Source organism: Pongo abelii, chromosome 2 (genome assembly GCF_028885655.2).
Source record: "Pongo abelii isolate AG06213 chromosome 2, NHGRI_mPonAbe1-v2.0_pri, whole genome shotgun sequence".
Taxonomy (NCBI): domain Eukaryota; kingdom Metazoa; phylum Chordata; class Mammalia; order Primates; family Hominidae; genus Pongo; species Pongo abelii.
In genome coordinates this window covers 59,395,829-59,540,007 of record NC_085928.1, presented here as the reverse complement: position 1 = coordinate 59,540,007, position 144,179 = coordinate 59,395,829, and positions in this window count along the sequence as shown.

Genomic DNA, 144,179 nt, shown 5'->3' with positions numbered 1-144,179 from the left:
TAAATATATAAATACAATATCCTTCCATTCTATAGGGCTTCCTTAGTTTTTCTCTAATATCTTTAAATTTCAATGTAAAGATTTAACACCTTTGTAGATTTTTATAAAGTTTCACTTTCTAATTATTAGCTGTTAATAGAAAGAAAGTTAAATGTTTTGAATATTGCTCAGGGACTTTGCTAAATTCCTTATTCACTTATTACCTTTTATTTTTTATTTTTAAAAGTTTGTAGATTCTTTTGAATTATTCTATTACAAAATCATGTCATTTGTAATTACTGTAAAAACCTATCCTTCTAAAATCAGCTTTTATACATTTTTTTATTCTTGCCTTAATGAACGTTCAGGATAATTTGAATAGAAGTAATTATAATTAACATTTTGAATTGTTCATGAACTCAAAGGGACAGTGTTCAATATTTCATAATTAAGTATGATGTTAGCTATGAGTTACTATTACATGTATACTCTTTATTAAATTAATAATGTTTCATTTAATCTGTAAATTTTTATAATTTATTTTATAAATATTTTATGGATATTTACTCTGGTCAACTGTTTTTCTGCCTCTATTGAAATGAGTACTTTTTTATTCATTTATTCTATTAAAGAAGTAAAGTGTATCGATTAATTTTTATCATTTTTCTATATTCTTGCACAGAATTTTGCACAGAATTTTTATGGCTAGCTCATGAGAGATAGTGCCCTATAATTTTGCTTTTTTATAATATTCTTTCTAAAGTTTGATTTATAAAGCCTAAATTCTGCATGAGCTCATAAAATGATATCAATTTGTATTTCCCTTTTATTTGTTTTCCAGCAAAGGTTGTGTAAGGTTGTTATTATTTCAAACAAATGTTAGGAAGAATCGACCAGTAAAGATATCTGGGCCTGGAAATTCCTTGCAGAAGGTTTTTGGCTATAGTTCAAACTTACATAAGAGATATATAACAATATAGCTTTTCTATCTCTTTATGTGTTGTTTTGCCAAGTTGCATTTGTTAAGGACTTGGTTGTCTTCAGCTAAATTGTGAAATTTATGAGTTGTAATGAAGTTGCACATCATATCTTCTCACCAGCTTTTTAACACGTAAGATCCATGTTGCTGGTTTTGTCTCATTCCTGATATTGATAGCTTGTGTTTTCTTTTTTTATCTTGAGCAACTTTCTAGGGTTTTATTATTTTATTATTTTTTAATAAACCAACTTTTGTTTTTTAAGTTTCTCATGTTTTACTTTTATTTATCTTACAAACTTGGATTTAAATATGCTATTTTATTTTATCTTCTTTTTATTTATATCTATTCTCATTTTTAATGCAGGTATCAATGCTCTAAATTTACCTATGAATACTCTTTAGCTAGATGTACATTTTTATTATTATAGAATTCTAATTATTTTGTAATTTTCATTGAAAATCATTTTTTACCCTTTCATTGTGTAGGTTTCCAGGAACAAAAAATAGTAAATGATTACTGGACAATGTAGTTTGTATCTATGCAAACACTCGCACACACATAAACACACACATATACACATACATACTCACAAATTTAAATACAGTGCTTGATGCCGATGACTTTCCAATTTTAGGACAGTCAGGTCATATCCTGGTTTAGTTTTACAGAATAAACAAATACATGTATGTTTCCATATATCCTTGCCTTATAGAAAAATAGAATATGTATATATTGAGTAGATAGTACAATAGATATCAAAAACATTCTCATATTAACAATTGTTAATAACTCCTAGCACGTATTTTGCATGGAAAGAAATACATTAAAAAAGTATTTATTTACTTTTCTATTATTTTTACTTTTAGAGACATGGTCTTGCTCTGTCATCCAGACTAACGTGCAGTGGTAAAACTACAGCTCACTGTAACCTTGAACCCCTGGGCTCAAGCAATCTTCCAGCCTCAGCCTCTCTAGCAGCTAAGACTACTAGCCCGGGACACCTTGCTTGGCTAGTTCATTTTTATTCTTTGTAGAGACGGGGTCTGTCTATGTGGCCTAGGCTCGTCTTAAAACTCCTGGCCTCAAGCAATCTTGCTGCCCTAGGCTCCCAAAGTGCTGGGATTACAGGCGTGAGCCGCTACACCCAGCTTTTCTCACTTTTTATTTATTTATTTATTTATTTATTTTGGGACAGAGTCTCGCCCTGTTGCTCAGGCTGGAGTGCAATGGTGCAATCTTGACTCCCTGCAACCTCTGCCTCCCAGGTTCAAGCAATTCTCCTGCCTCAGTCTCCAGAGTAGCTGGGATTACAGGCGCGCACCACCACGACCAGCTACCTTTTGTATCTTTAGTAGAGACAGGGTTTCACCATGTTGGCCAGGCTTTTCTCGAACTCCTTACCTCATGATCAGCCCGCCTCGGCGTCCCAAAGTGCTGGGATTACAGGAGTGAGCCAACTTACCTGGCCTCACCTGTTTTAAAATAATATAGAAACAAACATTAGAAATGGTTTTAGTGTCTTAAATTAATAAAAACCAGTATAATAAAGAAATCTAAAATGCTCTGTTTCATCATTGATTGGAATTATGAATCACTTTTGATACATTAAGAAACCTAAGTTGATTTCTCCACTCCCCTACATTTATTTTCTGCATATTTAGAGACCAGAACTGATTGACAGGTGTGCAAGTACACTGACAAACACTGTGATCTTTGTGGAATAAGTTTTTGAAACCCAGGAGGTCTGACTATGCAAATACTAGCAGATGGCTATGTGACTAAATGTGATTGTTCTACTAAAGCTTGATGTAATAATACAATTAATTAATTTTAAATATATTAAATTTTCTCTAGAAAATTTATATTAAGAAATGTTTTATCCATTGCAGATTTCTTCTTACCTGTTAGTCAAGCTGATGAGCATTCTGAAACCTTGGCAGAACATTTTATAGTTGAAAGATTTCAATCTCTGAAAGGATTACAAGGCAGATGGCAGTGTAAAGGAACTACTCAACTATCTGAGTGCTATGTTTATGTAGCCATCTGCGGGGTATTCATTCCCCTGGGTTTCAAAATTTACTTGGAGGCTAGAAAGTGTGTCTACAGATTCAAATTGTTCAAGGGTCTAAGCACTATATATGTATATATATGTAAAAAATATATATATGAAAATTTTTTTCTGCTATGTAGCTGGTTCCCAATTTTAAATGGTTTCATAAGATATTTTACTAAATATCTTAAATAGATCTATCGCCAATGTCTTATTTTTCAAATGAAAAGCATAAACTAGAAGGCACTGATATCTAACCTTAGTCCAGTTAACTTTTCTGTGATGTATTTAAGACTATATTGGAATAGTAATGCTTTATAGATGAATAAATTATTAAATGCATATTTTATAGATGAATAAATTAAAATAGGAAAATAAAATAATTTACACTGAAAAATTAAGCCAAGAGGTATTAGAAACATAATTTAAAAATTATGTTTCTTGATTTGCTATATTTTTGTTTGTTTTTTGTTTCCTTTTCTTACTGAGTAATATCCAAATTATCAACTATGCTTTTGACTATGACATTATTTATATTGAAAACTATTTATTCAAATTCACGTATTCTGGGAAATAAAAAAATCCATAATTGTTCATTTTCCTTTGTACTAAAGTCATGCTCAAAACCATCTGTGACTCTTGTTAAAATTATACAAATTTTTGTTTAGAATAATTAAGTAACAGTTATCTGTTATCACTATATCGAGGTTTTTTTATCATACTTTAATTTCTAGGGTACATGTGCACAATGTGCAGGTTTGTTACACAGGTATACATGTGCCATGTTGGCTTGCTGCACCCATAAACTCGTCATTTACATTAGGTATTTCTCCTAATGCTATCCTTCCCCCAGCCCCTCACCCCCTGACAGGTGCTGGTGTGTGATGTTCCCCGCTTTGTGTCCATGTCTTCTCATTGTTCAGTTCCAACCTATGAGTGAGAACATGTGGTGTTTGGTTTTCTGTTCCTGTGCTGGTTTGCTGAGAATGATGGTTTCCAGCTTCATCCATGTCCCTGCGAAGGACATGAACTCATCCTTTTTTATGGCTGCGTATACTCCATGGTGTATATGTGCCACATTTTCTTAATCCAGTCTATCATTGATGGACATTTGGGTTGTTTCCAAGTCTTGGCTATTGTGAATAGTGCCGCAATAAACATACGTGTGCCTGTGTCTTTATAGCAGCATGATTTATAATCCTTTGAGTATATACCCAGTAATGGGATCACTGGGTCAAATGGTATTTCTAGTTCTAGATCCTTGAGTAATCACCATGCTGTCTTCCACAATGGTTGAACTAATTTACACTCCCACCTACAGTGCAAAAGCGTTCCTGTTTCTCCATATCCTCTCCAGCACCTGTTGTTTCCTGACTTTTTAATGATCACCATTCTAACTGGTGTGAGATGGTATCTCATTGTGGTTTTGATAAGGACACAAAATCAGTGTGCAAAAAGCACAAGTATTTTTATACACTAATAACAGACAAATAGAGAGCCAAATCTTGAGTGAACTCCCATTCACAATTGCTTCAAAGAGAATAAAATACCTAGGAATCAAACTTACAAGGGATATGAAGGATCTCTTCAAGGAGAACTACAAACCACTGCTCAATGAAATAAAAGAGGACACAAACAAATGGAAGAACATTCCATGCTCATTGATAGGAGGAATCAATATTGTGAAAATAGCCTTACTGCCCAAGGTAATTTACAGATTCAATGCCATCCCCATCAAGCTACCAATGACTTTCTTCACAGAATTGGAAAAAACTACTTTAAAGTTCATATGGAAATGAAAAAGAGCCTGGATAGTCAAGACAATCCTGTATTGAGATTTTTAATATATAATTTTTCTTCCTTTGCCATTGAGAATCTGTTGCTATTAACATAAGATTGGTAAGTTATTTTAAATCCTACAAATTACTTTAAAAGTGTTATAACACAAATTATCTTCTAACTAAATCAAAACGGGGTTTTGTAGGATATGCTGTATTTTAAGACAGACATTTTCAACAACAGTAAATACCTAGAACCACAAACTCTCACTGAAGAAAATACAACATGTGCTCTGTGCTATTCATGATGGTGACTCCTCCAACTCTCCAATATCGTGGTCAATTGAGATGCCCAGAGAATCACTCAGGCCTTACTTATTTCCATGGTACATTTGAGATGAGTTGTATGTAGCATTTTCCTGAATAAAATGAACACCTAAAATTAATAATTGATATAAAAGAACTAGTTTATGAATTGCAAACTTAGCCCGCTCCTCTGTAGGCTAAATTGAGTAATATCATAGTAGAAAAATTTTACTTAGATACTTTGTATTAACAATTATTGATGTATGCAATGTCTAGGCCTATTTTTATGATAGAAAATAATCTCACTGAAGCTCCTGGAATGCTTTCACAGATTTTTTTTCCAGGGTAAGGATATCTCTGAGGATCCAAATCCCCTAGCTTAGCCATTTGTGCCAAATAATTAATCTCTTGTGATCTTTGGTAAAGAATTAGTTCCATTTAGTAGCTTAGGGAATCCAAAAATAATTAATTCAAATAATATTATTTGTCTTAATATTAAGCTGTCTGATCTCATAACATAATACCGCTGGGGGAAATAGAATTGTTTCTTTGCCATGGTGATCGGGTGCGGAGGACAGTAAATATATTAACATGTAACAAACATAAATGGTTTTCTTTATTGCTGCTGTACTTGAAATGAAGGAAATGAATGTGCTTTAAAATAAATCGTCTTATTGTTCATTAAGCTGTGAAGTAAGAAAGACATGTAGTTATTATTCTAAATTAGATACCTGGTGTGTCAACGTAGAAGACTCCACTGGTTTTTAGCATTCTTTGATTAACACATTTAATCAGGGTTTCAGAAATGTTGAGAAATATTTTCTAGGAAACTTGTTTTTCTCATTATGTAGAAGCTTCAGTGTGTTTCAAATGCCTTTGTAAGACATTTTGCATAATTTATCCTAAGTCAACTCAAGCGACTTACTTGTTCAATTATTATGCTGGAACTGTGGAACCAGAAATTAGCAATATTTAACCTAAGCTAAATTTCATGCAATTGCATTTAAATGTTTGAGTGTGTTTTGAAAATGACTATTTTAGAGATCGATATTTCTATTCATTTATAATAAGTAATAAAATAATTTGTATGGGCGCACTAACCCAGAAGAGATAAGGTCCATATGTCGCCCTAATCCCTTTGTTTACTTTTTAATTTATTTGACACCTAGGGTTGATTTTTTTTAGCAACTCCAAATTTGTTATCATTTACTCAGGTACTAGCTATATTATTAATATTTTATATGATAATATTGTCAGTAGTGTGTTGATATTTTAATGTTGAATATAAGATCATTAATATTAACATGCCTTCTTTCTTGACTCCGATGAGACTTCTACAGATGCGCAGTCAACTAGTTTTCCGGCCTTCAGTGTAAGTCTAGAAATATAGCATGTCTTTAATAAAGTATTTATGGAATTGAATTGTTTGAGATAGGTAATAAAGGAGACCTTTCTCTCAAGAATTTCAAAATTCCACAAATGCTTAAGTAATTAAATCAAAGAGAATAAACAAACACAACAAAACAGGTTTGGTTTCACAGCACAACCATTACTGTGTCTAATCTTTGGCAAGGGGACATTCAAGACTCCAGGTACTCTAAGCAACACACGTTGTTCCAGCAGTACCCATGAGCTGGAAAGTCCCTCTGTCCTAATTCATTCTACTTATGCCCCTCAACTGTTGAAATGCTCAGGGACCCTATAGAGATCTCTTCAAGGTTTTTTTTTAACTGATTATTTTGTAATGTTTAAGCTTACCTGAATATATAGTGATTCCTGAGTATCAAAGTAACTGTTATAATTGAAAGATGACACTCTGGGTATGTAACTTATTTGTGAAGACAAATAAGGCAAAGGGAGTAAGTTATTTAGCGCCATAAGCACCAGATACTACCTCATTAATTTCCAATACTCCATTTGAGGAAGCAAACAGGACTCGGCATAGAAGTAAATTACCAATCCATTAAAATGTTTAACTCAATATTAAAATAGAAAGAAATGACTGTATATTGTGTACACATTCCTAGAACTTAGGAAACTTGGTTTGCTATTAATTTGGAATTATAATTCTTGTATAAGCATTTTAATACTTATTCTTTTAACCAAAAATATACATTTAGGAAGAAAAGACATGCCTATGACTTTTAAATGATCTGATTAAATTTGTTCTGTATTGATGAATTTCATGTGTTTGCCTTTTATGTTATTCATCTGAAATGTATACAGTAGTATATGCCTTTTCAAAGATGATTTAAAAACCAGAACTGTTTATAATTCTATTATGTGAATTTCACTATTATCAAATGCCCATTTATAGAAATTTCTTTTCAGAGATAATTGAACCTAACTCTGATATTTGACATTTTCATTTCTGAGATGATATAACCTTTATCCTTTACACTAAGGTAGGTTGAACGTGATATATGTGACAGCCTTATTTCTTATCTTAGATAAAATAGAAAAGTACAAGTTCAATTTCAAGGTGACTGTATTAAAGAATATTGCAGTCTGATGGTTAGCAGAGAAATTAGTTATTGAATACAATATAAAAAGGCCCATCTGGCTTTGTTTTTTAATTTTGGTGTACATGATAACAAGTGAAAGTTTTACTAAAAGCAGATTGTATAAAATAAATTTTAGCTACAAATAAACTGAAATTATTATTTTTAAAAGTATTTACTAACAGAGATAATTCCAGGTTTGGGGATATTCCCTTTAAAAATTAATAAAGAATTTAAGTTACCAAATTAAATATGAGTGTGACTATTTGAAATGAAATGATGTATCATGATAAATTATAAATTTTTAAAAGTTTTATAAATACTATGAACTTCCTGAAATCCATAAAAATAATATATTTGCTTTACTTAATAACTTTATATATTTTTGACACTTTTTTGCACTTTTAATTAAATGTTATTTTATGTATTATTTTCCGAGTACAGGAAAAAAAGCATAGTTTATATTATCATCCAGAATAATTGATCAAAATGTATTTTTTCTTAGTAAATCAGAAAATTGTTTTTAAATAACACTTTATTAGTAATTGAAAACAAATTGCTAAGATTTATGCAAATTTAAAAAATATTCTCTAAGTTTTCATATGTGTAATATTTGTAAAATTTTCCATAGCCTACTTTTTGACTTCCTCTATTTCAAGCCTCATTGCTTTTTCAAAACCTTCCATCTTTATTCCTGTGTAGTAACATCACCAATTTTATATTTTGCTGAGTGGTGAAGACTAACTTGTCCCAAATTCATCCTCTATGGGTTCCACTTCAAGGAAAGGAAATGGTTTCTTATAGTGCTCCAAGAAAACCATCTAGTCCTTGTCAAACATTACACATTGATGTTGGTACTTCCATCCCACACTTTATATCCAATTACACCAGAAGATGGGGAAATATAGTACATTTTACCACTACTGTGTCAGGTTGTCCACAAGGCTGTAACACCTGAGCACAACATGAGAAGGGTGGTGCTACCGCCAACCACAACAGTGAGCTACCAGGACAGAGGTCAGACCATATTGTTCTTATATCCTTAGCCTGCTCTCAACAGGGAGAATGGCCATGATTTCTGGGTCTAATGTCTGATTTGCTGGATTGTTATGGTAAAACCAAGAGTAGGTCACCCGCTACTGATTCTATGTCCATAGTTTTCTCTAGTGAACACCACTCCAGGTGGCCAGATGTTTGTGTGTGTTGCTTGGCCAATTGTCCTTGTTGGCACAATATTCACTGAGAAACTAATAAAAGGACATCCTTTGCTATAATACAGTTGATTATTCAACAAATAATGAAAGATGTGTTGTTCATTTTTCATGTCTTCTTTTTGGATCCTGCCTATTGTTTCAACATTGTCTTGGAAGGCTTGAAAATAGAGCAAGTCCTTCAAAGTTAGTAGTAAATCACAGTTTTGCATACAAAATAAACTTTGTTTTATGAGGAGTACATTATTTTTGTAAAAAGTATTATAATCTGAAGTAATTGTTAGGTAATATTTTTAAAGTAAATATTGACTCCCAAATGAACTGTTTCAACCAGGGCAGTGATTCAAATATTATTATTTCTTGGGCACCCATGATAGATACAGTACTTATACACAATTTCCTGCTTTCTTGAACTTAAATTTCCTGAAGGGATACAGAAATTAAATAAACATACAATATATTTTGATGTAAAAATAAACAAAGCAGGAAATGGAAGAATAGGTTAGACCAGGTAGTGAAGATTTTATGAACTGATGATAGTACTGAAGGTAACTTTCATGTTTTAGGGTGAATGATCAAACAGTAAATATAAAATTAACAGTTCCAGTTGAAATTGCTAGTTTTTCCACTGGCAAAGATAGTGTGGGAAAGAGAGTTTCTGGGATGCCAGTTGAGTTGGTCTGCCCTGTGTGAGACACCCATGGGAAGCCATGGGCGGCCTCTGAGGAGAAAAGTCTCCTTGTTGCCTTCATGTCTTTATGCCCCGAGAGCGTAACTACTCAGCAGCATTCCACAGGTTGCTGGGAGAGATAACACTCCCTTGAAGCAGGGGAGTATAATCAAACCTCTTGACTCCTCCTGAAACCCGCTCCCACCCATTTCAGTCCTGTTAAGTCAAAGATCTTAGGTAGTTTAGACACACACCTTTGCTCAAGGAAATTCACAGAAACTGCCACTGCTATACATCTTATCGAATGACTCACGAGTTCTCCTTCACTGATTAATCCTTTTCCTCATCCCTTCCTCCCTTTCCCATCTGCCCTAAGAACAAAGAGCTTGTAAACCAATAAACTGGGCAGACCCCGAGAGCTCTGGGCCCTGAGCAAGGCTCCGAAGCTCAGGTCCCCTGGACACGCCTTTTAAACGCTTCTTCTGTCTCTTTCTAACTCCTCTCCGCTGGACTCAGAGTACCCGCTGGGTGGTGTGGGGCTGGTTTCTCCAACAGATAGTGTTTCATAAAGTAAACCCTGTTTCCCTAAATTGATTTTAATTGCATATTCAAATCAGCAGCTTTCAAATATAGAAATGTATTTTGGAAAAGCACCTTTAACATTAAGAATAGAAAGTATGATTGAATATGTGATTTCTTACTATACACACAGCATTTCCATAAAAATTCCAATGTAATTTTAAAATATCTGTAAGAGAAAAAGTGAAAATATCAAAATGATCTTAGAAGGAATTTTCAAGTCTGTAATAGAAGAGTTCTATTATTTGGTCTTTTTCTGTTTTATTTTAAAGTGGCTTAATGCATTCAAATAGTTTCTGCATACTCTGTCTTTCTCATATCATTAGTCTACAGCTACTGCTGAGAAGTAGCATTACAGTATCAGCTTGACCTGAGAGGCTATTCACACCACTGGAAACTATGAAAATTTGGAAGTAGTGACAGGTGTTTCTAAAAACTCTTTTGAATTGCCATGTTTGCCTATTTGGTAATGTTTTCCAAAGACAGTGCCCTTAGTTTTAATAATATGTTAAAATTAGTATTCAATTATTTGTTAGACTCGGTATCAATTGAAATACAGTCTACCAAATGCCAATATTAGTTAATGTTGGGGAATGAGTATGGAAAATAAGTTTCTAATGTGCAAGAAAAATACAATCTTGGGGCCCCACAGTTGCTATGCTAAAGGGAAAGTTAAGCCTGAGAACTGAGTCACCAATACTTCTTCCTTTTGTTCCCAGATAGCTATAATTTCACCTGCTTACTTCATCTTATGTAAAATGTAGTTTTACTGGATGTGAGACAATGCATAATTGACTTTTTCTTCTGCTCCCTCTTTTAACATGTTTACTTTATCTTATGTAATAAGTAACTTTACTCAGCAGGAGACAATGCATAATTGACCTTTTCTTCTACTCCGCTTTTTCACGTGTAAAAAAATGTAGATTTAATGAGGCTAATCTCACAAGAATGTAACCATTTATTTCACTGCCTGCCCTCCCTCTCTATTTCTTCCCTCCTGCTTGCTCTTTCTCCTTTAAATACTGAAGTTCCCACAACCTGCTTTGGAAAAAGCACAGGTCACAGACACCCCTGTTATATGGTTTGGCTGTGTCCCCACCCAAATCTCATCTTGAATTCCCACATGTTATGGGAGGGAGTTGGTGGAGGTAATTGAATGATAGGGGCAGGTCTTTCTCATGCTGTTCTCATGATAGTGAATAATTCTCATGAGATCTGATGGCTTTATAAGGCAGAGTTTTCCTGCACAAATTCTCTTTTTGCCTGCTGCCATCCACTTAAGCTGTGACTTGCTCCTCCTTGCCTTCCACCATGATTGTGAGGCTTCCCCAGCCACGAGGAACTGTAAGTCAATTAAACCTATTTCCTTTTTAAATTGCCCAGTCTTGGGTATGTCTTTATGAGAAGCGTGAAAATGGACTAATACACCTTGTGATTTGTGTTTTTATCCCCAGGGGTGTTTTCAACATTGGTAAATAAGCTTCTAATTGCTTGAGACCTGCTTCAGATACTTTCTGTTTTACACTAACAAGTTAAAATTGCAATTTCAGAAATGACATAGTCTGAGAAAATAGTGGTGCTGTTAACTTAGTAATTTCCATAAAAAGATTTTTTTGGTAATATATGCATAGTGAAACTCAGCTTTTAATATTATGATTCACTTACCTCAAAAAACAGATAGTACCTAATGGTTCAGAAATACTTCACTTATATGTACTTGCTTTGGCTTATATTATTAATTTCATGTCTTTGTATATCTATTATAGAAGAAAAGAAATAGCAATAATTATAACTGAAGAAGAGTAATTCTTAGAAGAAACTATCCACTTACCAAAAAGTTGTTTTCTCTAAAAAAATGAATATCAATCTATTTAAATGCCCCTAGTAAGTAGTAAAAGATGACAACAACACAGTGAAGTCTATGGTCTTCAATAAACAGAATTTAAAAACATGGCCATGATATACAGCCAAACCCACTGATATGATTATTACAACCTCAGATCACAAACATATCTAAAGTCTTACTTCACCTAGAATTATAGTACTTTATTAGGCTGGTGCAAAAGTAGTTGTGATTTTTGCCATTAAAAGTAATGACAAAAACTTATATAATGTCCATTATCAATGAAAAAGTTCTAAAAAGAGAGAAGAGTTTGTAAGCCACTCAAATTTCATAAATACACTATTATTCAAGTAAGGGGTGTTGCTACATATATAATAATTATCTGGAATTTGTGAATTTTGTAGACAACGTTGTAGAATGATCAGTATGTAAAAAGATTAGCAGAATCTCACAACAAGCAATGCCTACTTGTTTAAATGTGGCATTTCTGTGTCTCATAAATCAAAAGATTTCCTGAGATCACGAGGTTTGTCAAGTGAGTAAATTGAATTAGCATTTGCATGGTTCAGAAATTACGCATTTCAGCTTAGATATTAAACTCAAAAGGGTCAGATCAGCATAAATTTATAGTTTTACAGATTCATAGATTCTCAGATTCAACTACAGGAAGGAAAACCTTGACAGGCTATGCAGTTCAAAATTGATTAGGATAATGTTTAGGAATTCTCACAGAAGTTCTTAGGATCTGACATTAAGTGTGCATGAGTACTTACCTCCAGGACAAAGAGATTTTTTAATTGATTTTGAAAATTAAAAAATTAGTCATATGTATCTGACTTTGTGGTCTATCCATTCTTCTGTGATGTTTGGTTTTGTTGAAGGAAGTATTGGCTTTTTGACCTAGACAAACTTTCTTATATTTCATTATAGGCTTGTCAGAAAAAATTTGTCAGGCTCTGCAACTGTTTATCTTTCTCTCAGGCTGTATTGCAAATGCTCTAATTCCCTGGGAGAACATGTATTCATTTCTTTTTTGCTATCAATCTATATCTAACAAATGCTGCATTTCTAGAAGATGCTATGCTGGGCATTTTGTGACTTTCACTTAGCATGAAACATTGTAATGCACTGTTCAGGACAGTATTCCTTTGCATACCGTGGCAGAAATATTATTTTCAGCTCTAAGTATGCTAGATTCCTTAATAAAAAACTTTTTAAAGCAGCATGTTTAAATTAGAGTAAGATAAGCTGTTTAAATGCCTAATATGTAAGAAAAAAAATTTGGGACTTAGAAGAAAATCTTGAATTAAATTGAAATTTTATTTTTAGTGTTTATATTTTTAGCAAGCCAAAATTGATTTGATTGACTAGTCCTACATTTCACAATGAATACCTAGGGACATGCATTCTTTTATTACTTGCGAGATTTTATTTTTACTTTCTGACAGCTCTCACTCCCTTGTTTTTCACAGCTATCATTAACTCTCATTTTTATTAACACACTTGCCCTCTTGTCAGCTTTCTATTTTACTTTTCCCATATATATGATTTATCTAACAATAAACTGCTCCAAGGACTGGCATGAACATCTGTATAATTTGTGCCTGAATATATTGGTCAGTTGATTTATTATTACCCTATTGTACTAATGATCAAATAGATTATGTGAGGACCCGAGTTAAAACAGTTTATGGCCAGCCATCCTTTCACATGATATTTTTATGAAGAGCTTCGCTCTTTATGGTGGCAGTCAATGTACATGAAGTGGTCTGTGACCTGGCCCTTGACTGATTATACTAGCATTCTTTCTCTTTAAAAATATTCGAAGACGTATAATTAATATCGACTGCATTTAAACCCCATCATTGGAAAGGTCTCTGGTCTGGTACAAAACATAAATGACTTTAAAAAAAATGGTTCCAGTGCTTGGACAGAAGTTAAAGAATAATTCAAGGACTAACTTCTAAATACAGTTACAAACTCCTCAAACTCAGAAGTTCATATTAGCATCAAAATTTAAATACACTTTTCCCCCCAAAAGAACTCAAGCAGTTTTTACAAAGATTAGGGAGAAGATTCTTATTCAAACTCTCAGCATCTCTGTAGATATGGCTTTTCTTATTATTCCTATTTTGCAGGTAGTTGAGTTTGTTGTAGCTTGGATGATTAAATAGTCTTTCTCAGAGGTTCTTAAGAATATTTAATAAATAATTATATAACGGACAACTCAGAGTTTAGTTTTTCAAGCCTTGGAGTTTTGTCTTTCCTCTGCACTCCTTATTTCTTTTTGAGGAATTGAGTAGATATAGTTACAAAGACATTAAAAAATAGAATGTTTCTGTTACAATACAAATTTCGTGAGTGTGATGTATTGTTTAACCTTATTCAGTAAAATGCAACATCTTATGGGACTTCTGTGAAACAAGTATCTGTGCCAAGAATAGTTTTTAGAAAAAAAAAAAAAAGTAAGAACAAAACAAAACGAAAACACATTTGAAAGCTAGTAGCACAGCCTGGATGTAGAAAATTAAAAGTCAGCTCTTTCATTGGTAAAGAAAAATAGCAATTTATCTTACTATGCATTGAATAGTCAAGAAGGTTGGCTTCCAAATAGTGGGATTATAAATCTTAGCAAAATCATCATAGAAAGTGAAAGGGACCACAAATGACTTCAATGTCATTTATATAGAGTTTGTGACTCCTGTGAACTCTACTTAAAGATGCACGGAGCCTCTCAGACACAAGTGGCTTTTTAGTAACGTTACATCTTTGTATTCACCTCTTTGACAAAGATGGGCAATCAGTTAGTATGGTGAAGAGCGATGTTTATCCAGTTCTACATCCTACATCCGTGTTATTCTATACAAATCATTCCATGAAGAAATAGAATAGTTAGAGGTGGATTGAAGCAATCCTGGGCTGCAATGACACTATAAGACTAGTCTATTCCAGCTTCTAATTTCAAGGAGGTAAAAAAAAAAAAAAAAAATAAGTATTACCTGAGGAAGATACGTAGCAATTTGAATTCATTAATTTTAAACTGACGCTTTAGTAAAAACAGTTGTACTTTTTCCTACCTAACTGATATGGTTTGGATCTGTGTCCCCACCCAAATCTCATGTTCAATTGTAATTACTTATGTTGGAGGTGAGGCCTGATGGGATGTGGCTGGGACTTGAGGGTGGATCCTTCTTGACTGGTTTAGCACCACCCCCGTGGTGCTATTCTCATAATAGAGTTCTTATGAGATCTGATTGTTTAAAAGTGTGTGGCACCTCTCTGTCTCTCTCTTAGTCCTGACCCTGTCATGTAGACGCCTATTCCTGCTTTACCTTCTGCCATGAGTAAAATACCCCTGAAACCTCCCCAGAAACAGATGCTGCCACACTTCCTGTACAGCTTGTGGAACCATGAGCCAACTAAATCTCTTTGTTTCTAAATTATCCAGTCTTAGGTATTTATAGCAGTGCAAGAATGGATTAATACACTAACGGAGGGATTCCTACTTATATAACTTTTGAGTGAGAGACAAAACACACTTGTATACTCTCATAAAGTTAAAATATTTATTTTTCAGTTTTTAAAATACTGTGTAAAGCTATATAAAAATGATTAAAATTTAAGACAAAAATACAATAATTTTAGTTAATCAAACCAAATTCAAAAACATATTTTTGGAAATAATACCAGTTTTTACTTTATTTTGTTCTTTGCTATATTCCCAGAATGTAGAAGAGGCACATATTCAATATATTTTTGTGAATGAAAGAACAAGGATGGAATGCTGAAATCGTCACATATTTCTACACAATGAAATACTGCCTGTAATGAGCTAAGTGTTGTGCATGACCCACATTATGCTTGTTTTGAGAAATACTAAAAAATACTGTATTTTTTTCAGAAAGAAATAGCAGATGTGTAGGAAATGCAATACCTGAGAAAGCTAAACTGAAATTTCCATTATATGAATTCTAAAAGCCTTGAAAATTGGTTTATTTAAATGAACCAACTACAACAAATTTAAGCACTTGCAAAATCGGTATAATCAACAATATTCATTCAATTTTTATTAAGTAAGTAATATTATATTAAATTTACTTTGTTTTGAAACAGACAGGGGAGAAGTCTTATTTCATTTTCAGGTTTGTTAATATCCTCAATATCCACATGATGTATTATGATATTAATGAACATTTTAAGGCATTTTTAAATGTAAAAATTTGTCATTAGATTCAATATGGGGGTCATATTTTGTTAAATTGAAATGGAAACAAAATTATTTTACCACATATATGTAAAAGCAATCTGCATAGAATTCTATAATTTATCATCATTTTATGAAAAGATGCTTTTTGCTTGCGACCTTAAAACATTTTCTTATTTTTTTAATTATATTTTTATGAATTCATTAAAGCAAATGTTCAAATTTATACAAGCACATTTTCTGGCTTTCGGATGTCCTATACTGAGTGAATTAATGGCTCATAATTTTGTTGTTCATTCTCACTGTGCCTCCAGACTTAGACTTGAAACTTGCTTTGGATATTGACCGTTGTTCGTCTCAACACCCGAGAAAGTTTGGGAGGTCACTTGTATGTTCCTGCTTGCTTTCTTGTGCCTCTGCCATCCTGAAGTCACGCCCAGGCTAACCTGCTGAAAGGTAAGAAATGCATGGATCAGAGTCAAATTGTCCCATTTGTCCCAGCTGATGTCAACTGACAGATCCACTGACAGCCAGACGTGTGAGCAATCTCAGGGGCAAGATTAGTTCCTAGCTAACCACCCCAGATAAGTAAATGATTTATTATTATATGCCACTTTGGTCTTCCAAGAATTGTTTTTGTTGTTGTTGTTCTTATTATTTGGTTTTATAGTGTCAATAGATAATGAATATCAAAATATTCACACACAGAAAATGATGGTGTTAATTTTATTTGCAAGTGTCTTCCTTCTTTCAGGGACCCTCTAACCTTATACCATTAAATCATGAGAACAGCATTTTTTTTCTAAAGAACTTGGCAATAATTAATTCAAGCATGATTCAACTACATTAAATTAACTCGAAAAGATCACAATAGCAGTTAGAGAATTGGTAGTGTCCTTTCCGTGTCCTGATAGTGAACCAAAATTTGACCTCATCAACTATTCTATTGATAGCTCAGATGAATTATCTGAAGTATTTTCCCTAAGGATTTCTCTTCAGTTTGTTTTCTAAGAGGTTTTAGGAATTCATTAACAATGATTAGAGAAAAATCTGCCTATTTTCACTTACAATGCCTGACTTTATCCTAGCAATTTATGACCCCATAAACTTGGAATTCACTGAAAAAGGCATAAGTAAAAGCTTGATTTCTCCTTTTTTCCCAAGGTTATACCATATAAAAACATATTTTGTAACAGTATACTAGAACACGGCAATGCCCTCCTAAAATGCATACATATCTATCTGAGTTTCATGGTTAATACCATATTCTAATCTTTAAATTTAAAAATATATGTTAATTATCCTCAAAGGGTTAGGTTTAATGCGGTGGCCCAGAAATGGGATATAAATTTTGAATAATATTTATTGTTATTAAAATATGAACTTATGAATTTGCATACACACACACACACACACACACACACACCCCCACCCCTGTTCTATGGATTGTGGTATATAGGTTGTATAGATCTATAAGTAAGGTTGGCTAAATAATGGTTCCCAAATATATCTACATCACAACCCCTTGAACCAGAGAATGTTATCTTTATAGTAAGAAAGGGACTTGGCAAATGTGATTAAGTTAAGGATCTTAAAAGGCAGATAATATGCATTATTCAGGTAGACCTGATATAATCACGAGGCTCTTTATAAGAGGGGTGCTGGAGGAATCAGAGGCAAAGGGCAAGGTGATACGATGACTGAAGTAGAGGCTGGAGTTCCAACCTCTTCAAAGTGGTTGCAACCACTTCGAAGGTGGAAGAAGCAGCCACAGAAAAATCCACATGGCCACCAGAAGCAGAAAAGTGGCAAGAAAGTAGGTTCTCTCATCAGAACCTCTAGAAGAAACCAGACTTTCTAACACCTGAACTTTAGTTGAATAATACCAGTTTTGTACTCCTGATCTTCAGAATGGTAAGATAATACATTTATGTTGGTTCAGACCCTTAAGTTTGTGGTAATTTAATTTGTTGCAGCAGCAATAGGAACAAACACATGGTGCTGAGAGTTTATAAATGTATCTCCTGCTGTCCTAAGGTAGTGTTTAATCTTTTTTTAATTTTTTTTCAGGACTTAGTTGTCTCTGAGTCTAACATTCTAGTACTGAGCTTTCAAATGTTTAGGCATGAAACTCATTTCCTTTTAGTCTTTATATTATAAACTGATAAATACAACTCAGCATATTCTGACCTGACCTGATCATAGATTCATAAATTTGAGTCAAATCCCAACATAGTTTTTGAAGCTGCAAATATTGTTGTTGAGAATTTTCCCTGAAGTAGGGTCAGAGAGAGAAGTTAGCCTCCCTAGTTCTCTGGCAGTAACCTTAGAATGTAGGTTGTCACAGGTTATCTTAGTTGAGAGATCACTGACCTATTTATTCATGATTTTCATCAAATTGTTTTTTCTATATGCAAATGTTCGATCTATTCCATGTTTGTCATGAATTTGTCATTAATTTTTCTAGCTTTCCTACACACTGTATGCAGCATCATTTTTTAATGACTTTAATCTTTCTCCAAATTGCTCCCTTTGATTTTACTATGCTGTTATCTAGCAAAGAAGCCTGTATTCTTCAACATAAAATCTTTTATGCAACTTGACAATTTTTCTACTTAGTCTTTTCTTTACTAAACCATAGCTAAAAGTTTTTTAAACTGAATTCATAAGCTCGCAGAGTCCTTTGTACTTCAAACACACACACACACACACACACACACACACACACACACAAGTTCCAACTTTATGTTTTCATTGTTGAGTACAGTGATGTTTGGACAAAACTATGTATTTGGCAAAATATGCCTGTATTGATTTTACATTTTTTATTAAGACAGTATGTTTTTCTCTTCTAAATCTTAGGTCTCCTTTAACACCTATCATTGGCTTCATTTCACAATGATCCTATTGTTTGAATCAACTTTGTGTAAAGATATGAGTTTATCTCTAATAAACTGTTCTGTTGGCCAAAAACCATAAGGGATCTCCAAGGAAGTCATTAGATTTTAAAGAAAAGCATTGTTATAAACTGCTTTCAAATTGAAATAAAAATAACTTCACAGCTAATCACATGTGTTAAGCAGGGTGTTTTAGATAAATTTCCTCTGTCTCAAAGCCTGAAACTTCTTCAAAAGTTCATATAACTGAACCTATTCTCTTTGTGGTAGCTTAAAATACTTTGTATGTCCATGGGAATTCTCCAGAAATTCGCTGTATGTATGTAGTGAAAAGAATTTTCAGTGTACATAACGATTAATTCCAAGTCACTGCATGAAAATGCCTTTAGGTGAGAACAAAACATTGTCCTTTATCTTGTGTGTAATACTGAGCATGTACTCAGAGTTGGCCTACTTATGAACTTACTTTACATATTGCTGCTTGCATTATCTTTTAGTGCTTTGTTAATTTTCTCATTCAACGAATGCAGAGAAATGTATCGGGGTTTTTCAAAAAATTTCATTAGGAATTTTTTTCAATAATTTTTTCAATAATTCAAAAGTTTCAATAAATATTTCAAATACAGGTCAAAATTGAAAACTAGTATTTTACACTTTGCAATTTTCAAGTTCTTTATAACTTCTAACAAGATACTGCAGAACTTTTTGTTAACAAGAGTGCCAATATCAATACATAGTAAGTTTGATGATACAGTAGGAAAATTCTTCTTGACAAATTCCAGTTCTTAAAACAAAGACACTGTAACTAATTATTTATCTTTCTGGGGTTTCCCAGCCCCTGATATGACATGCCTTGTCTCACCAAAAAATATTAACCTAAAATCCAAGTATTTATGTTTAACATAAATTATATGCGGGGTTGGCATTTTATGAAGCTCAATATCTTCTCTTTCATGAATTAACACCCAGTAGCTTTGGGTTTTCAATTCCTCTTGGCCATTATTTTATGGAAATAGGTGCAGTCTGTTAAGAGCTTTGTTTACAGTCTCATGGTTGGTAAGCAAAGGTCCTTACAACAGAGAACAGCTTTTTATAAAGACAAAGAAGAAAGAGAAAATTGTAATTGAAGCGGTATCAAGCTGATTCAAAAAAGGGGAGAAGAAGATTTATGGCTAGAAATAAATTCTAGAGATTACTCTTCTTATCCCTCTTCTGTTCTCTTTTGACCAAAATTCCGAGAGGATATGATCTTGCTGGTTACCAAGCTGTTCTAGCTAAATATGTGTTTAGGTGAAATTAGAGATGAACAATTGCAAGACCAATGATAAGAGTGAGTTATAAAAGTGTACTATTATGGATAGAGATTATTGAGAAGGACACTATATTTTTCTTGTTATAGGACAATGTTTTTGAATTTAGCAATATGCTAGTCTTCTGCCATATTAAATGATTCTAAAACAGATACACATTCAAAAACACATCAAAATGTATACTTAGACTTTTGACACAATAATGATTTAATAATATCAATAAATATTGTAAACTTCACGGCTCCATGTCCTTAAATCTTTAGAAATAAGCAACTATCTCCCTTTTCAGGTACTTATGTAATCAAGCAGCTTTACAAAATAAATTACATTTTTACCTATGAAACGTTTGTGCTGACAATTATCCTTCACTACTCATGCCAGTTTGAACATCTAGTGCACTCAGAATTTGAGTTGTACACATAGAATACACTAAATAGATTACTGCTTCAAAGAATACATTAAAATTATAGATCACACACAATATACACATTAGTGATAAAGGCACCTATGGGGGGAATTGTGTTTACTTGTATTGGAATAAATTACAATTTTTGACAAATATTATCTAAAGAAATATCCCTAAGGATATCCTTTAAGAATATACAATTAAAAACAAGTTAACATGAAAAATATATGGCTAGAAAAGCTATTATTTTAAATTACTTCGGTTTTCAAAGCTACATAAGAAATGCTGGCCTAACAATTAATATGCATATGTTTCTTTTTTCACACAGTTTTAAAAGAACAGAAATTTGCATTTACTGTACATAACTAAAGTTGAGCATTTTAACTATTTTGATATTTTGAATAGAATCCTAGAAACATGACAGAAAAGAAGCAATTTAATGTTTTAATTCAGAGCACAATCTTTGGCATCAACCTATTTAAGTTCAAGTCCTGACACTGCCACTTTCTACTAGGTGTCTTTGTAAAATTGGGTAATAACATAACTTAAGCCAAAATATATTATGAGAAAGAAATTTGATGTAAAGTACCTAGAACAGTGATGTACACTAAGCGCTCTGAAAGTGTTTGTTATTACTTTTGTTGGTACTTTCTTTGTAGCATTTTTGTGCTTAGTTTTCAGTTTTATATTCGATTTTAAAAAATTTGCAACTTAAACCACCCCAAAATATTACCTGTGTTGCTGAGATGTGCTGTTAACATTAGCTTGGTAACTATTCTCCAAACTCAAAGAGTATCCGTTCAGATTGTAATGTGTCACCATCGCATCACTAGGGAGCTGTTTGAAAAGAACAAGAGAAATACCATTGTTCATGAATCTTTGTTCATAAATGTAAATAGCAGCACCCTAGTACAGCTCCGTCGGTTAAAGAACCAGGGCTGAATTATCTCTTACATGAACAGACCGTGAATGCAAGCTTACTAATCCATTCTAATGAGGGCTCTATCTTCATTAGTTAAAACAAAAAGGAATAAGACATAACAACACCCACAGATCTAAATAGCATTTTTAATTCTTTATAAATCTAATTTTTATCAATATGTATGTTAGATCTGGATTGACTTGTTGAACATAACAAAAAGATAAATGAGTATGACGTGGATTATAAATCTTGAAAGCCCATTTGCTTTGCTTCTCCTCCCTTTTTAACAGCCTTTATAGGATTTCTACTGTCGCGTCTTTCTTTCTTATTGCTACGGTACAAATATTAAACTTTCATGGATCACTTACATGCCGAGGAGGCACTGCTTTCTAATTTAAGTAAGGCTTTAGAATGAAGAGTAGCATGTTAGTATAATTGTTCCATGTAATGCAATGCAGGGTAATTGGTAAAACTCATTCGTAGATTTTCATATAATCCAATCAAGAATTATTAGGTTGGTGCAACACTCATCGCAGCTTTTGCCGTTACTTTCAAGGGCAAAAAAAATGCAATCACTGTTGCACCAATCTAATACTAAAATACTTTTGGTCCATTTACACTAGCCTTTATATTATTACTCATGCCTACAGAGTTTTAAGCTTATACTTCTCCCTCTCTTTCTACTAAAACATTCTAAAATCAGGTGGCCTATTTGTGTGGTCAAAGATTTAACAACCAACTAATGTTTTCCAGAGAAACTTCTACTAGTCCTCTCTGCAAGTGAGGAAAAAAACATAAAAGTAATAAGTAATACATTTTTATAGCACTATTTTTAAAGCTATATATTTAGTTTACAGAACTGTCTTATTATCAGATTATACCTATACTTTTATTGGTATAGTAAATGTGATACGTGATAGTAGACAATTTTTTCGATAATGTTCTTCACAGACGAGAAAGAAAAATAAAAACCAAAAAGCTCTGACAATTATCTAGGTCCGTTTACTCATTTTTTTACTTGTAAGTCTGTGATATCTTACTTCTGTAGGTGAAGTAGAAAATTAATAAGTTTTTGCATATTGTAAATGTTCTCAATTGGTATGCTGAAATTCACTGCTGTTTCAAAACCTTTTCCAGCTGACCTACAGGTTTTGACAAACTAGAGTTTAAACTGAGGAAGACAAAAAATGTATTTGTAGAGATACTTTAATATTATTTCAGGTATGAATCTAGTCATGCACAATCACCTCAATTTGGGTCCAAACAAATAGTGCATTTTCAGTAATAGAAGCAAGAACATTGCATCATGTGCACATATATAGTGTGTAATCAGGTTAGTAAAAATTCAAGCAGTAACTCAATGCTAAAGTGACTGAATAAGGAGTGTAATATCTCTGTACAGCAAAGGAAACAGTCAACAGAGTGAAGAGGCAGCCTATAAGATGGGAGAAAATATTTTCAAATGATACTACTTATAAGGAGTTAATATCCAAAATGTATAAGGAACCCAGACAATCTAATAGCAAGAAAACAACCTGACTTTTTAAAAAATGGGTAAGGGACTCAAATAGACATTTTTCAAAATAAAACATACCAATTGTCAACAAGTATATTTAAAAATGCTCAATATCACTAATTATCAAGGAAATATGCATTAAAACCACAATAAGATATCACCTCACACTTGTTAGAATGGCTACTATCAAAAAGACAAAAGATAGTAAGTGTTTACAAGCACGTGGAGAAGAGAGGAGAAGAGAAAACCTATGCACACTGTTTGTGAGAATGCAAATTGTTTCAGCCCTTATGAAAAGCAGTATGGAAGTTCCTCACAAAATTAAAATTAAAACTACCATATTAACCCAGCAATCACACTTCAGTGTATATATCCAAAGGAAATAAATCAGTATGTTAGCTGAGTATGGTGGCTGACACTCGTAAGTCCAGAACTTTGGGTGGCTGAGGTGGAAGAATTGCTTGACACCAAGAGTTTGAGACCAGCCTGGTAAGCATAGCAAGATTCTGTCTCTAGAAAAATAAAAATTCAAAAATAGCCAGGTAGGGTGGCATGAGCCTGTAATGTTAGCTACTGGGAAGGCTGAGGCTCAAGCATCCCCTAAGCCCAGGAATTTGAGGCTGCAGAGAGCTATGTACGTACTACTGCACCCCAACCTGGGCAACAGAGTGAAACCCTGTGTCTAAAAAAAAATCATTAGGTAAAAAAGAGATCTGCATTCTTACGTTCAAATATTCATTGCAGCATTATTCACAATAACCAGGATATGGAATCAATCTAAATGTTCATCAACCGATGAATGGATTTTTGAAATGTATCATTTATATACAACAGAATACTATTTGGCTTTTAAAAGGAAGGAAATTTTGTCATTTGTGATAATATGGATGAACCTGAAGGACATTGTGTTAAATGAAATAACCCTGGCACAAAAAGACAAGTATTCCTTGATTTCGCTCCTATGTGGAATCTAAAACAGTTTAATTCACAGAAGTGGTTACCAGGAGTTGGAGAAGAGGGGGGTTTAGAGATGACAGTCAAAGGATAAAGTTTCAGTTACCCAGGAGGAATAAGCTCTGGAGATCTATTTTACTGAGTAGTGACTATAGTTAATGTACACTTGGAAATTTTAAATGTCCTCACCACGAAAAATAACTACATGAGGTGATCAATGTGTTAGCTTGATTTAAACCATTTCTCAATGTAGATGTATATCAAAACATTATATTATACACGTAAACATATATAACTTCTATTTGCCCATTAAAAAAATAAAACAGTGAAAAACCTGTAGATATATTTATAGAAGCTGAAAGATATTGCTGAGTTAATTATAATAATTTTGTCTTTTTGTAAATAAATTTGTTCAATAATACTACATTCATACAATGATGTTAATATTTCATAGGATGTCATTTATACAAATGATTTGAGTATCATGGCTCTAATCCATGCATGTGCATATGTATGAACATGTCTTAAGGCAACCACAAAATAGTTCCACACACAATACTCAAATACATACATATAGACTAACTGCTATACATATATTAGGATGCTAAAACACACAGATACAAAAGAGGATAGGTAAAAAGTTACGCACAGGTCATGCTTTGCATCTCAGAAAGCACAGCACGATTAAGGCATTCACACTGCTCTGTAGATATAGGTGTAAACAATAACAATATTTATTCTAGGTGTATATTAAGGGGATTATAGTTTCTTCAAAACATTGGTTAAGTTTATTCTCTAGACTGGGTGAAGAGATATATGGATATGTGTCATTCATTGAAGTATGTCAGGGTCTAACTGCCAGATGAAAACAGAAAATTAAATGTTAATTCTTGTTTTTCTTTTAAAGTAAATAAATTAACAAACCTGGCTGTCACCCAGGAATAATATAAGCTATAAATATAAATGGAAGCAGAATCTGGAAAAACCAGTTTAACTTCCCATTCTCTATTACCACCCCCACTATACACACACATAAGCATATGCACACAGAAGGATGAACAAACAAAACCCACAAACATATACACACAGCTGTATAAAGAACCTCCAAGCTTTGCAACCTGAAAAAGTTGGAAGAAAAAGGGGAAAAGATGCTGTTACGAATCACTGTCAACAGGCATGCAATTTCTGTGCCAACCCCAAGATTAAATCCACTTCCTAGATAACCAGACCTCAAGGAAACTTGGGGAATTAAGGAAAGAAAAGACCTATATCCTGTTTCCTTTCTGGAATTCTGGGCAGTGGTAGCCTCTCAGGCTTTCCCCATATTACAGTGGGTTGAAATCAATAAAGTAGACATGGCTGTGTGGCAGACCAGTGTGTCAGAGTGGCAATGTATGACTTTAAATAAGCACTATCAAGTTTCTTGTATTCCTCTGAGAAGAAGAGTGAGTGACCATATTTTCAGATGTTACCAAAGGTAACATACAGAAATAAATGGGCAAAGTAACTGGCATATTTGAGTTGCACTGTGATTGTGCAAGAGTAGGCTCCAAGAGATGCAGAATGAAAGTGAAAATGGTTGATAAGATGAGGATGAAGACGTTTCAGTATTAATTGTATAGTAAGGTAAGGAGAGATGAGAATTACATACAATTTAATCGTTTTTTATCTCAGGTGATGTAGGTTTGGAAAGATGTCGCTCAAAGACCAGACACATGTATCTGAATGTCTAATGCCAATTCAGGGAAAAGGACAGAGGGGAAAAGAAATTTAGAATTTCTTACTTTAGATTAAATGTTTCAAATTGAGAGGAAGTCCTGTTTTTTTTTAAGGGGTACTACCTAGATTAATTACATTTAATTTTAAAACACAGATGAGAAACCAAAACAAGGTAATTTTTTGTATTTTAAGTTTATTTATGGAAAACTGGAATTGGGAGAAAAAGTCAGAGAACCAATATTATTCATATTAAAAGGGGCTACTCAGAAATAAACCTTTAAAAGTATAATCAAAAAATTTAAACACAGATGGGTCATTAATTATGTTATACATTCCACTGTTTAGTGGATAAATTATAAGCAAAACAATATTAATGGGACATTAAAAATTACAAATAAATAACATGAAAGTATGTTTAAAAATAAAATTATCTGATTAGAATTAATTTGTAGGGACCGTATAATATGAAAAAACATTTTAAATGTCTAGAAGCTATTTTATTGAGTTCAGTTCTAAATTTTCAGATTCCCCTTTTGGTTATTTTTTAATAGAGGGAGCAAATAATCTACCATTATTTTATTTGATTAATTGTTTTACTTGTCATTGATCACATTGATAATTATTTGCATTCCAACAGGTTTAGGGCATTTAGTCAAAGACCAGTTGCACAGCAAGATTTAAAACTCTAGAAAGCATACCTTAGAGCACACTTAAAAGAGGTTTGCCTCCAGAGTTTTGTCATTCACTGCTAAACAAGGAGCCAAGCATTCCTGGATTACATCAAGAGAAAAGAACCCAAACCCAATATGACACATTAAGAACCACATATAAGGAGACCACTGAAACATCTATGTTTCCCATGATAATTTTCATCATGTTAATAATTCCGAGATATATTTAGGTATATAAGTATTATATTCTTCTTTGAGGAGCTAATATGTAAATTCAATGATATGCCACATAGTTTGAACATATTCAATAGGCACAATAGGGCTTTTCCATCATGATTCAAGAAACCATTTCCTTTGTTCTTCCAGAAAGCCAGAAGATCAGTTGTCCAGAATTTAGTTCATTAAGCAGTGACTTGGGAAGATGTTATAGAAAATCCAGATGCACACATTAATAATGAGACTAAGTATATGCTTCAGTCTCTTGCAGTAATAAGCCATATTTGCTTATAACAGATTCTAAGACTGGTTTATTATTTCCGAATGAACGGAACAGCCACCATCACTTCAAAGAAAGGAAAGTCTGCAAACTCCACGTGTGGAAAAATGAAAAGTCATGAGAGCTAAGAGAAAATATTTGATGAAGGTAGTACAAGGTATTCTAAAATTTAGCTTATTATAATAGAACCTTAATTTTTGTCCACTTTTCCAGAAGATTTAGAATAGCATTAGCAGCATTTTTGTATGGCAACACGTCTTCATGAATTCAAGGATGATGCTTGTAGTAAAGTGACTACTTCTAATGCTAGCAAATAAGTGGATACATTTCAAGGAAGGACACAAAATCTAACACTTTCTTCAACAAAATTTTTTTCTGAGATTAAGAGGATTATGACCAGAATATTTTTATAACCCATTATATAGCTGTTGGTATTACTCTATTTTGACACTGCTATAAAGAACTGCCTGAGACTAAATAAATTTATAAAGAAAAGAGGTTTAATTGATTCACAGTTTTACATGGCTGGGAAGGCCTCGGGAAACTTACAATTATGGCACAAGGGAAAATAGGCATGTCTTACATGAAGGCAGGTAAGGTAGGGGTGTGTGGAACCTGCCACTTACAAAACCATCAGAGCTCGTGAGAACCCATTCACTATCATGAGAATAGCATGGGGGAAACTGACCCCATGATCCAATCACCTCCCAGCTGGTCCCTCCCTCCACAGGTGGGGATTACAATTCAGATTTCAATTCCAGATAAGATTTGAGTGAGGACATGTCCAAACAATATCACTGTTTATATAGTCAATCTGAAGGTTTCTGGAGGGTCACTTACTTTAGACCCAAATTTTGTGCCTTTCTCATAGAACCTTTCAACCACTCCCTGGAGTCATCTTTCTGTATATCTATTCTATCTTCCAAAATACTTATTTTGCTAGATACTGTGAGTTACTAGGGAAATACAAGCTGGACATATTTTCTTTCATTCTGTACAAATTGTGGCCAATTTATCTGATTTTACTAGTTGAACATCTTATTTTTACCATATTATATCTCCTGGATTTTAGAGTTTGGTACATTGCAGCGGTTTTCATCATCTTAATTTGACCTAAAATCTCGTGACTTTCTAATAGAATCCTTGAACAACCCAATGAACCCATCTTTATATTTTATAAGCAACCCCTTTATAAAAATATCAGTCAGTGTGGTTTGCATAGTATAATATGATGCCAAAATACTTCTCTTTCATAAACATATAAATAAAAAAGTTTTTTTGGTAATCAGAATTACCCATCAAAGGAGGTTCATGGAGAAACCTTATTAAAGGCCTACTCAGTTTCAAGATAATAAGGAAACATATTCAATACATGAGGCCTAGTTAAATTATATAAAAGTAATTCAGTTTCAGAATATATTGGAATCCATTGTCTGTGCTAGCCAGTGGATCCTAAGAATGATTTTAATTTTATTTTGAAGGATAGATTTGAATAGCCCTCTCTTTATACTCAGCTTGGACAAGTTTCTTCATATCAGAGAAGTAAAAAACTAATGACCCCTTATCAAATCAATGTGTATCTACAAGGAAACTAATTACTTGCTACTTTTCTAATTTAAAATTTAGGAAAAAACATATGATGGGGCTATTAAAATGTTGACTCATTGATGTTCAAGGGTATTTGGTTCTACCATGTGAATTTGTGTAACACTTGATATCCATATCAATTGTAACATTAAGTAAATGAAAACATACGGTCAGAGTAAAATTTTTGCTTCAGGTGGCACTAAATAGTATATATTGAGGTTTCAAACCATTGGCAAACAATATTGATTATTTTGTTCATAGCTCATAAGAATTATACAAATTATACTCTTCCACAGTAAGCCTTCCTACCAGAGAATAGTCTATTACAAGGACAGGACAAGAGGTAATATTTTCTAAAAAAGTGTTTATAATGTGTCTGAGACCTTCTTTGACTTCTACCTTAGTAGAATGATCAGATAACTTAGTCAATAATTTGAGATGATAATTCAGATTTCTAAGAGTTTTGCTCTTATTATCTTACCAAGTTATTGAAACATGAATGAGGCTAAGGCCTAGTCTTCAATTTTATACAGAAGCAATTGGTTTTATAAGTCTTAGAGAGCAGGTTTAGGAGTAATGGTTATTGCCTAACTGATAATGACATTAGTTAATTTTGAGTGCTAATTTTCTAGCATTCATTCTACAATTTCATCTATTTATTTTAGCTATTCCAAATCTGTGATTTTTCACACTAATTTAAATTTTTAACTACGTCAGTTACAGTAGTTTTTTTTTTTTTTTTTGATGGAATCTCTCTCTGTCGCCCAGGCTGGAGTGCAGCGGCATGATCTCTGCTCACTGCAAGCTCTACCTCCTGGGTTCACGCCATTCTCCTGCTTCAGCCTCCCGAGTAGCTGGGACTACAGGAACCTGACACCACACCCGGCTAATTTTTTGTATTTTTAGTAGAGACGGGGTTTCACCGTGTTAGCCAGGATGGTCTCGATCTCCTGACCTCCTGATCTGCCAGCCTCAGACTCTCAAAGTGCTGGGATTACAGGCGTGAGCCACCGCGCCCAGCCTACAGTACATTTTTTTGAACTTTTATTTTAAGTTCACAGGTACATGTGCAGGTTTGTTAGTAGGTTGTTGCAAAAGTAACTGCAGTTTTTGCCATTATTTTTAACTGCAATTACTTCTGTGCCAACCTAACACATTGACAAATTTGTGTCATGGGGCTTTGTTGTGAAGACTATTTTATCACCCAGGTACTAAGCCTAGTACCCATTTGTTATTTTTCCTGATCCACTCCCTTCTCCCACTCACCACCCTTCAAAGTTCCGGTGTTTGTTGTTTCCCTCTATGTGTCCAGGTGTTCTCATCATTTAGCTAAAACTTATAAGTGAGATTATGCAGTATTTGGTTTTCTGTTCCTACATTAGTTTGCTAAGGCTAATGGACTTCACCTCCGTCCATGTTCCTGCAAAAGACATGATCTAGTTTTTTATGGCTGCATAGTATTCCACGATGTGTATGTACGACATTTTCTTTATCTAGTCTAACATCAATGGCCATTTAGGTTGATTCCATGTCTTCGTTATTGTGAATAGTGCTGCAATGAACATGCTCATGCATGTGTCTTTTTAATAGAATGGTTTATATCCCTGTATTATTCTGTTTTCACTCTGCTGACAAAGACATACGTGAGACTAGGCAATTTACAAAAGAAAGAGATTTAATGCACTCACAGTTCCACATGGCTGGGGAGGCCACACAATCATGGCAGAAGGTGAAAGGCATGTCTCGCATGGCAGCAGACATGAGAAGAGAACTTGTGCAAAGAAACTCCTCCTTATGAAACCATCGGATCTTGTGAGACTTATTCATTACCATGAGAACAGTACGGGAAATATCCACCCCCATAATTAAATTACCTCCAACCAAGTCCCTCCCACAACACGTGGGAATTGTGGGAGTTACAATTCAAGATCAGGTTTGGGCGGGAACAGAGTCAAACCATATAATTTTGCCCTGGCCCCTGGTAAATCTCATGTCCTCACATTTCAAAACAAACTATGCCTTCCCAACAGTCATCCAAAGACTTAACTCATTTCAGCATTAACTTAGAAGTCCACAATCCAACATCTTACCTGAGACAAGGCGAGTTCCTTCCACCTATGAGCCTGTAAAATCAAAAGCAAGTTAGTTACTTCCTAGATACATTGATGGTACAGGCATTAGGAAAATACAGCTGTTCCAAATGGGAGAAATTGGCCAAAATAAAGGGGCTACAGACACCATGCATGTCTGAAATCCAGCGGGGCAGTCAAATCTTAAAGCTCCAAAATGATCTCCAGTGACTCCATGTCTCACATCCTGGTCACACTGATGTAAGAAGCGAGCTCCCACAGCCTTGGGCAGCTCTGACTCTGTGGCTTTGCAGGGTATGGCCCCACAACCAGCTGCTTTTGTGGGCTAGCATTGAGTGTCTATGGCTTTTCCAAGCACACAATGCAAGCTGTCAGTGGATCTACCATTTTGGGGTCTGGAGGAGAGTGGCCCTTTTCTCACAGATCCACCAGGCAGTGCCCCAGTAGGGACTCTCTGTGGGGCCTTCAACCCCACATTTCACTTCCACACTGTTTAAGCAGAAGTTCTCCATAAGGGCCCCATCCACAGCAAACTTCTGCCTGGCCATCCAAGAATTTCCATACCTCCTCTGAAATCTAGGAGAAAGTTCCAAATCTCAATTCTTGACTTCCATGCACCTGCAGGCCCAACAACACACGCAAGTTGCCAAGGCTTGGGGCTTGCACCCTCTGAAGCCACAACTCGAGCTGTACCTTGGCTGCTTTCAGTCATGGCTGGAGTGACCGGATCACAGGGCACCAAATCTCTAGGCTGCTCACAGCACAGGACCCTGGGCCCAGCCTATAAAACCATTTTTTCCTCCTAGGCCTCTAGGCGTGTGATGGTAGGGGCTGCTGTAAAGGTCTCTAATATGCCCTAGAGACATTTTGCCCATTCAGCTTCTCATTACTTATGCATATTTATGCAGCCAGCTTGAATTTCTACTCGGAAAATGGGATTTTCTTTTTTATGACATGGGTAGGCTGCAAATTGTCTGAACTTTTATGTTCTGTTTCTCTTTTAAAACTGAATGCCTTTAACAGCACCCAAATCACCTCCTGAATACACACTGCTTAGAAGTTTCTTCCACCAGATATCCTAAATCATCTCTCTCAAGTTCAACGTTCCACAAATCTCTAGGGCAGGGCAAAATGCCACCAGCCTCTTTGATAAAACATAACAAGAGTCACCTTTTCTCCAGTTCCCAACAAGTTCCTCATCTCCATCTGAGACCCTCAGCCTGGATTTAATCATCATATAATTATAAACATTTTGTTCAAAGCCATTCAACAAGTCTCTAAGAAGTTCCAAACTTTCCCACATTTTACTATCTTATTCTGAGCCCTCCAAACTGTTCCAAACTCTGCCTGTTACCCAGTTCCAAAGTTGTTTCCATATTTTGGGGTATCTTTTTAGAAGCACCCCAGTCTATTGGTACCAATTTACAGTATTAGTCTGTTTTCATGCTGCTGATAAAGACACATCTGAGACCGGGCAATTTACAAAAGAAAAAGGTTTAATGGACTCACAGTTACACATGGCTGGAGAAGCCTCACAGTCATGGCAAAAGGTGAAAAGCATGTCACACATGGAGGCAGGCAAGAAAAGAGAACTTGTGCAGGGAAACTCCCTCTTATAAAACCATCAGATCTCATGAGACTTATTCACTATCATGAAAAACAGCACAGGAAAGACCCACTTGTATAATTCAAGTACCTCCTACTGGGTCCCTCTCACAAAACATGGAAATTGTGAGAGCTATAATTCAAGATGAGATTTGGGTAGGGACACAGACCAACCATATCAATTCCTTTGGATATATACACAGTAATAGGATTGTTGGGTTTTGTCTTTAGGTCTTTGAGGAATTGCCACACTGTCTTCCACAATAGTTGAACTAATGTACACTCACACCTACAGTGTATAAGCATTCCTTTCTCTCCACAACCTCATCAGCATCTGTTATGTTTTGACTTTTTAATAATAGCCATTCTGACTGTTGTGATATATTGCATCTTAATCAACTGATGACATTTCCTAAAGCTTGGAAGTCTATTTTTAATGTTAATACTAATACTTGATACACTTTTCCTTATTTGCTAGACTACATATTTTTTTCAATATGATATTGGAGAAAATTTTGTAAATAGCCTTTTAAGCTGTTTATCAAGAATTATTTCCATGTCTGATAATTCTTGAATATTGTGAAGGGCTGATTATGTCTTGCTAGCTTTACTATTTATTCATTTCTCCCCATAAAATGACTCAGTAGAAGATGAATTAAATGATAATGATGAAGCTATCCCAAGTAACACATATCCAATAGATTTCCGAACTCAGTTGTGAATTTAAATCTATCTTTCTAATTTTAGGAAAATCTTTGGTGTTGACATGAATTTCAGGTGAGAACAGGATTCAAATTTTAATTGTCCAAGGCTAGTTTTAATTTTCTTATTCTGCAAAACGTTCTTGAGTGGGATTTCCTGAATGAAGGGGAATTGCTCCAGAAGATTGAAGGTGTGGTAGGATACTGAGGAGGTAGAGAAAAAAACACAGGAATATGATGGGGCTGATTTTGTGACATATTTGTTGTAGAGTTTGGAGGAGAGAAAAAAAGGCCAATAATAATTTGAAATTTTTCAGTTTAACAAATAGATTGATGGAATTTCCGCCAACTAAGGTAAGAAGCAATGTGAATAGAGCCAGTCTGGCAGGTTATGTTTGAGTTGCTGCTTAGACCTTCAAGCGGATGTGCAGAAAAGGCCATTGAATAATTAAGTCGAGGGTAGATAATAAAGGTATGAAGATCATGGGTACATACATGTATTTACTGACATGAGACCAGATATATCGATATATCGCAAAGCGATTGAGTATACATAGAAAATAGGACTAAGTAATAAGCCCTGGGACAACCCAATGTTAAAAGTTTTTATCCATGCCATGCATATGCGGCTAACCGTTTTCTGCATATTACTTCTCTGCAAGGAATGTCTTTGCATTTTTCCTTCGTTGATTAAGGTCATTTTTGAAAGTTCATCTCTCTCCCTTTTTCCTAACCAAGCCAGTACTATTATCTCCATATTTTCACCTTATTACAAACATATTTCACAGTAAAGAGTGAGCACTTAGTTTTTCTGTTTATGTGTTATAGTTCTTTCTTATTCATAAATTTTGCAGCTTGGGATGGATCTTTGTGAGGCACCATAAAGAGGGAATTTTTGATATAATCCTATAACAAAAAATTATTTTTAAGAAGCAGTCACAATTACCAAAGAAAAATTTTATATCCTCGATTTCCTTTTGAAGATTTAGAATTATCCTATCACCAAAATAAAGATATATCTTTGCCTCTCCAGAACGAGATAACAATTTATTATACCTTTAATATTTGTAAGGAATTTATAAACACATGACTGCCATCCAGTTCAAAGATTGGAAATAGAGGTGCAAATTCATGTCACCTTAATGCCAGCACTGTTAGGAATTAGTGTGTGGTTATATGAGGATTACACCAAAAAACAAGATGGACAGCCCTGGTGGCCCAGAAAAGGGTCAGGTGGTTAGAGTCAAAAGGAAAATGCAATTTGGAAGCATTTACTGCTTAGAGTATCAAAGGGACTGTGGTGTTGCAACTATCATAGGAATGCACCTCTCAGCTACCAAGACGCAAGAGAAGAGTTAGAAGCAAGCATATTAACTATTTGGCTGCTTTATTCCAGTAAGCCAATTCTGTTGTAAGTTTCTTGGTGTCATGAGTTCTAAATATTATTTAGAGAAAGGAAAGTAAGTAGAATAGTTTTAAGAGTTTTATGCTCTTAGATTTAGAGCTACCATTCTTTAAAACTTTGAATTTAAAAATAACTTTGGCCATGAGCGGTGGCTCACGCCTGTAATCCCAGCACTTTGGGAGGCCGAGGCGGGCGGATCACGAGGTCAGGAGATCGAGACCATCCTGGCTTGGTGGTTTAACACCGTGAAACCCCGTCCCTACTAAAAATACAAAAAAAAAAAATTAGCCGGACATGGCGGTGGGCGCATGTAGTCCCAGCTACTCGGGAGGCTGAGGCAGGAGAATGGCGTGAACCCAGGAGGTGGAGCTTGCAGTGAGCCGAGATCGCGCCACTGCACTCCAGTCTGGGCGACAGAGTGAGACTTCGTCTCAATAATAATAACAATAATAATTTTAAGAGTATCTAGTTGCTTGTTTTAGGGATAGTTATGCATACTGCTGAAAATAACATATTGATTTAATCTGTAAATAAACATAATATGTGCATAAGATTTCTCTCTCAAATTTGTTAATAGTTTTAATATTCTTGATAGTGTTTATGTGCTAATTAAATTTATTACCTGAAACTTTAATTATGCCTTTTATACTCTTATTTATAAGTGTCTTATGTCTGCTAACTTTCATTTGTTTTAAACAATTCTTTCCAGTGGCTCATGCCTGTAATCCCAGCACTTTGGGAGGCTGAGGTGGGCGGATCACCTGAGGCCAGTAGTTTGAGACCAGCCTGGCCAACATGGTGAAACCCCATCTCTACTAAAATTACAAAAATTAGCTGGGCATGGTGGTGGGCACCTGTAGTCCCAGCTAATTGGGAGGCTGAGGCAGGAGAATGGAGTGAACCCGGGAGGCAGAGCTTGCAGTGAGCCGAGATCACACCACTGCACTCCGGCCTGGGTGAGAGAGTGAGACTCCGTCTCAAAAATAAATAAATAAATAAGTAAATAAATATTAATTTTTAAGAGTATCTAGATGCTTGTTTTAAGGATAGTTATGCATACTGCTGAAAATAAATCGTACACATAATAATGAGACTTGTGCTATATGAAATACAGGGAAAGTGACAGTTGCTTTCTAGAAGCATCTGCTATTCTTCTAATAGAAGATACAATAACAAAGCATTTCTACTCCAAATATTTAGAAATAAGTCAAATTGAAGATAATGTCATAAGTAAAATTTAAATGTCACATATAACAATTATTTATAGTTGTAATGTAACAATATGTTAAGAATATTTTGAGTGATTTTAAAAATAAAAGTTATTATAATCTTGCTATAAGTAGAAATACATTATTACTGATACACACACAGACACAAGCACACACAACACTAATATATATAAAAAACAATTTTTTTCTAATTTGAGAATTATTTTTTGGACAAGCACTAAATGTAGTTAAATTAAATTGAGGTTGCATTGCATTATACTAATTTTGATTTGAAACAAGGTTTGATTACTTATTTTTAAAATATCAATATATTTTAAAATATCTGATTGTCAATCTTCTAATTTCTATTCACCAAATAAATAAATTTGTATCTATTAATATGTAAGTATTAGACATTAGCTTTAGCATTTTATGTAATACTAACCTGTAATATAAAATTATATTAATTTAAAATAATTTTTGGTATTATGTAATGTGGTGATTAATTTGTCAAAGTGTAATTGTTCAAGCATTATTATAACACATATTTTCTATAGATTCAAGTAATTATTTTTATAAAAAGAATGTTTTTAATTGAAGAATCCCTTAAAATAGTATTACATTTTAAGACTAAAGATATAGTTTTCCTATTTTCTTTACAACAAACATTGCCCTTCCTCCTCTCATAATTTAGAGTTATCTTAACAGGGTTTATATTTGTATTGATTAGTGGGATGGAAAAAGGCTTGTTCTGCCTTGGAGAATATCTTGAATACGGGCATACAAAGGGATTATTATTATCATTTCATTATGCACAATCTTATCACATACAAACTTATACTTTAAAAGTTTTACTCAATTTAAATCACTATTTAAACCATGAATTAAGAATATAAGATTTAATGTTTTCTCATGAAGTAGAAATTCACATTTGATATCCATTGTATTGAGGAGTCTTTGTAAATTTTGTGTATGTGTGAGTGTATTACATACCTTAGAACTATTTACTGGTCTTAAAAAGACCAATTGACATCAGTGAGATGGTGGAATAGAGGATCCTTCACCATGACTCTTTCCACAAAAATATTCAAAGACAAGAAAACTATGCTGAGTTTACCAGAACTCAGGGAAGAGGTGGAAGAACCTCCAGGCTCACAGAATTGAGAGAGGCCATGACTGGTAAGAAAAATGATAGTTTCAGAGTGTCCCTTTGCCCTCAAGCTAGTATAATGTCACATGCAGAAAATTTCTCTAGGCCTAATGCTTCCAAGGTGAGAGGAGGGAATTAGAAGTTCATGTTTACTATTTCCATTGGTATGCGAAAATTCATAGAAAGCCCACTCTGGTTCTGCACCATGGGAACCACTGGGAGTTCCAGGAGGGCTGAACCACCTGGGGTTAAACACTGAACATTAACTGGTGCACAAATCTTGATGGCTGATGTGTACTCTGATCACTGGTGACATCACTCAAAAGAGACTACTCAGTGCCATAATTGTGCAAGGGGCACAAGTTGTGAGAAGGACTGAATTCCTAACCAGATTTTGCACAAAGTCCAGGAGCTTATGTTGATACCTCTCCTGATGCAAAAACAACTAAGATGTTGGTATTAAGTTGTGGATTCTGCTTAAGTCTTCCTCAGACTAGAAAACAACGACATGGCAGCAATATAGTTCAGAAACAAAGTTCAGATGCTCATTATAAGTCTCCTCCAAACCAAAAAACAATTACAGGGAAGCAATTAAGGTCCAAAGCAGAATTTAAGATTCAGTGTTAACTACAAGTCTTCCCCGGACCAGGAAACAATGGCAGTCCAATCAGCTGGCTCCAGTGCCATGACCACCAAAAGTTCTCCCCAGGATGACAAGAAACAGGTCAGCATTTATATTCCAATCCTAGTAGTAAAAATCTAATACCATCATAAAACACCTGCAAAAACTGGAAGAGGTATATGTCTCCTTGGATATGCAGGTATCAATATAAAGATAAGAAGGTTGTAAAAACTCAGGAAAATATGACAAAAAAAGAAATAAAGAGTGTCAAGCAATGGACCCAGAATAATAGAAGATCTACAAGATGTTGCAGAATCCAGAATAATCTTTAAAAAGTTGAAAACCATAAGAAAGTATAAATTGAAACTTTAAAACATCCAAGGAACAATTTGACAAATTGGACAATGAAATACAAACAGTTAAAACATAGGAATACTAGAAATAAAAAAAAAAAACTGAATTGAAAAACTCATTAGAAAGCATCAACTACACATTTGAACAGAGGTAAGAATTAACAATCTTGAAGACAGAACACATGAAATTAGCAAATCAGAGAAACAGAAAGGAAAAAATGAATTAATGAAAATTAAGAAGTCCTATGATAATTATGCAACACTATCAAGCTAACTAACTCCACATAATAGGACTTCCCAAAGGCGATAGGCAAGAAAAAGGCCTAGAAAGCATACTTAAGAAAAAATAGCTAAAAATTTATTAAATCTGGAGAAATACACCACCATGTAAGTACAGGAAGGTGGGGGTAACCAACCGAATGCAGCTCAAAGAGAAAATCCTCAAGGCAAATTATAATCAAATTAGCAAAAATGAAAGACAAGAAATAAATCAGCAAGAGAGAAAAAAATACATTACATTCAGTGGAACCCCAATACAGCTTTCAGCAGATTTCTCAGCACAAATCCTGCAGTCCAGGAATGAGCGGGATTCTTTTTCCAAAGTGCTGAAGCAAAAATACTGGCAACCAAGAACACTGTACCTAGCAAAGATATTCTTTAGACATGAAAGAGAGATAAAGAAATGATAAGCCTCATGATCAACATAAAGCAAGAATCCATAATAAAAACACTAAAAATAAACAGCACAGGATCAAAATATACTGCTAAAGAAAATTACTTTACCACAAAGGAACCGAGTGGGAGAAGAAAAAGGAAGGAACAATATATAAAACAACCAGAAAACCACAAAATTGTGTAGTAAATCCTTACATATCAATAATAACTTTAAATGGACTACATTCTTCAATTAAAAGACATATATGAGCTAAACAGATTGTAAAATTAGACCCAGCAACATGGCTGACTAGAAAGGTCTGGCATTTATCATCCCTCACAAGAAAGGAACAGGCAATAAATAAACAGCTATGACTTGACTAGAGTATCAGAGGAAGAGTGCTGGATTGCACTGGAAGAGTGAAAATGTACCTGTGGTTATTGGAAATCTAAGAGAGCAGCATGGAGGAGCTTAGCTTCTGCACCCTTATCTGTCTCACCCAGATTGGATCTGCTTGAAGTCAGGAGGAATATCCCATTGCAGGAAAAAGGTAAACAGAAGACCCCCACAAGCCTCCAATACCCCTACAAATAATTACAATACTTAAAACCGAAGAGTCTCACAGTCCCCACTGACCTGAACCCAATTTGGAGAATTGCGAGGGACTACACAATATTGTCCCGGATTAAAAGCACAGGTGTGCACTCCCTGCCTCACCTCCAGGGAGCCAATCTGCTTTAGCATGGCCCCATCTTAAACCCAGAGCCATCTCTGGAGTGCATGCTGCTCTGGGGGCCAGTAGCCAATGCACCTTTACAGCACTAGGGCTTCATTTTTATTATGCCAGACCAACATGGGTTTCTGAATGCCACAACTCCAGCCATGTGGAGCTTGAGCCCAGGATTGGCTGTAACTCTGGTCCTGCACAGCAAAGAAACCAATCCCTGCTATAGTTACCAATCACTGCTATAATTTTGGCAAATAATATTCCATGCAAATGAAGATGTATATATATAAACCAATCACTGCTATAATTTTGGCAAATAATATCCCATGCAAATGAAGATGTAGATAAACAAATTCTTGCAGCACTAGTCACAATAGCAAAGACTTGGAACCAACCTAAATGTCCAACAATGATAGACTGGATTAAGAAAATGTGGCACATATACACCATGGAATACTATGCAGCCATAAAAAATGGTGAGTTCATGTCCTTTGTAGGGACATGGATGAAATTGGAAATAATCATTCTCAGTAAACTATCGCAAGAACAAAAAACCAAACACTGCATGTTCTCACTCATAGATGGGAATTGAACATTGAGAACACATAGACACAGGAAGGGAAACATCACACTCTGGGGACTGTTGTGGGGTGGGGGGAAGGGGGAGGGATAGCATTAGGAGATATACCTAATGCTAAATGACGAGTTAATGGGTGCAGCACACCAGCATGGCACATGTATACATATGTAACTAACCTGCACATTGTGCACATGTACCCTAAAACTTAAAGTATAATAATAATAAAGTAAAAAAAAAAATAAAAATAAAAAAACAAATTCAGTAGGTTTGCAGGACACAAAATTAATATATAGAAATTAGCAATACTTCTATACATGAAAAACAAACAAGCTAAAAAGGAAATAATTAAGGCAACCCCATTTATTATAGCCACAAAAAATAAAATAAAATATGTAGGAATAAAGTTAACCAAGGAGTTGAAAGACCTCTACAAGGAAATTAAAAAAACACTGATGAAAGAAAAAAAAAAAGGGTACAAACAAATGAAAAGACATTTCTTGCACATGGATCAGAAAAATTAATATTGTTAAAATGAAAATACTACCCAAGTGATCTGTAGCTTCAACACAATCTCAATCAAAACACCAATGACATTCCTCACAGGAATAGAGAAAATAATTCTATAATTTGTATGGAACCAAAAAAGACCCTGAATACCCAAAGCTATCCTGAGTAAAAAGAACAAAGCTGGAGGTATCAAACTATAAGACTTTAAAATATATTAAATGCTGTAGTAATAAAAACAGTATGATATTGGCTTAAAAATTGACACATAGACTGATGGAACAAAAGACACATAAAAGTAATCTAATTAATTAATTGATTTTACAAATTTATATCTATAGTCAACTAATTTTAACAAAGGTGCCAGTCAGATTTGTGAGGAAGTGACAGTCTCTTCAATAAATAATGATAGAAAAAATGGGTATCCATATGCAGAAGAATGAAACTAGACCCCCACCTCACACTCCATATAAAAATTTAATCAAAATGAATAAAAGAACTAAACGTAAGACCTCAAATGATTAAACTACTATAAAACTACTAGAAACAAATATAGGGAAAGGACTTAAGAGGTGATTTCTGGGCAAAGATTTTATCAATATGACCTTAAAAGCACAGGCAGTAAAAGCAAAAATGAACAAATGGAACTGTAGCAAACTAAAAAACATTTGCACAGAAAAGAAAATGTCAACATTGTGAAAAGACAACCTATACACTGGGATAAAATATTTTCAAACTTCTCTTCTGATCAGGGTTAACATTCAGAATATACAAGGATTTAAAGATCTCAACAGCAAAGAAACAAATAATCCAATCTAAAAATGGCCAAATGATAGGAAGGGACATTTCTCAAAAGACGACATACAAATGGCCAGCAGGCATATGAAAAAATGCTCAACATAACTAATCAGAAAAATGAAAATCAAAGCCACAGTGAGATAGCATCTCATCTCAGTTAGGATGGCTATTATAAAAAAATATATATTCTGGAAGGAACGTGGAAAAAAATAGAACACTGTTGGTATAAATGTAAACTCCACCCACTATGGAGAACTGTATGGAATTTTCACAAATAACTAAAAATTGAACTTCTATATGATCCAGAAATACCACTATGGGAATCTATCCAAAGAAAATCATTAGATTGAAGAAACGTCTCCACTCCCATGTTTATTACAACACTATTCACAATAGCCAAAATAGTGAATCAAATTAAGTGTTTATCAATGGGTTAATGAATAAAGAAAACATTATATATATAATATATTATATATATTTTATATGATATGATATATATTTATAAGAAAACATATATAATACATTATATATATTTTATATGATATATATATCATATAATCATATAAAATTATATGATATATATTATGTATTATGTATGTTATACATTATATATATATGCCTTAAAAAGGAAAAAAATCTTGTCATTTGCAGGAGCATAAATGGAAGTGGAGGATATTATGTAAAGTGTAATAAGCCAGGAACGAAAAGGTAAACATGGTATGGTCTCCCTTTTATTTGACTTTTGTTTGACTTTTATTTGACTTTTATTTAACAGCTAAAATACATTAATCTCATATAATTAAAGATAATACAATCTGGGAAGGATGGGGAAAAGGAGGGATTGGAAGAGAATTGCTAAAGGATACAAAATTACAGCAAGACAGTAGGAATAAATTACAGTATTCTATATCAATGTAAGATGACCATAGTTAACAATAATATATTATATAACTGTAAATACCTAAAAGGAGAAAATTGAAATGTTCCCAACACAAAGAAATAACAAATATTTGAGGTATTTAATATGCAAATTTCTCTATATGATCACTATGCAATGTATATATTGAAATACTGCCATGTACCCCACAAATATAAACAATTATTAGTCAATTAAAATATAAATAAATAAAAATGACTCAACTATAGGCTGCCTATAAGAAGCACTTCACCTAAAAAGTCACTCACAGACTCAAATAGAAGGGATGAAGAAAGACACTCCATGCAGGTGGAAACCAAAACAATAGCAGGATTAGCTATACTTCTATCAGATAAAACAGACTACAAGTCAAAGAACATAAAAAGAAACAAAAAAGTTCGCTATATAATGATAAAGTGGTTAATTCCACAGGAAGATATAACAATTCTAAATATGTATGTACCCAGTACCAGAACACTGAAATATAGAAAATAAATATTGATAGTACAAAAAAGAGAAATTGACTGCAGTATGATAATAATAGGGAACTTCAACAACCAACTTTCATCAATACACAATTCACCTATACAGAAAATTAACATGAGAGTTAAACTACACTCTAGACCAAATGAGCTTAAAAGACATTCAGAGAATATTGCATTGAATGGCTGCAAAATATGCGTTTTTCTCAATAACACATGGAGCATTGTCAAAGATGGACCATATTTTAGGTCCCCAGACAAGACTTAACAATTTTTAAAAAATCAAAATTATACCAAGTACCTTTTCTAAACACAGTGGAATAAAACTAGAAATAAACAACAGAAGGAACTTTGCAAACTATATGTATTCATGGAAATAAAACATGCTTTTGAAATATGAATGGGGAAGTGAAGAAATTACAAAGACAATTTTGAAAATTTCTTGAGGTAAATGAAAATGGAAACACAACAGAATAAAACTTGTGGCATACAGCAAGAGTGAACCTAGGAGGGAAGTATGTATCAGTAAACACCTATATCAACAGAATGGAAAGCCTTCAAATAAACAATCTAACAATACACCTTAAGGAAATAAAAATGCAAGAACAAACTAAACCCAGAATTATTAGAAGGAAAGAAATAATAAAGATTAGAGTGAAGCAAAAGAATTTGAGACTGCAAAATACAAAAGATCAACAAAGCAAAAAGTCGTTTTGAGATTTAAAAAATGATAAACCTGTAGCTAGAATAGCCAAGAAAAAAGAAAAAGGACACAAACAAATAAAATCAAAAATGAAAAAGAATATATTATAACTGATACCACAGAATTCAAAGGAACATTAAATACTATTATGAACAAGTATGTGTCAACAAATAGGAAAACCTAGAAGAAATATATAAATACCTGGACACATACAACCTATCAAGATTGAACCATGAACTAAAATCTTGAACAAACCAACAACAAGTAACAAGATTGAAGCAGTAATAAGTCTCTCATCAAGCAAAAGCCAATGATCTGATGACTTCACTGCCAAATTCTACCAATCGTTTAAAGAACTAATATCAATTCTACTCAAATTGTTTTTAACAAATTGAAGAACAGAAAATTCCAAACTCATTGTATGAGGCCAGCATTATCCTGATATCAATACCAAACAAAAACACAAAAAGAGAAAGCTGCAGGTCAATATTCCTGATGAACATAGATGAAAAAAATCCTCAACAAAATACTAGCAAATCAAATTCAACAACACATTAAAATATTTTTATTCTGATCAAATTAGATTCATTCCAGGGATTAAATGATGGCTCAACATATGCAAATCAATACACAGGATATATTACATTAACAGAATTGATAACCAAAACTATATGAGTTTTAATAGATAAAGCAAAAGCATTTGATAAAATCTGACATTTCTTCATGATAATAACCCTCAACAAACCAGGTACAGAATTAACTTACCTCAAGACAATAAAAGCATATATAAGAAACCCACAGCTTCCATCATACAGGGTAGGGAAAAATTAAAGCCTTTCCTTTACGATCCGGAAAAAATTATCTTGGTTCACAAACACAATGATCCTATAGTTAGAAAATCTAAACACTCCACCAAAGGACTGTTAGAACTGATAAACAAATTCATTAAATTTGCAGGATATAAAATTAACGTGCAAAAATCAATAGCATTTCTAAATACTAACAGTGAACAATCAGAAAAAGAAATGAAAAATACAATCTCATTTATAATCGCTGTAAAAAATACATAGGAGTAAATTTAATCAAAGAAAGGAAATGCTTCTACAATAAAAGCTATAAAGCATTGATCAAAGAAATTGAAGAGTGCACAAAAAATGAAAATATATCCATGTTCATAGATTTGAAGAATTAATATTGTTAAAATGTCCACATTAAAGTGATCTAAAGAGTCTATGATTTTCCTATCAAAATACCGATGACATTCTTTACAGAAATAAAAAAAATTCCTAAATTTGATATGGTACCACAAAAGACCCCAAATAGCCAAAGAAATACTAGCCAAATAAAAAAAAAAGAAGAAGAAGAATTATAGTAAAAGGCATCACATTTTCTGACTTCCAAATGTACAATAAGGCTGTGTGGTATAAAAAATAGTATGGTGCTGGCAAAAAACAAAGACAAATAAACCAGTGGAACAGAGTAGAGAACGCAGAAATACATTCACACATTTATAGCCAACTGTTTTTTAACAGAGCCTCCAAGAACATAGCATGGGGAAAGAATACTTTATTCATTAAATGGTGCTGGGAAAATTGAATATCCATATACAGAAGGGGTCTACCAAAATTAGACCTTTATCTCTGACCTTATATGAAAAACAACTCAGAATGGAATGAAGCCTTAAATCCAACACCTGAAAATATAAACTACTAGAAGGACACAGGAAATTCTAGTGGACATTGGTCTGGGCAATTATTTTGGGGATAAGATCTCAAAGCATAGGCAACAAAAGCAAAAGTAGGCAAATGCAGTTACATCAGCTAAAATGCACTGAACAGCAAAGGAAACAACAGATTGAAGAGACAACCTATGGAATTAAAGAAAATATTTGCCAACTCTACATCTGACAAGGAGTTAATATCCAGAATATATAAACTACTCAATAGCTATATATATATATATGTGTGTGTGTGTGTGTGTGTGTGTGTGTGTGTGTGTATGTACATAAACATAATTTTAAAATAAAAAATTGACCTGAGTAGAGATTTTATAAAAGAAGATATACAAATGACCAAAAAGTATAAGAAAAATTGCTCAACATCATAATCATCAAGCAAATACAAATCAAAATGAGATATCATCTCACTCCAGTTCAAATGGCTATTACTATTATCAAAAGGACAAAAAAATAACACATGCTGGCAAGGACATGGAGAAAGGGAAACACTGGTACACGGTTGGTAGGAATGTAAATTGGTACAGCCATTGCAACACAGTGTATTGAAATTGCTCCAAAAACTAAACATATATACCCCTATGATCCAGCAATCCTACTACTGGGTATATATTCTAAAAAAAAAAAGAGATATCTGCATATTGAAGAGATATTTTCACCCTCATATTTATTGTGGCACTATTTTCAATAGCCAAAGTAGTGAGTCAACCGAAGTGTTCATTAACAGATGCCTGGAGGAAGAAAATGTGGTATATATACACAATGGAATCTTATACAGCCATAAAAAAGAATGAAATTTTGTCATTTGCAGAAACATCAGTAAAATTGGTGGACATTATGCTAAATGAAATAGGATGGTTACCAGTGGTTTGGAAGATTTTGAGGTCTAAAGAGAGCTGGATTACATAGAAAAAGTAAGTTCTAGTGTTCAATAGCACAGTAGAGTAATTAGTGTTAACAATATTGTAATGCGTATTTCAAAATAGCTAGAAAGGAAGATTTGAAATATTTCCAACACAAAAAATGGTAAATGTTTGAGATGATGTATACCCTAAGTACCCTGATTTGACCATTACACATTGTATACATGTATCAAAGATCGCAGTTATCCCATAAATAAGTACAATTATTATTTATCAATAAAAAAATTACTTTTGCTGGAAATCCACCTCAGAAGATTTAACAAGGAGGAGTAAGGGCGGATAATTGGTATAATTTAGTAGAACACTAATAGATTTTATTTTGCAGTGAAATTTAAAAACCTCTGCTTAGAGTATGAGTAGGTCCTGGAACAAGATTTCTTAAATTAGTTTCTATCTGCCTCTGATAAGATCAGAAAGAGAGGAAAACAGGGAGAGCAATTAGTATTAGTTGAGGAAAGAAGGGAGCTTTCTTTCCTTTGGCAAAAACATACCCTTTTTTTTTTTCCTTATTCTGGAAACAAATGGTGAGATCGAGGAAAATCATTTGGGAGCCAAGCTCCATTTTAGGTCATTCCCTTTCTGTCTATGTGGGTAAACCCTGTGACTGTGAAAGCTGTCGGAATCAAAATAGAGTCACCTGTGATTCACACCCTGACAAATGGAACCAGAAAATGCCATGGAGAGACGGTTCTCATGCACACATACCTGATAAGAGAACTATCGTAAAAACTCAGTGAAAACCACAACCTTGCACAAAGCCCACCACAATATTACAAAAAAAAAAAAAAAAAATACTTCTGGGAGGACTTTTGCCCAGCAACTGAATGTCCAACTTCGAAGTAACACCCCCTTGTTATTGATTGTGGTAGCCAAAGATATTTGTGTCAAAACAACTTATGTAACTGCTATGGCTTAAATATAAGTTCCCTCTAAAACTCATGGTGAAATTTAATTCCCAATGTAGCAATATTGAATAGCTAGAGCCTTTAGGAGTTGATTAAGTCATGTGAAGGTTGCCTTCATGAATGGATTCTTTCATCTATGAATTAAGAGATTAATGTATTAATGGATTACCATGAGAGCAGGACTGGGGGTTTATAAGGTGAGAAAGAGGGACCTGAGCAAACTCGCTCAGCCATCTCACCATCTAATACCCTGCACCAACTCAGGGCACTCAGAGTCTCCAGTAGCAAGATAGCTGTCCTCAGATGTGGCCCCTCCCTGACCCGGGACTGCTTAGCCTCCACAACGGAAAGAAATCAGTTCATTTTCTTTGTAAATTACCTGCTTTCTGGTATTATGTTAGAAGCAATAGAAAACAAAGACAGTCACCATCCTCATTTTTTCTGTAGGCCGGGCGCGGTGGATCACGCCTGTAATCCCAACACTTTGGGAGGCCGAGGCGGGTGAATCACGAGGTCAGGAGATCGAGACCATGCTGGCTAACACGGCAAAACCCCGAATCTACTAAAAATACAAAAAAAAAAAAAATTATCCGGGCGTGGTGGCGGCTTCTGTAGTCCCAGCTACTCGGGAGGTTGAGGCAGGAGAATGGCGTGAACCCGGGAGGCGGAGCTTGCAGTGAGCCCAGATCGTGCCACTGCACTCCAGCCTGGGGACAGAGCGAGACTCCATCTCAAAAAAAAAAAAAAAAAAAACAAGAAGCCCTTGTCTTCTTTACCTGTGTTGCGTGTTTCCACTTCAATGTCCATTTTCAAATATATATATACGTGTGTGTGTGTGTGTATATATATATAATTTAGGTTTGATATGATCTAGTAATTTCAATATCTCTTGGTTACTTTGGGGTACTGTACACAGTGGGTTGCCACACTTGTTTTATATACTCTCCATTTTCAGTACAATTGAATTTAGATACACTCTCTGAGTCTTTCTGCCTTTAGCCAGAAAAGTAATAAAGGTTTGGCATCTACAATAAACTGTGCTTGTCTTTACAGAGAATAGTAATAAATTTGTTTTAAGGTATTATAACAGTGGCTGAGCCATTTTATTTAATGTGAAATTTGAGGCTGCAAAATTTCAAGATATAAGTGCACAATCAGAAATATGCAATTATTATATATGCCACAGTGAGACTACATTGGTTTTTTAATGTGAGTGCTTCACATTCATTACTTTATGCAGATGCTCTGACAAGACTCATCAGTATGTTTATATGTAATATTAGATTTCCATTTGTATATGCTGAGTTTGAAAGGGTTGAAACGCAGTTGGTGGGTGTGTATGGGTTCAGAAAACAATATCCCAAAGTTTGGCACTTTGGCATATTGAGGGCTTTGAACCAAGGGAGAAGCAAAGTCTGCCCACCCTTCTCTTGACTTCCTCTCACCCATCTTCTTCCCTTGCAGAGGAGGGAGATGATCTTCCAAAACTTCCCTTATCTGCCTAGAGATAGAGTCTTCAAAAGGAGCACTTTTGTCCCCTCCATGGAATCTCATCAACCAGGGAAGATTGACAAAATCATAGGAAAAGTAACTGAATGTCAGTGTGTTTCCCAGATAGACGTTTTCCAAAGCTAGTATCTATTCTTTTGACAGTTCTTCCTTGAAATAACATTTAATACCTGGGAGATTTTGTCTACATAACAAGGTAACATTTTTCAGCTATGCATCTCCTGTCGCCCTCCCATAATTTGTTGCCACCTCTTTCCAGAGGTTCCAAGTCCCTCTTCCCATGCTATAAGGATGCCGGTCATCTGGCCCTTCTTTGAGTCTTGTATTTTGTGAGGCTCCCTTGCGTATGTTCATAATAAATGTGAATGCTTTTTCTCCTGTTAATATGCCTACATAAGTTTATTCCAGAGACTATAATTATCAAACTTTCAAAGAGTAGAGGAAATATTTAAAACCTCCTTACACATCTATAGACAAATACCATCAGTACCAGCTATATAAAACTCTTCTACACATATATCAACAAATACCATCAGTATCAACTATATAAAACTCCTCTACAAGTATATCAACAAATACCATCAGTACCAACTAAATATCTGATCATATTGTGTCATTAAAAACAAAGTCCTCACATTATTTTAATAAATTCATCTTGCTATTAGGTCGATAATGTTATTACACTTTCGACTTAATATCTCCTAGTTTTGGGGAGATAATGTATTTATATTGTGGCCTCAAGAATAACTGCAGTGCAGTGGGCTATAGTTTCTCTCACTAAATTTTTTTCTAAGTTACCCCTAAGGGAAAGAGGCCCATCAAAATTCTGTAGGAGTTGTTTCTGAACAGGAAAAATGGAAGATGTGGAGATGAACCTTCTAAATCATTATTATTTATTTTTGAGGAAGAATGAGGTGCCCAGTTAGTTGTGTGCACGTACGTGTGTATGCAGGGGTGCTCATCACATAGCGTCTGGCCTCTCTATCTCCTATCAGATTGACTCTGGGAGAGTCATAAACTATAGCTAATGAGCAGGAAATGAGAGAAGCAGTTGTATTGAGAAAGGGAGAGGGATGATGTTGACTGTGATTCTAACCTGTCAAAATCTTTATCTATGAAAGGGGCAAGATGCCAATGCCTGTCCCCAGCTGGTACACTTGTATAGTCTGAGCTTAAGTGCCATTTCTGTGAATAAAGATAAATTCGACAATTGAATTAGATGGAAATGCTGAATACAAAAATGAAACTGTATTTAGGATCTAAATAGTCTCAAATACTTTAAGAGAATGATGAAATAAGTTATGTATCTGAAGAAGTTTTATCTGGTTAAGAGAGAAAAACACTCCATACTGAATATATTTTAAACGGATGGTGGAAAACAAAAATTTTTATATGCTTTGATTATGTCATTCATCCTTCAATATATTTATTATTTATGTTATACATTTTATGTATGAAGACAAACTTTATATGATATATGAATATATTGTATCCTTTAATAATAATATGTTATATACATATCAAGTACGGAAACTGCATGAGGACTAGTTATTTTCACTGTTCCATTCAATGCTAGAACACTTAGAACACCAGCATCTGAAATAATGAGCAACACATGTTAGACATTTAATACATATTTTGAATGATTAAATAAGGTAACCAAATAATAATTACTAACAGGCTACTTAGCATATCTTTGTCCCTTAAGATCAAAACATTATTCTCCATCCAGAAAATTCATATTTACTGCAAAACATGCTATAACACATATAATCATCCTTTTATTTATTTATTTATTTATTTATTTATTTATTTTTTTGAGACTGAGTCTCACTCTGACACCAGGCTGCAGTGCAGTTACATGATCTCAGCTCACTGCAACCTCCGCCTCCTGGGTTCAAGCGATTCTCCTGCCTCAGCCCCCCGAGTAGCAAGTAGCTACTGGGAGTACAGACACACGCCACCACGCCCAGCTAATTTTTGTATTTTTTAGTAGAGACAGGGTTTCACCATGTTGGCCAGGATGGTCTCGATCTCTTGACCTCGTGCTCTGCCCGCCTCAGCCTCCCAAAATGCTGGGATTACAGGCATGAGCCACCGCGCCCAGCCTATAATAATACTTTTTAAAAATTTGCTTTAAGCTGTTTATTCTACCTTAACAAATCTTTTTTCTTTGGACCACCCAAATTCTTTTTACAAGTCATATAGGTCTATAAGTCAACCTACAATATAGCATTAACTGGCTATTTCAGACTAAACTTATTGCTCTGGTAGCTTGTTTTTTGTTTTTGTTTTTCTCCAGTACTGCATATTTGCTCCAAATCACGTTATGCACTATAACGCTTTATTGTTCTGTAATTATTACAAAATACATTTTTCATGTACTATATCATATCACAAGACCTTTGAATGTTTTGGGTGTGTCTCATAATTTTTTAATATTGTTGCAATCTATAACAAGTACTATTGTTGTTTTTTAAAATATATCTAGTCAACTTCCTGTGATTCCATAGTGCAGCTTTGGAGAACCAACAGCGTCCCATGTCAAACATCCTTGCCTCTCTCTCTCCTTCTGGCATCACTTCTGGACTGCCTAATAGCTCTCTGGAGAAACTTGGGAGCTTGATTGATCTGCATGCACAGGATTATGCTAGGCCCAGACTCTCCATATTCCACCAATAAAATTCTGAGATTTGCTGCACAAAGAATTCCCAGTAGGACTGAACCAGTTGCTCATATTAATAATTTGTTTATTAGCCCACTCTTTATTGATTATTCTTTCTTCATCATCTCAAATGTCATTTTATATTCTCACTTTTAGTTTCTCATATCACTTCCCAAAATAGCCAGCTGCCATCAAGTCTTTCACTGAGGATCTGCTTCCTGGAGATTCCAGAGTAAGACAGGATCCTTTCCAGTTTTCATGTGACTGGCTCCTTCTTTCCCTTCCAATTTTAACTGAAATATTATGGTATGCTGAGCAGCATCCCCCCAAAGATGTCCATGTTCTGATTTCCATAATCTGTGAATATATCACCTTAATGGTAAAGTGGAATTTCTAGATATGATAAAATTAAGAATTTTGTGGTAGGGAGATTATCTTGGGTTAGCCAAATTGACCTCATTTAATCACAATGTTATAAGAAAAACATTAGATAAATTCAATTTAGTAGAGTTTATTTGGGCAAACAAGCTGCTATCGTTTGGATATTCGTTCCCTCTAAATCTCATGTTGAAAGGTGATTCCCAATGTTGCAGGTGAAGCCTTGTGGCAGGTGATTGGATCATGGGGATGCATCCCCATGAATGGCTTAGTGCCAACCCTTTGGTGATAAGTGAGTTCTCCTGAGATCTGGTTCTTTGAAAGTGTGTGGCTTTAAGCCCCGCGTGCATCATGCATATGTATACCTATGTATCAAGCCTACACATTAGGCACTTGTGTCCTGGAACTTAAAGTTAAAAAAAATTATAATAATAACATAAAATTTAAAAATGTCCACAAAGAAAAAAAAATGCGTGGCTCTTCCCCACCTCCTTGCTCCTTCTCTCATCATTTGAGACTCTTTAACCCCCTTTGTCTTTTGCCATAATTGTGAGCTTCCTGGGGTCCTCACCAGAAGCAGATGCTAGCACCATGCTTTCCATAAAGCCTACAGAACCATGAGCAAATTAAACCTCTTTTCTTTATGAATTACCCATCTTCAGGTATTTCTTTGTACCCCTGCAAGAACAGACTAATACAGAAGCATTCATGAATTGAGCAGCACGCTAAACCAGTGGAGGTTCAGTGCTCTGCAAGCAAGCTTTTATAGAAGAAAAGTGGAATAATTACCTGATTGGCATCAGCTAGGCTTTTGCCTTATTTGGGCATGATGTTCATGATGTTATCAGTTGGCTGTTTGTAATTGCCTGAAACCTAACTAATAATTATTGGCGGAAATCAGCTGTTATTATACTCCTGACTTACGTTGCAGTTTGCTACGTAGGGACTTAAGGTATAGAGGCAGACTCAAGTCACATTTAAGTTAATTTAACAACAAGGATCCTTACTAACAGTCAGAGAGAACAGATAAAAGAATAGAAGCAGATGTCAGTGGGAAGAAAAGATGTTATTGTTCAAAATTGCTGGGTTTGAAGGAGGAGGCAGGGACCACAAAGCAAAGAAAGAAGGAATCCTCTAGAAGTTGGAAAAGGTAAGGAGACAAATTCTCCGCTAGATCCTCCTGTAGAGGAATACAGACCTGTAGACTCATTTTTAAGGCTTCTGACCACCAGAACTATAAGATTATACATTTATGTTGTGTTAAGCCACTGAATTTGTGATAATGAGTTACAGCAGCAATGGGAAATTAATACAGATATCATTTTACCAAAAGCATTCCCAAATTGCCTTATTTGTGGGAAATTTCCCTTAACAGACATATTAAAAATATACGGTTTTGTTTTCTCACATAATATGTACTCCACATTAAATAAAAAAGCAAAGATTTCACATGCCTATAATACATTTTCTTATCCCTGTAGTATTATTTTTACTTAATAATATGAAAAAAATATCTTCTCATCTCCAACTTATGTGTTGACATTTGGAGTACTTTTCCAATATGGTCTCCTACCAGTAGCCCTGACATTTTTGGTGACAATTATACTCTGTCTATTTCAGCCAAAACCCACATTTTTTATTCCTTTATTTCTCAATCCATGAGGCTTACATATCCTTTACATATCATAGATTTGTAACTTCTCGGGCATACAGTGATTTTCCATTTGGTTATCTAACCAAGTTGGAGACTATCGTCATCAAAATAAATAGGTCCTGAACATCTTATTATGATTCTTTTATTACATATCTCTAACTCCTTGAAAATAGAACACTTTGATATGTTCTTGTGTCTCAAAATGTACATAAAACATCCTTAATTTCATGACTTAAAAAACAAAAGACAACAGCAGAAAAACACAACACAAAAACCCTGAAACACCATGGTAAAGCAAACAATTGCTACCTGCTCATCATCATACTTTCTACTATGCACAAAGCCACCTACTTTTTCTTGAGCAGAGGCAGAAATTTGTGGTTTCTATTAATATTAAGTAGTCACACTTTGATATTTCATGCATCTACAGTGGGAAATTCAAGTGTTTTTAAATGTACTTGTGTATATCTCTCTTCGTGATTGATTTTGGATATGGTGCTATTAGCTACAGTTTATACTATTTTTCTTTATCCCAAATTTGTAGCTTATTTTACTGTATTTGGTTTATTGTATAATCTCATGATTAACAGAAACCCCAAACATTCTTTTTAAATAAGATCTCTGAAGGACAAAGAAGACTCTGAGGGCTGGATGTGAACCAGAAAAACACATAATACATTAGATATCTGCTTTCAGGATTAATTGCTAGAAAGCTGCCTCAGGGTTGCTGCTCCTCAAACTATTAATCAATTAAGGCATACATTCAATCATTCATTTCACAAGGATTTATTGAATGCCTATGATACTGAAGACACTGTACTAATAAGAAGAATACAGAAACAAAAAAGCACACATAGTTCTTGCAGACATGAAGCAAACTAGTAAGCCATAAATAAGTAAAACTAAGATAAACAAAAACCAAAAAAAAAAAAAAACCCAAAATTAACAAGAATCAGAAAACAAATGAAACAAAAAAACCACTTAACTGCATTAAGTGCTCAAAGAAAACAATAGTAGGATTTAAGACAGAATCAGAGGGAAAGGGGCTCTTTTATCTAGATCAAACAGTGAGAATCCCTTCAAAGAAATTGACACATAAATTGAGAGTGAAAACTAGAGAAAAAAAATGGATCAAGCTCTGTGAAGAAAGAAGGAGGGGGCTTCCCAGGCAGACGGCATACTATATGTAACTTGCTTCAGTTAGGAAAATGTGAGCGTATTCATGAAACAAAAGTAAGCTAGGACAAAATGTAGAAAGAATAGGAGAGGGCAATATTAGATAAAGTTTGACAGTTAGGATTTGTACATTTTTTCAGTCATAGACATCTTAGTCATCTCAGTATTACAATGTGATGTCACGTTTTAAGCAGCAAGTGAAGCAACCTAATTAATATTCTTAGAGATTACTCTAGCCATCGTGCAAATATAGATTTGATGCCAAATATTCCCAAAATATTTTTTGCCCAATATTTTAGAGATTTGAAAGCAGCATTGATTTCATCACTGGCATTCCTTTTCACGATCTTTTCTTTTATTTATTTTATGTTGTTGCTTTTTACACTTAAATATCACAAATACTTAGAAACTTGCCATCCATTTCACTTATTAAAAAATTTCCAATAATTATATCTATTTCTGAGCACTGCCTGTATCCTTCCTCGGCCTCATAACAAAGGTAATTAATAACCTAATTTTTTCACAATAAATTCAAACTTTTATTAGAGTCTCTCAATTTTGTTTTTAACCAGCCAGCTTCTAATATCCTTTATTCCCCAGCCAACTTTCTTCTGGCACCAGCCCTCCTTCCCTCTCCATCCTTTTTATTATCATTATTTCAATAGGTTTTGGGAGAACAGGTGGTGTTTGGTTACATGAATAAGTTCTTTAGTGGCGATTTCTGAGATTTTGGTTCACCCATCACCCCAGCAGTGAATGCTGTATCCAATTTGTAGTCTTTTACCCCTCCTCTCCCTCCCACTCTTTCATCTGAGTCCTCATAGTCTATTGTATCATTTTTATGCCTTTGCATCCTCATAGCTTAGCTCTCACTTATGAGAACATACAATATTTGGTTTTCCATTCCTGGGTTACTTTATTTAGAATATGGTCTCCAATTCCACGCAGGTTGCTGTGAATGCCATTATTTCATTCCTTTTTATTCCTTTTTATGGCTGAGTAGTATTCCATGGTGTGTGTGTGTGTGTGTGTGTGTGTGTGTATATATATATATACATATATATATATAGCATTATCTTTATCCACTCATTAAATGATCAGTGTTTGGGCTGTTTCCATATTTTTGCAATTGCAAATTGTGCTACTACAAACATGCGTATGCAAGTATCTTTTTTGTAGACTTTTTTTCCTCTGAGTAAATATCCAGCAGTGGGATTGCTGGGTCAAATGGTAGATCTGTTAGTTATTTAAGTAATCTCCATACTGTTTTCCATAGTGGTACCTTATACAAAACTCACTTCAAGATGAACCAAAGACTTAAATCTAAGACCTGAAAACATAAAAATTCTAGAAGATAATATCGGAAAAGCCCTTCTAGACATTGACTTAGACAAAGATTTCATGACCAAGAACTGAAAAGCAAATGCAACAAAAACAAGTATTAATAGATGAGACGTAATTAAACTAAAAAGTTTCAGCTGAGTAAACAGACAACCCACATATTGGGAGAAAATCTTCACAATCTGTACATCTGACAAAGGACTAATATCCAGAATCTACAAGGAACTCGAACAAATCAGAAAAAAAAAACAAAACAGTCCTATCAAAAAGTGGGCTAAAGACTTGAATAGATAATTTTCAAAAGAAGATTTACAAATGGGCAACAAACATACGAAAAAATGCTCAACATCATTAATTATCGGGGAAATTCAAATCAACACCGCAATGTGATACCATCTTACTCCTGCAAGAATGGCCTTAATAAAAAAATAAATAAAATTATAGGTGTTGGCTTGGATGTGGTGAAAAGGAAACACTTTTACACTGTTGGTGGGAATGTAAACTACTCGTTGGCATTCTTATTGTCAATAAAATTAGTAATCTAAAATTTAAAGTTGTCACTATTAATATTTTTATAGTATCAACAGTTTTTTTTAAAACAATTGTATGAGAGGAAGGCTATTAAAGTCTTTGGCTTGTGTTTAATTAGTTTGCTTCATAAAATGTTACCTAACTCAGAAGACAAAAGCATGCAAAACAGAATTCTCAATTAGACTGTTTCTCCTCTTAGGAAATTATGTGACAACTCTCAGTAGAGAGAATTCTCAGCAGAAATTACTTACTTTTTCTTTTTTATAACACTTTTTCTTTTAAAAAATTTCGTGAGGTAATATTTAGTTATGCTTTAGTTATGGGTAATACATTTCTTTCACAGAAAAAGATCAGTTTTTTGAATTTTTGATCATCATGTTGCACCCCATCACATGATATAAGCCTAAATAAATTAAAATCCATAAATAGGCTTCTTAATTGAGGAGCTAACAATATCCACATCTAATACACACACCTCTAAAGAGGTAGCCACAAAAGGATAAATCATAATAGAAACCTAGAGGAAAAGACATATTCAATATAATGATAAAATTTTGCCAAAAATTTGATAAAGGTAATGAGCATAATCCGGTTTAATATCAATAAATAATCAAAGGTCTGCCAGCAAATAATAATCAACCCAAGGGACAATACACTCTATTCAAATAGAAATGTTAAACATGATTCTTTTGCTACAATACACATTAGCAGTAAAAATACTACCAGCAGCAATAACACTAATATGAAGAGTAGCAGTAGCATCAGGAGGAGGAAGAGAATAAAGTGGAAAAGAAAGAGGAAAGTGGGAACAAATAGATATAATAGTAACAGAAGTACTGTTAATTGTAGTCATAATTAAAGTAAAATATGGGCACAAATAGAATTCTAGCCAAAAGTAATAGCTCATTGGTCTTTAGTAGCTTGGATACTACTGGGTAATATCTTTAATTCTTTCTATTGACTTCACTTTGTTTCATTAATCTGGATAATTCAAAATAGGTCTTTCTAAGAAGGATTGCCCTGGTCACTTGTAAATTCAGTCAGAATTACTCTCAGTGACAGCCTCAGTGGTTTTATTCGGGTTGGAGGCAATGAAGTTTAAATGAGTGATTAATTCATTAAAAATTGTATCATGGAATACAGTAACAGGCCGAGTACATTTCTCACCTATAAAACTAATTAATCTGAACTAGATTTGTCTTATAAACACTTGAGTCATAAAATACAATTGACTTATAGAATTAAAGCAGATGGCATTCTTGTTTGCCTAATGATCTTTTTAGTGGAGTGGCTTATTAATAGAGGACTATGAAACACAACTGCCACAGAACTTTGCTGTGTTTAGACAAAGTAATATGGAGATTGGTGTAATTTTCTTGATTCAGCTTAACAGACTCTTTCATGCTAAAAATATTAAGTAACCTCGGACATATATATTTTTTCCACTTTGCATTAACTGGGTAAGTGTTATATGAAAATATACGGTTGATTATCTAAGTAAGTGGATTATATTCCCGTTTTGCAGTGTTTGTCCAAGATACTATGCACTGTTGCACAAAGTATTAAATTCCAGGTATGAAAGCTAAACAAATATCTATATAGCTCTCATTGTAGTTTTTTTAAAAAAATGTTCATCATAATCTAATTCTATGTTTAGATCTCTTTGAGTTGCCTCGTATTAATTTGAGAATGCTAGTCTATCAATTTTATATTGATTTTCATTATCAAAATGAAAACATACTTTTATGGCAGTTTCCTGTTCTTGCTTTTGTTCATAAAAGTCACAATACTTTAATTAAATCTCTGTGTTAATGGGTTTAGGACCAGTTGCCACCTTAATAAATCAGAACTACCAAATCTGTTGTTTACTCAAACTGCAATCAATGCTAACTTCCTTTTGGTTCAGCAACTTCATTTACTTTTGTATTGGAAGTTCAATTATTTGCAATTACAGTTTCAATGTATTAAGATAAATGTAATATATCATCTAAATTGTAACTTACAGAAGCTCAATTTTTATTATTTTGTGCACTGGAACCTATTTAGAAAATAATCTTAGAAAGTAAGCATAAATGTTATTAGTTCAAATATTTGTTCATTTTGCCTAGAAATTAATTTTGCAAATATATACACACACATTCACTGATGACACATACATTTTAAATGATAAAATAGCAAAATTACTTAGCAACATTTGAAGTACTTCATATCTATTGAAGCACTCTTCCATACCATGCATATTGTTAACATGGATGTTATTCTATATTTCCTTTCCAATGAATTATTTCTTAGTGTTTTAGACTTTAAACAACAAAAAAAGTCATAGAACAGTAACCAATTTTACCATTTTTAACAATTGTGCAGGATTGATTGACATATCTATTACATATAAAGAATAAATTTGGTCTTTACTTTTTTTTCTTAAGAATAATCAGCATTTTATTTGCCACATTTGTTATTACTAAATGCTTATACTAAGTAAGAAATTTAAAACTTCAGCTTTTTTAAGTAATAAAAATAATACACGGTAAGGCTATGAAAAATTTAGAGCCTTATTATAGGAAATATTTTAAAGGTTGCCTATGTATATATATAAAGTGTATTATTTGTGAGTCGCAACCGTCCTTGAATGTTTTCAATAGATTTATTCAAAAAATGAGGTATATTTTCTTGAAAAAGGGCTGAAGAAGATATGCTGGCCATACCTTCAAATCAATAAAATCTTTTTTTAAAATGTGTTCTTAATATTCTGATGAAATTTTACCAGTTTCTAAAATAATTTGATGAATAGATTTCTTTCATAGAGATAATAATTTTTCAAATTATTTTTCCCTACAACTTCTCTATATTTCTTACACTACTAAGAAAAAAAAATTCAACCTCTTGAGATTCTGATTCAAAGAAAATATAAATTTGTGGTTTCTGTTAAGAAACCAGATCTTTGATTCAAGAAGTGCAGGCAATTGTGAAAGGAATATTTGAGAAGATTTTTTTAAATGCTGTGATACTCTGTATCGCCCTCTAATATTTTCACATATATTTTAATATCTTCAAGATTGTTATACTTCTAACATTCATCAATTTAATCAAGCTTTCATATTCTATGATTCACAACTCTAACCCTACCAGATTTCTGTTTCCAGTACAATAAACGGTTAAAATAATAAATATATGAACTCAAGGACATGTAAATATGAACTCTCAATTTCTATTCTAATTCCTTTCTAACAGACCTACTATATCTGACATTGAATTGAAGGTTAGATAACTCAGAAAGAAAATTACTAATATGATTTTCTTAAGAGACAAATAACATTTGGGCACTTTAAATGCTGGTCAGCTAAAGGTTCACTGGTTAATAATGATTAATGCACGTATCTTAGAACTCTACCTTGGATTCTGTTTAAATGCAAATTAATGTAAAAATATTTGTCAGACTCTAGCTAATGTTAAAAATAATTTACTTAGGTGTTTATTTACCTTCAAGCCAGCTTTGGACACAACCTTATTTTAAAGTTTGTAAAAAGACATGAAAAACCTGAATATGACATGGAGTTTGCAGCTGTTTGTTTTCAGTTCGTTTTAAAATTTAATATTTCTAAATAAAGTATTTATTTTATTAATATTAATGTTTTCTGTATACAAAAAAGTTCTGTTTTTGCCTTTTAAGGGACATTTTAAAATCTCTGGGAATTTAAGAGATTTAAATTTTACTCAAGTAAAAGATAAGCTTGTTTTATTTTGAAGAAAATGCCCGTTGATAATTATCTGGGAGATTATGATTACACTTGAAAATACTCAGCAAGATAGCTGGATGTAATGTAAAGCATAAATGAAGAATGCCCATTGTTAATTAAATTGCATTTCTCTACAAAATGGAATGTATGCCAATCAGATATGAGGCTCCTACTCTATCTCCCTGCTAAGCATTTAAGACTTAGAAAAAGATAAAGGAATAAGTTGGATTTAGCATTATTATGGATGTGAACCACATCACTAGGAGATAATACCATATTATTTTTCTGGAATGACAATGAGGACATTCACCTTAAGAGGCTCCCTTTGATGCAGTATTTAAAATCGCAAGTGAGGGATGTGTTAGGAATAAAATGAAACCACAGGTGATGTTTTGGTTCTCGAGTCCCTGATGCTTCAAATAGAGGGAGTGAATTAACAGATGAAATACAGAATCTGTATGACGTCTAGAATGAACTGTTCAAATATTTAATTTGCCTGTTTAGATCTTATTATTAATAACAAAACACTATATCACAGTAACGAGCAGGGTTCAAATAATTACCAGCTAGTGAATCATCATTTGCCTGCTATCATTTTAATTTGAGTTCTGTTTCTTAGGAAATGTAAACTGTTTTGTTTTGTTTTGAGAATTTCCCAGTGAACCTACTTGTTTAAAATACTTTTTCTGACACATTCTTTAGACCTGTTTTATTTACTTTTTTTACATACATCAAGCCCTTTTCTATACAGTAAAACTTACCTACAAAAGTGATTATATTTGTTTCCGTTTTCCTCACCATATAAGCTAATGTAGCTCAGCAGCTAATAAGAGCTGCAGGCTTGCATAGTTTTTCAAAAAATACCTCACAGTCAATAACCTGTTCAGTGTAGTGGCTGGCAAGGATTGGTAGTTTGACTTTTACAATACAACTGCTAAAGAGCTAAAGTCAAATTACTACACTACTGATGCTTAGAAATTATTAAAATATGTTTGTATAATTGTAGGCTGATTATCTTACTGAGTAATTAGGAACACAGGTTTGGCTTGCTTTTTTTTTTCCCGTGAGAGAGCAGTGATATAGAATTCTAGGGACAAATAAAACAAAGAAAATCTTTAGTGAGCTAGAAATTTAAAAAAAAATCTTTTATAAAGAAATAAAAGTAATATAAACCTAAAAAATATAAACATAAAAACTTTAATAAAGAAGTTCCAGATAACTGTTTAAAAGATTGCAAAAATCATCATTAAATAGCATACACCTGAGGGTTGTTTTTCATGAAAAGGTAACATATTAAAACTTTTTGTGATAAAAATCGTTACTAAAATCAGAAACCATTATGATTTCCTAAGACTTTGATTTTATAAACTCACAAAAATGTGTCTTCTGAGACAAGGATACAAATTTCAAGGAGTAGTTTTTACTAGTGGTTCAGTAAATTAATGGCTGAAAACTTATGAAAGCACTGTGTCTTTATTAAAACATCTAAGTAATTTATAACAGCACTTGAATCTCTTTTTGCTTGTGGCTCTTTGGTTCTTTGGCAAATATTTTAAACACAACATTTTAAATAATTTTATTTGTTTATTTATCTATTTATTTTAGAGACAAGATCTCTGTCTGTTAACCATGCTGGAGTGCAGTGGCACAATCCTAGCTCACTGCGGCCTCAAACTCTTGCACTTAAGGCATCCTTCTGCCTTAGCCTCCCAAGTAGCTGGGACTACAAGCACCAGCCACCACACCTGGCTTTTTTTTTTTTTTTTTTTTTAAATTTTTGAGTATGGTCTCACTATGTTGCCCAGGCTAGTCTCAAACTTCTGGCCTCAGAAGTTTGAGTGATCCCCCTGCCTCAGGATCGCAATGTTTTTAATAATTTAAAAATCATGTTTGTACTTTTGAATAATTTAACTAAGTGGCTTATTTAAATAAGAACAGGTATTATAAAATATATCTTTGCTAATTTTGTTGAATAGCTGTGTTTTTATTCCTTCTGTAAAGAAGAACCATAGCAGAGATCTACTCCAGAAGAGTAGTATCAACTACAGAAATGAGCTTTTGGACCAACAGGAGAACACTTGTTCTCTCTAAAAGGGGTTATCCATAACCCAGGTATAACACATTGCTGTTCTATGGAATGTGGGGCCAGTGGTGTCAAATATTCTATTTTTTCAAGTGAGAATGGAAACTCAAGTTCAATGTCAAGTTTCCTAAGAGTTAAATATAAGCAACAAATTCAAATGTTTTTGAATATTCTATGCAAACCAAGAATTGATGGGTGAAGTCTCTATTTCGCATGCTTGACTCCAGTTTCTTATCTCAAGGTATTAGGACAGGAGTCAAAGAAAACTGTTTTGAGTGTGTCATTCTCTGAACTGAGATTAATTTTTATGCATACAATTTATTTGATGTTTTAAAATTCTTTGTTTTGGTCAAAAGAATGTCATTTCATTTTCTCAGAGTTAAAAACTATTTTTTTTCTTAAAGGCTTTATAGCCCTTGAATGGGATACCGCCAAACTCTATATGATATTGTCATAAGCTATAGATAAGGTGATTTGAAAGTTTAAAACAGTTCATACCTGTTGTTTGAACGCTAAAATATATTTTTGGAAGAGTAGCATTTGAGCATGAAAATTCTCTTCTATTTTATCTAAACATAATATTTGGAGCAAAATCCATAGTTCTGTTATTTAGTTAGTTGTAAGACTATTAGAGAATGAATATTTATGAATTGTTATTTTGAGGTGTCCTAGTTTGAGCACTGATTATTCTATTAAGCCCTTATACTCATTCAAATTTCTCACATGCTGCTTCTATTTACTAAATGTTATCCTGGCCTCACAAGTTCTAATGAATTTTTAATTGTGAAGTCATGATATGGCTTTGGGCTAACACTCAAAAGCCATCCATCATCAAATATATTTTACAAACCGATTCCCTTCAGCTCCCGATCACCTGAAGCTTACCTACTCCTTTGACAAGTTACCATTTGCCTTGTTTGAAATAAAATAAAATATACATTATTTTGCTTTTGGATTCCTTCCTTATTATGGTTCTTACATGCAATTTCTCATTTACGTACAGTAACAGCTTAATTGGATTGTTATCTTAGTTTCTCCTGGGAAACCCTCTCTGCATATAAAACTCTACATTTTAGGCTCACCCATGTTGATCCTGTTTATTTGCAAACATATATCTGTTTATTATTCATTGAAAAACTGCTTGTTCATATTTTTGCATATTCTCATCTCTTAAGCTAAAAGAATTTTTGCAAATTATTTAAATATATTTAAGATTCTGTCACTTTCCCAATTAAGAAAGTGCTGTTAGCCAACCTAAAAGATACCATAAGCTTAGTTATCAATATAATTTTCCCACTTCTACATTTGAATAGTCTGTTTTATAAATTAGTATAGCCAGTAGTGAAAACTACCAGTGAATACATATATGTGCTGTATAACTAAGGTCAAGCTTTTCTTTTTATTAGTACAGTGTATTAGATCACATGACTTTCACATTTTAATTTAGAACATTATTATAGAAAAAGAAAAAAGTGATATTGGAAAAGGTAAAAGGTGAGAAAAATATTAAAATGAGAATGGTTGCAGGGCATTGAAAGAGGCATAGTAGAGATTCCAAAATTCAATAAATTGCTCTGCATTCTGGAGTTAGATGACTTGGACTTTTAATGTAAATTTCAGTACCAGTGAATACCAAGTACTTGGATATAATTTCAATTAAAATTAATAACTTTTAATGTAATCTTGAATCCTAATAATGTATCACTGAGTTTCAAATATATAACTATAATGTAAAATAAAATTTTCGTATGTCTATATGGATATTCAGTTAGATAGGACCCTTATTCAAAGACTGAACTAGAGACAGGAAATTCTCTATAGAGGGATAACTCTGAAAATAGGTACACACAGCATTAGAAAAGAAAGAAGCAGTTTCAACCTTTCATTTTATCTTTACTTTCAATTCTTGCTTCAAAACGTATTTGGTGGACACCTGAATTGCTGTTTTTCAATAAAAGCTTCCTTATTAGTTGACAACATAGTCCATCCTGGATAATCATTTATAATCCCCACACCAAAGCTCGATTTTTGACTGGGTTGTTTCTTAGTCTCTTTAACTTGTCACCCATATGCCAAAATGCTAGAAATTCTGAGAATCTAATACTCATTTCTCTAATATAAGGCTTTGCCTGCTGTTAGAAAGCAAATTAAGCCACATTGGTCAGTATCTTTAGTGTCAGTTCCTACAGCTTGAGATATGATTCCCCGTATTAGAATTAGAACGCGTCTAATTCACTATCATTTCACAGAATAATATTGAAAGCATTCAGTAGAAATAATATATTCTAGTATATCAGAAAAATACAGGCTTGGGGGGAAAATTATGCATTTGAATTTTGACTAATATGTCTCCTATTTATGTGTAATTTATTTACCTCTGTCTGTAAAACTAGAACAGCTACACCACTTTGAAGGGGCATTGTGGAATTGAAATAATACAAATACTTATCATAGGATATGTCAAAATTCAGTGATGTCTCCGAATATTGACTCCATGTGACATGATGAAAAAGGTTAGGCCACATGGAGTTGAATGGCAGATGTGTAGAGGTAGACAGAGGTATGCAAACAGAGAAGGAAAGAGCCAAATCTGACAATTGAAACAGGTAGCATATAACATCAGATATCAGATCATTTGTCTGTCCTTTCCCACCTTTAATATTTTATTGAACTACAAATGCAAATCTATCATTGTCTGATATCCTCCAGGAATATATTTTCTTTACTTGTTAAAGTAATTGTCTTAAATTTTGAATCTTTCATAAATATTTGTAAAATGAAAGGATAAAGAGAGAAGATATATTACTAATTTCCCAAGTATCTGTTTTCAGAGAGAATAAAGGCAGAATGCCACATGAACAAATTAATTAAGATATGCATTTGCATACTTTTTCATGCCTTTGCTCATAAGTGTCTTCAAAATTCCTTTGTATTAATAAATTCGGCAACTGATATCTCAGACAGAGGAGAAAAAAGCTATTGACCTCTTGGCTGCAAATACAGTATACAAGGTAATAAACTGAGAATTACAATTTATTCTTTTTTGATAAGCTATGTTCATTAGTGATTCCCTTAAGGTTCCTAAAATGTAGTAACTCAGTAGGTCAAAGAGATATTTAAAAAGATAATGGATAATGTTGCAATACACATATTATATAATTGTATGTATAATAAACACTTAATAAAATAATATTAACTGAGTATTTACAACATATCAATTATGTTTTAAGTGTTTACATGGATAAGCTGACTTGATCTCCTGGTAATTCTATGAAAAAACTTTTATAATTCTAACTTTTTTTCAGAGTAAGAAATTATGGCATAGGCAGATAAAATAAATGGCCTAAGATCACAAAGAGAGGAAAAAAGTGGAACACAGTATTCAAATCCAGGCAGACCAACTTTAGAAATTGTGTTCTCAACAGTGGCACTATACCTTTTATTCTCAATACGTCATTGGGGGGTTAAAAAAATTATTATTAGAGCCAGGCATAGTAGATCACGCTTGTAATCCCAGCACTTTGGGAGGCCAAGGTGAGAAGATCACTTGAGCCCAGGAGTTCAAGACCAGCTTGAGGAACATAGCAAGACCCTATATCTACTAAAAGTAATAATAATTGAAAAAAATAGCCAGGCATGATGACATGCACCTATAGCCCCAGCTACTTGGGAGGCTGAGGCGGAAGGACCACTTGAGTCTAGGACTTCGAGAGTTCGAGGTTGCAGTGAGCTGTGATCATGTCACTGCCTGTTAAAAAAAATGTTGGAAATACTTAGTTTATTTCAATGCACTTTTTCTCCAAATAAAAGGTTTTAATATTATGATATATATATCAGTTTTAGACACAAGCTTATACATGCCCACTTGAGCTTACTGCATATCTTGCCTAAGATAAAAGTCAGCTTCAAAAAAGATGATCTACTTTTTATATTTGTTCCACGTTTACTTAATCGTATGACGTTTTTGTAGTAAAACTTAAATAAACTTATCATATTTATCTTTTCAGCTTAAAATATTCATTAAATGTATACATTTGAACATAAATAGCAAAAATGTAAATACTCCAAATACTCTGTGTGGTTAGTATCTAACGATCAATATAGGAGCAGATAGATTCTTTTGAATTGAATAAGTGAATAGAGTCTTTGAATTTTCCATCGAAGTAGGTTGTTTATGGAATTAATATGTTCTCTACTCATAGATCAGTTATTGACAAGGTAGTTCTCCATTGTTTTTATCTTCCATCAAACCAATTTTATGTGGTTTCTGCCCATCATTCTAGCAAAAGTAATTTCATACCTCAAATATAATAGAGAATTCTTAGGCATTAATATATTTAACTACCGGGAACTCTTAAATATGTTTCATTAAAGTTTTCTCATTTGGAGTCCCTCCATTAATTTCCCTTGTGTCTTCAGCATCTGTTGCCAACTCATCTTCTTCTATCTACCTTGATATATTTCATTGCATCAAAGCCAAACCCTTGGCTATTTTTTCTTCTCATTGTCTCTCTCTCTAGGAAGACGTTCATCTATGCATATGAAGCAATTATTACCTCTCTGCCAAAAGCACATCCATTGAGTTTTAGAAAAGTGTTATTGAATGTTCTATATAATATTTCTATTTGGGTATGTTTAAAATATTGAATAATCATGGCAATCTTCTTTTTATTAGTTGGGATTTGCCAAAAACCGACCCTAAGGCAGGGGTTTGAGAGCAGGTAGTTGATTTGGAGGTGACTTCAGGAAGTGAAGTAAAGAACTGGAGAGAGTGAGATGAGGAAGAAAAGAGGTGTGAATGAGCTGGTCCTGCAGTGAACCCCTGGGCTCAGTTTCTGGTGATCTTATAAGGAACCTTACAGAATGCATCAAAATAGTACCAGTTTAGGATGAGGTATTGAAAATGGAACAGAATAAAATTTCTGAAATCAAATTGTAATTTTCTCTTTTCAAAAAAAAAATTAAGGGTTAAAAACTTAAGGACCTTTAATGTTGACGTTTTTTAAATCAGGTTGGCTGATGAAGAGTGTACAGGTTTTGTTGGGAGGGACATCATTTCTTGTTATGGCCCTGTGCAGTCTAAGGCTCCTTTTCATTTTGAAAATGTACCTTATGGCAATTTACCTGTCTAGACATTGTGTGATAATGTCCTTATCATAAATGACTGTGATAAGTGGCCATCACTTTTGCTTTTGCAGAATAATAATATTCATAGTAGATTGATCAGTTAATAACAAAACATTGAACATTTTAAGTATGATTACTTCTATCACATAATAGGTTGCTCAAGCTTTTATTATGAGAGACTATTTTGCCATGTCTCTCTTGCATATCCATTAATAAATTACAAATTAAGCATTATAGTTATTTAGAAATCAAAACTGTTTCTTAAAGCTACTTTTTGTTCTTCATTTCCCTAGAATGCTGCTCCAAGAAACAAACAAGCAAACAAAGACTTCTCCATGGTAATTCTTATTGATGCTAATCCCTCAAAGCACAATTTCAATGCCAAAATAAGCAGAACTTTTAAAAAGGCAAACATTTTATGATTAGAGCTGAAACATAAAAAATCTGATATGAGTAGATTGGAATTTTACTAAAATGAGTTAGGACCAATGTAATTTGGTCCTAACTGTTTGTCATTTTAAACATGGAATTAATTTAAAATAAAAGAGAGGATAAATTATTTTTAAATTATTGGGGAGAAATTCAGTATATTTATTCAACATAAAAACACTATAGAAAGTGGTTTTTAAACTACGTGTTCATAGCTTTCTCTAACTAATATCATATTTTATTGGATGCTTGATATACTCCTGATATAATTAAAACAAAGAGATCAAAAACAGTCCACGCACATTTGTAGTTTCTTACCTGTTCTCTGCTATTACATGCAATAATAATAAGTTAGGATACAGAGAAGTCTTAGATTCTTAATAAAGAAGTACAGCAAGTATGTATTTAAGCAAAACATACAGCACCAGCCTAGACATTTTCCATTATAAGATGAATTGCTTAATGCAATATTTACATGTCTGATATTTAAAAATTCCTAGGGGTAGCCATTTTTCTATGATGTTAACGTTATTAGCAAAACTAAGTAAAATAAGACACAAATCATGAGTGTGTGTATATAAGAAGAATGAATACATAGTACTATATAAGTGAGATGTATGTGATCATTATTGGCCACACATTTGAATTCTTAATTTTTGTTTGCTAATGCCTTTTCCCATGAAAAGTGACTAATGAAACATGATCATTATAGTTATAGAATCAGAATTGTGTTATGGTTTGAATGTGTTATGGTTTGAATGTGTGTGTCCCAGAGTTCATATTGAAATTTAATTCTCAATGCAACAGTATTGGGAAGTAAGGACATTGGGAAGTGATCGAGTCATGAAGCTAAAGCTGTCGTGAATGGGATTATGTGTGCTTAGGTTAATAAAAGGGCTTGATGAAAAGAGTTTGCCCCTTTTTGCCCTTCTCCCTTTTTCTGTGTGAGGACACAGTGTTCCTCCCCTCCGGAGGACACCACTCACTTAAGGCACCATCCTGGAAGCCAAGACTGAATCTTCATCAGACAATAAACCTGCTGGCATCTTGATCTTAGACTTCCCAGCCTTTAGAATGTGAGAAACAAATTTCTATTCTTCACAAATTACCCAGTCTCTGGTATGTATTTATAGCAACACAGAAACAGACTAATGTAGAAAGACTGGGAGCTTGGTAAAGAAAAAAAAGACCAGGAGCCAGACACGCCTCTACTCTAGGCATATCTGCACATATGTTCCTAATAGAAAGCTGTGACAACCATGAAAGTGTTTTGCTCATACCTGCATTCAAGGAAGAGTATGCTGTTCAGCTGCAAAAAAAAAAAAAAAAAGTATACTTAGCCAAGAGCTTCTAGATGCAATGTCTTCAGGATCTGCTTCAGCTTTAGAACTATGACTATAAACTTACCTGAAAGCCCTCAGGACTACCACCTGTCTATCTCTTCCCATTGTAGGATTTATTTAATGGACAATCATTGCTGTAAAACTGTGTTTAGTTGACTAAGACGTTTTCAGGTATTCTTCATCATCTGTGGTACTACATGCCAACTCATTCCCACCTCTTTCTTTTCACTGGTTTCATTTCTGCATTCTGTTCTGAAGGCTTTTTCTAACAAATTATGCCTCCTTCCTCTTTTTACCTAGGCAAGTGTTACTCTCTAATAAACTAGCACTGTGAGGCCTGTGCCATGTTTTTCAAAGAACCCAACAGATAGAAAAGTGTCTCTCCATTTTTGAGACATTCAACAGTTTGTGTAAGTGGCATGCCCTCACAATATCATACCCAAACTCTATAAACATTTGTAGTAAAAATCTTGATAAAACAATTCAGGCTTCAAGATTGACATGAAAGTGTTTGGAAGTCATCACTTTAACTCAAGAGAAACCTGGACAAACTGAAAATTAATGATACATTTTTGAACTCACAAGAGAACTTACTTTGCAGAGCAAACCACTTCTCTGAAATCTGGAGATAAAGGAGAATACATAGAATCATGGCTCAGATGAGCTTACCTGAAGCAGAAGTGATAAACTGGAGTGATAAATGGGTAAAGACACATAAATGGTCACGTAGACGCATTGCTGGAAGCTGAGTGTGGAAAAACAGGAGAGTAAGAAACTGGGGCCGGGCGCAGTGGTTCACGCCTGTAATCCCAGCACTGTGGGAGGCCGAGGCAGGCGGATCACGAGGTCAGGAGATCGAGACATCCTGGCTAACACGGTGAAACCCCGTCTCTACTAAAAATACAAAAAAAAAAAAAAAAAAAAAAATTAGCCGGGCGTGGTGGCGGCGCCTGTGGTCCCAGCTACTGGGGAGGCTGAGGCAGGAGAATGGCGGGAACCCGGGAGGCGGAGCTTGCAGTGAGCAGAGAAGGCGCCACCGCACTCCAGCCTGGGCGACAGAGCGAGACTCCGTCTCAAAAAAAAAGAAAAAAGAAAAAGAAAAAAAGAAACTGTTAGGGACTGCAGTCTTAGGGTATTCAATACTTTCATGGATTTTGCTTCCTGAAGCTCTATCAAGTTCTCACAGTGACGATCTGGAAAAAATTCCCTTGTAGCTCTAGCAAGGTGAGAAGAGTAATTATTGTGAAATACATGTATAGCCTTAACATAGGAAAGACCTACTATCCCAGGGAAAGTCTTTACTATGGATAAAGGCATTCCTCTCACGCTATTTCCCACCCCACCCCCAATCTTTCTTTCTCGCCTAAGGAAGAGGAAACTGTTTCAAGTAAAACATGTTTGCAAGTCACAGATTAAAGACAAAAGACCACTAAAAATGTAGATATAATTGGAAGATTTTAAAACATCTTTCTGCCACACCTTACCACTACCACAATAGGGTTCCACCATAATAATTCACCATAATAAGAGTGAATTATTAGAAGAAGAGAAGGAGATGCAACTCATAGACTCTCTAATGAAGAGTAGTTACAGAAGCTCAAAGAGAAGAGGAAATACAGATATAATGACTCTAGAAGAATTTGAAGCCTTTGATATTTATAACCATAGCAAACATTAAACCGTGTTTAACTCACAGCTAGATTAATATAAACGCTCATGATAAAGAAATATTTACTGATTTTTTTTCCTATGTAACATGTCTGGCTTTCAAAGAAAAATTACAAGGCACATTAAAAGGCAAGAAAGAAAACACATTCTGAAGAAACAAACCAAACATCATAACAAGACCCAAATATGACATGTGAAATAAATACAGATTTACTAGAAAAGCAATTTAAAATCACTATAATTACTATGTTAAGAGCACTGAAGGAACATACAGACAACATGAAGAATGGCTGAAAATGTAAGCAGAGAGATTAAAATTCTAAGAAAAGATCAAAATAAAATGTTAGAAATCCAAAATGCTATAATAGAAATAAAGAATGGTATTAATGGGCTCATCAGTAGACTCAACAAAACCAAGGAAAGAATCAGTGAGATTTAAAATAGGTCAGTAGAAACTTCCCAAACTGCAAGGAAAAAAAAAGGAAAATGATAACACAGGACGGAACACTCAAGAATAATCAGATAATTTCAGATGACACAACGTATAGATAATTAAACAATTAGAAGCATAAAAAAATACAGCAGAAAAAAAAAATATTGGCAGCAGAATGGCAATAAATCTTCCAAACTGCTAAAAGACACCAAATTTCAGATTCAAGAAGCCCAAAGAACACCGAATTAGATAAATGTCAGAAAATCTACATCTAAACACATCATATTCAAACTATAGAAAACCAAAGATCCTGGCCCAAGGTGGTCAATTAGAAGCAGCTGCAGTCTGCGGCTCTCACTGAGAAGAATGAAAATGGCAAGTAAATGCTGCACCTTCAACTGAGGTATCCAGGTTCTCACATTGGGAATGACTAGGTGATTGGTGTGACCCATGGAGAATGAGGAAAAGAAAGGTGGAGCAATGGCCCACTGGGGAGTTGCACAGAGCAAGGGGAGCTCCCACCCCAGCCAAGGGTGGCAGTGAGTGATTGTGCTACCCAACCCGGGAAACCACTTTTTTTCCCACAGATCTTTGCAACTCATGGATGAGCAGATCTCTTCCTGAGCCCACACCACCAGGGCCTTGGGTCCCAAGCACACAGCTGTACAGACTCTCAGTGGCCATTCGGGTCAGCAGTCACCTGGTCAGGCACTGAGACACAGGAGTTTTTGCATACTCTGGCCCAGCGAATTCTGGTGAGGCAGGAGTTTCATCCATTCCTGTAGGAAGGGGGCTGAAACTAGGGAGACAAGGTATGCCATTCAGCTGGCCCACTCCCACAGAACCACACAAGCTAAGACCACTGGCTTGGAATCCCTGCCAGCCAGCGGCAGCAGATTGGAGATTACCTGAGACAACTGAGTTCCCCTGGGAGAGGGGTGGCCACCATCACTGTGGCCCCAGTAAGCCGTTTTCCCTTGCTAGTGCTGAGAGGGGGCAGTTTGGACTGGGAGCAATTCCCCACAGTGCAGCACACTGGCTGTGGCAGATCATGGCCAGACTGCTTCTTTAAGTGAGACCCTGATTTATTCCTCCTCCAGGAAGTGTCCCTACAAGAATTTCAGCAACTCCAGCCAGGATTTTATGACAGAACTCTGATGTCCCTGGAATGGAGCCCCTAGGGGGAGGGGCGAACATGGTCTCTGCAGTTCAACTGACTTAGTCCTTTCCTGCTTGCTGGCTCTGGAGAGTCCAGGCAGTCTGGACAAGGGGCTTACCCACAGCACGGTACACCTGCTATCCCAAGGGGCAAGCAGACTGCTTCTTTTTTTTTTTTTGAGACGGAGTCTCGCTCTGTCTCCCAGGCTGGAGTGCAGTGGTGCGATCTCGGCTTACTGCAACCTCCGCCTCCTGGGTTAACGCCATTCTCCTGCCTCAGCCTCCCGAGTAGCTGGGACCACAGGCGCCCGCCACCACACCTGGCTAATTTTTTTTTTTTTTTTTTTTGTATTTTTAGTAGAGACGGGGTTTCACCATGTTAGCCAGGATGGTCTTGATCTCCTGACCTCTTGATCCACCTGCCTCAGCCTCCCAAAGTGTTAGGATTACAGGCATGAGCCACCGCTCCCAGCCCAGACTGCTTCTTTAAGCAAGTGCCTGATCCCATTCCTCTTGACTGGATGAGACCTCCCAACAGGGGTCTGCAGATACCTCATACAGGAGTGTTCAGGCTGGCATCAGGTCAGTGCTCCTCTGGAATGGAGCTCCCGGAAAAGGAGCAGACTACCATCTTTGCTATTTTGCAGACTCCACTGGTGATACCTCCAGGTGTGGAAGTCACCCAGGTGAATAGGGTCTGGAATGGATGCCCAGCAAACCTCAGCAGCCCTATGGAAGGGGGGCCTGACTGATAAAAGTAAAAGAAAAAGCAGAAAGCAACTCCAACAACAACAAAGGTCCCACACAAACCCCATTCAAAAGTCAGCAATCTCAAAGATCAAAAGTAGATAAGACCATATAGATGAGACGTAATCAATGCATAAAATGCCAAAAATTGAAAAAGCCAGAGTGCCTTTTCCCTTCCAAATAATTGCAGGACCTCTCCAGCAAGGACAGAGAACTGGGCTGGGTCTGAGATGGATGAATTGACAGAAGTAGGCTTCAGAAGATGGATAATAACAAATTTTACTGAGCTAAAGGAGCATGTTCTAATCCAGTGCAAAGAAGCTAAGAACCATGATAAAACACTACAGGAGCTTATAACCAGAATAACCAGTTTACAGAGGAACATGAATGACCTGATGGAGATGAAAAACAAAATATGAGAACGTCACAATACAACCACAATATCAATAGCCAAAGAGACCAAACAAAGAAAAGAATCTCAGAGCTTGAAGACTATCTTGTTGAAATAAGACAGACACACAGGAATAAAGAAAAAAGAATAAAAAGGAACAAACAAAACCTCCAAGAAATATGGGATTATGTAATGAGACCAAACCTATGACTTTTTGCAGTACCTGAAAGAGACGGGGAAAACAAACCAGGTTGGAAAACATACTTCAGCATATCATCCAGGAGAACTTCCCCAACCTAGCAAGACAGGCCAACATTCAAATTCAGGAAATCCAGAGAACCCCAGTAAGATACTCCACAAGAAGATCAGCCCGAGACACATAAAAGTCAGATTCTCCAATGTCAAAATTAAAGAAAAAAATGTTAAGGGAAGCCAGTGAGAAAGGCCAGGTCACCTAGGCCAGGTCACCTACAAAGAGAAGCCTCTCAGACTAACAGCAGACTTCTCAGCAGAAACCCTACAAGCCAGAAGAGCCTGGAGGTCAATATTCAACATTTTTAAAGAAAATAATTTTCAACCCAGAATTTCATATTCAGCTAAACTAAGCCTCATAAGGGAAGGAGAAATAAGAGCCTAAACTATCCTAAACATATATGCACACAATACAGGAGCACCCAGATTCACAAAACAAGTTCTTAGAGACCTACAAAGAGACTCAGACTCACACACAAATAATGGGTGTGATGGTTCTCCCATAGCTAGGATTCATGGGTTCAGAAATCAAGGAGTTGAAGTGCAAGTGGCATCCCTCACTATCACCCCTAGTAACCCGCTAGCAAAATTTTTCTCCCTATTCCCACGACGTTATGTTTTGCTGGCCTAGAGGTTTTAGATCCAGGGGGAGAAATGCTGCTACCAGGAGACACAATGATTCCATTAAACTGGAAGTTAAGATTGCTACCTGGCCACTTTGGGCTCCTCCTTCCTCTGAATCAATAGGCTAAGAAGGAAGTTACAGTGTTGGCTGGGGTGATTGACCAGACTATTAAGATGACATCAGTCTACTGCTTCACAATGGAGATAAAGAAGGATTTGTGTGAAATACAGGAGATCCCGTAGGGTGTCTCTTAGTATTGTCGTTCCCTGTGATTAAGGTCAATGGGAAACTACAACAACCCAATCCAGGCAGGACTACAAATGGCCCAGAACCCTCAAGAATGAAGGTTTGGGTCACTACACCAGGTAAAAAACCATGACCCTCTGAGGTGCTTTCTGAAGTCAAGAAGAAGGTAGTCATCAATACTAGCTACCACCCTGTGACCAGTTGCAGAAATGAGGACTGTAACTGTCATGAGTATTTTCTCCTTATTTTGTTAAGAACATGTTTGTGTATGTATATACTTGTACTAAGAAAATATCTTCATTTTCTTTCCTTTTTCCTATATCACGTGACATAAGTTTTACTGACTTCATATCAACATTTAAATGTTGTTAACTTTATGCAATGGCATTTAGGTTAAGAATTAGTGTACTTCCAGTTGTACTAAGGATAGCTGAATTATGTTAGGCTTAATTATGATCTTATCTTTGTCTTTATTTGGAGATGCATATGGGTTCTAGTTGACAAAGGGTGGACTTGTGATGGTTAATATTAAGTGTCCACTTGATTGGATTGAATGATGCAAAGTATTGTTTCTGGGTGTAACTGGGTGTTTCTGAGTGTTGCCAGAAAAGATTAACATTTTAGTCAGTGGACTTGGAGGGGAAGACTCACCCTCAGGAAGATCCACCCACAGTGTGGGTGGGCCACATCCAATTGGCTGCAAGTATGGGTGGCAATAGCAGGCAGGAAAAGGTGGAAGAAGTTGACTTGCAGAGTCTTCCGACCTTCACCTTACTCCCATGCTGGATGCTTCCTGCCCTCAAAAATTAGACTCCAAGTTCTTCAGCTTTTGGACTCTTGAACTTATACCAGTGGTTTGCCAGGGGCTCTCGGGCCTTTAACCACAGACTAAAGGTTGCACATTCAGCTTCCCCACTTTTGAGGTTTTGGGACTCAGACTAGCCTCCTTGTTTCTCAGCTTGAGGATGAACTATCATAGAGAATCACCTTGTGATCATGTAAGTCAATTCTTCTTAATAAACTTCCCCTCACATGTACATATATTCTATTAGTTCTACTCCTCTAGAGAACCCTGACCAATACAGTGGAAGACTTTAAAACCCCACTGTCAATACTAGACAGACCACAGAGACAGAAAATTTACAAAGATATTCAGGACTTGAACTCACCTCTGGTTCAAGTGGAGCTGATAGATATTGACAGAACTCTACACCTAAAAACAACAGAAAAACATTCTTCTCAGCAACACATGGCACTTACTCTAAAATTAATCGCTTAATTGGTAGTAAAAACCTCCTCAGAAAATGCAAAATTACTGAAATCCTAACAGTCTCTCGGTCCACAGTGCAATCAAATTAGAACTCAAGATTAAGAAACTTACTCAAACCCACAAAACTAAAAGAAAATTGAATAACCTGCTCCTGAATGACTTCCAGGTAAATAATGAAATTAAGGCAGAAATCAAGAAATTCTTTGAAATAAATGAGAACAGAGGAACAACATACCAGAATCTCTGGGAAACAGCTAATGCAGTGTTAAGAGGGAAATTTATAGCATTAAAAGGCCACACCAAAAAGCTAGAAAGATCTCCAATCGACATTCTAACATCAGAACTAAAAGAACTAGAGAGCTAAGAGAAAAAAAAAAACAAAAACCCAAAGCTAGCAGAAGACAAGAAATAATCAAGATCAGAGCAAAATAAAAGGAGATACACAAAAAACTCTTCAAAAAATCAATAAATCCAGAAGCTGATTTTTTGAAAAAAAAATAATAAAATAAATAGACCACTAGCTAGACTAATAAGAAAAGAGAGAAGAATCAAATAGACATAATAGAAATGATAGAAGGATATCACCACTGACGCCACAGAAACAAAAACAACCATCAGAGAATATAGTAAACGCCTATATGAAAATAAAATAGAATATCTAGAAGAAATGGATAAATTCCTGGACACATATGCCCTCCAAAGGCTGAGCCAGGAAAAAGTTGAATCCCTGAATAGACCAATAACAAGTTCTAAAAACAAAAAGCCAAGGACAAGACAGATTTACAGCTGAATTCTACAAATTGTACAAAGAAGAGCTGGTACATTTCTTCTGAAACTATTCCAAACAATTGAAAAGGAGGAACTCCCCCCTAACTCATTCTATGAGGCCGGTATCATCCTGATACCAAAACCTGGCAGAGATACAACAAGAAAAAATAAAAACTTCAGGCAAATAACCCAGATGAACATCAATGTAAAAGTCCTCAATAAAATACTGGCAAACTGAATCCAACAGTGCATCAAAAAGCTTATCCATCACAATCCGGTTGCCTTCATTCCTGGGATGAAAGGTTGGTTCAACATATGCAAATCAATAAATGTTATTCATCGCACACAAAAAAATAAAGACAAAAACCACACGATTATCTCAATAGATGCAGAAAAGTCCTTTGATAAAATTTAACCTCCCTTCATGTTAAAAATTCTCAATAAACTAGGTGTTGAAGGAACATACCTCAAAATAATAAGAGCCACATACAACAAACTCACAGCCAATATTATACTAAAAGAGCAAAAGATGGAAGTAATCTTGAAAACTGGTGCAAGTCAATGTGCTCTCCCTCACCTCTGCTCAACATAGTATTGGAAGTTCTGGCCAGGGCAATCAGGGCAGAGAAATAAACAAAACATATTCAAATAGGAAGAGAGGAAGTAAAACTATCTTTGTTTGCAGATGACATAATCCTATATCTAGAAAACCCCATTGTCTCAGCCCAAACAATTCTTAAAGTGAAAAGCATCTTCAGCAAGGTCTCAGGATACAAAATCAATGTGCAAAAATCACAAGTATTCCTGCACAACAACAAGGATGCAGAGAGCGCAATCATGAATGAGCTCCTATTCACAATTACTACAAAGAGAATAAAACACCAAGGAATACAACTAACAAGGGAAGTGAAGGACTTTCTCAAGGAGAACGGTAGTAAATAAAGTGAAGGAAATAAGAGAGGGCAGAAACAAATGGAAAAACATTCCATGCTCATGGATAGGAAGAATCAATATTATGAAAATGGCCATACTACCCAAAGTAATTTCAGATTCAATGCTATTGCCATTAAACTGTCATTGACATTCTTCACAGAATCGGAAGAAACTATTTTAAAATCTGAATGGAACCTAAAAAGAACCTCTATAGTAAAGAGAATCCTAAGGAAAAAGAACAAAGCCTGAGGCATCATGCTACCTAACTTCATAGTATACTACAGGGCTACAGTAACCAAAACAGCACTGTACTGGTACAAAAACACACACATGGATCAATAGAACAGAATAGAGCACTCAGAAATGAGACCACACATCTACAACCATCTGATCTTTGACAGACCTATACAAAATATAATGGGGAAAGGATTCCCTATTTAATAAATGGTCTGGGAGAACTGGCTAGCCATATGCTGAAAACTGAAACTGGACCCCTTCCTTACACCTTTGTAATGGTTAATACTGAGTGTCAACTTGATTGGATTTAAGGATGCAAAGTATTGGTCCTGGGTATGTCTGTGAGGGTGTAGCTAAAGAAGATTAACATTTGAGTCAGTGGGCAGAGAAATGCAGACCCACCCTTAATCTGGGTGGACACCATCTAATCAGCTGCCAGTATGGCTAAAATATAAAGTAGGCAGAAAAACGTAAAAAGATTAGACTGGCTTAGCCTCCCAGCTTACATTTTTCTCCCCTTCTGGGTGCTTACTGCCCTTGGACATCAGACTCCAAGTTCTTCGGCTTTGGGACTCGGACTGGCTTCCTAGCTCCTCAGCTTGCAGATGGCCTATTGTGATACCTTGTGGTCATGTGAGTTAATACTACTTAATAAACTCCCCTTTATATATACATATCTATACTACTTAATAAACTCCCCTTTATATATACATATCTATACTACTTAATAAACTCCCCTTTATATATACATATCTATACTACTTAATAAACTCCCCTTTATATATACATATCTATACTACTTAATAAACTCCCTTTTATATATACATATCTATTCTATTAGTTCTGTCTCTCTAGAGAACCCTGACTAGTACAACCCTATACAAAAAAAATTAACTCAAAATGGGTAAAATACTTATGTGTAAAACCCAACACTATAAAGAAACAGAAGAAAATCCAACAGTATCATTCAGGACATAGGCATGGGCAAATATTTCATGACAAAAACTCCAAAAGCAATTGCAATGAAAGCAAAAATTGACAAATAAGATCTAATTAAACAAAAAAGCTTCTGCACAGCAAAAGAAACTATCGAAAACCTTCAGAATGGGAGAAAACTTTTGCAGTCTATCCATCTGATAAAGCTCTAATATCCAGAGTCTAAAAAGAACTTAAATTTACAAGAAAAAAAAACCCTATTAAGGGAGTGGACAAAGTACATGAACAGACATTTCTCAAAAGAACACATTCATGCAGCCAACAAACATATGAAAAAAAGCTCAACATCACTGATGATTAGTGAAATGCACATCAAAACCACAATGAGATACCATCTCATGCCAGTCAGAATGTTGCTTATTAAAAAGTCAAGAAGCAATAGATGCTGGAGAGGGTGGAGAAATAGAAACACTTTTAAACTGTTGATGTGAATGGGAATTAGTTCAACCATTGTGTAAGACAGTTTGGCAATTGCTCAAAGATCTGGAACCAGAAATACTATTTGACTCAGCAATCCCATTACTGGGTATATACCCAAAAGAATACAAATCATTCTATTCTAAAGACACATGCACATATGTGTTTATTGTAGCACTATTCACAATAACAAAGAAACAGAATCAACCCAAATGCCGATCAATGATAGACTGGATAAAGAAAATGTGGTATGTACACACCACGAATACTATGAAACAAGAGAAAAGAACAAGATCCTGTCCTTTGCGGGGACATGGATGGAGCTGGAAGCAATTACCCTCAGCAAACGAATGCAGGAACAGAAAACCAAATACTGCATGTTCTCACTTATAAGTGAGAGCTGAATGATGGCAGCACATGGACAAGGGGGGCCACAATACACAAAGGTGCCTGTTGGGTATCGGGATGGAGAGCATCAGGAAAAATATCTAATGCATGCTAGGCTTAATACCTAGTGATGAGTTGATCTGTACAGCAAGCCACCATGGCACACCTTTACCTCTCTAACAACACTGCACATCTTGCAGTGTTATATATCCATAACTTAAAAGTTGAAGAAAAAAAAACAAAAAGGAAACCAAAAACAAAGTGTTGAAGGAAGCTGGGGCCTGAAGGACAAGTTGCCTGTAAAGGTACAAGTATAAGAATTACTGTTGACTTCTCATTAGAAACCATGCAAGAAAAAAGAGATTAAAGTAAAACATTTAAAGGTTTTCTTTTTAAAGCAAAATAAAATATCAAGACTGAATTCTAGGTCCATTGATATTGTCCTTTAAAAGTGAAGAAGATATAAAACCTTTCTCAGAAAAACAAGAATGAGGAATATATATTGCCAAAAGATTTGCCCTGCAAAAAATGTGGGAAAAAAAGTTTCTTCTGGGAGAAATAAAATGATAATAAAAAGAAGATGTTATTCTGGATAAAATAAAATAAAACAACAAATCTGCATAATGAAAGGAAGAGTGTTAGAAAAGAAAATAATGCAAGTACAATTTTTTAAAATCTTAATCTAAAAGGTATCTATTGGCTTAAGATAATAATAGCATATATATTGAGTGATTATACCATATAGATAAGTGAAATGTATGCCAGTAATATTACAAGAAACAACGGGAGTAAGAAATTGGGAATACAACTTGTTCATTTCCCTGCACTACAGATGAAAGAAATAGTGTTTTTTGAGAATGGATTTAGATTAGTTAAATCTGTAAATTGTAAACTCTAGGGCAAACAATAAAAGAAAGAAACAAAGACATTAATACACTTAAAGAAATAAAGTGAATTCAGATCAAATTCTCAAATAAAATTGGAAAGTAAAAAAAGGTCTCTAGCAACAAAAAGGAAACAATAATAAACATTGTTGATAATAATTCAAATATACCAACAATCGCCTTAAATTAGAGTGGTCTAAATACATCAATTAGACAACACTTTCAGAATGGATTAAGAAAAAAGAAGACTCAGCTATATGTTTACTACAAGTTATGCCTTTAAAGCTAAAGACTCTGACAGGTTAAAGGTAAAGGGATAAAAATATATCATGTAACACTAATCAAAAGAAAGCTGTAGTTATATTAATTTCAAGATAAACAGACTTTAGTAATAAAAGAAATTATCAGGGATAAAGAGAGGTATTATATAATGATAAATAAGACAATTCTCCAAAGAGAATCTGAAACCTATGTAAACCTAAAACTAGAGCATCCAAATTTGCAAGGCAAAAACTGATAGAACTAAAAGTAGAGATGGACAAATCTATTATTGTATTTAGAAAGTTCAACATACCCGTATATAAGTGATAGATCAAGAAGAAAGAAGATCAATAAGAATATTGACCTGAAATGCACTTGATCTGACATTTAGAGAATGATTACTTTTTCCAACAAGAATGTGATACACATTCTCCCTAACCTCATGTGTAATATTTCCCAAGATAGAGCATTTTCTAGGCAATAAAACACATTTTTCTTAATGAAAATAATGGCAATCACACAAAGTATGTTTTCAGAACATGATACAATAAAACAAGAATCAATACCCAAAATCAACCTGGAAAATTCCTGAAGATTTGAAAATAGCATATCTATCATTGGAGACTAAAAAAATAAATTAAGCAAATGTTTTAAACTAAGTGAAATTAAAATAAAATGATCAAAATTTACATGTCGCAAAATCAGAACTTAGAGAAAAATATGTAGAATTACATATATATATTAGAAAAGAAGAAAGATTCAGAGTGACAACAGCAACAGGGCAGAATAGAAGGCTCTTGATCTCTTCATCCATGGATGCACCAACTGAACATCTAAACGGGGTCAACTCCCTCTGAGAGTCATAAGTTGTGACTCCTACTTTATTTGTTTGTGCTATTATAATTAGTTACCACAGATTGGGTATTTTATAAACAATAAAATCATAATTTCTAATAATCTGGAACCTGGAAATTCTACAGTCAAGGTACCAGTAGCTCTCTGGTGAGAGCTTCTCTCTGCTTCTAAGATAGCACCCTGATATATTATCCTTTGGAGGGTAGGAACACTGTTTCCACACGTAGCAGAGGGGAGGGGGGAACAAAAGTAATGATCTCTAGTTCCCTCCATCCCTTTTATAATGTTGCAAATCCTATTTATGAGGGCTCTACCTTCTTAACTTTATCACTTCCTAATGGCCTCATGTCTTAATATTATCACATTAAGTTTCAACCCACGACTTTCTGGGGACATTCATACCATACCACCTACACACCAGGCAACAGAGAAAATACTTACATCAAATGGACAGGAAAAGCTGAGACACACTTGAGCACAAACTCCACCCCAGGCACTGCAACATGTAATCAGGAAGAAATTCCCAACTCCATGAGGAGAGAAGGGTTTAGAACACATACACAGTGCCTTAACTCTGAAGTTTCTCACAGCGCCTAATTCACCTAGCTCTGGAAGTGGTAGGGAATAGGCATACACAAGTCTCCCTAGACCACGGAACACAATAGCAGTTGTATACAAGCATATAGCACTTCCAGAGGATGCATTCTTTGGGATCAGAAGAGAGAAGGGACTAAAACTCAAAGCTCCCAGTGTCTACCTGGAAAATGTTTGCCAGTATATTCTTGCAATGGCTGATGACAATCAACCTTCTAAGTAGCCTGTATCAGGGAGTTAGTGGGCTGACAAACTATAGACCTCAGCAAGTGACAGATCATTCAGACAGAAAATCAACAAGGAAACATCAGATTTAACTGCACTGTAGATCAAGTAAACCTAGTAGACATTTACAGAGCATCCACCAAACGGTTGCAGAATACATATTTTTTTCATCAAAATATGAAACTTTGCCCCAGTGTGGTGGCTCACGCCTGTAATCTCAACACTTTGGGAGGCTGAGGCGGGTGGATCATGAGGTCAGGAGTTCGAGGCCAGCCTGACCAATGTGGTGAAACCCCATCTCTACTAAAAATACAAAAAAAAAATCAGTTGGGTGTGGTGGCACGTGCCTGTAATCACAGCTACTCAGGAGGGCTAAGGCAGGAGAATTGCTTCAACCCGGGAGGCGGAGGTTGCAGTGAGCTGAAATCGCACCACTGCACTCCAGCCTGGGTGACAAAGCAAGACTCTGTCTCAAAAAAAAAAAAAAAAAGAAAAGAAACTTTTTCTAGGATGGATCATATGTCAGGGCACAAAACAAGTCTCAATAAATAAAACTAGAAATCATTAACAAAATAAACTTTGGAAACTATACAAATACATGGAAATTGAACAACATTCTCCTGAACAACAAATGTGTTAATAAATAAATTAAAAAGAAACTTGAAATATTTCTTGAGAAAAAAAATCGAAATGCAGCATACCAAAACCTATGGGGCTACAGAAAAAACAGCCTTAACAGGTAAGTTGTTTTTTTTTTTTTTTTTTTTTTTTTGAGACGGAGTCTGGCTCTGTCGCCCAGGCTGGAGTGCAGTGGTGCAATCTAGGCTCACTGCAAGCTCTGCCTCCCGGGTTCACGCCATTCTCCTGCCTCAGCCTCCTGAGCAGCGGGGACTACAGGCGTCCACCAGCACGCCTGGCTAAATTTTTGTATTTTTAGTAGAGACGGGGTTTCACTGTGTTAGCCAGGATGGTATCGATCTCCTGACCTCGTGATCTGCCCGCCTCGGCCTCCCAAAGTGCTGGGATTACAGGCGTGAGCCACCATGCCCAGCCCCAAGAGGTAAGTTTATAGTAGTACATAAACACATCAAAAAATTAGAAAGCTCTCAAGCAACCTAACATTGCACCTCCAGGAATAAGAAAAACAAGAATAAGCAATTCAAATTTAGTAAACATAAAAAATAATTAAATATTGGAGAAAAATAACATGGAGAAATTTTTTAAAAAGTACAAAAGATCAACAAAATGAACAGTTGGATGTTTGAAAGGATAAACAAAATTGATAAAACTTTAGCTAGACATAAAAATAAAAAAGACAAATATAAAATTAGGCATGAAAAGGAAACATTAAAATTGATACCACAGAAATAAAAAGGATCATTAGAAATTATTATGAACAACGATATGACCACAAAATAGAAACGTAAAAGGAATGCGTACATTTCTGGACACAATCTACTAAGACTGAAAAATGAAAAAACGAACAACTTGAAGAAATCAATAATATGCAACAAAAATGAAAGCCTTAATAAAAAAGTTTCCCATCAAAAAAAATCCCAGGACCGGCTAGGAGCGGTGGCTCACGCCTGTAATCCCAGCATTTTGGGAGGCTGAGGAGGGAGGATCACGAGGTCAGGAGATCGAGACCATCCTGGCTAACACAGTGAAACCCCATCTCTACTAAAATTACAAAAATTTAGCCAGGCGTGGTGGTGGACGCCTGTAGTCCCAGCTGCTCAGGAGGCTGAGGCAGGAGAATGGTGTGAATCTGGGAGGCAGAGCTTGCAGTGAGCTGAGATCCCGCCACTGCACTCCAGTCTGGGGACAGAGCGAGACTCCATCTTAAAAAAAAAAAAAAAATCCCAGGACTTGATGGCCTCACTGCCGAATTCAACCAAACATTTAAAAAACTAAGACCAATTCTACTCAAAATATTCCAAAAAATATATAAATAAAGAAAAGAGAATATTGCGAAATTCATTCTATGAGTCTGGTATTACCCTGATACCAAAACCAGACAAAAACACGATTAAAAAGGGAAGCTATAGTCCAAGATCCCTGTGTTTTTGTGTTTGAACATAAACACAAAAATCATCAACCAAATATTGGCAAACTGAATTCAATGATGCATTAAAAAGATCTTTTATTGTTATTAAGTGGGATTCATCCCAGGGATGCAAGGATGATTCAACATAAGCAATACATTATATTAACAGAATGAAGGACAAAAACTACATAATCATTTCAACAGGTGCTCATAAAGCATTCACAAAATTCAATATCTCATCATGATAAAAACTGTCAACGAACTTGATGTGGAAAGTACATACCTCAGTACAATAAAATCCATATATGGCCAGGTGCAGTGGCTCACATCTGTAATCCCAGCATTTTCGGATGCCAAAGCAGGCTGATGACATGATGCCAGGAGTTCGAGACCAACTTGGACAACATGACAAAACCTCGTTGCTACCAAAAATACAAAAAGTAGCTGGGCATGGTGGCACGCTCCTGTAGTTCCAGCTACTCAGGTCGCACCACTGCACTTCAGCCTTGATGATTCTGTCTCCAAAAATAAAAATAAAGTAATAAAAGCTAAATATGACAAACCCACAGCTAACATCATACTGAATAGAAAAAACATGCTGAAAGCTGTTCCTCTAGGATCTGGAATATGACAAGGATGCCTACTTTCAGCACTCTTATTCAACATCATGCTGGAAGTCTTAGCTAGAGGAATAATTACAGAGTAAAAGTAATAAAAAGATATAAGTTGAAAAGGAGAAAGTCAAACTATCCTTGTTGCAGACAACCCTAAAGACTCCATCAAAAAGCTCTTAGAACTAATAAGAAAATTCAATAAGGCTGAAGAATACAAAATCAGCATACAAAAAATTAGTTTTTGTTGTATATTCCAAGAGCAAACTATCTGAAACAGAAATCAAGAAACAATCTCATTTACAATAGCTACCAAAAATAATAATAAAATACATCTGAACAAATTCAACCAAAAAGGTAAAAAATATATACAATGAAAACTATAAAACATTGATGAAAGTAACTGAAGATGATACAAATAAATGAAAAGATATCTTGTCTTCATGGGTTGGAATAATTTTGTTAAAATGTCCTTACTACCCAAGGTGATCTACAGATTCAATGCAATTCTTATTTAAATACTAATAACATTCTTTACAGAAAAAAATTCTAATATTTGTGTGGAGGTACAAATGACCTTGAATTGCCAAAGTAATCTTGAGGAAAAAGAACAAAGCTGGAAGCATCACTCTAGCTGACTTCAAAATATGCTACCAAGTTGTAATAACCAACACAGCATGGCATTGGCAAAACAAACAAACAAACAAACACATAGACCAATGGAAGAGAATACAGAACACAGAATTAAATTCAAACACTTAAAGCCAGTTGATTGTCAACAAGGTGCCAAAAACACACATAGATAGGGATAAGGGCAATATCTACAATAAATTGTACAGGGAAAACATGCAAAATAATAAAACCAGACCTCTGTCTCTCACCTTACATAAACATTAAATCAAAGTTGATTAAGTACTTAAATATAAGACTTAAAACTATAAAATTACTAGAACATATGGGGAAACACTCCACAACCCTGGTGTGGGCAAGGATTAAAAACAAAACAAAACAAAACAAAAAAAACTAAGAGGACAAGCAACAAAAGCACAAATAGACAAATGGGATTACATCAAAATGAAAAGCTTTTGTACAACAAAGGAAACGATAGAGTGAAGATGCAACCTACAGAATAGGTAAAAAAAAATTTGCTAACTATGCATCTCATAAGGGGTTAATATCTGTAATACATAAGAAACTCTAACAACTCAATAGCAAAAATAATAATAATAACCTGATTTTTAAAATAATAGATATTTCCCCAAAGAGCATACAAACTGCTCTTTCATTAGGTATATGAACCAAAAGTATTCAGTATTACAAATCATCAGGGAAATGCAAAGCAAAACCACAATGAGATATCACTTTACCTGAATTAGAATAGTTGTTTCAAAAAGACAAAAAATAACAAATGCTGACATGAATGTGAAGAAATGGCAACCATTACACACTGTTTGTAGGAATGTAAATTAGTACAGCTATTATGGAAAACAGTATGGTGTTTCCTCACAAAATTAAAAATAGAATTACCGTACAATTGAGTAATTCCACTACTGGGTATATATCCAAGAGAAATGAAATAATTATGTTGAAGATTTATCTACATTAATGTTTATTGCAGTGCTATTCAAAATAGATAAGATATGGAATCACCCTAAGTGTCCATTAACAGATGAATAAATAAAGAAAATGTTTATACACACACAATGGAATATTATTAAATTCTGTCATTTGCAGCAACTTGCACGAACCTGGAGGAATTATGTTAAGTGAAATGTCAGAAACGTAAATACAAATACTGCGTGATCTCACTCATCTGAGGAATTATAAAAAGCTGATCTCATAGAACTACAGAGGACTTCCATTATTCAGGTTACCAGAGGTTGGATAGGGTAGAGGAAAGGGGATGGATGGGAAGAGATCAGTTAATGGGTATAAAATTACAGATTGATAAGGGGAATACATTCTGTTGTTCTATTGCATAGTAGGGTGACTCTGATAAACAGTGTTGCATTATATATTTCGAAAAACTGTAACAGAGGATTTGAATGTTTTTACCACAAAGAAATGATAAATGTTTGTGGCGATGGGCAAGCTGAATATCCTTATTTGATCATTGAACTATGTACACAAGTAGGAAAACATCACACTGTCCCCCATAAATATGTACAATCATATGTGTTAATTAAAAATAAAATAAAACCTTAAAAAACAGTTAACAGCTCAATAATTATTATTTTAAAGGAATACTATTGCTATTTTAAAATCATTAAACTTAGCTATTATTTAAAATTTTGAGTATAAAATATTGGATATATTATTATTTATGTAAATGTAAAATGGGAAAAAGTAATAGTCTATTGATTGCCAACCAAATGTGACAACATAAGATTTAAAATACAACCAATACTTTATTATTGGACAGATGGCTAAGACAAATGGAAGAATCATGAAAAGGTAAAATATAATGTACAAATTTATTTTACAGATAATTACAAAATGTGGATTTCAACCATTGACATCTATTATAAATAATAGATTAAGAAAAATGCAAATACATAAATTTTACATTTTAGAAAAATGTAAATACACAATAAAATATGTTTAAAATTAATTGAAAGTTTAGTAGTAGTGGTTTTAGTCTTCTTTAACATTATTATGAGCCCTCCAACTTTGTTTCTATTTCCTTTTTCTTCAGATAAAATTTGATGATTTAGAGCCTATGTTATAAAATCCCAGACTACAATGTTTTAAATTAACTCATAGGGGACCAATTCTAGGCAGCTATTTGTTTCAGTCCACATGGAAAAATACTCTTCCTTGATGCTGAATGTGTACTTCATAGTTTTCTCTCCCACTATAAAGCCAAATATGAGGAGAATAAGAAAAACAATTAATCCAACATTATGGGCAAATATGGTAGAAATCTTTGCTTTAAGATATTCTGAGAAGTAAAACTAGAGTAAGCACTATCACATATTTGCAAGTCTCTATAAGGTAAAGCATAGTATAAAATATAATTTTATGGTAACATAGTTAATCACAATATATATTTTGAAATGCTATGTGCCAAATGGAAATTTGTATTCCATAGTTGTTTTTTGCCTGTAAGTCTTGTTCTTCAATGAATGATATTCAGTGTATAATATGCCTTTCTTTTTTATTCTTCTTTACTCTCTTTAGGCTACTTCTTTTTTTTCTTTTTGTATAAATTTAGTGGGTACTTATGCAATTTTGTTACATAGATATATTGTGTAATGAAATCTCGGCTTTTAGTGTAACCATCACCAGAATAGTGTACATTGTACCAATTAAGTTATTTATTTACTTTTTAGGGACAGGGCCTTGCTTTGTTGCCTAAGATGGAGTGCAGTGGTGTGATCCTAGCTCATTGCAGCCTTGAACTCCTGGGCTCAAGGGATCCTCCCACTTCAGCCTTCCAAACAGGTAGGACTACATGGGTACATCACCATACCCAGCTAATTTTTAAAATTTTTTTAGTAGATATGGGATCTCGTTTTGTTGCCTAGGCTGGTCTTGAACTCCTTGCCTCAAGACATCCTTCCGCCTCAACCTCTTCAAAATTATTTCTCATCCTGCACTCCCATCCCCCCATTCCCCCACTCTTCTGAACCTCTAGTGACTTATTAATCTACATCAATGTCCATGTGTAAACTTTAATTGGCTTTCACTTACAAGTAAAAAAACGTGTTCTTTGGCTTTCTGATTCTGAGTTGTTTCACTTAAGATAATTATCTCCAGCTTCATTCATATTGTAGCAAAAGACATGATATCATTGTTTTCCATGGCTGAATAATATTTCACTGTGTGTTTATATACACATTTATACATTTTGTATATCCATATACACATACACACACACTGCAATTTCTTTATTCACCCATTGATGGAAACTTAGGTCAATTCCAGGTCTTTGCTATTGTAAATTGTTCAAAGCACTGCTATAAACATATGAGTACAGATATCTTTTTGCTATAACTATTTCTTTCCCTTTGGGTAGATACTGTTTAGTGGGATTGCTGGCTCGAATAGTAGTTCTACTTTTAGTTCTTTGAGGAATCTCCATTCTGTTTTCTGTAGTGGTTATACTAATTTACATTGCCACCAACAGTGTATATGCATTCCCTTTCGTCTGTATCCTAGCCAACATCTGTTATTTTTTTTTAATAATAGTTTTTTTGACTGGTGTAAGATGATATATCATTGTAGTTTTAATATGTATTTCTCTGATGATTAGAGATGTTGAACAATTTTTATATACTTACGGGCCACTTGTATGTTTTCTTTTGAAAAATGTCTATTCATACCCTTTGCATACTTTTTAATGAGATTATTTTTTGTTGTGGCTTTTGAGTTCCTTGAAAATTCTGGAGGTCAGTTCCCTGACAGATTCATAATTTGCAAATATTTTTTCCCATCCTGCAGATTATCCGTTTGTTATGTTGATTATTTCCGTTGCCTTGAAGAGGCTTTTTAGTTTAGTGTAGTAGCATTTGTCAATTTTTGTTTTTGTTGCTTGTGCTTTTTATTTTAAGAGACATAGCCTCACTCTGTTGCCCAGGCAAGAATGCAGTGATGTGATCACAGCTTATTGCAGCCTCAAACTCCTAGGCTAAAGCAATCCTCCTGCCTCCACCTCCCAAATACTTCTACAGGCACATGCCACCACACCTGGCTAATATTATAAAAACTTTTTAATAATGACAGAGTTTTACTATGTTGCCCAGGCTGATCTCAAACTCCTGGCTTCAAGTGATCCTCTGCTTCAGCCTCACAAAGTACTGGGATTTCTGACATGAGCCGTGGTGCCTGGCTTTACTTGTGATTTTGAGATCTTAGTCATTAACTTTTTGTCGAGACAAGCAGTGCCCAAATCTTTTGGCTTTTCTGGGCCACATTGGATGAAGACAAATTGTCTTGGGCCACTCATGAAATACACTAACACTAATGATAGCTGATAAGCTAAAAAAAATATATCCCAAAAAATCTTACAACGTTCTCAGAGAGTTTACGAATTTGTGTTGGACTGCATTCAAAGCCATCTCGGGCCACCCGTGGCCTGCAGGTTAGAAAAGTTTGGTCTAGACTAATGTCCAGAAGAGTTTCCCCTACGTTTTCTAGAGTATTTTTTTATTATACTTTAAGTTTTAGGGTACATGTGCACAATGTGCAGGTTTGTTACATATGCATACGTGTGCCATGTTGGTGTGCTGCACCCATTAACTCATCAAGTAGCATTAGGTATATCTCCTAATGCTATCCCTCTCCCCTCCCACCACCCCACAACAGGCCCCGGTGTATGATGTTCCCCTTCCTGTGTCCATGTGTTCTCCTTCTTCAATTCCCACCTATGAGCGAGAACATGCAGTGTTTGGTTTTTTGTCCTTGTGATAGTTTGCTGAGAATGATGATTTCCAGCTTCATCCATGTCCCTACAAAGGACATGAGCTCATCATTTTTTATGGCTGCATAGTATTCCATGCTGTATATGTGCCACATTTTCTTAATCCAGTCTATCATTGTTGGACATTTGGGTTGGTTCCAAGTCTTTGCTATCGTGAATACTGCTGCAATAAACATACGTGTGCATGTGTCTTTATAGCAGCATGATTTATAATCCTTTGGGTATATATCCAGTAATGGGATGGCTGGGTCAAATGGTATTTCTAGTTCTAGATCCCTGAGGAATCGCCACACTGACTTCCACAATGGTTGAACTAGTTTACAGTCCCACCAACAGTGTAAAAGTGTTCCTATTTCTCCACATCCTCTCCAGCACCTGGAGTTTCCTGACTTTTTAATGATCACCATTCTAACTGCTGTGAGATGGTATCTCATTGTGGTTTTGATTGGCATTTCCCTGATGGCCAGTGATGATGAGCATTTTTTCATGTGTCTTTTGGCATAAATGTCTTCTTTTGAGAAGTGTCTGTTCATATCCTTTGCCCACTTTTTGATGGGGTTGTTTGTTTTTTTCTTGTAAATTTGTTGGAGTTCTTTGCAGATTCTGGATATTAGCCCTTTTCAGATGAGTAGATTGCAAAAATTTTCTCCCATTCTGTAGGTTGCCTATTCACTCTGATGGTAGTTTCTTTTGCTGTGCAGAAGCTCTTTAGTTTAATTAGATCCCATTTGTCAATTTTGGCTTTTGTTGTCATTGCTGTTGGTGTTTTAGACATGAAGTCCTTGCCCATGCCTATGTCCTGAATGGTATTGCTTAGGTTTTCTTCTAGAGTTTTTATGGTTACAGGACTAACATTTAAGTCTTTAATCCATCTTGACTTAATTTTTGTATAAGGTGTAAGGAAGGGATCCAGTTTCAGCTATCTACATATGGCTAGCCAGTTTTCCCAGCACCATTTATTAAATAGGGAATCCTTTCCCCGTTGCTTGTTTTTGTCAGGTTTGTCAAAGATCAGATAGTTGTAGATATGCGGCATTATTTCTGAGGGCTCTGTTCTGTTCCATTGGTCTATATCTCTGTTTTGGTACCAGTACTATGCTGTTTTGGTTACTGTAGCCTTGTAATATAGTTTGAAGTCAGGTAGCATGATGCCTCCGGTTTTGTTCTTTTGGCTTAAGATTGACTTGGCGATGCGGGCTCTGTTTTGGTTCCATATGAACTTTAAAGTAGTCAGGTCTTACATTTAAATCTTTGGTCCATCTTGAGTTGATTTTGCATATGGTGTAAGACAGGGGTCATTTTATTTTTCTGCATAGGGCAATTCAATTTTCCCAGCACCATTTATTAAAAAGGGTAGCCTTTCCGTAGTGTATGTTTTTGTCAACTTTGTCAAAAGATCAGTTGGGTCTAGATATGTGTCTTTATATCTGTGTTCTCTATCTTATTCTATTGATCTATGTGTCTATTTTTCCATGTCAGCATTGTGATGTTTTGGTTACTATAGCCTTGTAAGAATAGTTTTAGGTCAGGTAACGTGATCCTTCAAGCTTTGAGTTCCTTGGAAATTCTGGATATCAGTCCCCCGTCAAATTCATAATTTGCAAATGTTTTTCCCATTGTGCAGACTATCTGTTCTTTTCGCTTAGAACCAGTTTAGTTATTGGTGGCTCTTTTTTAGGTTCTGTATGAATTTTAGAATTGTTTTTTCTAATTCTGTAAAAAATGACATTGGTATTTTGATAGAGATTGCCTTGAATATAAGAAACCCACAGTCAACATCACACTGAATAGGAAAAAGTTGAAAGTAATTCCCCTAAAAACTGGAACAAGACAAAGATGCTCACTTTTACCACTCCCATTCAACATAGAACTATAAGTCCTAGCCAGGGCCAGCAGGCAAGAGAAAGAAATAAAAGACATCCAAATTGGAAAGATAAAGCTAACTTACCTCTGTTTACTGATGGTATAATCTCATACCTATAAAATCCTAAACACTTCTTCAAAAAACTAGATTCGATAAATGAATTAGGCAGTGTCAAGATACAAAATCAACATACAAAATTCAGTGGTTTTTTTAATACACCAATAACAGTCAAGGTGAGAAAGAAATCAAGAAAGCAATCTTGTTTACAATGGCTACAAGAAGGGCACACCTAGAAATATATTTAACCAAGAAGGTGAAAGAGCTCTAGAAGTAAAATTACAAAAAAAAACTGGTAAAAGAAATTGAAGATGATACAGACAAATGGAAAAATATCCCATGATCATAGATTGGAATAATTAGTATTGTTAAAATGACCACACTGCTTTTTTTTCTTTTCCCTAGCAACAATGTTGATACCTAGTAATATGCTATCCTATTACTATCTCCTGTCTTTACTTGAGAATTCTGTGTGATCTATCCAGTAAAGTTGTCAATCATCTCTATTAATTGTCTGCACTTCCAAATAAAGGAAATAAATTGACACATAGTTTTCTGTGCATAATTCTACTATTTTTGTTTTTTTTCCACATTGCAGAATAAAAATCAGCAGTCCGTCTTCAAACTATTAATTGCATTAATCTTAGACAGGATAATTTTCTGGTATTGAAACAATCTTACAATATTTCTGTTTTTTCCTTTGAGACGACATGCTTTAGCTTACATCAAAAGACTAAGAAGATGGAGTCAGATCTATTGAACTAATATATATTGAAGATATGAATTATTATTAATAATAGTATTTTAACTAATTTTTACTAAAGTATTATTGTAAATACCCAGCTTGTTTTGTCCCAGAAGAACTCTATTCCCAAAGCAACAATGTGTTTACAAGGTTAACCCGTCTTATCATGGACTAAGACTATGGAGATGGTTAATAGGATAAGATGATTTAGTGAGGATAAGTGAGCTGGCAAGAGAAAAATCTTATACAAAACATAAAAGGGAAGAGTCATTCACAATTTAATAAAATAATAAATATAAACAAAATAAATACTGTAGTATGTTTCTCTATATATTCTATTCTTATATATACATATTTTAAAGAACAAGTTCTTTGTAAGATCATACTTTCTACAAGAATACAAACCTAAATACTTCCTATGTCCCTATACATTCTTACACTACTAGGTTTTTAACAGTAATAATTATAAACAAAGCATATGCCCAATATTTAATTTAAAAATTTATATAATACATTTAGTTTATTTCTAAATTTATACTATGTAAAGAGTGACCATTCATATTTATTTCTGCAAATGTTCTTAATAATTTAAATGCTTAGGATATATTCTAGTTCTAGAGTTATAGACTCAAAAGACAAACATACTTCTAGGGATTTTGATAAAAATTCCATACTATCCTCCAGGAAATTTTCCCAACTTTTACTCTGATAGCAATATATTGGATGACCGTTTCCCATATATTCTAATAAAACTGAATATTATGTTTTAAAATTATTATTAGTTTAATTGCCACAAACTACATCTTTTCAATGTCTGTTTATGTTTCTTGTATAGTTAATAATTTGAAGTTGCATTCATATTTTTATTAGCCATTCATATTCTTTACAGTTGAAAGTCAGTTCATTTCCTTTATGCATTTTACTTTTGTTTTCTAACTTTCTCTTTTTTATTTATTTGGAAACTCTTCCTATATATACTAGTGTAAGTCTGTTCTTTGAAGTTAATTTTCAACTCTAAAGGTTGGTGAGGATGTGGAGAAGCCAGAACTCTTAACTTTGTTGGTGGAAGCCTAAGATGGCACAGCCACTTTAGAAACATTTGTAGCAGCTTATCATAAAAACTGAACACATGTCAAGCATATGACCTAAAATTATTCTTCTAAGTATTTACCCCAGAGAAATGAAAACATATGCCCACACAAAGAATATCCATTACAACTTAATTTATAATACCCCAAACCAGAGACACAGGTGTCTATGAATGGGTGTGCTATGGTCTGAATATTTGTGTCTTCCCAAAATTTATATGTAAAATTCTTATTTCTCAAGGTGATCATATTAGGAGGTAATTACATGATGTGAGCAGACACCTAATGATTGGGATTCATGCCTGTCTTAGTCGCTTCAGGCTGCTCTAACAAAATACCATAGACTGGGTGGCTTGTAACCAATACACATTTATGTCTCACTTTTCTGGAGGCTGACAAGTCCAAGATCAAGATGCCAGCAGATTCAGTGTCTGGTGAGGGTCTGTTCCTCGCAGATGGCACCTTCCTACTGCATCCTTACAAGGTGGAAGTAGTGAGCAAATTCCCTTGTATCTATTTTATAAAGGCACTAATCTCATTCATGAGGGTTCCACTCTCATGATTTATTCAGGTCCCAAAGGATCGACATTCTAATATCATAACCTTGAGGGTTAGGATTTTAAGATATGAATTTTGTGGGAACATAAACATTGTAACAATGTCAGCATCCTTGTAAGAGAGGCACAGGAAAACTCCCTTGCCTCTTCTTCCACTATGTGAAGACTCAGTGAGAAGGTGCTGTCAATGAACCAGAAATCAGGCCCTGATCAGAAAACAAATCTGACTGTGCCTTGGTCTTGGACATTCCAGACTTCAGAACTGTAAGAAATAAATTTTTGTTATTCGTAAAATACCTAGTTTATGGTATTTTATAATAGCACCCCGGAGGGACTAACACAAGGTGAATTGACAAATTTAGGCATTTTATATAATTAAATACTATTTAACAAAAACACCTTACTGACAAACAGAAAGCTAGATTAGTATACATCATTATCACAGTAGATACAGAAAATCATCTGACAAAATCTAAACCCATTTACAATTTTAAAAACAAAAGCAAAACAAAATCTCCCAGTAAACTAGGAATAGAAGTTAATTTTCTCAACTTGATAAAGGACATTTACAAAAAAACAAAACAAAACAAAACAAAAGAAAACTACAGCTAACAGCAGGCCTCGTTTGAATTTCTCAAGATTGAAGAGATTGGATACATGGGAGGGAGATTCTCTCTTACCTCTCCTACTCAACATTGTGATGGGGCTTTGAGCCAGTATAACAAATGTCAAGAAATGTTATTAAAGGCAGGTAGACTAAAAAAGAAGAAATAAAAATTGTCTTATTCATAAACAACATGATCTTTTATGTAGGTAGTCCGAAATTATTTACAAATAATCAATTAGAAATATAAGTGAGTTTAGCAATATTGCAAGATACAAGATGAACATAAAATATAAGTTGGATTTCTATATACAAGTGAAAAAATGTCTCAAACATTAAAAAAAATCCTATCATAATAGCACAAAAATAATAAAATACTTACGGATAATTTCAACAAAAATGGTATAGGACTTGTTCACTGAAAACTATAAAATATTGTTGAGAAAAATTAAATATCTCTAAATAAATAAAGAGGGAATTATTGAAATAATAAATGTCGGTCATGTGGCAATTCTACACAAAATGATCTGCAGTCAACAAAATTTCAACAATTTCAACAAAAATGGTACAGGACTTGTTCACTATAAAAGATTATTGAGAAAAATTAAACATCTCTAAATAAAGAGGGAATTATTGAAATAATAAATTTTGGTCATGTGGCAATTCTACACAAAATGATCTGCAGTCGACAAAATATCTATCAAAATCTTCCCAGTCTTATTTTGTAAATTGGCAAGCTGATTATAGGCATGAGCTGCCATGCATCATCTAGTCATATTTTTAATATGTTGATTCTTTCCAGTTATTGTTTTCAAGGACTAGAATAGCCATAACAATATAGAAAAAAAAGAAAAAGAAAAACAGAAGGACTACCTAATTTCAAGACTTACTAAAACCTACAGTAATTAATAAACTATATATTGTTATAAAGATAAACATATAAATTAATGGAATAGAATAGAATGTCCAAAAATACACTATCACATATATGGTAAACTGTTTAAAATATGTATATACATTTAAAGAGTACAATTACAGTGTTGTCATATGAATACATTGTATAGTCAATTGATCTTTGACAAAAAGTGCTAAAGAATTCCATGGAAAAAGAATCATCTTGTCAACAAATACTGTAGGAACAATTGAATATCTACATGCAAAAACCACGTATGTCATATATACAAATGTATACACCTAAAAAAGGTGAACTTAGATTCTTACCAGAAGTTATTCCAGAAAGACAAAAAACTTCAAAAACCATAACAAATCTCTGTGCAAGAAGTAAAATTATAAAATGGATACAGATAAATAAAGGGCAGGTTTTTCTGACCTTTACATAGGCAGAGATTTCTCATGTGTGATACCAGATGTGTGGTTTATAAAATATAACATTAAAAAACTAAACTTAATCATTAAAAATATTTTCACCTATATCTTTAGCATCAACTTTAAATCAAAAACTGAATTCTCATTTAAAGTCTCAACTAGGGAAAGATTGGATCATGTGGTTGGAGGAATTCATTTCTTTAAGGCTATAGGCCTGGCCACTGCTAGTCACTATTCCCTCCATCCTCACAAAAGGGAACCATTGCACTGACTTCTAATACCACAGAGTAGTTTGACAAGGTTTCTATTTTATATAAATGAAATATACAATCAGTACTTAGTTTTACTTAGTTTCCTCAATTTATTGCTCTATGAAATTCATCCTTATTAAGGTGCATTAATGTGTTATTTTATGTTGCCATAAAGTATTTATTATATGAATTTACCATTTATTTGTACATTCTACTGTTGATGAACACTTGGGTTTCAGATTTATACTACTGTAAATAATGATGCTGTAATTACTATTGTATAAGTGTCTTAGAGAAAATGTGCACCTATTTCTGATAGGCATATACCAATGAGTACAGTTGTTGTGTCAACGTTTATACAATTAATTTTACAAGATACTGTAAAAAGCTTACTAAAATCTGCATAACTAACTCACATTCCCACCAGCAGTATATGAGGGCTCCTGATTGTTATTTCAATTTATATTTGTATGAAGACTAAAACAATAAAGCATCTTTTCATATGCTTAAGGTCCATTTGGATATCCTTCTTTTTGCACATTGTCTCCCTACTTTGTCACTAACTGGTATGAACAGTTCAAAGACTATCAGAGGGTCCATGGGCCATTTTAAGTAGAAGCCAAATTTTAAATAGAAGCATTCCTGGGGATAAGTGACCTCAAATACTAAGCTCTTTCCTCTCTTTTCTTTTCTCTTGGGTATTGACTGTTTTGTAATTTCTCTCATGCTGTCAGAAAAAAAGGTATTTATAGTTGGCCAGGTTTTCCAATTCTTCTCAGTAGTTATCTGTTATTCCTATTTACCTAGAACTCCTTTAAAAGAAATAGAACACACTATTCACTTTTTAAGACTGTCAAGTATTTGTGTTATTTCTGGAATCAATTATCTTGTCTAAAACTTTCACTTATCAACTTACATGAAGAGGAAAACAATGTCTTAGGGATTTTTTTTTTTTTTTTTTTTTTTTTTTTGAGACGGCGTCTCACTCTGTCTCCCAGGCTGGAGTGCAGTGGTGCGATCTGGGCTCACTGCAAGCTCCGCCTCCCGGGTTCACGCCATTCTCCTGCCTCAGTCTCCCGAGTAGCTGGGACTACAGGTGCCCTACACCCCGCCCGGCTAATTTTTTGTATTTTGTTTAGTAGAGACAGGGTTTCACCGTGTTAGCCAGGATGGTCTCGATCTCCTGACCTCATGATCCGCCCGTCTTGGCCTCCCAAAGTGCTGGGATTACAGGCGTGAGCCACTGCGCCCAGTCGATTTTTTTTTTTAATCTCAAGTTTCAGAGTTCTGGGCCTAATGTCATCCTTCTTATATTTAAAAAATGTTTTTTAATCATTTTTAAGTATGATTACTTACTTAAAATTACATACTTACTAAGTATGTAATTACTTAGTAAGTAATTACATACTTACTAAGTATGATTATCTTACTCCTTGAGTAAGATGAGATAAATCAGATTTCCCACCTATGAGTGAGAACATGCAGTGTTTGGGGGTGGGGGGAGGGATAGCATTAGGAGATACACCTAATGTTAAATGACGAGTTAATGGGTGCAGCACACCAATATGGCACATGTATATATATATAACAAACCTGCACATTGTGCACATGTACCCTAAAACTCAAAGTATATAAAAAAAAGAGAGCACTTGTAAAATAAATGTATAGAAATAGTTCCATTGTGACGTGAAAAAAAAAAGATAAATCAGATTTTACTTTATTAGTAGGATGTAGTTTTCTTCAATATTTAATGTAGTCATTTAGATTCTTTTGGAATAATCTACCACCTAGAAAACTTAGTGATATTAGGAAGCTAAGTTTAAAAAAAATGAAATATTGATTACTGATTGAGTAAAATTTTATTTGGTAAATTAACTGTGGCAACACATCACATTCTGTATGAAGCAAAGGGTATCAGTCTAAAGAAGTATTGTTACTTATTTTTACACTGAGATAGTACAGAATTGGTCTCACTACATTATAATCACAGAATATTATTGAACAGAGTAGATTGATTATCCAGAATGATCATTTACGTTGTTCACAAAAAAGACCTCTGAATAATTTCCAGCCATCAAAGAATGATCAAATCCCATTTTTAAGCTAAAGTAGATGACTAAAGCAATTGTATAGGCTAGTGGATTAATTTTAATGAGTATTTCATACTTATATAAGATTTTTTGCTTCTATAAATATTTCTTATGTGAGATTTTTTTTAAAATGCATAAACTATTAAAATGCTTTGTTAATTAATATAATTACTATGGACTGCAAAACATTATTTAACTGCTGTTTTGTTACAAAAGTTCTCATTTCATTATGCATGGTTTGAGAATTACTTGATTTGATTTTTATTCCATTGTTTTAAATTTATGTCATAAGATTATTCTCTGCACATTGAACACTGTTAAAAAATCTGTTTTCTAGATGGGTGATGTTTCCATAAATAAAAAGTTGTTTTAACTCTTAAATGATATAGTCCACAGATCATATTATTTAGCATAATATTTTCACCTATTATATCTTTACCATAAACTATTTTGTAAACTTTATCATTTACTTTATTAGTATAATGTTTTGTTACAGAGGTATATAAACATATTATCTATATACTTTAGCAGATTTCATCTATTATGAAAGTAATTCATATTATAATGAAGATTTATATTTTTAAACATAATTGGTATGACTTTTATCTTTGGCAAAAATTCATACAATATTTATTTGTTTTAACACTAAAATATACCTGGCATTTCTGAAGCCTCTGGGCTTTTTTGTGCTTTGAACTGTCCGATGTATGTGACCTTCCGTTAGCTTTTGAAAATATGCTCTCGGCACTCAGTTCACCACCGAGTTCCAATTTGTGATACACAGAAGGAACTCTAGGAGTCCATTTAGATGACAGATAGAAACATGTTCTTTTTTCTTTCACTGAATATCACTTTAAGAACATAATAGGGTGACTGTAGTTCTCCCAAAATCCCTGAGTTCTCAAGAATTCTGTGCTCTGCTAAATCGATGTAAAATCAGAAAAGCGTAGATAGCTGATTTTCCCAGCTTACTCAAATGTACCAAGTAAAATTCATACATTACATTTTTTACATACATTTATTCAGTATCATTTTCTAGCTTTCTAAATTGTGCTATTATTGAACTTGTTTGTTTTCAAATAAAGTGTAAAATGACCAATCTCTTTTTACTTTTATTTTCACAGCATTCTATTGAAATGAAGTCAATAGCTAAAGATAAGTCATTATCATATCCAATACCAATTAAGAAATAAACAATATCATAGGCTGCATTCTAGTAAGGCCAGTTACATTTTGAAATAACTTTTGCCATTAAAATATCTTAAATAATCCTCATGCCTTCTATAATTAATACGTTAGTTAAGCCTCTCTTCTCCAGTTTAGGCCACTTTTCAATCACATAGGGCTTAAAAGAGGCTTCTTCTATAAGCAATCACTTTATAGTATCAGACCTAAGGCATCGTTGTGAACAGAATGCCTAAGAGCAACAGCACTGGGAATTGCATCTGGTCAATATGCAATCTTTGCAGCACTATGAGAAAGGTTCTTCCTCAGCAGTGAACTGGTGAGGTGAATAATTCAAGTAAGAATTGACATTGCTGGAGGCCAGATTGCTGAAATATTTCACGATTAGAATTATAAGAACATGAGAGATTTTTGGAGAGAGAATAAAGGTCACTTGGTCCATCAAAGCATATCCTTTTTAGTACTCCATTTCCCCAAGGATGGCATCTAATTGTTTCTTGAATGACACTCCTGCTTTTTGCCTCAACAACTTTGCCTGCAGGCTCTTCTAAGCATTTATTATTCTCTACGTGAAAAGGTACTTTCTGAAATATGTGCTGAATTTATTTTTTAATTTCCATTTATGTCTTCCTGTCCTATAATCTGTGTTGAAATGGAAATAATAATTCGGGTTGACATTATCGGTGGCAGTTAAGACTTTATATGCTTCAAATCCGACAGCTCCAACCCTGTCCTTAATATTATATGCCCAGATTTACAATCTTAACCACCAGACCTGCATAAAAAACAATTCTAGGGGCCCCAGTTATAACAATATTTCCAAAATGTATACTCCTTCATGTGTATTTTTTTCTGTGCATAATAGACTACCACTCGCTGAAAATAACTGAAAAATTAATGAATGCATTGTTTTGCCTCTCCTGGCACTTGCCAATATGCACGAATGTGTATGTATTATGTGTGTATGTACACATACATATATACATATATATATATGTTTTTGTATGTATATGTGTATTGTATGCATGTATGTATGTGTACAGCATATTTATATATTTTTTTTCTGATTTTCTCCTGGATGTAGAGTAATGAGAAAAGCTATTAGAAGTTTAGTGCTATCTAAATTGATATTTTATTACATATTTTTAACACAAAGTCAAATAATGAATTTATTGCATTTGACTAATTACATAGTATAAATTATAATAACCCAAACATCCACACGTTTAGAAATATACACACAAAGTACATCATATTTTTCAGTTGTTTGTATAAAATAGTAATAACTATTTTATAGACAAAGAAAAGTTAAGTCTGAAAACTCACACCCTTTTTGCTTTTGTTTTTAGAAATGCTAGGAAGAGGAGATCCTTATTTACCCATTATTCACCTCCCTTCTTCGTATCTACTAAATTTCAGAAAAAGCAGCCTTTTATCATTCTGTTGTAATTATGCTGTTTGGCACATGTATTAAGCGTGTTATAATCACACTTCCATTACCATGATAGTTAGATCTGGAACAAGCAGAAATCCAGGTTGAGCTAATTAATTAAACCAGCCATCTCCTGACATTGCACTGGTAATAGAGGTTGGTTCAGGTTGATCCAATAACATCAAAGTTCAGGATTTATTTTCTCACTTGTGAAAAATAATTATTTTGTTTTTTCTTAGGTGTAAAGGAAGAAGCATGTGGGTTGCTACTGGTGACAGTATATTGCCATCATAAAAGAATTCAGGGCACAGCTTATGCAAATGCGAGTGAGGTAGAGACCCTCTCAAAGTGGGAACTGGAGCCCTGAAGCTCAATCTAGCTTACAACCTTTCATTTATATGACTAGTACAATTTTACATTGTTTATACCTTTCTGGTTTTGTTAACTGCAAATGAAAGTCTTCAAGCTAATACATGAAATTTTATTTTTAATTTAATTTATACCATTTTTGCTTTCCTGGCCTTTCATATTTGTCTGATTCTGGATGTTACTGGTTGCCTTCATATTATTCAATAAACTATTTTTAAAAGACAACCATAAAATCATTAGAAATGATTAAGACAATTCACACAGAAGTCTATAGCTAGGCAAAATTCACGCACTTTCTTTTTGAGATAGAGTCTAACTCTGTTGCCCAGGCTGGAGTTCAGTAGCACGATCTTGGCTCACTGCAACCTCTACCTCCCAGCCTCAAGTGATTCTCCTGCCTCAGCCTCCAGAGTAGCTGGGACTACAGGTGCCCATCGCCATGCCCAGCTAAGTTTTGTATTTTTAGTAGAGATGGGGTTTCACCATGTTGGCCAGGCTGGTCTAAATACATGCACATTTACACACACACACACACACATACAACCCACACACTAAAAAGGAGGTAGATGGTGAGGGAGTCATCAAACATGGTCTGCTGTCTCTAGAAAGCCTGGCAATATGCCTGCCAGCCTAGCGACCTCAACAACAGCTAGTGGAAATATCAAATCAAAACTTGGCTAATTTTTTTTAAATTAGAAAAGATGGTCAGTATCAACCCAGTTACTCAAAATAAGCATTAGCCACGGGACTGATCATCTTTTTAGAACATGCTGAAAATGAATAGCCAGTTTTAGACTTCTCAGTTATGTGTTATTTCTAAAAAAATAAAAATAAAAATTATATAGGAGAAGGAAAATAATTATCTTTTTATTATCAGGATCCTTGTCTTTAACTTTTATTGTCACAAGTGTGGGGGAAATTTCCTAAGATCATAAGAAATTATTTAATCACAAAGAAAGAAGAAAGTTTTGACAAGAGAAGCCTTTTCCCCTCTTTTTATCACAAGAGCAGCAAGATGCTCTCCCTTTATCATAAACAAAGTAAACGTTTCTTTTCCCATCTCCCCTTTTGAAACAACTTTTGGAATATGAGGGTCATAAGTTTTAGAAGGAAGACTACGATTCTGAAAATATTTAGAATTTCTAGGTCTATTTTCTAGGTTAGAAAAATGTTTTGAATCTCTAAAACTGTTTTTTCAACTGTGAAATTCTTCACAAAATCCTAATTCTAATGGTCAAGTCATTTTAAAAAAATAAAAATACGACAGAAATATATAAAAGACTACCTTTAAAAATTCAGTCTTAACTGCCGGATTATATTATTTGATGTAAATGAAGATATATTGCTCTTTAGGTGTCAATTAGATGAACACAAGTATAAATGCTTCATTTACAATAAAATATAAAGATGACTGCTTTAGCATGAGGTTCATGTTCACTATATACCAGTTATTCTAATAAATGACACGGGATTTCTAAAGCAAATAATTAACTGTAAGTAAATTGCATGTTGGCGTGACATTCCCTCCCACAGAAGCTGGCATATCTCTCTCGTCCACCTTTCTTCTCCCTAGTCTATCCCTTTTCAGCAAACACATTTAACAGCTGTGGATGCAAACAAGGCACATTTGGCAAAAGTAGGAACCAGATGCCAAAGTCTGAATGTATGCTCTATTCAAAGCTTCAGTGCCTGTGCTAACTCCTTGGTGTCGCCTCTGGGGCTCCCTTTTTTAGATCTGTTTACTGGCACGAAACAGAGGCACATCTGGAGGTATTGTTGAGGTCATGTAGCTGTGGCCTGGACTTGGCTACCTGGTTAGATTAAACCATTTTGAGATGGTTTTCTGTTTCTAAGAATGTGTTGGTAAAACATAATATCACACATACATACAAAATATGTTTGAAAACATTACTAGTGTTCATTGAAAAAAAAAAATCTCTAAATATAAGAATCTAAAAATTTTGCCTGAAAGTAAAACACTGGTATCCGAAACAAAACAAACAACCCTTACAAAGGATCTTTGAACAAGTGTAAGGAACAAATTATGTTAGAATCTGCATGATAAATTATTTCAGTTACATAGGCAGATAATTAGCAACTCATCTTAGCTCAGATTCTAATATAATTTATTTGGGAGTTTGTATCAGGAAGCAGAAGAGCAAAGCAGAGGGGGATGGGAGGGTGGTAAAGCAGGAAAGGTGGGAACACCAACAATAGGGTAGATGACGCAATGAGTACTGGATCCCACAATAATTTCTGGGGACATTGCTTAAATATATTTTTCATAGATTCACATCTTAGGGAGGAAAAAAGGAAGCCATTCCTTTTTATTGCCCAGTGGCCAAGAATTGAACCCTGAAATTTCTGAGTTGTGCATGTGGGTGTTGACCAGATTACTAAGGTCTTTCCTTCTGTGGAATAAGAGAAGAAATCAGCGTTTGACCTGACATGGGCCTGTGTCCAGGCACTGTCAAATTACGCCTGAAAGAAAAGTAGCTAAATTCTGGAATAAAAGGGAAGACTCAAAGATTTGAAGTGGTAAATAATTAGTAACTAACACACAACGACTATTTTTTTTAAAAAAAATCTGTTTGTTCGTTATTTAGAGGAACATAGGAACCAGAAATCACATAAAAACAATTAATTGTTGATAAAACTTCTTATCTAAGGATGTTATCTAAGGATGTTATTAATATCAAAACAAATTTGGATCACCTTCATTTACCGAGGACTATTCATCAAAATGCTTCTTAGCTCCTTACATATATTGTGACATTGATTCTCACAATAACTCTAAATATTTCTATCATTATAATGCCAGTTTGTAGTTGAGGAAACTAAGGTACAGAAAAGTTTAGCAACTTGTTTAGGATCATTCAGGTAGAACGGCCGAGACTAAAATTTGACCTTTCTCTGGGATGATGTAAAAAGTGGAGTGCTTACTCATGGAGGACCTTATTCAACAGGAACCCTAAAGAACTGTTCACCAGCAGAGATGAAATGCCTGTTGATTTCAGTGGATAGGCGGTAGGCTGCAGTTGCTCCGTTCACAAGCAACTCATTAATGCTGGCCATAGATGGCGCTCATACCTCACCTTTCTCACCTTCTCTTCCCCGGCGCGGGTGACCTTCATGCAGTGTCTCTTTGATCCGCTCCTCACCTTCCACACATACCCGATCACATGATTATTTTCTTCTGGTTTTCAAAGACATACTTAGAAAATAAAGCATAGCAAAACCAGTCAAACCAAAATATTGAATATTCACGTGTCTTTGCACTACCGATTTGACAAACTTACTTCTCCTGAAAGGAATGGTGGATGCTGCTGATTCACTGGAAAATAGAGTTTAAAAAAAAGGGAAAAAAACTAAATAATCAATATTGTGATTTGCCATTATTTTAGATGTAGAAGAATAACCAGTCATTACATGCTTTATCTTCAGAGTTCTATCCACCTGAAGTTTGGAATCCAGAAAAGAACTAGAACGAATTAAATATGCATTGGTGTAGTGTAGATAATTTCACTTATCAAGTGAATGTACTATAAATTAAATTAGGGAAACTTTACACTATATAGGTATAAGGAAGAACACTACAGTTATCTTGAGTCTAAGTTAAAGAGAAATTTGTATTTGACAGGCAGAGAGGAAATCAATTTAGGCACTCAAAGAAGAGTGGCGGGGGGGTTGATAGCATTTGAAAAAAAGAAAATTCTAGCAGCTATGGTTGGGGCTGGGGTGAATTAAATAATGAAGTGACTGAAATAACAGAAACAAGATAGCTGATTTTTGTACACTCATGTGATTTAATGAGAAATCCAGAAGATTTATCAAATACATAATTGCTAGGATTCATTGACAGAAGAAGTTACAAAATATATAAATGTGTGGTTTTATGTCAAATCTTAGAAAGTCAAAACCTATTTGGAGTTATAAAGCCATTATCTGGGAGTGAAAATTTCAGAAAAAAAATATTTGAATGCACACTGCTTTTATTATATTATTTGAAATTTATGTTTCTATAGTTCAATTATTTTGAATGTGTGACTGAATGAATGAATCAATAAAACTATTAATAAGTAAAAAAAAAGAATGACTGAGAAGACAAGAAGGGGCATTTTTTTAATTATCTAAGCCCAGAATAAAAAAGAAAAAAATATAAATGGCTGATCACAGCAGTAAAATAAATAGAGTTTGATGTAGAAAAATGTTGATCATATTCCAAGCCTTTAGATGTTTTTTTATTTTAAGTTAAAGGCAAAGAAACAGAAAAGAAAAGAGCAACAGTGAAAGAGACCATATTTAGGTAAAATAATCATAGGAGAATTAGAGAAGATGGTATTAATATAGAAAGAAATAGTTACATTGGTTTCCAATTCTGTAGAAAACGTCCAAAAATTGTGGGGAAAAAAAAAATTACTGGTGCAAAGTAACTTGACATTATAGAATTATCACTGTGCTGAAGAAAGGAGGGGGCAACAGAATGCAAGAGGCGAAGCAGGTGTATTGACAAATACAATGGAATGGTATGTCAAATTGATTGCAAGCCTATTTAGGAAAGGGGTTTTACCTGATTAATTTTCAAATCTCACAAAATTGCATGCATCCTTGGCTAAGGCATATCTTTAATTAAAGCAAAATGTTTTTACTGAAATATTATAAAATGAGCAAAATAAATGAAATATATAGTTGTACTTCTGGGAGATAATCATCAGTATTCAAACACTATGAGACAAATAATATATCTCAGCAAGACCAATATACTTGCTGGATGTGGTGGCTCACTCCTGTAATCCCAGGATTTTGGGAGGCTGAGGCAGGAGGATCACTTGAGGCCAGGAGTTCAAGACCAGCTTGGCCAACATGACAAAACCCCATCTCTACAAAAAATACAAAAATTAGCAAGGTTGGTGGTGCATGCCTATGATCCCAGCTACTTGGATGGGGGGTAGGGGTGGTGGCTGAGGCATGAGAATTGCTTGAACTGGGGAGGCGAAGGTTGCAGTGAGCCAAGATCACATGACTGCTCTCCAGCCTGGACCACAGAGTGAGACTCTGTCTCAAAAACAAACAAACAAACAAACAAACAAACAAAACCAAAGATACTAAAAATATAAGCAATTAATGTGGGACAAGATTATAGAAGTTTTGCCAGGAAACATGCAATATATTTTAATTGTAGGCTGCAAAATTTTTAACATCTAGACCAAATGAAGAATAAGCTGTATAATCATGTCTAGTTCACTTTGCTAGGTAACGTGACTACATGCATTTCAATACAGTTTATCCAGTAAAAGGGTTAACAAACTGTCAGCTATTCTGTGTCGTAGTTGAGTTGAAAAAATGGTTTTTGATAATCTAAGATTTTTTTTATTGCTGTTCAGTAAGAACTTAAAACATAATGGGGATTCCTGCACTTTCTGAAAAGTATTAGAAGGTGACAGGTATTATTTTGACACTAGAAGGAACTAATATCATTTTCTTTTATAAACTTACTTTCATGGTTAATGAATAAACTAATAATGATTTGTAATATGTCATCATTTGTACTTTATAACCAAGAAGAAATTATTTTGGGTAAAATGTTACATTTATATCAACTGAAAAGTAATGTATGAAAATGTAAAATGCTGTTATATTTAAAAACATGTTCATCAGTTCAAACTTATAATCATTTTAATAAGTTAAAACTAAAGTTTATTATATATGTAAGCATTACACTTAAGATGCATAGCATTCAGAGAAAGTTTGTAATTTTTATTTAAGATATTCTGTTTAAGAGTTGAGTTGTAACTGTGAAATACTCTAAAGTATAAAGATATTTGAACACAAATATAAAATATAGCCAGGTCTACTGGTTGAAAACTGTTTTTTTTTTTGTATTTTAATGATAAAGTTGTAGTGATTGCAGCAATATTTTGGTAATTTAAAATTGAAAACTTTTACATTATAAATACTAAATTGTCAAGAACTAAACACGAAGGGATGAAAAAAGGAGCAGCAGATGGAGAGGATGTGAAGCCAACATATTTAAGAGCTGAAACCAATTAGAAAGGTATCACTGAAGCTATTGCATGGACCTAAAATGGAGGGCAAGTATAATAAGCAATTGCCATGGCTGATGGCTCCTAAAGCCTGCGGAATGTCAAGAAGCAGTAAGGGTATAACGTTAGCACCTTAATAAGCAATTTATGAGTATTTCAATGCAAGACTGTTTCCATTTTTGGAACCTAGATTGAGTGCTGGATGAAATGAAAAACAGTTGGGGAATGCCATTAATCTGTGCACTAACCACATGTTCAGATAGCTTCTGTGGGGCTGATAATTGGCAACAGGTTAAAAATGGAAGATCATTACACATTAAGGATTTAGAAAATGCAATGGTGTGTTTCTCGAGGGAGAGGGGAAAATGAACCTGTGGAAAAACGGAGGCTGGAACAAGTGGCAAATCGTTTTCATACTCTCATTATCAGTTTACTTCAGTAGAGACCATATTTGTATTCAAAATTAAAGCATCAAATCTATAGTTGTGAACCTTATATTTTGAAGGAAAGAAAACATTATTCACCTAACAAAAACCTTAAAAACACTTTATAAACAATTATTAATATTTATCAAAATATAAAGAAGTTCATATATTGTTTAACTTTTAAAATACACATAATGTGATTTGCTTTCAATTTGTGTCCTGGTGTATTTTTGAGAACAATATGGTATCATATATACTAATTACAGTTATAGAATACGTACAGATTGTTTAAGATATTCAATATCTAGAGAAAAGTAAAGTGAAAATAAAAATATTCCTCTTTGTTAATTATTTGAAATAACCTTAGCCTATTAAACATAACAGTATTCACTTTAAGTTCTTCAGGGAAATATTACTCTAAAGTCATACATTATTCAAATTGGTTGCACATCAGATGCTTTGCAGTGTATTTTTTCCAGCTACTTAAAATAATATTATGCATTCATATTCATCTACATAGATTGAACATTCATATATGGAAATAAAACAATGTAATTGAAATTTAAACATCATGACTGAAATAAACTTTGGGGAAAGTTAATTAGGAAAACATGTTCTGTCTTCTTTAACTTAATACACACTAAATCCACAATATGTTATCTAAAGATTCTTATGCAGTAGAAAACTTGTCTGTATATGAAGATATAAAAACATTAGGTTAACCTGGACACTCATTTAATATTGACAATGAGAGTAAGTTAATCACAAATAAATGCCAATTTTAAACCTGAAAGCTGTTCAATACTTTAGATTTTAATAAGAAATTGGATATTATTTAGAAAGATTGTAGAATAACATAATCATTATCCTCTTTAAATAGACATTTTATATTTGAATGTCTATGTTTTCTGAAACTTGTGTTGAATATTGTGTATGAAGTACAATGTTTTCTTCCTTCCTAAATTGTTTAAAATGTAGAAGTGTAATTATACATTGGAATACATATACAACCTGGAAAATCAGGAATAATATATTCTCTTTATTAATCTCATCACTAGTCAATGCTTTCAAATGAAGAAAAAATGGATACAAACAACAATAGAATTGTATGTATTCTTTCCATTCCCCTATATTTTTTTCCTCATGGAGTATTCATTATGGATTGGTTTTGTTAACAATTATGGTTTTTCCATCTATGAAAATTTAGCAAGCTTCTCCAGATCTTATCTTTTCCACTAGATTGTCTAGATTTTTCATAAGTTTACAAAACATAAAGTGATCAACCAATCACACCAGTCTTAAAGCAGCACTGTATTGTCATCGGAAATAGATGAGAAAGAGAACTTTATTTTTTTTTAGTCCAATGCCTCTCAGGTAGAGAGAAACATGTAGCTAGATGTAAAATCTGAGGAGCAACTTAGGGAGCATATGACTCTTCAACAAGGATACTCAAATAACACCACTATTTTAGTCAGTTTCTTTTGATGCTGTATTTTGACACTTATAAGACTTTTATTTGGCTGAATGTGGTATGTAGGTTTGGGGCTATAATTTTTTTTTTTTCAGGACCATACTTCTACTGAGAGCTCCCTTTCTTTTTCTCTCTTCTTATCTCCAAGTTGCTTGGATTCACTTTCTGTAATAAAATAGATATTTAATGAATGCCACTTAGATGGATATAACACATTAAGCTTGCTGGGGTGTGCAGGTATTTTGCATTCTCTCTGAACACTCTCTAAGCTGCTATGCATTGAAGACTTATTAAATGTTTTAACCACCTGTCTACTTTTTGTCTATACAAGCACCTTCAGTTGCCACAAAACCTTCAGACATCTGGAAGACTCAGCCCTATGTTGATATTTTATAACCAAGCAGTCGGATGAAGCAATTCCTTCTATGAAGGGCCTGGCCATCCTCACCATGTTCAGATTTCCCTCTCCCTCTTTAACACACAACAACTTGGGTTAGGGGAGAAAACAGCAGCTGCCTGTGATTCTTAGTAGTTTCATTCTCTGATTTCCAAGGCCAGTCCTAACATATCTTGTTCTTTTTCTTTTTTTAATAACATTTTCATGCTTACCAAAAGCATAAAAAATAGTTGCTTATTTATGCATGCTAATTCTTATTATACTCAACATATTCCCTTGAATTACTGGAGCGAAACACACACTTGACTTTTCCTAAGAAGCTGTATTTTTGTTTTTACAGTGATTGTTGAGGGGAGTTACTACTGGTATTTAATGGTCTGGATTTGGAAATAATAGGTATAATTTGACTTTTTAGACTTTTGGGATATTCAAGATATTCATGAAGTCTACCTTATCTTTTACATGTAAATACAAAGACTATTGTTTGTTTTCAGTACAAAGTAGTTAGGTTATTTTTCAAAGAAAACAAAACAAAAACCTGTGATTTTTTTTTTTTTTTACGATTTTAACTATGTAAATCATGAAAAGACTACACTTTTTGAAGAAATGGCACTCTACCAAAATTGTCATTATGTCAGAAAATTGGTTCGCCATTAGCCTCTCATGATGTCTGAATTGTCAGACTGGCGTGATACTAACAGTCTGCATTTTTACCTCATTCAGGATGATGCTAAGCAGAAGTGCAAGCTTCTGACTATATTATTGTATCTATATTCAAGTCATGTCTGAACGTTAATATAGTGACATACATGATTAATATAAATTATTTTCCTTTGCTTTTCCCATATTATACTTAGAATATTGCATTGACTTTTAAGTGTGTTTTCAAGTTGTTTACATTTTTATGAATTACATTTCACAATATTAAAATAGTGTTATACAATACTTGTTATAAAATGGGGCTTTGGTACTGATATAAATCCTGAGAAATGTTGCCCTGAATTAGTAGTCCCTGTCTTACTCTGTTTGGACTGCTTTAACAAAAGCACCTTAAAATGAGTGGTTTATAAACAACAAAAATTTATGTATCACAGTTCTAGATACTAGAAAGTCCGAGATAAGAGCACCAAAGTCTTCACGTTATAGAAGGAATGAGGGGGTCCTCTTTTATAATGACACTAATCCCAGTCATTAGGGCTTTGGCCTTGAGACATAATCTCACTTCCCAAAGGTCTCATCTCTTATTAACACCATCACATTGGAGATTAGGTTTCAACATATAAATTTTGAGGGGACATAATTCAATCCACTGTAGTTCTATTTCTGTTACTGATGGCAAATCCGTACAGGTCGGCAGCAACCTCAATTCTTGCTTCCTCAGAAGAAAGAATTCAGCAGAGGGGGATAAGGCAGAATAAGAGACCCAGGCAAGTTTTAAAGCAGGAGTAAAAGTTTATTCAAAAGCTTTAGAGCAGGAACAAAGAGAAGAAAGGTACACTTGGAAGAGGGCCAAGGGGGTGACTTGAAGGACAAGTGTGGGGTTTGACATCTTGACTTGGGGTTTTATACATTGGCGTACTTCCAGGGTCTTGCATCCCTTCTCACCTGATTCTTCCCTGGGGGTGAATTGTCCACATCCCTATGGTCTGCTAGCGCTTGGGAGGGGAGCATGCACAGCGTGTTTACTGGTGTTATGTGCACACTCACCAGAGGCATTCTTCCCTTATCAGCAGAATGTCCTTGGAAGGTCATATTCTGCCATTTTGCCTCTTAATGCGCATGCTTGAGCCCACTCACCCAACTCCTGAGATCTTATCAGGAAGCTGCTGATCACCAGTTTCAGGTGTTCCCTATCTACTGGGAGACTACCTTTCCCTGGCACTGGCTGTGTGACCTATTATTATTTTAGAGAGGCAGTGTAACAAACTGCCTGACCATCACCTAATGGTCACCTGACTTTCCTGGTGGGAGGTGGGGGCCCTCTCCTGCCCTATTAATGTCTGACAAGCTACCTACTGTAACACTTCCATTTCTCCTGAACTTCTAAATTATTCCACTGCATTCTGTCTAAGTAAGCTTTCCTTCCGCCACCCTATCACCTTCTTGCTCTAACACAAATCTAGCTGTCCATGAAGATGCTATTTCTTCTGCAGCACTCTTAAAAGAGGGATTATTAATTTCTTCACATACCATTATATTTCACATACCAAATAGTTCACATACCAAATGAGATAAAGAAGATATAAATAAAAACCCTTGTTTCACATGCTGCTTGCCATTGTCTCACCTCCTCCCTTTTTAAACTCTAGTCTGTGAGAAGTGAAGGTCATCAGATTTCACTGCATTTCATTCCTTCACATTGTTATTTACTGACACTCACTGATAAGTTTAGTACCTAGCTTTCCTTTTCTTTCTCCTCTACAACTCTTTTCATTTTTGTTTATGATTTAAACCAACACATAAATGATTCATCCAAACTTCTGAACTCTCAGTTTTTTACTTCTTTGTCTAGGATAATATTTGGACAAAATTATAGGCGCCCTGAACACTTGTTCATTTTATGCCTTGTCAACAGATGTCCAAAATTATTCATGTTAAATATTTGTTATCTTTTTTATAATGGTACAAAAGTGGAAAAAGGCCAAGTGACCATCAACTTCTAAATGGATAAATAAAATGTGGTATATCCATACACGAAGAACTGACACATGCTAATGTTACCAGGCGTCCTTGCTCCCAGAGCTCCCAAGATGGTGGCAGGCCACTTCCAAAATGGCAGCGAGCCACTTACAAGATGGTGGCAAGCCTCGTGTTCTCTGAGCTGGGGTTCTTGGCCTCACGGATTCCAAGGAATGGAATCTTGGGCCATGCAGTGAGTGTTGTAGCTCTATTAGAAGCCGTGGGTCACCGAAGAGAACCATAGAACCCAGTGACTACTGTTCAACTCGATTAGGACGAACCTGGGCACTTAGCCCTGCAGGAACAGTGGCAAGCCTTTAGGCCGATTGGGAGTGGCAGTGGGCGCCTCACTGGAACAGGAGCACAGCAGACACCCTGCCGGATCCGGAGAGATGGAAGTCAGCGGTGGGTCTGCGACGGCGGCAGCAAACAGCAGTGGTGGACGGCGAGCGAAAGCTCAGCTCGAGCCGTAACATACACAGACCAAAAGACAGTGCAGTTGCAAGATTTAATACAGTGAAGGCAGAGCTCCCATACAAAGGGAGGGGACCCAAAGAGGGTAGCGCCCCAATGCCTGGGTTTATATCCTGATCATTGTCCCTCCCGCTGTGCTCTCAGGCAATAGACGATTGGCTATTTCTTTACCTCCTGTTTTTGCCCAGTTAGCATTTTAGCAAGCTCTCTCTACTATCTGATTGGTCGGGTGTGAGCTAAGTTGCAAGCCTGGTGTTTAAAGGTGGAAGTGGTTACCTTCCCAGCTAGGCTTAGGGATTCTTAGCCGGCCTAGGAAATCCAGCTAATCCTGTCTCTCACTGTTACATGGATGAACTTTGAATGTATCTGTCAGGCCTCTGAGCCCAAGCTAAGCCATCATATCCCCTGTGACTTGCACGTGTACATCTAGATGGCCTGAAGTAACTGAAGAATCACAAAAGAAGTGAAAATGGCCTGTTCCTGCCTTAACTGTTGACACTACCTTGTGAAATTCCTTCTCCTGACGCATCCTGACTCAAAAGCTCCCCCACTGAGCACCTGGTGACCCCCGCCCCTGCCAGCCAGAGAACAACCTCCTTTGACTGTAATTTTCCACTACCTACCCAAATCCTATGAAATGTCCCCACCCCATCTCCCTTGTTGACTCTCTTTTCTGACTCAGCCCACCTGCACCCAGGTGAAATAAACAGCCTTGTTGCTCACACAAAGCCTGTGAGGTGGTCTCTTCACATGGACGCACGTGAAAGTATCATGTTAATTTAAAGAGGCCAGCTGAAAAAGACCGCATATTGTATTATTCCATTTATATAGAAAATTGAGAAAAAGCAAATCTTTAGATATAAAGACTAGATTAGTAGTTGCCTGACTATGGGGGTAGTTGCCTGAGTATGAGGATAGATTAGTAGTTGCCTGAGTATGGGGGTAGTTGCCTGAATATGGGGATAGATTAGTAGTTGCCTGAGTTTGGGGGAGTATTAGCAGTTTCCTGAGAATGAGGATTACCTGTAAAGGGAACCTTCTAGGAATGTTCTAAAATCAGATGCTGGTGATGATTGCACAAATAGATAAATTTGATATGAATCATAAATTGTACACTTAAAATGGGTGCATTTGTGTTTTGTAAATTATATCGAATGAAACATAAATATTTTATACCAAATTATATTTCTCTGACATATTTTAACTAGCTGCCACGGGGCCAGCAAATGGAAATGCCCCTGCAAAGTCTTTTGTGGGGGAAATTTGCATCTGTGGAGAATCTCCATTAATGCAGCTAGGCCTTCCCTTTCTAGGCTTTTTCTAGGAGAGATTAACTTAGAGTCTGACATCTAAAGGGTCTGAAAAGAGACATTTACTATCTATCCTTTCTGAGAGCTACTACCTATGAGACTTCATCTGCATAACAAGGCTACCTTTGCTACCCAAGCCTCTTGTTTACTCCTGCCCCATAACCTGTCCTGGCAGTAAAACCTAATTTACCAATATTACCTGTGTTCGGCCACACTCTTGGCCTGCATTTTTTCTGTAAGGTCAAAATGATATATGAGATTTGTACCTCATAGGAAGCTTGGGTTTTCATTTTAAAGACTCCCATGCGTACACATTAAATAAGTTTGTTATACTTTTTCTCCTAATGATCAATCTCCTTCCAGCTGTGATTTTTCAGTGAACATTTAGGGGGTCAAGGGCCTTGATTCCCTCAATATCTCACCAGAATTATATACCCCTTCCTCTTTGCCCAGCCTTAATCTAATTGCCATTCTCTGTAACTGACTGAAAAATACAGTTAACTCCATTACCCATCTCCCCACTGACGCATTAATCTGCTTTTATATAAAGCTGAATGCTCTTGGAGATACCACACAAAGTGTTAAGCACTTCAAAATCATGATGAAAAATCTCAAATAGTTATCATCACTGCCAATCTTACCACATTTCTTTAGTAAAATCATTTTCTGAATTTCTGTTTTATAACATCTCCTATCTCCAATAAGCCAACTGCCTTCATCACTCTGCTGAAAACCTCATCAACTTCCTGTATCTGAAACCACATATTATGCCTTCACTTCTAGTAGAATGGAGTAATAAGTAGTTTTCCCAATCAAAATAAAGCCTCTCTATTTATTCCTGCATCCCATCCCATATTATCTGCAAAAGCAAAATAAAACAAAACAAAGTAAAACAACAGCCTCAGTCCTGCCCTTGTATCTGCCTTCTTCTTTGTGACCACTTTTTCCTTTCTATTGTATCATTACTATCATCATTGTCATAAAATTCTCATTATCATAAAATATTCCTTAGTGATTATCACCCACCGAAAGAAAATGCCATAACTCACATAATCATTCAGTTTCTACCCATTTTCTCTATTTCTCCTCTCACGGCCTTTTCATTGTCTCCAATTCTTTATTTTCTAATTTTTCTTCACTGTACTGTAATGAGGCCACTGGTGCTGTTTACTTCCTCTGCCATTAGAATAAGTAGCTCTTAAGACCAACAGTAACCCATTTCTTGCCGAGATCAGTGGCTAGTTTTCTGTCTTACTACCTAGCTTCTTAGCTGTATTTGAGATTATTGGACAGCTTTTGCTTCAAACTGTGTTTAACTTTCAGGATACCCCATGTTATTCATGTTCTTTCAATGTCCCTGGGGATCCATCTGACAGCCCTCCAATTCTTCCCCAATTGTCTCCAAATTTTTTGATGTCACAATTTTAAAATTGCAAACTAAATAATGTTTTAAATGTTAACCTTTACAAATAAAACTGCTACATTACTCTTAAAAATGTATCCATTGGAATCTAAATGTAATAAACATTTAATATTTATTGTCATCTTCAGAAAAAAAAGACATCACCAACTTGTTTTTTCCAAGTAAAAAGTAACTAATTGTTTTTCTCCTGAACTTACATTTCCATTCTATTCCCTCAACAAAATTTTATTCTAATCTGATATGTTACTTACTCTTGAAAGCCTTTTATTTGTTTTCCTATTGTAATTATCAGCCATGAAATATGTAAATAAATTACAAAATCATTTTTGAAAGTTCAGGTTACCATAAGTTTCTTCTGGCAAAATTATTATATAAGAGCTCCTCAAAACAACATACATATTTTACAGACTTTGATATGTAATTGTAAAGCATAAAGAGTAGCATTAAATTTGAAATTCATTAATCAAATGAATGCAGCTCTTTAATATATTTGCCCATGGATGCGTGAATGAGGTTTATCTATCATAACGTAATATAAGATTTATTTCTCTGCTTCATTTTTGTAGATTCAAACCCTGGAGACATTTTATTTCGCTTAAAAGTTGTCGGGAAATTTAGGGATTTTAAAATAAGATACTCAATTCTTTGAATTCCTTTCTGAATTATATGCCAAAAGTCACATTATGACCACCATCAAAAATAATTTCTTTGGCTAGGTGCAGTGGCTCATGCCTGTAATCTTAGCCCTTTGGAAAGCTGAGACAGAAGGATTGCTTGAGGCCAAGGGTTCAAGACCAGCCTGGGCAACATAACAAGACCTTGTCTCTACAAGAAATTAAAATTAAAAAATAAGTTATGCAAGTGTGGTGGCAAAGGCCTGTGGTCCATGTCCATGGGAGGCTGAAGTTGGAGGATTCCTTGCACCCAGGCTGCAGTGAGCTATGGTAGCACCACCACACTCCAGCCTGGGGAACACGGTGAGACCCTGTCTATTAAAAAAATAAAATAAAATCAGTAAATAAATATAATTGTAATCATTCTTGACTAACAATACATTTATGGTTAATTATGTTGAAACAAAAAATGAAATAAATGACAACATTTTTGAAACAATAATTTGTTAACCAATTTTACACTTTCTGGAAAATATTAAAGGCAAAGGCTTTACTTAGATTATCAAGTGATTATAAATTGTAACTGCTACCCTTTTATTTGTAGGTACATTTTTAAAGTTGCCATACTCCAAAAGATTATGAAAATTGACATATTGCTAACTTAAAAATACTTTTAATATTATTTTTGATAAAATATTTTAATCTTATGTGCTTTCCATATATTTTTGGCTAAACTCAGAAATGCAGATTTAGCTCTTTCAAGTTCTGGAAAGTGTTGGCCACATAATCTAATTTGAAGAGATAATCAGCCAAACCAGATTAATTTTTGCTCTTATTTCCCCCTTGTCAGGGTCTAGGTAGAAAAAGTGAGTAGGTCACACATTATATAAAATTGAACGTACATTTCCAGATTATGAAATCTTCAGGTTCCTTTAACATTATACTGAATAACTATTTGCTTTTTTATCTTATATCATTAGGAGCCAAAATGACAGCTAGAGTCTTAACTTCCAATTTAATAGAAACTTTCTTATATCCCCTGGTGGAAGGATTACTCCCTTCGGTACCAATAAGACATCTTAAACCAGCAGAGCCCAGATTTAGGGTCAGACTTCTTAAACCAGCAGATCATCTTAAACCAGCAGAGTCCAGATTTTGAGGTCAGAGAATCAGCATTTTACAAGTAGTTTTTAGGGTATAATAGTACTAAATATCAGCTCCACTTCTGTTCCTTGGTTTCTGGACCCATGTATTCTAGCTATGGAAAAAAATTGCATGATATAGCATTCAGTGGCTCTGAGCATAGAGGACTGAAAACCTAACTCTTAAGGTTGTGCTCACAGTAGGTACAGCAACTGAATATTGAATAGCCATTGAATAACTTTAAAAGAGAAGTCATTGCTTTGAAAAGGGTCCAGTGAAATCACCTACATGGCTAGATGTAGGTACATGACTTCAGGTACCCTGAAGTCCAAGATTAAGACATGATTTCTAATGCCCAACATGAGCCAATTAGGCTTGTGGAAAGGCTTTCAGCAGGCTGGTAACCATATCAGATTTGGCAAAGGGAAACCATGTTCTTGAAATCCTGCTTAACTTGTACTCCTAACAGTATGGCTGCTTTGCCCGTGAATTCATGAATGGGTATTATGGAATGAATTGTTTCCCCCTAAAATTCACATGTTGGAGTCCTCACTTCCAGTACCCCACAATGTAACTTTATTTAGAAATAGGGTAGATAAAGAGGCAATTAATGTAAAATAAGTTCACACAGGCAGGCCTTAATCTGATACGACTGGTATAAGAAGAGGAGATTAGGACACAGACAAGCACAGAGGGAAGAGAATGTGAATACAGAGGGAGACGATTGCCATCTACAAGCCAAGGAAAGAGGCCTCAGAAGAAACAAACCCTGCCTACAACTTCATCCTGGACTTCTAGACTCTGGAACATGAGATAATACACTTCTGTTGTTTAAGCCAACCAGGCATACCTAGCAAACTATGCTGAGGAAAGAGGCAAGAGATATCCATATGTCAAGTCATATTGTGTATATTGTATATTTGTGTTTTTGATTACTGAGAACCTTCTCTTCGGGGGGTACTTTCATATGTCCCATATTTTATACCATGGATATACTTTTAGAGGTCTGTCTGTACCAAACCATTGGAACAAGGTGGTTTTTGTTTTCATTTGTCTCTAATAAGGAACAGTAATGAGCCAAGATTTATTTGGCATAAAATAGAAGTCTTTGGTCTACATCTTTAGGGAAAATTTCTGTAATTTTCTCATTCAGATTTTCCATAGTCACTGTTTATCTTGGTTGTATAGGTTAAGTATACATCTAATTCATTGCTAGAAAATTGATAACTATTATCACACCAGATTAGACCATTATGAATACCTTTCTATCATGTTACTTATTAGAGTAAATCTACCTTTCTTGCTCTTTTTGTTCAACGCTTCCAATTAACCTCTGCCACTGTGAAAGCCAATTCCAATGGCATCATCTCCCATTTTTATCATTAGTTTATGGAAGAGATCCACTACAGTGATTTTTTAGAAGTGCTTGTTCGATCCTTACCAATATGCCATTCTAGAATTTAATGAAATATTTTCTTGAGTCTTCATTTGAGTTCCTGTATGATATAGTGCATTATATGTAATAAGCCCATGACAATGTTTCTATCATCCTGTTTTTAAACCTCTTTTTCTGTATAACACCAAGACAATGTCACTTCATGGGCCTGTGATCTATGTTGTTGCACAGGGGCATGCACTCAGAATGCCCCCAAGTTGGGCTGAATATTCTGATGCCCAATGGGTCAATGAAGCATGCACATAAACAATGTGTGCAGTGTGCATGTTCTCTGTCCCTTGCTTCCCTCTTTGCTTATGGATATGTGATGCCTCAAGAGCATGAGATTGCAGAGGACACACAGTTCATGTGGTTTCAACAAGACTCAATGCAAATGCAAAGTAAGATTGTTACAGGTATGATTAAGCAAGCAGGTGTGCTGACAGCTCTGAGAAGCCATGCTTTCTGTTAAAATTAGAACTAACTTCCAATATAGAAAGAAAGCAATGGCATTCTAAGAAATAAGAATAAATGAATAACTCTGCCCTTTTTTTCTTAATTGTGTTATTTCCCTGTAACACAGAATACTGTGTCATCCGTATTCCCAAAGTAGAGAGTGTTGGTAGAAGGTTCAAGTCTCAAGAAATGAAATAAAAGGAATTGAGTTAGTCTTGTGCAGCATTTACACTGTTCTGGTAAAATAAAATGCATACACATGAGGAGCTATTAAATGTAAATTTCAATGATTCTGCATGAGCTAAATGCTCTTATATTTGCATTAAAAGCTGGCACTTCACAATATAAGCAATAAAACTCATGCTAATAATTTAAAATTTCAAATAGCAAAAACAAAAACAGTAGAGTCAAGAGAAAGGTTACACAAAAAAGGTAAAAGTTTTATACTTTAATACCTTTAAAAGCACAGTTTTGAACAAGATTATTATTTAACACTGGTTCTCAAAAATTATGTAGCAGGCCCTGCACCAAAGTATTTCTTGGATCTCAAGTTCAATAGGGCACTTATTTCTTTTGTTAAGTTTTTTATTTTTAATTTTTGTATTTAGTAATTGTATATATTTATGGGATACATGAAATATTTTGGTATAGGCACACATTGTGTAATAAGCACATCATGGAAAATTGGTTGTCCATCCCCTAAAAGCATTTATCCTTTGTGTTACAAACAATCCAATTATACTCGTTTAGTTATTTTAAAATGTACAACGAAATTATTATTGACTATAGTCCTCCTGTTGTTCTATCAAATACTAGGTCTCATTCATCCTTTCTGTTTTTTTTGTACACATTAATCATCCCCATCTCCCCAAACCCCCCCAACCAATGCCCCCCACATCCTTCCCAGCCTCTGGTAACCATTCTCCATGACTTCAATTGTTTTGCTTTTTAGATTCCACAAATAAGTAAGAGCATGCCATGTTTCTCTTTCTGTGCCTGGCTTATTTTACTTAACATAATGATCCCCAGTTCCATTCATGTTTTTGCAAATGACAAAATATCATTTTTTACAACTGATGGTACTTCATAGTATATATGCACCACATTATCTTTATCCATTTGTCTGTTGATGGACACAGGTTGCTTCCAAACCTTGGCTATTTTGAACGGTGCTGCAATAAATGTGAAAATGCAGATATCTCTTCAATATACTGATTTCCTTTCTTTTGGATATATACCCAGAAGTGGGATTGCTGAATTTTATGGTAGCTCTACTTTTAGAGTTTTGAAGAATCTCCAAACTGTTCTCTATAGTGGTTGTACTAATTAACATTCATTCCAAAAGTATACAAGGATTTCCTTTTCTCCATATCCTTGACGGCATTTGTTATTTCCTGACTTCTGATAGAAATCATTTTATCTGGGGTGAGATGATATGTTATTGTAGTTTTGATTTGCATTTTTCCGATGAGCACATTTTCATATGCCTGTTTACCATTTTTATGTTTTCTTTTCTTTTTTTTTTTTTTTTTTTGAGATTGAGTTTCACTATTGTCATCCAGGTTGGAGTGCAATGGTGCAATCTTGGCTAACTACAACCTCCACTCCCTACATTCAAGCGAGTCTCCTTCCTTAGCCACCCAAGTAGCTGGGATTACAGGCTCACACCACCATGCCTGGCTAATTTTTGTATTTTTAGTAGAGACAGGGTTTCACCATGTTGGCCAGGCTGGTCTCGAACTCCTGACCTCAGATGATCCACCCTCCTCGGAAACCCAAAGTGCTGGGATTATAGGCGTGAACCACCACGCCCGGCCTTATGCTTTCTTTTTATGTTTTCTTCTCTTGTGGAGGCTAGGAGAAATTTGATTTCTGTTCAAATCTTTTGCTCATTTGTAAATTAGATTATTAGATTTTTTTTCCTTTAAAGTTGTTTGAGCTCCTTATATATTCTGGTTATTAATCCTTTGTCAGGGTAGTTTGCAAATATGTTCTCCTAGTGCATTGTCTCTTTACTTTCTTGATTGTTCCCTTTGTTGTGCAGAAGCTTTTTTTTTTTTTTTTTTTTGAGACAGAGTCTCGCTCTGTCACCCAGGGTGGAGTGCAGTTGCACAATCTTGGCTCATTGCAAGCTCCGCCTCCTGGGTTCACACCATTCACCTGACTCAGCCTCCCGAGTAGCTGGGACTACAGGCACCCACCACCATGCCCAGCTAATTTTTTGTATTTTTAGTAGAGACGGGTTTCACCATGTTAGCCAGGATGGTCTCAATCTCCTGACCTCATGATCTGCCCACCTCAGCCTCCCAAAGTGTTGGGATTACAGGCGAGAGTCACCGTGCCCAGCCATGCAGAAGCTTTTTAATTTGATGTGATCCCATTTGTCATTTTTGCTTTGGTTTCCTGTGCTTAGGGGGCATATTACTCAAGATACCTCTACGCAGATCAATATCTTGGAGAGTTTCACCAAAGTTTTCTTGTAATTTCATAGATTGAGGTCTTAAAGTCTTTAATCCATTTTGATTTTATTATTTTATGTGGTGAGAGATAGGGGTCTGGTTTCATTATTCTGCATATGGATACCCAGTTTTCCCAGAACCATTTACTGAAGGGACTATCTTTCCCCAATGTATGTTCTTGGCACCTTTGTTGAAAACGAGTTCACTCTATGTATGCATTTGTTTCTGGGCTCTCTGTTCTGTTTCACTTGTCTATGTGTCTGTTTTTATGTTAGTACCATGCTGATTTGGTAACTATAGTTCTGCAGTATAATTTGAAATCAGGCTAAGTGATTCTTCCAGTTTTGTTCTTTTTCCCCAGGATAGTTTTGGCTATTCTGGGTCTTTTATGATTCTATGTACATATTTTAATATTGCTTTTTCTATTTCTGTGAAAAATATAATTGGTATCTTGATAGGGATTGGATTGAGTCTGTAGATTGCTTTGGGTAGTATGGACATTTTAAAAATATCGATTCTTCTAATTCATGAATATGAAGTATCTTTTCTTTTTGGGTTCTCTTCAATTTCTTGCATCAATGTTTTGTAGTTTTCATTACAGAGATCTTTCACTTCTTAGTTGATTCCTCAGTATTTCATCTTATTTGTGGGTATTGTAAATCAGACTACTTTTTTTGTTTTTTGTTCAAATTGTTTACTGTTGGAATATAGAAATACTACTGATTTTGTATGTTGATTTTGTATCCTGCAACTTTATTGAATTTGTTTATTAATTATAACAGTTTTTCTGTTTAGTCTTTAGGTTTTTTGAAATATAAGATTATGTCATCTGCAAACAAGGATAATTTGACTTCCTTTCCAATTTAGATACAATTTCTTTCTTTCTCTTGCCTGACTGCTCTAGCTAGGACTTCTAGTACCATGTTTCATAACAGTGGTGAAAGTGGGCAACCTTGTTGTGTTCCAGATCTAAGGGCAAAGACTTTCAATTTTTTTTCTGTTCAGTATGCTGTTAGCTGTTGGTCTGCCATAGATGGCTTTTATTATGCTGAGGTATGCCCTTAATTTTTGTTTTAGTATTTTTTATCATGAAGAGATATTGAACTTTGTTAAATGCTTTTTCAGCATCAGTTGAAATAGTCATATGTTTTTTGTCCTTCATTCTGTTGATATGACAATAGGCCACTTATTGAGTCCAGGTTTTAGTCACCCAACAGGCAAATAATTAAAAACACATTTAGCTAGTTGCAAAACGCTTGTAAACAAGGTTAAGACGCAGCCTGGTTTATATGTTCTTCTTTCCTGGGCTAATAGAGTTAGTATTTATTCCTACATATATTTCCTGAATTTTGCTGATATATTTATACACATGTTTACACACACACACACACACCCACACACATAGCTCTTTGTTGCAATTCCTCTGTTCCTGGATTTGGATATGATTTTTTAATTAGACATTTTAAAAATGGTAAAATCTGGCTCTAGTTCTAAATCTGGAAACTTTATTGCAGTAATTAAATATGTTAAAAACAAAACAAAACAGAACAAACAAAAACGGAAAACTGAGCTCAGGTCCTGTGACAACCCAACGGGTCACTTCCACCCATAAATACTGTTTACTGTGTGGACATATGGAGATAACTGAGATAATTAAAAAGCTGGGGGAGGTGCAGATAGTGTGTGGCACCCACAGCCCCTACAATTCTCCAGTGTGGCCAGTTAGAAAGCCTGATGGAACTTGGGAGATGATGGTGGACTCTCAGGAACTGAATAAAGTAACAGCCCATTTGCATGCAAGTGTACCATTAATCATGGATTTGATGGACCATTTGATGACAAAACTAGGAGAGTCCCATTACGTAGTGGACTTGGCCAGTGCATTTTTCTCCATAGACTTAGCTCCAGAGAGCCAGGAACAGTTCGCATTCACATAAGTTGGACTGCAATGGACTTTTAAAGTGTTGCTGCAGGGCCGTGTGTGCAGCCCCACCATTTGTCATAGTCTAGTTGTCACAGATTTAGTCACCTGGCAATGTCCAGAAGGGGTCCGCCTATTCCATTGTATAGATAGTATTACATTAACCTCTGATTCTCTTTCAGATTTAGAAGCTTCAGTGCACCTCTTGTGGCAACATTGGGCCATCAATGAATCCAAGCTCCAAGGGCCTGGATTATCTGCCAAATTCCTGGGAGTTATCTAGTCGGTGAAGACAAAGGTCATCCCAGAGGCTATCATTGATAACATTTAGGGATATCCCTGAGCCATCACAGTGAAGCAGCTGCAAACTTCTGTGGGCCTCCTGGAATATTGGCAGCCATTTGTGCCCCATTTATCTCAAATGATAAAACCGTTGAATTGATTAATAAAGAAGGGAGCTGCCTGGGATTAGGATGATGCGGCTGAGTCCGCCTTCCTGGCAGTCAAGGGGGCTGTTCAGCAGACACAAGCCCTACGAGTAGTTGACCAGGGGCACTTATTTGAGCTGGGTGTGCATGTGACCACAGATGGTTTGGGTCAGGGCCTGTGGCAGTGCACAGAGCACTTGAGAATGCCAGTAGGCTTTCGGTCCCAACTATGGAAGGGAGCTGAGCTCTGGCAGTCCTCGATAGAGAAATAGCTGGCAGCTGTATATGTTGCCCTTCAGGCTTGTGAGATGTAACAGGATGGGCTGCAGTCACTTACTTGATAGCAGGATAGGTGCATTCCTGGGTAACGAACCCCCCACAGGGATGGTGCAGACATTCACTTTGGCAAAGTGGGGCACCTATTTGAACAAGTGGAGTATGCTAAGTACGAGCCACTTAGCAGCCAAGTTGCAAGAGGTCTTGAGACCTATAGTCCTTATGCATGATAAGGCCATGTGGCCTGAGGCACCTCTAGAACCTGAACCTTTACTGTTTAAGGAAGGGCATCTCCCCATTCCCAGTGGGGGATGGTACACAGATGGGTCTAGCCAAGGTGCTACTGCAGCCTGGACCACTGTTGCAGTCCAACCTGGTACTGACACCATATGGTTTGAAACTGGGTGTGGACAAAGTAGCCACTGGGCTGACTTCAGAGCAGTATGGATGGCGATCACCAAGGAGGTGACACATATGGTAATCTGTACCAATAGCTGGGCAGCCTATCAAGGCTTAACCTTGTGGTTAACTACCTGGAAAATAAAGAAGTAGCTAGTCAGCCACCAACTCATTTGGGGCCAAGCCATGTGGCAAGACCTCTGGGAAATGGGTTATCAGAAAGAGGTAACTATTTATCATGTGTCATGCCATATGCCTTTGGCCACTCACAGCAATGATGAGGCAGATGCCTCGGTCAAGTTCCAATGGTTAGAGTTGGCACCTACATGAGATGGGACCTTGTGGCTACACTGAAAACTGGGACATGCGGTGGGTAAACTGATGCAACAGGTCGCGAAGCATTAGGGACTGTCCCTGCCCATGCAAGACATTTGGGAGGCTTGTCAGAAATGCCCGGCACGTGCTCAGGCATACCAAATGGAGGCAGCTGCCCAGCGTTACACAACAAGTAACGATAGGCTGTGTGCCTTTGACTAGATGGCAAGTAGAATACACTGGGCCACTGCCGAAGTCACAAGGGTATATGCATATGCTAACAGCTATGGACATGGCCACATGCCTGTTGTTCGCCCTCCCTTGCAGGGTGGCCCACCAACAGCACACCATCCAGGCACTGCACACCTATGTGCCCTGTATGGTCGCCCACTGGTCACTGTGAGTGACAGGGGAACACATTTCACCAGACAACAGGTACAACAATGGGAACAACAAATGACATAAAGTCGAGACTCCATGTGCCAAACAACCTGCCAGCTGTGGGTACGATTGAGCAACAGAATGGGCTTTTGAAGAATGCGTTACGCTTGCATGTCACACCCCTGTCTTTGCAAGACTGGAGTTCCAGGCTTGACCTGATGCTCCAAGCCTTGAATAAATGGCCACAGAAAGGCAGCCTGGCCCTGGTGAAGTCCTTGTTACACTAGGCCACCACCCCCATTCAGTTGCAGATACACACTAAGGATGACCTCCTTCGACCAGGTATGTGGACAAATGGTAACCTGCTGTTGCCTGCCCCAACGTCCCTGAGGTCAGGGGAACAGAAAACCTGGCTGTGGGCATGGGCCCTCCAGGCCCCCCACTGCTGGTGGCTGGTCATCAGAGTTCCCTGTGGGGAGGGCCTGCAGGATGCCTTGCATGTCATTGCTTGAGTGTTCAATACATGGTTCCCGCAGTTAACTGTAGGGGAATGGCCGGGGAAGGAACCCTCCTCCGAAGGACATATTTGCTGTCTGTGTGGTGTATTATGAGTTCCCCTGGGACTTTGGCAGGGATACAGAACCCAAAAACCATGGGGAGCTGAAAAGGTGTGATACCATTGCCAAGGGGTGCATTGTTATCCAGGGATGAATAGTTAGCCTGAATTTTGCTTGAGGGACGTGATTTACCCTGTTAGTACCTGTGCCTGCTCTGTCACTTCAACCGTAGGTTAACATGCTCTAACTGCATTGTGGACTGGGCCCACACCTACGCTGAGGTGATCGTTATTTTCAACCATTGTATCTGCGCCCTCCCTTCCAGCAGCTGCTGTGGATGGCTTGCCTTGGCACATACATTCAGCATTTGCAGAGTACTGGATATGGCTGGAGACGGGGTCCCATAGCCAATGCCTCGAATGTAACACGGCAAGTTCTGGAAAAAAGATGCCTCAAGACCCTTGGCACATCTGCCCCCTGGCTGGCTCATAGTGTTTATGATGGGTGGGGCTGGCTAGTGGGAAAACATGTAGTATGCCCAGACCAGGTGCCATAGTGCATGGAGCAACATTGGGGTAACACCACCGTGGGATGAATTCCCATCACGGCCTGTGTAAATATAACACATGTCACCACACTGAAGGTATGGTGGAACAAGTGTCCCCACCAAGATCAGGCCCCAGTGAATTTTGTGCCCCTTCTTGGGAGTTCATGGGTCTGTGGGGACACAGGGTGGCCTTACCTACCAGCAGACAGGACTGTACATTGTATCTTGGGGTGGCCTTACATACTTGCCACTGTTCTCCCACATTGCCCAGACAACTGGAAGGTGCTACACTATCACTTGTTGCTAGTACAGTGAGCCCTCTGGTGGTTCTACCCCTTGGCAATGACTATCCCTGGAGTGGGTATCATAACTATAGAAGCACAAGTTACTGCTCTTGTAGAGCACACCGCTCAGGCTCTGAATCACACCTGACTGGCCCTCCTCCTGTTAATGGATGAGGTTGATCAGATCAGAAGGGTGATGTTGCAAAACCAATGGCCTTAGGCATAATAACTGCTGCCCAAGGAGGCTCCTGTGCCCTTTTAGGAACACAATGCTATACCTTTATCCCTGACAATCAGCAGAACATAACAGCAGCCCTGCAAGGGGTCTCATGGGAGGTTAAGGTGGTTGAGAGCCTTATTGACAACCCCCTGCAGAGATGGTGGGCATCCCTAGACTCTGGACTACGCTAAGCCCTATAGTCACAAGTAGCATAGCTGGGATCCTAGTAGTAAGCTGTTGCTCTCTGTATAGTTAGTTGTTGTGGGTTATGGAATCAGAGCTCTGCTCTATGGGCATGAGTCGCTGCCCAGATGAGGCCCTCAGCCCAGGGGATGGAATGTAAGGGAAATGCCTGCACTTTAGTCTGGAGTAGACTGAGGAGCTCTTTCAGCATAACATGACTCAGCAGGTTTGGAGGGAAGACACACAACCCCACACATTATGTAACCATGCCATGTGAGGTGCATTAGGTGATCACCCACGCGAGCTTGTGCTTGGCTCAGAGCCGCTATTGTCTGTAAAGGTATAATTATCCTGCTAGTGCTGTACATATGGCTCACTCTATGCCCAGAGAGAGAGTAAAGCCATGTGGAAACTGTCTACGATTCCTCGAGTGTTTTTGCAGCTACCTGCCACTGACCCGCCAACTCCTCTTAGACCTCACTTAGAACCTGACAGGCACACATGGAGATATGTCACCCAGGTCCCCCTTTAAGGGTATTCTGTCCAGCTGTAGGAAGTATAATCAGTAGACGGCCTCTAGCTGTCAATTATTACTTAAGTGTGGACCTTAGCTGCATAGATTTGCTTCTCCTGAGGTCATACTCTTTCTAGGAAGACTTCATGTTATGGCTGAGCCATATGTATAGAGGCCTGGCCATTTTATCCTGACAATAGGCAACTCTGACAGATAATGTTAGCTCCAGAACTCACTGCTGGGTTGGCCGTCGCATTATCAGGCCCACATTATATTCTTCTTCTGCCTAATCCTGCCTCCTCTTCATAGGATTTAATATAAATCCTGGACCTCAAATATTTTAATTTATTTTCTGAAGAACTCAATATGGGATACAGAGTCCTTGATATTTCATTGATAAAAGTTTTGGTCAGCGCAACAGGCAAACTACTTAAACCAGGAGAAGTACAAGCTGGGGATCTAGAATGGGTTGTTTAGGAAAACAATAAGAAATGTCAGTTACAGCTTGAGCAGTATCAAGAGGACTATAGATTATTCCATTGACACTCGTCTTTTGCTGTTTGATTTTTTTTCCTACAATATAAAAAATGTAAACGTGAAATTACGTGTATATCTATTCTGTCACATCATTAGTAATGAGAAAGAAAAGCTCAAAAAAGAATTATTGGGTCCACTTGAAAGGTATTTATAATGAATAAAAGGCTATTCACTATACCTGAGCATGAACTTTTGTGGTTTCTAAATATTTAGTTTTATTTTGAAGTACACCTTATTAAATCTATTTTTTTAACAAGTTAATATAATTTGAATGGCTATAGGAACTAGATTTCTAAAATGGTGCCCAAAGTAACTTGTAACACCATAGAAAAGCAGGAGTATATTAAAGGCTTAGAAAATCAACAGAAATCTTGACAGCAGTGGTCTTGTGGAGTATTCTCAAACTAGGTAAGGTATTTCCAACTTTATGCTAAGAAATAATTTCTGATTTTTAAAAAGCTCTGTTTGAAAAGAACAAAAGAGATTTAACATCTGCATTTGTTTCTGAAAAGAAAATACATTTAGTAATTTCTTAGTGCAACACATGTTTGAAAGAAAACATTGATTATCTTTCAAGGGTGTTATACTTCAAATGGCATGACCTTTAGCCTGGGAACCTGAAATGATCACTCTTTTGAGCAGAAGGATGTTGATATTATGCTCTCTCACTGGGAAGCATATTAACCAGGTTGATTCATCCACTTATTCTTTCATTATTTATGCATGTATGTATTCAAGCATTGGTCCAACAATTGTTTGCATGTCTCTGACTATGATTTGGGCACTGGTGTAGATGTGGAAATAAATTGGTGAACAAAAATAAACAAAATACAATCATTTTGTTCCTGTTTTAAGAAAAACCTGGTTTTGCTTTGTTAAGTTTTGTTTTGTTAATTTATTAACAAAACAAATACTTTATTATGTGATTTATAGGGAAAACCATCTAATACCGCAATAGAGGAGTTCTATACATTCAATGCCTCCTTACCCAAACATTCCAGTATAAGTTCCTGATCTTACCACTATGAATCATGAAATTATTTCATACTATAATGATCCAGGAGAATGAAACCAGAAAATATCAGGTGGCAATGAAAATGCATTTGTGTATCGAGTGTGCAGCCAGGACAGTAAATCCAGACACCAATGTTGCCTGGTGGAAGGAAAAAACATCTAAAAGACAAAGGCAGAAAGCAAGGACATGGAAGATGGAGTTTTAATCTCTGTGCTTTGATGTTTATAGTGTTTTTGTATAATCGCCAAATCCATGCTGCTTCCCTTTCCTGAATGTGGTCAGAAATGTGACTTACTTCTAACCAATAATATGACAAAAGTGATGAGATACAACTTCTATGATGAAGTTACCTAATACAAGATTTCTTCTTGCGAGCAGACTCTTTCTAGTCTCCCTATCCTTACTTACAGTAAAAAAGGCAGCTGCTATGAATTCTACTATTACAATAAGTGAATGCTGCCAACAGTCACAAAATGGGAAGAGCAGATGCTTTCCAAGTCAACCTTGCAGATGAGAAGCCAGTTATTGCCAACACCTACATTGCAGCCTTGTCAGACCTTCTGCAGGAATACAGCTAAGCCATACCTGAACTTGTGACTCACAGGAAGTGTAAGGTAGCAGGCTTATGCTATTTTAGTCTGTTAATTGTGTGGTGGTATATTACACAGTATAGAAAACTAATACTACATGTGTGATGATCTCTGAGTTCTCACAGCATTAGCTAGAAAAAAAAAAAGCAGAGAAAGGAAAGAATACACAAGGCCTATTTCATTTACTGTGATCTGAAATATAGAGAATGAGTCTTAATGAGAATCAAGAAAGTCCTACTCTTGAGGCTAGTGGTATGCCCAGGTCAGCAATATCTCATCAATATAAACCTAATCATGTCCTTTAAATGCCTAAATGGTCTTCATTTGGTATCTACATAAAAAATCAGAAAATTTAATGAAACCCTGCATGGAAACTTCACCCTACTTTCTCAAGCACCTTTTGTGTTTTAGTTCCTCTGCTTTCAAGTGTGATAAAAGAAACCATACTCACCTCTTCATGAGATTTCTCCCTTCTAACATCTGGAATTTGGTTCTCTACACTTTGCGTAATAAACTTTTACCATTTTTAAATAACTTTATAACCAACCATTCCTTTCTCATACTTTTTGTGATATCTAGGACTGGGGCAAATCCCTTATTTTAACTCTTATTACATCATATATCTCTACGATATCCCTATATGATATTTTGCTCTGTAAAATTTGTCTTGTCACATAGCACAGAGGGTGAGAAAGTCAGTGAAGAAGCTTGAAAACAAAAACAGAGAAAAGGGTTTTGAAGAAACTAAGTATCCAAGTATGATTTATTATATTGGCTAAATATTAATTAATTATTAAGTACTAAATAATGACAGGGAGACTGCTTTTAAAAAGTGAAAAGTACATCTAAAATCACTGGGAGATTTAGAAGACATAAACTTACAATTAGTTCTGATGGCAATTCAAATACATGAATGTTTCACAATCCATTTAATGTGGCAATCAATATAGGCATGTATCCAGAAAAAAAAGCTCGTATATAAATCATTCACAATATTTATATTAGTTTTAACATATGCCAAGAATATTAAACTCAAATAAATATAAAACACATATTACAATAGTTTGGTTTGCTTCTGGCGCAGTAAACTTGCATCCTTAAAAATATATCATTTTTAGACAGTCGCAGATACAATGATTTGATGCAGTATCTCTTCTATGAGATTTGTGTTTTTCTTTGTTTAAAAAGTATTTGAAAATTCATCTCTCCTTCATTTCACAAATATTCTTCAATTATGTACTGTTTTCCCAGAATTACCTTGTCAAATTTAATTTGGGATACATTTTTTCGCAATAGTAGTATACCAACTGTGGAGAATAAGTGTTAACAAAATTTATTGACAATTGTGACCCGAGAATACCAACACTGACAAATCCTATTTTTCTGAACAATGTATTCATTTTACAAAACCCATTGACTAGCTACTATTTGCTATCTTTCTATACTGAAAAGAGTAGCTGTTCCAACAGCTATGCCTTAAATAATTCTCTTTCCTTTTATATTCAGCTTAGTCTGAAGTGTATGGTTCTTCCTGACTTGATGTCAAAATATGCTGAAACAGCAGAAGTCAGCATTTATTGAACGTTTTCTGATCTCATCGTGCAATAAAAGCATTCTTTTTGAAAAGCCCACTGTATGCATTATTTATTTTTATGCTACTTTCCCAGGAAAACTTTAAACATTTAAATATTTATATATATAACTATAAATGTTTAAGTATCAATTATATATCCTTAACTATATATATAATTGATAAACTTAAACATTTATAATTTCATATATATTTTCAAAAATGCACAATACTAACACAACAAATGAAAAACAAATTTTGGAAAATTAATATGAAGAGAACATGTACTGAGAAAAAACATGGAGGAAAAATAAGATAAAAAGAGAAAAGTAATCTTGAAGAAAATAATATACATTGTTTTGTTTTTGTTCTACAATATGTGTTACTTTAGCCCAAAATTTAGCAGTTTAGCCAAGAGTAACCATATTAATATTCTTAGACGATCTGTAAACTAAAATTCCAAATGATCAGCATTTTGATATAATGTTCCACAATCCTGCCAGAGCTTTCAATACTTCTGTTTAGATTCACAGTTTCCACACTTAAAATACATTTGTGACATTTTTCAAAGCCTACAATCAGGTTACACATGTATACATGTATACTACTATATATATATAGTAATATATATGTATACTACTATATATAGTACATGTATACTACTATATATAGTACATGTATACTACATATATAGTAGTAATTTATCATATATATGTATATTATATGTGTATATGTATATGATATACATGTATATGTATATATGTGTATATACACATATACACATATATGTGTATATACACATATACACATATACACATATATGTGTATATACACATATACATATACATATATACATATATACACATATATGCATATACATGTATATCATATACATATATACATATACATGTATATCATATACACATACATATATAATATACATATATGATAAATTACCACTATATATATCTAGTAGTATACATGTATACTACTAGATATATATATCTAGATAGGTGTGTGTATATATATATATATATAATATATAGTAGTATATGTTATATATATATATATCTCACAGGTTCTTTACCCACTCATTGATTGATGGGTATTTGGATTGGTACCACGATTTTGCAATTATGAATCATGCCGCTATAAACATGCATGTGCAAGTATCTTTTGTATAAGGACTTATTTTCCTCCGAGTAGGTACCCCGTAGTGGGATTGCTGGATCAAATGGTAGTTCTCCTTTTAGTTATTTAAGGAATCTCCACGCTGTTTTCAATAGTGGCTGTACTAGTTTACATTCCCACCAGCAGTGTAGAAGTGTTCCATGATCACTGCATCCATGCCAACATCTACTGTTTTTTAATTTTTTGATTATGGCCATTCTTGCAGGAGTAAGGTGGTATTGCATTGTGGTTTTGGTTTGCATTTTCCTGATCATTAGTTATGTTGAGCATTTTTTAAATATGTTTCTTGGCCATTTGTATATCTTTATATCCTCTTTTGAGGATTGTCTATTCATGTCCTTAGCCCACATTTTGATGGGATTTTGTTTGTTTATTTTTGCTGATTTGTTTGAGTTTGTTGTAGATGCTGGATATTCATCCTTTGTCAGATGTATAGATTGTGAAGACTTTTTCCCACTCTGTGAGTTGTCTATTGACCCTGCTGACTGTTCCTTTTTGCGTGCAGAAGCTCTTTAGTTTAATTAAGTCCCAGCTATTTATCTTTGTTTTTATTTCATTTGCTTTTGGGTTCTTGGTCATGAAACTCTGCCTAAGCCAATGTCCAGAAGGGTTTTTCCAATGTTTTCTTATATTTTTATAGTTTCAGGTCTTAGATTTAAGTCCTTAATCCATCTTGAGTTCATTTTTTGTATAAGGTGAGAGATGAGGATCCAGTTTCATTCTCCCACATGTGGCTAGCCAATTATCCCAACATCATTTGTTGAAAATGGTGTGTTTTCCCCATTTTATGTTTTTGTTTGCTTTGTTGAAGATCAGCTGGCTGTAAGTATTTGGGTTTATTTCTGGGTTCTCTATTCTCTTGCATTGGTCCATGTGCCTGTTTTTATACTAGTACAGTGCTGTTTTGGTGACTATGGCCTTATAGTATAATTTGAAATCAGTTAATGTGATGCCTCCAGATTTGTTCTTTTTGCTTAGTTTTGTTTTGGCTATGCGGGACCTTTTGTCATTCCATATGAATTTTAAATTTTTTTTTCTAATTCTGTGAAGAATTGTGGTGGTATTTTTATAGGGATTGTGTTGAATTTGTAGATTGCTTTTGGCAGTATGCTCATTTTCACAATATTTATTCTACCCATTCATGAGCATGGAATGTTTTTCCATTTGTTTGTGTCATCTATGATTTATTTCAGTAGTGTTTTGTAGTTTTCCATGTAGAAGTCTTTATATTCCTCGCTTAGGTATATACCTAAGTATATTTTATTTTTTTGTAGCTATTGTAAAGGGGTTTGAGTTCTTGGTTTGATTCTTCACTTGGTTGCTGTCGGTGTACAGAAGAGCTACTGATTTGAGTACATTAATCTTGTATCCACAAACTTTGCTGAATTATTTTATCAGTTCTAGGAGCTTTCTGGAAGAGTTTTCAGGGTTTCTGAGGTAAACAATCATATTGTCAGCAAACAGTGACAGTTTTACTTCCTCTTTAACAATACAGATTCCCTTTATTTCTTTCTCTTTAATAGAGTGCTTTTTTATGTAACCATGCAGAATCTTAATTATTGTGCCAAATTTCTTAGACTACTTATATTGGCAATATGAATTTTTTCCCAGAAAATTTGTGTATTCTGCTTTTCAATAACTAACTTCATCTTTAAACAATTTCACATTGAGTTTTGTCAAAATAGTAATCTAGATAGGTATGTAATTTTAATTATTGCTATAGTCAATTTAATTTTAATAAATATGTTATCATTTAATCATTTATTTGAGAGCAAAAAATATATATATAAAGTATACATTTTTTATTTGAAGTATTAGATTCAACATGATAAAAAACATTTTTTTAATAAGGTTATATTTTAGAATACCCATCAAAAGCTGTAAATAATAGTATGTAATGAAGATGGATGGCCTGGGTTTTCATAAACATTCATTAATGTAATGTTATTTGATATTGGCTGTAAATAATTTATATAAGAAAAAATTTAGAAAAATGTTACAGTCTAAAAGGTGGAACTAACAGAGTCAGATATCTAAGTTTGCCAAGTATTAAAAAGTAGATTACATCACTATTAGAAGAAAATATTGAAACTTTAACTTCAGATAAATGCATGAAAAAGTTCTGTGTATTCTGTCACTCCTCTTTCATAAACTCTGTCTACAAAGTGGCAATTACCCTCCTGATTAAGAAACCTACCTCTGTGTTCTTCATTCTACACTAAACTTCTTCATTAAAAATCTTGTACTTACAATTATGCCTTCCTTTTTTTTTGCATCATCAATTATCCCCTGCACAATATTATTTTCTCCTTATTTTTCAAAATTTTGAGAATCCAATATCTACTTCTACCACCATAATCATCTGCATATAAGTTGAGCCTATTCTTAGCTCAAATTTATGCCATTCTTTGACATAAATTATTTTATTTTTCCAATTTTCATAATTTAAGTTGATCGCTGTTATTCCTTCCATATTTTTAATTCTTTTAATTCTATACCACAATAAATTCTACAAAATTTACAGCTGCACTTAAATTCTTTTTTTTTTTCACTTTTAAACCAATAAACAATGGTCAAAGGGAAGAATAGCTGAATAGAAGATAGAGTTTCCTAAGTTTCCCTGCACAGCAGGGTTTGCAGGTGTGGTAGTGCCCATAAGTGGGGCTGTGCAAGTGGAGGCCAGGGATTGAAATTTTTAATGCAACAATTAAACATTGTACCAGGTTGGTAATTAACAATGTACTCAACAAAAGTTTAATAATGAAGAATATTCGAATCTATAATTTTTCTTATTGTTCAACACTATTCTAGGAATTATTGTTTGAGAGTAAAGCAGGGAAGATTTTTTTCATGGGTAGGAGGAAAACAACTGAAAAATAATAATATTCTTTTGCAAAGCTGACTTGTCTGACTAACCTGGCTACATTATTAATAGATTGTTACATAGTTAAATGGTTTTTGCGCATGAGATGGTATGCTCATGATTATTTTTACATTTTTTATTGGTGAATGCATTAATATTATGAGTTAATTTTTTTTGCCAATTCTAATCATTAGACGTTTTTTGTAATATAGTTTCAATTATATAGAATGGGGCTATGGTATCTCAGAATTTATTATGGAGTTTAATTTCTGAAACATGAGTCTTTCCCAGAACAGTGCCTGACCTAGTGTGCTGTATTTATGATTTATTGAACTGATCTGTTCCTTTTTTATTCTTTGATATAATTAGAAGTGTCATTTAGGCTCTCCTAGGGAGTAGAGTTAGCTTTCTTCCAGGTATTGGATTTTTTCATCATTTTTTGAAACAAATATTGGACGCTTTATTGTGTTATTGCATGACTATTGTCACTATTAGCCTCTTTCTACCTGGATAATAATATGTGGCCACCAAGGCCAATGAACACTGCAGGTCTCAGCATATTTTTATTAAAGAGATTGCTAGGTTTACTCATATTTAAAACACTATTTCTCTTCTCTGCTTGCAAAGACTAAAATATGTAGATATATTTAAGTATGCTTTCAGTCATTTAGTATCTTGAAGTTCTTGTAAGCATACAACAAAATGTCCCAGATACGTCTAATTTCATTTATGCCTCAAGTTAGAAAAATATTCTTCAAAGATTAGCTTTAGCAGTATACAAATTCACATGATACAATTGTTTTTTAAATTACTGTATTCCTAGCTCATACTAAGAGGAAATTAATGCTTGCCAATTTAAGTAATAATAATAGTCATAGACAAAAAAATATACACAATATATTTCTTCTTAGAGTTCTTTTGTATTATGTATTATCTGAATTGTTCTCATTGCCACCTCTGCCTCCCAGGTTCAAACAGTTCTCATGCCTCAGCTTCCCAAATAGTTGGGATTACAGACATGCATCACCACACCCGGCTAATTTTTGTATTTTTAGTAGAGAGAGGATTTCACCATGTTGGCCAGGCTGGTCTCAAACTTCTGACATAAAGTGATCTGCCCACTTTGGCCTCCCAAAGTGCTGAATTACAGGAGTGAGCCACTGTGCCTGGCCTCTGAAAATTGCTTTTAAAACATATCACATTTAAATCTCAAGGCAAGCAAGGAATTAGGTCAGAAAAGGAGCTCAGGAACTGGTTGAAAAAAATTATCCAAGCTAAGTAATGAAGAAATATCACAATATTTATTGAGCAGAGTTTCTGATATTCCTACCACTTTAATAAAAGCTCAAGTTAGAAATTACATGTTTCAATTTTAAATAATCTTTTAAAAATAAATTCAGAAGCCTACATTAGTTGTATATCTTTACAGGATGGAGAAGCTGATTCTTTTGAGGCTCAAAATCAATTATAGTTTGATATTGGAAAAATGTTAACTTATACCAAATATCTGCATGTGTTTTTCCCTTTGTAGGTCTACAGAACACACCCTAACTAAATTATCATCACTTCATCAATGAAATTGTTACATTTTCCTGTATATATCTTTTCTATTTTTTAAAATATGAACTACTATTGGTAACTTTGGTTAACATAAATACTCATACTCACATACACAATGTTTAAAACTTTATTCAGTCTTCATGTGGAGAAGAAAAACTTATACCTAGAAACAAAAATCAATAAGGAAAAATAAGGAAAGATAAAATGTAACATATTAACTATAACTCTGGGAGAAAAAAGTGGCAAAATAATTAGTTGTGATGAAATATATACCCTATAGGTTGTACCTAATCATTTAACTTAGAACAGTCTTAGAGGAATGGTATCGGTATCAAGCCAAAGCCAATAAACCAAATAGCAGGGGGAAAGAGAAAGAAAGAACAGGAGGAAGAGAACTGGAACTGACTTTTTGCATAAAGCAAGAGGAAAGGTGCAGATAATGTACAAGACAGGAAGAAAAAATGAAAAGTAGCTGTGATACTGATAGCAGCAATGATTGTTACTGACTATAGATGGGAAAGAGCAGACACAAGGGCAGAAAAGAATATAGTTCAGGATGATGAGACAATAATCGAACAGTTTCTCAGCCTGAGGATAAGGACATAATACTGCATTCTCAGATCACCCAGAACTCATCCTCTCAATCCGAGGAGGAAAGGGATGAAATAGGCAACAGCAGTTATTGGATCCTTAACATTCAGAAAGAGTACAAGCCTATCCTGGTGGATGGACTTTGTCCAGTGATGTTCAGCCAGGAGATTAGGGATATTTCCCATGCAAATCAACACAATGACCAGCTGATTATTCAATCCTATATTACATATTATCTCCATCTACCTTAATATTATATTGGCAAATGAAGCATAAGACAAAATAAAGCAAATGTTATATGATTCTATTTAATATTTTAGTGTGTAATATTAAGTATATAAAAAGTTGTAGAAAATATGGTAATACTCAAACTGACCAAATACTAGCATTTTGTAATACATCAATCTTTTCTTCTTTAATACCCTTTTAATTTAAATATTGTATTCTTAAAATACGTAAGACATAAGAATGCCACTCAATAGATTTGTACAAAGTTGAATAGCACCTATACCTGCTTCCATCCACTAAACTCTGAAAGATGAGAACTACCCCAACTTATAAAACCCAGGTTAGTTTGAATCGCTTATGAATATTAAATAAATGCAACTATAAAGTAGAGAATTGTCTCTTTTATAAAATATATTATCTATATTTTATAGTTACATTTATTTAATATTCATAAACTATTCAATATTCATAAGCGAATTCTGGCTTGCTTCGCTGAACATTATGTTTGAAGTAGTCACCATTGTTATTGAGCATTTCAAGAGTTTAGTCATTTTCATTGCTGTGTTAAAATTATATTGTCTTGTTTAAATTTCTACAACTGTGGTAAAAATAACTGTATCTGGTACCCCAGATATGGTTCAATAAAGAAAAAGCAGAGTTAAAATGTTATCCAGTAGCATATATATAACTCATTATTTTAAAAATCACATATAAGATTCTAGACCTGTCCCTTTATATTTCATGTAACCCTTCGGTTCTGTGTCATTGATTGATTTCTGCTATATTTTTCAACTAAAAACAGTGCAAATTTTTACAGTAAGCAAGAAACTATACATTTTTAAAGTAAGAGATAAAATAATTAGTATGCTTTTATGAGTAAAATACTTGTATCTGAAATAGATCCAATGAACCTGTATTTTATGACATTTAAAAAAAATGGTTGCTGTAAAAGAATGAACACAATGAATAGGGGATTATGGAAGATGGACTACAAATCATGAATTAGCCATGGAAGAGGCTAGGGATTTAGCAATTTAAGATTGCTAGAATAGGTAGAATTTAAATGACTATGATGCTTGGTTGATACATCTGAAATTTTAACTAGAAAGCATGAAGCAATCAGGAGGTAGAAGGCATAACGGAATAACTGAAAAAGTGAGGAATGCACATAGTAAAATAATTGAAACTAGAGATGGGAAACTGAGAAAAAATAGTTTCTAAAATTTGAAATTAGCCATGGTATCTAAAATGGTCTCAAAGGAAGCATACAAACATTTATACATGCATATATACATATGTGCATTCATGGATCTATGCATACATACATACATATGTACACTACTACACAAATGTAGGGTGGAGTCAATGTAGTGATTTAATGGAGTGAGGTCTGGAATTAGAATGGGTTTTAACCCCAGCATGGGAATTTTAAACAACAGCAGTTCTAACCTCATTCAGCTTAATCTGCTTAGATCATGACAAATAGTCAATACATGATTAAACCTTTTTGCTTCTATTAGTAGTATTATTTCATTGTCTGTATAATAATAGAGAATTAGACTAAAGAATTCTTATTCTGTGACTTCAAAATATGAAAATCCTGATATTCATGTCATTAACAATGACAACCTGTTTAAAGGTGAAGATTATTTTCATCTGAAAACAACGTGGTAGTTAAAAACCTGTTACAGCGTTGTAGTCCAGGGACCAGCAGCAGGTGTCAGCAGGGTTGGTTCTTTCTGAGGGCTATGAGAAAAAAAATCTGTTTTGTGTCTCTCACCTTGAGTCTGGTGTCTTGCTGGCAATCTGTGTTGTTCCTTGGCTTGTAGAACATTGCTCTGACCTCTACCTCCATCTTCAGTGGCATTTTATGAATGTATTTGTCTCAAATTCCCCCCTATGATGTGAACACTACTCATATAGGATTAGGGCCCATGCTAATGACCTCATCTTCACTTAACTAATCACATCTGCATCTATTTTCAAATAGGGTCACATTTTTTAGTACTGGGGGTAAGGACTTCAACAAATGAATTTCAGGGAAGGACACAATTCAATATGTAACATGACCAGGATTTAATTCACACTAAGAGGACCGGTTATTGCCCTTAAAAATTTGCATTTGTTATCAGCGACTGCTAAAGTAAATTGGAATCATGAAAATATTTTCATATAAATACCTTTCATTCCTGTTTAAAAATATACTAAGAAAATGATTATTATAAGACCTTGTAAAACCATGTCTCTTAATTTATCCTTAAAATATATTTTTGTCTATGTATGTAAAAGAAGATATAATCAAGCAAATGCAAAGCAATTGTTACATGATTACTAAAATTTCAGTTTTTTATAATATTTTAGCATATTATTTTAATCTAAAACTTCAAAATTGATTAAAATGTCTCTTTCTACACTAAGGATGATAATCAGGACATCCACTTATCTAACTTATACCTTACTAAATCAAAGTTCACATATTTTGTGAGAAACAGAGAAAACACCTACTGACTGAAAATGAATGAAGGGTATAATTATGCACATAGTTTCCCAAGGAATTTGAGAGGCCACATCCACTTTCTTCTCTCTGCCCCTCCACCAATGTCTAATCAAAATCTTAATCCATATAAATGCTATTTGTTCAATATTTCTCCATTCACTCTAGACTTTATGTACTTCAGCATTTTTGTAACTGCTCTCTCTGCATCAGCATTTCACCCCTGAAGTTTTTCCAACATTAGAACTATATTAACTCTCTAAAATAGAAATATGATCATGTTACCCTCCTGATAAGATTTTGCAAGAGCTTTTGGTGTACTGTTTAAGAATATTGGCGTGACAACAAAATGCCTGCACTGGATCTTGCCTTTAATGCTAATTAGCTGAGTAAACTTTACCTTCAAGAAATATGTTTATATTTACCACATATCAATTCCCTCACCTGTGAAACAGTGATAATTAAACATATTCCCTGCTTTATGTCTGCATTGTGGGAAATAAAAACATGTAATATGTTTGAAAGCATTAAAGACCTACATAAATGATGTCAAAAATTATTGGCCTTATTGAAAACTCCAAATACAAGTTTACTTAAAAAGATATGATCAAAGAATTTTTATTTCTGAGAGCACAAATTGTAACATCAAACCCGGTACTGAGGCCAGAAGTTATCTGTTGACTGAAGATAGTCCCAGTGTCACCTATTTTTCAGCCATAATTATTAATAACACTCATTTTCAATCTCAAAATTTTCCTGTTTGTGTAATAAAGTATATGGTGACCTTATTTATATACCCAATTGTTCATCGCAAAAAGGTGTAATATACATCTATACAAGAAATTTAAACTTAAATTTATTAGCTATAGATGATGAATTATAATTTCAAAGTAAGTCTATCTATTCTACTCTTGTCCACCTCCAGATTCAGAAATAATAGTAGCAGCTAAAATTCAGGCAGAACCTGTGATCTCTGTACTCCATATATTGTTTGTCCTTACAGATGCTAACTAACTTAATTCTCACAATAATCCTGTGATAAAGTACATGCTATTGTTATTTTTATTCTATAGAAAAGGACACTGAGAATCAAAATATCTTAGGTTATATACATAGTCATTTGCAAAACCAGGGTTTGATCCCAGGCAGTTTGCTAGTAAGTCCGTGCAGACAGTATTCTACTTTATTCTACTCCCTTTGTAAATAACTGACCACTTAATGTCCTCTACCTGAAAGCAGCAACCATGGATGTCAGGGTAGATACTCCCCAGGGACTATGGCTTTGCCAGGCTCTACTTTTTTCTTGACACTAGTTCCAGAGATCTATTCAGGTCTCAAGGAACTTCTGTATGGCTTTTCTTTTTTTATGCTAGAAACTGTTTATTTCATTCTTCTTCTAAAATCTAGGCATTATTTACCAAATTCCCTAGCAATATAAATTATAAATTTAACCTAATAGTTTATTAATAAATACCAGTTATCTATGTTTATCTGAAAACAACACATCTGGTTATGTGTGTAATTTCTTCCTTGACTGACTTAGGATATTCAAAACCTAATCTCCATTACCAATTAGCATCATTCATTGCTTTTTCCTAAATAAGAAAAGGACTGTAAACTAGTGATCTGATAATAAAATTCAAACTTTATTTGCATGACTTCCAAAATAAGTTATGCTTGGTTTCCGCTTGCCTGTTTACCCTCTTTTCCTGTAATTGCTTCTCCCCATGTCCCCATAAAATGTCTTTTCAGTTGCTTAATTGTGGTAGTATTTCCCTAGCCACTGAAAGCTTGAACATACTGTTTTCTATCCTTCACCTTCTTGACTGGCTAACTTTGATCTTAATGTTTCAGTTTATCTGTAATTTATTTTGTGAATGCCTTTAGTTCTTTGCCGACTGGCTCCCTTCCACACATAAGTCAAGACCTACATTTATTACATGACTCTCCTATATGACTTCTACTTCCCAGGTACTTAACACTTTGAGTAATTGCCCACTAACTTGTTGTTTTACCTTTTAAAAAGTATGTTATGCTTCATCAGGAAGGAACTATGCCATGCTTGCCACTGAAATAACTCTTATTAATATATTAACTAGTGGTCAACAAAGGTATACCTAACTTGATATTTTAATACTCTAGCTGTCATACAGAAATTTACAGCCAATGCCCCATATTCATTATTTGTACGTAATATAGCATAACAATAATCAATGAAAAACAGATATGCAGATAAAATGTAATGATAAAATAAGATAAAATATTAATTTAATCTAAAATATCACTATAAAAATGATTAACAATACGCTGCATATAGTCTTTATGAAATGTCAACACTAACATAAAAGGGTGTGATTGCTGCTACTTCCATTTAGCTAAAGAAAGAGAGGATTGTGGAGAAAAAAGATGCTCTAAAGGTCCCTATTTTACTTTTTCCCTTTCATGAGCACTTCCTTAACTTAAGACTGTCAGTTTGTTGGTGCCATACTTAAGGCAATCCAAAAAATGGCAATAAGGAAATAAAAAACACATTATTCTCCATCCAGAAAGAGTTAGACAAAAAAGCATAGATTCAAGAACAGCAGGAAATGGCTCAAGAATCTGCCTCTTATGATATCTGTGCTTTTAATCCAGTTTTGATTTTAACCAAAAAGTGCACACTCAGAGAATTGGAGGTGGATAAGAAAAGTGAGATTTTTACTTTTGGCCCAAACTAATTCAAATTAAAAGAATGACAAATTGATTGTGAAAAATGTGTGTGTGAAACATTAAATATAATTTTCTACTTCCAAATTTTATAAAGTTTAAAAGATATTTATTAGATGATTAGTATGAAAGCCATTAAATAAAAATAACATCTCATTAATTACTTTGTAATATTTATTAGTAATGCATTAACATCAACATTTATAATGATTTTTAATGTTACATGAAAATATCTTCTAATCTCATACGTACAAGAAAGCATAATCTCACACACAGAAAAGCATAATCTTTGGTGGTTAAATCAGTCCTTGGACAGGTTTGGAAATTTATCAGGACCTAGAAACCAATAAAATTTAAACTATGAATACTAAATTTATGAATCTAGAAAATATTTTATTATATAATCAAATCACATAAAACCCTTAAGTTTAATTTTTTTAAAAAGCTTAATACACATATTTTAGGAGATGCATTTTTAACATTTAAATTTTATTCAGGATCAAAACATTTTTGCTTAAGTAGAATCTGAAAAATATATGAACTTGTACAGAAAAAGAAAATTCAATCAACCAAGCCTCTATCAATGGATGAATGAATAAGGAAAATATGGTATGTATACATAATGGGGTCATTATTCAGCCACAAAAAACAACCAAATCCTGTCATCTGCAACTATATATGGAATTGGAGGACATTATGTTAAGGGAAATAAACTGGGCATAGAAAGATATTGCGTCTTCTCTCTTACATGTGAGAGCCAAAAATGTGGATCTCATGAAGATAGAAAGTAGAGTGGTTGTTACCAGAGGCTAAGCAGGGTAAGGAGGAGAGGGGGATGAAAAGAAGCTGATTAATGGATACAGGTGTATA